This window comes from Asterias rubens, chromosome 9 (assembly GCF_902459465.1).
Source record: "Asterias rubens chromosome 9, eAstRub1.3, whole genome shotgun sequence".
NCBI classification, from domain to species: domain Eukaryota; kingdom Metazoa; phylum Echinodermata; class Asteroidea; order Forcipulatida; family Asteriidae; genus Asterias; species Asterias rubens.
The window spans coordinates 7,718,452-7,841,084 of record NC_047070.1 but is presented as its reverse complement, the minus strand read 5'-3'; the positions used below and the strand labels follow the sequence as shown (position 1 = coordinate 7,841,084).

At 38.6% G+C, this 122,633-nt stretch overlaps 5 protein-coding genes across 5 annotated transcripts in view; 2 read left to right on the top strand and 3 right to left on the bottom strand.

Moving 5' to 3' along the window:
- Positions 1–1,014: 1,014 nt before the first annotated feature.
- Positions 1,015–8,500, bottom strand: LOC117294907. Its single transcript, XM_033777455.1, has 6 exons — positions 8,361–8,500; positions 6,591–6,717; positions 5,833–6,065; positions 3,411–3,522; positions 2,084–2,260; positions 1,015–1,381 (listed from the first exon to the last, which is right to left on the bottom strand). The coding sequence occupies exons 2-6, from the start codon at positions 6,691–6,693 to the stop codon at positions 1,236–1,238; spliced, it is 771 nt and encodes a 256-aa protein (XP_033633346.1). The 5' UTR covers positions 6,694–6,717; positions 8,361–8,500; the 3' UTR covers positions 1,015–1,235.
- An 8,927-nt stretch (positions 8,501–17,427) lies between these two features.
- On the bottom strand, positions 17,428–87,722 carry LOC117294723 (shootin-1-like). The gene is made up of 14 exons (XM_033777236.1): positions 87,513–87,722; positions 45,202–45,370; positions 43,545–43,663; positions 42,591–42,714; positions 41,836–41,930; positions 40,369–40,527; positions 37,882–38,159; positions 37,274–37,350; positions 36,371–36,471; positions 35,749–35,829; positions 34,973–35,162; positions 33,615–33,641; positions 32,761–32,824; positions 17,428–18,396 (listed from the first exon to the last, which is right to left on the bottom strand). Exons 1-14 carry the CDS (start codon positions 87,720–87,722, stop codon positions 17,952–17,954), a joined length of 2,139 nt encoding a protein of 712 aa, XP_033633127.1. The 3' UTR covers positions 17,428–17,951.
- A 2,670-nt stretch (positions 87,723–90,392) lies between these two features.
- LOC117294722 lies at positions 90,393–94,188 on the bottom strand. Its single transcript, XM_033777235.1, has 3 exons — positions 93,853–94,188; positions 91,191–91,325; positions 90,393–90,511 (listed from the first exon to the last, which is right to left on the bottom strand). The coding sequence occupies exons 1-3, from the start codon at positions 93,989–93,991 to the stop codon at positions 90,393–90,395; spliced, it is 393 nt and encodes a 130-aa protein (XP_033633126.1). The 5' UTR covers positions 93,992–94,188.
- Positions 94,189–99,099: 4,911 nt separating this feature from the next.
- On the top strand, positions 99,100–103,506 carry LOC117294334 (nanos homolog 1-like). Its single transcript, XM_033776700.1, has 2 exons — positions 99,100–99,402; positions 100,891–103,506. Exons 1-2 carry the CDS (start codon positions 99,188–99,190, stop codon positions 101,207–101,209), a joined length of 534 nt encoding a protein of 177 aa, XP_033632591.1. The 5' UTR covers positions 99,100–99,187; the 3' UTR covers positions 101,210–103,506.
- Positions 103,507–118,705: 15,199 nt separating this feature from the next.
- The window catches only part of LOC117294721, a 20,028-nt gene continuing 16,100 nt past the window's right edge, over positions 118,706–122,633 (top strand). Inside the window, exon 1 of the mRNA XM_033777234.1 lies at positions 118,706–118,798. The gene's annotated coding sequence lies outside the window, so the exon portion shown is untranslated. The remainder of the gene's footprint in view (positions 118,799–122,633) is intronic.

Genomic DNA, 122,633 nt, shown 5'->3' with positions numbered 1-122,633 from the left:
GCCCTAAAATGCTCAATCCTATATCCTTGCGTATTTATCAAATTTTGCCCTACAATTTATAAATTTTGCCCTAAAATGCACAAGACTGTGTAGCCTTGTATGTTTATGAATTTTGCCACCAAAATTTATCACTTTTGCCCTTAAATGCACAAGCCTTGATAATTTATCAAATTTTGCCCTAAAATGCACAAAATTTGAGAAAGTAATTTTAACATTCTGACAAGAAATTAGTCCCACTTGAAGCAATATATATCGAGATACTCATGTGTATTATTCCGCCAAAGTGTTGAGTCCGTTAAGTTTAACACCAGACAACAGTCATTGAGCAGCAACAAATGCTAGATTCAATTCTACAAAAAAAAACAAGTTTATTCTACAAACGTGCAAACAAAAATCCAACCTAAAAACACTTCTACCCTCACATATACAATTATGTTACCGAAATACATTTAAATTTACACAAGTATTAGAAAATTATTGACTATAAGAATGGAGGAAAACACAATCTATCCTAAAGAGTATGTCTCTACAAGCAATGAGAGCAGCTTTGAAGATCAGTCTACACACTTGTACACACATTTTTTAAGGATAACTGTGAATGCAAATCTGGAGGAAAGATGTTGGCGACTACATTTTTAATTTTAAATGCTTGGTGGCATGGAAAAAATATATAAATACAAAGGCCCTTTTCGAAAAATAAAACCCTTTGCTATTATCCAGACCAACTTGGTTAAAGTTGCATTTCTCCCTAAACAGTGGTCCGTTGGCAAAATGTTAGCTTTAACTTCAGGGAACAAGTCCAAGTTAAGTTCAAGTGTTCCTACCAGTTTAGTTCATTGCTTCCAAATGCTACAGTAAACCCCTGACTGCACTGATTATTTGTATGGTTTATACTGGGTCCCGTGCAAATGAGTTAAACAGTTAGATAAAGTTCCAGCAGGCCTCATACTCCACGAAGGCGATTGCCTCCATGCCCCCCCCCCCCCCCCCCCCCCGAAGAAATATCCTTATAGGGTGTACAATTTCCTCATACGGTGCCCTTTATCAAGGAGAAAATTCCTTGGTGCCCTTCCTTCGTTTTTTTTATAAGGAAGCATACAGACCTGTCCCAGAGAGAAGCTAGGAGACCAGTGAAAAGCCATCTTGTCGTGCTGGCTCGTTACTGAAAAAGTTCAGGGCATACCCTACAACTGCTTCAACGCATGATTGAGATTGTTTCTTACTTGTATCCTGAGCTACTGAGTGGTAAAGTCAGTGCTCTGCTCATCCCACAGTTTGAAGCTGTTGATATCCATGAAGGACACTGTGTCTAACGGAGGCAAGTCAAGGCAGGAGTTCAGGTCTATCGGAAGGTTCACATCAAAGCTGTTCGATGAGAAATCTAGGCAAACAATAAAATCAAAGTTCATTATCGCTATGCAGAGCCAAATTTCATAAAGCCTGGTAGCATTAAAACTTGCTGAGCACAGAATAATCTTGCCTAAAGGGAAGGTACATGTTTGGTAAGTACTCAAAACAAATATTAACTTAAAAACTGACTTGGTAACGAGCATTGGAGAGCTGCTGATAGTATAAAACATTGTGGGAAACGACTCCCTCTGAAGTAACGTAGTTTTTGAGAAAGAGGTAATTTTCTCACTAAAATATTAAAAGACTTCTAGCTAGAAGTCTTTTATTCCTATCTGAAAGCACACAAATTCGTCCAACAAGGGTGTTTTTTTCTTTCATCATTTTCTTGCAACTTCGACCACCAATTGAGCAAGTGAGAATACTGGTCTTTGACAATTGCCAAAGGTGTTCAGTGCCTTTAACGGAAACTGGGGACCAGCCAAAATTCCATAACGTTTGAATAGTTGCAACTGGTGCCCCCCTATTTTTTTGCTTAGAAAACAAATTATTTTCTGCTTCAAAGCTTTATGAAATTGGGCCCTGATCACATATTTTTTTTTTTACATCGCACCGGTGCAAATTCCTGTCTTGAGATGAGTTTACATTGGAAGATTATTTGAAAAAGCGTTGCAACCTTCGCTGGGGTGTTTTAAAAACAAACGCCTTGGTCTTAAAATCTAGAATATTTTCTTACCTAGCATGGTGTTGTGGCTCAATCTGTCATTGGACTCCAGCTGTAGGGATGAGAAGTCTGTGTGTTTGCCGTGTGGTAGAGTTGTCCGTGTGTGTGGCATGGAGGGAACCCTCAGGGATGCAAGTCTATCCAAGCAGGAACTCAGACAGTCCTCTTGGGGTACCGGCTCAAACTCTTCTGTAACGTGACAATAAGACAGTCAATATGTCAGGGCCATGTCACACAAGGTAACCAGTTCCAGGCAATCTCCAAGAAGAAAATGCCTTTTACATTTCAATGTTCATATAAAACTTTTCACACGTTTCAGGCAGGTGCTCCAGAGTCGCGTCAAACCAAATTCTGAATGAAGTACATGAAAAATTTGACGTCTTGAACAGTTAGGAGCGACTTGGCGCGCTAGAAGACGGAAGATCGACTGTTGCAGTCATTCTGAATGACTCGGGAGCACCTTGGTTTCAGATGTAGATCTTTTCAAGAGCCGAAACCTAATGTAAATGTTATGTACGGTTCACCTTTCTGTAACCAAAAACTATTTGGGTCGACCTGTGGTCTTGTGGATTTGACCACAAATTCAAGCCCTAACTACTGCGCCATGAGTCGGCAGAAGACTATGAGAAATCCAACCACAAACCTCTCTCAGAGGAGCTCTTGAAACAAAGTTTTCTGAGAGTCCTTGGCTTCACAACCAGAATTAATCAGCAGTCGGATTAGTATGGGACCGGGTTCAAATCCAACTGGGGGCCAGGGTTGTAGCTAGACCAAATTTAGTGGTGGGCAATAAATCAAATGTTGCTGGAAGTCTACCGAGGGGCAAGGAGATCAACCAAATTATTCATGTTTAATTATGGGCCATTATTGCTAAAAGTGGGGCCAGGTTTCAAAACTGTTTGTGTCATGGGGCCATGCAATAAGTTGAATGGCCTTTGGATAGTGTTCTTTCTCACTCCTTATCATTAGCTGTGTCTCAGACCAATGCAAAGTGGACAATATTTAAAATCGGTGCTGGGCAGCATAATGTATTTTTCTCAAGAGTGCTGGGCAAAAATTGAGAGTCCGCCCATTACCGCCCACCGTGGCTACAACACTGCTGGGGGCACACTATGGATTGGGTTTTCAGTCCATACCTTTAATACTGCGTGGGGATTCCCTGGAATTATTCTCTGTGGTTTCCTCCCCCACATCTAAAACTTCTTCCATTGTCTTCTCTCCATTGGGTTCTTGGGAAGTACAGCGTTTAAGTTTGCTTTTATGAGAGTCCTTGGTTTAACAACCAGTGTTAATAAATGAAATGAGATAATGAAAACGCCTCCATTGTCCTTCCACCTACCTTTGTCTTGGTATACATGCATGGTCTCTACATCTGGGTAGACTTCTGTTGGTCTCAGAAGGCTGCTGGACGCTGTTAATATCGGATGTTTCAGCTTGGGTTTGGGTGCGGTCTGCGGGAAACAATTCAAACCACAATCATTGTTGGATTTAATATTCAATTTTGTTGTAGCATGGTGTCTGAGAGTTGGCATCTACAAGAAGTTCAATTCAAATCCTATTTGAGTATTGTTGGTTCTAAAAACAACCGAACCATTGGTCGACAACTCAACGTTTCAATCAGAATGCTCTGATATTCAGGAGAAGACCTTAATAAACTTCCACCATGCAAAGTTTTAATTCTTACCTGAACTTATTCTAATTAATTACACCAGTACACTGACCAGGCTACAGGACTATTCAACTGCCTTCATTTAAACATGTTTGTATGATAGAACAACTGTCCGCAAAATTCTCAATAAATCTCAATCGCATGGCAGATTTTTTAAATTTTGGACCAAAAATCCAAACTCACACAACTCTCAAGAAATCTCAAAATGTTGTTTATATACCTATTCCGCACTGACAAAATTACTTCAGTAGTCCATTCTGTATCAATATGAACCATAAGGTCACCAGAAAAATTTTGACCCAAATCTGAAAATTTGACCATTCCGATGACGTGGCAGATTTTTTTATATTTTGGGCCAGAAATCCAAACTCATCAAATTGTCAATAAATCTCAAAATGTTGGTTGTATATTCTGCACTGACAAAATGTCTTTGCCAGTAGTCCGTTCTGTCTCATTTGGAAAAGTTTTGACCCCAAATCTGAAAATTTGACCATGTCGGCATGGCAGATTTTTTAAATCTTTTAATACCAAAAATCCAAACGCACAAAATTTTCAATAAATCTGAAAATTATGGTTGTTCCGCACTGATAAAATGTCTGCCGATCTGTATCATTTCAAACCATAAAATCACCAGAAAATTGTTGACCCCAAATCAAAAAATTTGACCATATGCCTGCATGGAAGAATTTTTTTAATTTTCGACCAAAAATCCAAACTCAGTCCACACTGATAAAATGTAAATAGTAGTCTGTTCTATATCATTTGGAACCATAAAAACACCAGAATTATTTTGGACACCAAATCTGAAAAGTTGACCATACTGGCATGGCAGATTTTATAAATTTTCGACCAAAATCCAAACTCTCAAAATTCTCAATAAATCTCAAAATAATGGTTGTATACCTATTTCTCACTAATAAATGTCTTCAGCAGACTGTTCTGTATCATTTGGAACCATAAAATCACCAAATTTTTTTTGACCCCAAATCTGAAAAATTTGACCATGCCAAGCATGACAGATTTTTAAAATTTTGACAAAAATCCAAACTCACAAAATTTTGACAAAAATCCAAACTCACAAATTCCCAATTAATCTCAAAATAATGGTTGTATACCTTTTCCGCACTGAAAAAATGTCTTCAATAGTCTGTTGTGTATCATTTGGAACCATTAAATCACCAGAATTATTTTTGACACCAAATCTGAAAATTTTCCAATGCCGGCATGACGTTCTTTTAAATTTGCGACAAAAAATCCAAACGCACAAAATTCTCAATTAATCTCAAAATAACGGTTGTATACCTTTTCCGCACTGACAAAATGTCTTCTGTAATCCAATCCGTGTCATTTTGAACCAAAAAATCACCAGCAAAGTTTTGACCCCAAATCTGAAAATTTATATCGTGTGATGAACAAGTGGAGGGCTACAACAGTATACTGCAGTATTGTGCAAAAGCAACCACATAATCGAGTATTTGATTAGCGTGAATTACAAAGAAGGTTCTTCTGAAAGCCAGAGGAGGGTTGTGCTTTGCCAGGTGAAAAAGCACTCGTACGTTAACAAACAAAGGTTTCAGAGATTTATTTGCGGCGGCAGCAGAGCACAGGAGACTCACGCCCGCAACGACACCATGTTGAAATGCCCGGCTACGTCATCCGAAAAGCTTGGCTCGCCGGACATCTGGGACTGTGACTGCAGCTTGCCGAAATGCCCGGTGACATCACCCTGAACTTTGAGCACACCAGACATCTGAGACTGTGACACCGGTATGACAGATTTTTTTTGTTTTCGACTAAACTCACAAAAGTCTCTGTAAATCTCAAAATTTTTGTTGTAGGCTATACCCAGTCTGCACTGATAAAATGTCATCAGTAGTCTGTTCTGTATCATTTTGAATCATAAAATCACCCCAAAAAATTTACCAGAAATCTGAAAAATTTGACCAAGCTGGCATTGCAGATTTTTAAAATTTTGTAACAACAATCCTCACTCACAAAATTCTCAATAAACTTGAAAATCAAAGTCCGACGATGAATCCTATTAGTTAAGATGATCTTCTTAAGTTTACGATGATTATCTTCTTTAACATACCTGAGCAGAAGGAGCAGCTATGTTGGGTTTCCTGAGTGATAACCCGGGTGTCTTAGCCTGGGAGCCGAGTGGTTTCTTGAAGACTCTATTACCACCGCCACCACTGGCAGACTTGAGTGGTTTCTTCTGGCTCGTGTTCATGCCGGATAGACGAGCTGCGTCGTTGCTGAGGTTTCCTAGGGCTCTCCTTGGGGTGACCATCGGGGACTCACCGACACTGAATGTCTTCACAGCTGATAACAAAACACATCAAAAATGTCAGTTGACATGAATGTATTTGATAACAATTGTAACAGTCAGACAGCAACTGGTCCCCTCACATTCTTTTTTCATCTGGTGATAAGTCTTACTGTAAGCAGTTCAGGGTGAACATGTAAAAACATGACTGATTTGAGGTTAAAATTTTGACATGCGCATATTAAGTGCCCGACAAGCGACCTAAAGCGCTAGTAAGTTTTTAACAAGCGTGGCGCAGAGCAAAAACTTTTGGTTAGCAAATCAGCATTGATTTTCAGTCCATGGTACCGAGGCTGAACTGGAGGCAATAGTTGCAAAAATAACTCATTCCTCCTATTAATGGTCGTTGAGAAGAACCTTTTACCCTCGACAGTCATTGGGTATTTCAAGGGTGATGATTATCTGAACTATGGAGGAAATTGCCTCCATAACCCCTAGTGACACTTGCCTTGGTGAACCTTGAATGTTCTAGTAAATTTTGTCATTAGAGATGACAAAAGTAAAAGTCCTTTATCAAATACCTTGCCTTCCAGCTAAAGAGCTGATGCGATTTTTGTTACTGTTTCCAGCAAGGCTGGTAGTATTTTCCTTATCCACGTAGGCTTGTACAAGGTGAGAAGTCATGCTGACGATTGAAGGTTCACTAAACTGTAAGAAAAAAAAGGAGATTGTGAGGTTGGTTAGCTGTAAGAAAAAAAAGGAGATTGTTTAAAGGTCATTTCATACTTTGATAATGACCCCCAAAAAGACTCCCCTGTGAACCTTAAAGGAGTCCAACATTTTTGGCCTCCATTTAGTTCAGTGCTAGTTGCGATAACGTAACTCTCCTGCCAAAGGCAGGAGGGTCCTCCGGCTCCGCCGTCGGCAGGAGGGTTACGTTATCGCAACCGATGTCGGTCACTTCGAACCAAAGTCACTTCGTACCCAAGTCACTTCATACCCAAATTGTCGTACCCAAGTCACTTCGTACCCAAGTCATTTCGTACCCGAGTCACTTCGTACCCCAATTGTCTGACCGTGGCAGAAGTGGCCGGCCTTCAATATTTTCTTTCATGTGGACAACGACACTGGTTATATTTCATGGTAACTAAAAACAACTTGCAGGAAGATCAGAATAAATGTTCCTGTAAAAATAAAGTGTCCAGTTATTATAATATTATTGGTGAATTAATGTTCTTCACTTTGATGCGATTTTCTCATGGAGCCATGGGCTCCGTTTTTCTACTTGTCCGACGGAGAATGGCATGCATTGAGGGCATATTTTACGCGAGCTTTTCCTCCGTAAATTACTACGTTTTTTTTAACTCTCCTAAAAAGTGAATGTTTTATTTACTGATAAACAGTGCTGATAACAAAAACGATCCCAAACTTTTATTTGAAAAAACAAAACGAAGGTTCTTTTCAATCGTTTCAACTCCGTGGTCTCAACAACCGTACCCAATTCATTCACGTATGACGTGACTTGGGTACGAAGTGACTTGGGTACGAAGTGCCTTGGGTACGAAGTGGCTTGGGTACGAAGTGACTTGGGTACGAAGTGACTTGGGTACGAAGTGACTTGGGTACGAAGTGGCTTGGGTACGAAGTGACTTGGGTACGAAGTGGCTTGGGTACGAAGTGGCTTGGGTACGAAGTGGCTCGGGTACGAAGTGGCTTGGGTACGAAGTGGCTTGGGTACGAAGTGACTTGGATACGAAGTGACTTGGGTATAAAGTGACCGACATTCATCGCAACGAACTAGCAAGTTACTTCTAGAAACTAGAGCCTTATTATAAATATAGTTATAGTTTCTAGAAGTACTAGCAAGTGACATGTTTATTAAAGCATGGAGGTAGACTCCATGTTTAAAGTAATCCGCCGACCCGTTCGTTGGGAGTGCATCTTCAACTTTTCCATCGCCCTACCTCAGATCTGATTCCGAGAGTTGGCCACAAAAATGCCTTTTTTTACACAGTACACCTCAAACTTTCCCAACAACTGACACTGTACAAACTCCAATGAATCAGAATGGACAACAAAGTATCCAGACGTATGTTGAGTGTTGCCATAATGTGTGAAAACCGCAAGAAAGGATTCAAGCAAAGGAAAGAATGTTTTAATAAGGTCAATCACACGACCGAATCAAACTGGGGTTTTAATTTTTCGGTAAGTGTCGGAAATACGTGACTCTGCCCTACCCCACAGTGTGGGACTGTGGTCAAAATAATTCATGACGTGAATTTCTATGAAAACACCGACAGTTTTGATGATGAAAACACGTAAGTAGTAAAGTCATAACGCAAAATACATACCTCAAAGAAATTTGAACTGTCTTATTTCTTAAAATTATGTTTACTCCTCAAAAGAATCTGCCAAACAGATGAAGGAAGAGACTCCAAAGTTGTCCTTGCAAAACACTCAATATCGAAAAACATCAAAACATCTTTTGAGAATCCCGCACGCGATTATGCGGAACGATTTCAACCAATCAAATTACAGAAAAAGTATCTTCTACACGTCGACGTTGATGGCGCTAGACAGAAAGCAAAATACTTTTAATATTCTTTTTAGTTTGATCATGGAGGTAGTGCATGCAAACTGCTATCAACCAATGGTATAATTTTTTTAATAAAAAAAAGGAATAATAAAGGCATGACATTTCGACCCTAGTAGAGTCTAGAATTATTTGTAAATAATGTTGTTGCAATAAAGTAAAGTTGTGTTTTATGGCCTATTTTGACCCCCAACATTTGTATTTTTTCTTTGGGAAAAAAGTCTTTGACAAAAATTAGGCCAACTTAAAACTACCAGTAAGCCTAGCCCTTACAAAGAGAAGTGACGAAAGATCTATAAGAAATCCATAGCTATAGGCATTTCTCCCATAAATATATATTTTTTTGTAAGGAAAGGGGTGTACACATCTCTTCTTCTTCTTCCTATACAAGTACTTTCCTCACATGTGGAAGTATACTGTGAAGTGCAAAAGTGAGCAGGCAATTTGTTCTTTACTTGTACCTTGCAACTTTACAAAAACCAAAGTTGGTAATTTCTTGGGAAGTTTGATACCCTCGAGAAATTCTATTCAAGAGAAATGTTCTCAATAATCTTTGAAGAAAGCAAACAGAAACACATTTTTATGTTATCGTGTTATGGTTTTTATTAGCTGTTATTTACAATCTTTTCATTCATTTGTACATCATCATTGGAATTTGTTGTCACTTTTTTTTTAAATAATCAGTTATTATGTCAACATGATCAGTTATGACTTGGTTTAAAAACTTTGTAGATAAATTAATATTTGTTGTTGATGAAATTGCATTCAAATAGACGCCTTTACAAAGCTAAATAAGAGTACATTGTCAATCTCATTTGTTTTAAAATAAAAGAATTGGTCCTATTTTACACACAAACGAACTATTAAAAAAACCTTAGAACCTGACAGGAAAAGGATTTAAAGGCAGTGGACACTATTGGTAATTACTCAAAATAATTATCAGCATAAAACCTCACTTGGTAACGAGTAATGGGGAGAGGTTGATAGTATAAAACATTGTGAGAAACAGCTCCCTCTGAAGTGACGTAGTTTTTGAGAAAGAAGTAATTTTTCACGAATTTGATTTCGAGACCTCAGATTTAGAATTTCAGGTCTCGAAATCAAGCATCTGAAAGCACACAACTTCGTGTGACCAGGGTGTTTTTTTCTTTCATTATTATCTCACACATTTGACGACCGATTGAGCTCAAATTTTCACAGGTTTGTTATTTTATGCAAACGTTGAGATACACCAACTGTAGTCTTTGACAATAACCGATAGTGTCCACTGCCTTTAAAGGGAGGGTTACAGTGAGGGCACTTTAGTGGAAAATACTGGTTCAGGATGCTTAAAGGTAGTGGACACTATTGGTAATTGTCAAAGACTAGCCTTCACATTTGGTGTATCTCAACAGATGCATAAAATAACAAACCTGTGAAAATTTGAGCCCAATCGGTCATCGTAGTTGCGAGATAATAATGAAAGAAAAAATACCCTAGTCACACGAAGTTGTGTGCGTTTAGATAGTTGATTTCGAGACCTCAGGTTCTAAACTTGAGGTCTCAAAATCAAATTCGTGGAAAATGACTTCTCTCTCGAAAACTATGGCACTTCAGAGGGAGCCATTTCTCACAATGTTTTATACCATCAACCTCTCCCCATTACTGGTCACCGAGAAAGGTTTTATGCCAATAATTATTTTGAGTAATTACCAATAGTGTCCACTGCCTTTAATGGAAAATAATGGTTCAGGATGCTTAATACTAGTATTAGGTACCATCTTTATAACAAGTAGACTTTCTGATAAAATTTACATTATTTCGTTTTGTTGACCAAATTATGACCCTACCTTTTACTTTGTCTAAAGCCAGGTTCATACTTCCTGTGAATGCGAATGCGATACGAATTTTAAAGTCTCAAATTCACAATGAATAATTTGCATAAGTTTACTTGTGCTCAACTCCAGCGAAACATTCGCTTTTGAAGGAAGTATGAACCGGGCTTGACACAACTCTGCACATACTTTGCGCATTTTAAACCACAATAAAGAACCCTTGGCAAACTACATGTGACACGATACACTCCCTAAAACAACATCTTCTTGAAGACACTTAACACAATCATGCAATAGTTAAACAAATTTAGAATTATGCTCAGTATCAAAACAAAGTTGCAAAATAAATCCTACAAATTCAACCAAGGTTATGAAGTGTATGTATATATTTATATACAAGTACTATACCATCATCTTTAAAAAACACAATAAAAAAAGTATGAAATGGAATGCCGAAGGGTAAAGTTGTTGCGTCATTAAAATTTATGACGAAACTAGGTTGGTAAATAAAAGACCTTGATCATGTGGCGGCCATTTTCTCTGTCTCTAATTTAGACCAGGGGCAAGTTTCATTGAGCTGCTAAGCATTAACTAAGCACAACAGCATGCTTAACAGAATAAGAACAATCATTTGAACAATCATTTGACTGGTATCATGTGACTGGTACCCTGTTTTGGGTTGTGTTTTTTGCTAAACAGAAAGTTGTAAAGGAACATTTTCTGTTTAAGCAGCTCTATGAAATTCAAACAAATTCAGCTTCAAGGGAAAACAAAGTCCGATACCCTTTTCAAAGAGTAGGAATCAGTACTCTTGGTTGTATATGAACACAGGGAACATGACAAAATGGCGGCTATACAATACAATTGTTTGCCTCGATCCTTTCAGGGTTTTTTATACACTTTGACCAACACTTCTAAACTACTCAATTCTCAGTCGTTCTTTAATGTTTCAAGTGCAAAGAGTCCATACAAAACTAGCTAAGAGCATCAATTTGGAAGACCTTTTTTCTTGAATACTTGCCATAATAAGACATATTTTGGCCAGTCCAAAAACCATTCTATAAAAATGCTCAAAGAAGCCCTTCCAAAACTGTAATTCAAATTTGAATCTTCAACTAGTCCAACAGCTATTTTTAAGTTCTAGATTAACACTAAAACACAGTACCTTTTCTTGTGCATTTTCAATCCACTTGGGAAAAAAAGGACAGTTGGATCAAAGCTAAAACTATTTGGAAAATGTTGGTTGCTAAACATATTTGGAATAATAGTTTAAAATAGTGATGTCCAGTTGGTCAGTTTAAGCATTTGAAATTATGACAACCATGTTTTAGATCAGCTTAATTTTGATGTCATTTTATGCTTTAGCAGCTCTATAAAAGTTCCCTAATCTTCATCAGCTAGGCCCCATTTTAGCCAAAGTTTATAGCCGCAATATTAAATACAGTCAAAAACCCACATTTTGTAATGAGGTGCGACTTTAAAAGCCAATGCTAATATCCTTTATCATGCTGCCTCCATCTTGGTCATGTGCCTCGTATCGAATAACAAAAGTGAATGCTAATAATCATTTTGCAATTAGTAACCAGACTATTTTGTTCTTTCTGCCTCGGTTTGGTATCAATGGGAGAAATTCAAGATTGCCGCACCGTGATAAAGGTCAATAGTACATAATTGTTACCAATCACAACCAAGAAAACTCATTATTCTCATTTGATGAATTTAAACAAATCTAGATAAACCGTTTTCTTCTCATTTATCACAAGAAAACCATCATCTATATCTCCCAACTCTACCCATGGCTAAAATAAAAACGTAATCGAGCTGTTATTTTTGTAAAGCGCAGATGAGACTAGTACGTCAGGCATTATAAGGACACATTTTATGTGTATTAGCAGAAGAAGAGTTAATTAACGTGTATCTTCTTCAATAAATACACTAACATTAATAACAGATTTGTTTTACTGACTTCAAAAAGGCGCTTTAACCATGGTACAAAAAATTTCCTTCTCTTTGAACTTTCATCTGAATAATAATTAAGGATAAGATATAAATCATTCAGTTATATAAATTGAGAAAGCTTAAAGGAGAAAGTAGGAAAGGAATATAATTGAGAAAATGTTTTTACAAAAAACTAATGAAAAATCATCTAGAACTGTTTTTGTTATTAATTATCAAAAGATTTCAATGCATAAGTACTTCCCTTTTATTACAGCAACATAGTTCATGCAGTTTATAGTGAATAACGTGTCACACTTCAAATTGCTACCAGTTCGTCAATCAAATATTTCATAAATTAAAACACTTATAGTACTACTCATAAGCCACTAGCAAGTTAAATTTGAAATTTGAATTCCTCAGACTAAAGAGAGAGTTGCTGTAATAATGTCAAATGGCTCGGGCAAGCCTTTGCATAGCAACTTCCAGATGAGCAGACCCTGGGGTGGATTTCACAAAGGTAGTCCTAACTTAGGACTAGTTCCAGGCAATGCTAAGAGATAGCCCCAGTCATAAGTTAGGACCAGTAACTCACCCTAACTTAGGACTGGTCCTATCTCTTAGCATTGCCTCGGACTAGTCCTAAGTTAGGACTACCTTTGTGAAATCCACCCCTGGTACCATTGTCCCATACACATCCATTCAGAATCGTGTATGGGTGTTCACCGTCTCTTACGTAACTACCCAAAAGCTTGCCCTATAATAAGTGACATGACAACTGTCTCTACGGTCAGACAATATTCAAATATAACATGCAAATGGCTTATTGACATCTGTTTGTCCACCTTCCGACATCAAGTTATTGATATTAGCTACTTAGTTTTGTCTACAGCTTGTAAAGTTGACAAGGGATAATTTGGAGTATAAATGTTTAGGCAACTTCAGAATGTACTAATATTTCAATCAAGGTACAACTACCCCAAAATTAGGGAATCTAGAAATAGGAACTATCTCAAAATCCAAACAAAATTTTCTTGAAATAGGAAATATAGGCCTAGGCCCAATCTATCTCCAAATCAGAATAAATATATTTAAAGATGAGGGAAACATATCTCAAAATCGGGATATAAGGCCGAGAAAAAAAACAAAAACATGTTTCACATCCGGGTTTTTCAAAAAAAGGAGGAAGAGGGGCTTTTTATTTTTCATTTTTTATTTCAAGATGGCCGCCATTCTTTGTTAAAATGTCAAATATCCATTGTTTTTTCTAATGCTGAAATACACAAAACTTAAATGAAACAATTTAGTCGAGGCATTCAGACAAGACATTCAGATTGTTTTTGCTGAGATCATTTAAAATGACCCTATTTAAAAATGTGCATAAAAAAATAATTTTAAAAATGTGCAAAAAAAAAGGGAGGCGGCCTGTAAAAAGGCAGCGGGCGGGGCACTAAACATGTTTCTCTTTTTTCTTGGCCTAAAGATGTTTCAAAATAGGAGATGTTTGATCCCTAATCAGGAAAATGTTATCTAACTATAAGTCTCACAGTGAGAAAAAAAACCTATCCCAAATAGGAAAATATGTCTCCAAATAAACATATCTCCCAATCGGGATACAACATGTCCCAGAATAGAAGATATATCTGCTATCTGCAATATAAGTAATACTTCTAAATAAGGTGTTAGTCTAGCAATGTATATTTCCCAATCTAGATTCCAATGAGGGATATGTACAGTGTATATTATTATTATAAGATACAAATACCCCCATATTAGAAAATTGCCTCTGGAGTAGATTTACAAATACTTCCAAAACCAGAACAGAATACAGGCCACTGGGACCGTAGCCTTCGTTGCCCCTGGTTTTGGGATGCCCCTTCAAATGTTTCTAATTGACTTTTCAACAAACTCAAAGATGAAATTCCGGGCTTGAGAATAATTATTTCCAAATCATGAATCATTTTTCTATGTTTCCATCACAAACATCAACACTTGAATACACTTGACTATATTTGTGATTTTGTGCTGCTATACAAGATCTTCGGTGAAAACATGTTTTTCCTGGATGACCAAAATCCTTTTTAAGCCATTATACACTTTCGGCACAGAAAAAAAAAAAAAAAAAGTTCACAGATTTACAAATAACTTAAAGGGTTTACAGAAGGTAATGGTGAAAGACTTCTCTTGAAATATTATTCCATGAAATGCTTTACTTTTCGAGAAAACATTAAAACAATTATCAATTCTCGATATCGAGAATTACGGATTTATTTTAAACACATGTCATGACATGGCGAAACGCGCGGAAACAAGAGTGGGTTTTCCCGGTTTTTTTCTCCCGACTCCGATGACCAATTGAGCCTAAATTTTCACAGGTTTGTTATTTTTTATATCAGTTGTGATACACGCAGTGTGGGCCTTTGGACAATACTGTTTACCGAAAGTGTCCAATGGCTTTAACAGAGAATGTACATTTATACTTATTAATTTAAAATAATGATAATCTCAACAGGGGGGGGGGGGTCAATTTCTCATCCTAAAAAAGTAAGTAAAAAAGAAAAGAAAAAGTAAAACAAAAAAATAGTCACGCAAAAAACGTAGTTTCCTTTTAGATTTGTTAGTGTTTAATACTGACTTTAAAGGCATCCGATTTGGAAAGTACATCCTAAGCGAAACATTGTAATTGATTGATTGATTGATTTATTTATTAAAGAACACAGTTTCCTTTAAGCTTTTGTAAAAGCTGACCTTAAAGGCATCAGATTTGGAATGTAAATCCTTCATGAAACAGTTTCATTTTTTTATTTTATAAATTTTTGCATTTTAATGGCCAAGTTTGATGAACACATGGCTCTCAAATTCCTAACATAAACCAAACCAACTATTTATCAATAAATCAATACATTCAAAATTACAAGATTTAAAAAGATGGTTAGCACCTTTTTGGAGCTTGATTCTCACAAAGGTTTTCGGAACCAGAGATCGAGTCAAGAGGTGGCGCTATTCCCTTAGATTATATCGGATTTTATTTGCTATTTATAAATTGCGGATATTCTGGTGCGCTACAAAAATAAATCCTACATCCTTTCGATAGGGAACTTGTTTTGTTTTTTTACAGTAAATCACAGGATTTCCACAATCACCACAACGACCAGACATACACTTTATTTACAATTAATTAAGCCACCCTCAGATTGAGCTCCATTTTGCTTGCAGTGCGACGCCACACACATCAGGATCAAGCAGACAGTTAGCGGGGCTTAACTTCAATTTCTCAGCGAGGCATCATCCTGAAAAAAAAGTCGACCTGAGGGCGACTTAAGATAGAAAAATTACATAACAAGGCAAATGTAACATGCATACACCGAGCAAATTTCATGAAAAAGTTGGCCAAAGATGCTTTATATAAAAAAAACACCATAATGGTAGTTAAAGCAAAGTATTCTCAAAATCAACTACGACTGTAATCCGTCCAGACCCTCCATACTGTCGCCACATGTCTATACCAACACAGGAGTGCAACTATGCTGGAGTGCCCTGCGCGTGTAACAGCAAGTTCGAGTGTGCACAATGGTTAACTGAAGGCTAAATATTTGCACTTGAACCCAGGATGGTCGACCATTGGTTGACTGCTGTGGTCGACCATTTTGAACCAGCCTCGAGCCCATGGTTTCTTCACTGGTACCAACAGCATGTTCCTTTCTAACATGTGTAAAGCGCAGAGGGGAACCAGTGACACTTAAGCGAAAAAGGCGGAAGGTTGACTAGACTTCCAAATGAGTCGTTCTAGTGAGTGCGTCACTGCGCATGTACGTTGCTGGTCAGTTGTCAACCACGGGTCAACTAAATGTGCCCACTCGAACTTGCTCTAAGATACGTACACGATGGCCTGAAGATACAGGTGCGGCCCTTCAAAAAAATTCCAAGAATACTACTTTTTGGGGGTGATGAAACATGGTCGAACACTGGCCATTAGCAAGCGCTTTGTTCATCAAAATTGTGAGTAGGAATGTTTAAGATTGATTTTGTACAAGAACAATTTAGATGATGACTTTACAAAATGACTTAAAATCCTTGTGTTCTATCATTGTGTTCTTCAGCATCATTTTTAAAATAATTTACTTTTTTCACTCTGTACTTTTTCTGAGATACAGAAATAAGGCCTCCAAAATGGAAATTTTTAAAAGCGTGTCCCATACATTCTTACAAATTACTATCGATTTCATTGAACATCTGTTATCAGTAGCAGTGGTTCCATTAACAAAAGTTGTAACTTAATCTTAAACCTAGGCTGTTTTTCCTAATAACAATTGGTTTTTTTTTAAAAGGTTTTTTAAGGCATTTCGTTTTATATTTGCTAATAGACAAAAATTCAAAGGCCATATTCAATCATCTTTGAGTTAAGGGTTTTTCCTAGTTGGAAACAAAATGCTTAACAATTCGGATAAACCTTATTTAATAGTACAAATCATGACAAAAGAACTGTACAAATTATTAAGGGGCCATTCAAAATAGTCAGTGTTCAAACATTTAGTTTTTATAACTAAATTGTTTTCACCCCAATAAAATTGAGATTATTTCAAATATTGAATCTCTCCTTAGAAGGAGGTTCATTTGGGGTCATACTTTTTTCTTCAGAGTATAATAGAACTATAATAGAACTATATGACCCCAAATGAACCAGATATTGTAGATCAAATATCTCCAACATCAGTAGTTTTTGATGACTTTTTCTGAAGTAGTTTTTTTATGTCTGAAACAAACAACTTGTACTTTTTGAATTGACGTCGACAATTTAGCAGGCCATGTTTTTGTTTACATTTAGGGCCCTATATATTTTTTGTATTTTTTTTTTTCTATTTAGAAGAATTGATTTTGCTTTTCAGTTACTTTGACCCACCCACAATTTGGCAAAAAGAATCAAAATTGTTACAATGGACCTTTCCCATGAAATATGCTAATTACATTCATGCATGCGTACAGACCCTATTGGTTGGCAAACGCCATAGAGTTGTGCACTAAGCAGACACACAATCCCGTCTGCCTCACGCAGCCATTAGCCGTGTACAAAACAGCGCGATGTTCCCTCATATTGCCAACCAAAATGTTGGTGCGCACGCGCAATGTGCAATTTACATATTTCATGGAAAGGGCCTCTTCTGAATGGCCCCCAACATACCCACTAATTTAACAATAATTAATTTTATTGCTATAAAGTACTGTTGTTTTTTCTTACTAACAGAATTACAGCATTTAGCAACATATAGAGTACTGAATATTCACAAGATGTGAGGTAACATCAAAATTTCAAAATCACACCATCCAGGGGTTGATTTCACAAAGCACTAAGATTCATCTTAAAGGAACACGCTGCCTTGGATCGTCATGCATGAATTATGATTGAACCACACATCTTAGATCTTCCGGAAATCGGCCCCAAGACTAATAATAGTTAGCAAGAAATCAGGAATGACAATAAAAACCAGTTATGACAATATTTACAAGTTTTACCCAAATTCAAGTATTTCTTTTGTTTTACCCCCAAAAAAGGAGGGGAACGAATCGTCTTCTTCAACTTACAAACAGGTACATCATGGTATTTAATTTACAGGACTGGGCAGAGTCTCTGCATTCCGTGACTGCAAGACGCCAACTCGTAATGTTTCATAATCCCCGGCGTCTATCTCTTCATTCTGCGTCCCCTCTTCAGAAAATGGAATGCTCTCCACGCTCTCGTAAGCAGGGTTGGCGTGAAGGAGAATGTCCTCCAGTTCTCCCGACTCTTTATTGGACGAGATATCAGAGTCTTTCTCCGAGTATTCCGACGAGATCTCCGAGGCAGAGCCTTTGAACGACGGATCCGATTCAGAGTACGACATTTCAGACTTCTTGTCCAAGTCTGGGGCTATTTCCGAGTAGGCTTCTTCCTCTTCGGCGATGCTCATCTCGGGGCATGTCTTGACACTGGCAGTGTCCGAACGGTCTTTCTTGAATGGTGTTTCCTCAGTGGTCATTCCACTGTCTAAACTGGTGCTTTTCGTCAGCCTACGATACAACATAAAACCATCATAAAGTTAGCACAAGATGAAACCACTGCAGATTCAATTATCCAGATTTATTAACAACGGGGGACCTTTTGGTCACTAGGTGGCAGCAGACGTTAATCCATTGTTCTCAGTAGTGTCTACGAGCCCAGAACTTTGTGAACAATGGATATTTATCAGAAATGTCTGCTGCATCCTAGCGTCACAAAGTATCCCTTTTGTTTGTTAGTCTGTTAAAGGCTGTTTTCTTCATAATATATATATTTTGTATTACAATTTTCCTGCTTTTTCTGGATACCTAATTCCTTAATCCTTTGCTCCTCTTTTTGATATAAATGGACATGTATTTGGGCAATTCCAAGCAAACAAGGACATGACACCAAAAAATCAAGTTTTTGTCACAACTTTATTTCCACTTAGAAGTTATAGCTGACATATGAAACCAATTTATTTTTAGTTGTTGACAAGGAATGAACCCAATTTTGCCAAACTCAGCTTGGGCTCCATGTAGGCGTGGCTAAATTGACTGGAACACTGTAATGCGACTGACCATGGTTTTGCCATGTATACCTAAAAGATCAAGTTGCTGACCATTTATAAGTATCCTGTTGGATACTCATGTATAAAAGTTGTGTGTTACATTTAGTAACACATTCGCAAGCTTTTTGGTTAAAGAAAATTTTGCATTGTGACAAGTTGGTTTATTACAATGTCCTTTTTGTGTAATGCGACTGACCGCTTTTTACAACGTTATAACATCCAGAGTACAAAGCCCACAACATTTCTAATGTCATCACTTCAAAGCCTTTGGGTGTCAAGTACAAATCAGTCTATAAACTTGGTGGGAAGAATATCTCACATAGAACTTCTAGCATCAAGATCAAGAAATGACACAGAAAAGTGTAATGCTACTGACCATGGAATTGCCCATTTGTTTGTACTTGTTAATGCCTTTCACGAAGGTCTGGTTTGGATCAAAAGCTAAGGCCATCTCCCTTACTAATTATATAAAAATACATATTAAACTGTTATGGGTGATGGCCTTAGCATTTGATCCAAACTGGGGTTTTTGTTCAGATATAAATTTGTTAGTTACAGATAGTGGTAAATCTATTATTCAACTAAAAGCAAACTATATTCAACTTGTTTAATGATATATTTCACATAAATTAGCCAGTTAATGCTAGAAGACGTCTATACAAGCAATATGCCTTATAAATATGTTAATAAAAACAATTAACAAAATCCAGTTTCTCAACTGCAAATAAGAGCCATACAGCACTCATCTGTCAATCTTGGCCCAATTTTATGGCTCTGCTTACCTCCGATTTTCTGCACTTACAATCACTATTCCCCACTTACACTGTGCAAGTGCCGAATTTCTGCCCTAACTGCATAAGCAAAGAATGCCTAGTATGTGGAGTATGCACAAGCAAAAATTCCCTGCTAACCCGTGAAATATTATGCTTGCGGTAAGTACTGAATTCCCTGCTTCCACAAGCGTTGATTCTTTGCTTACGGTAAGCAGAGCCATAAAATTGGGCCTGTTCTTCTCAGGCTCCTTGTTTTTTAAAATCTTTTCCTATAAAGGGACACGTTGTCTTGGGTTTCGAGCTGGTCTACGAAAAGGGCTTGAAACCGTTTGTTATAACATGCATATGGTTGGATAGATGTTTTAAAAGTAGAAAAAAATGATCCACACAAAAAATGCCTTGAAATTGCACGGTTTTCTGAATACGTTGTGAACTAAACACAGCACGCTATTTTGTGGAGTCAAATTTTTGACTCCACCAAATGGCCGAACGTGTTAGTTCGCAAAATAAAACGCAATTTCGAGGCATATTTGTGTGGATCATTGTATTCTACTTTAACAAAATCTTTCTAACCATATTGATTTTACAACAAATGATTTTAAACCCTTTTCATAGCCTAACTCGCCTGATCCAAGGTAACGTGTCCCTTTAAGCCACTACCCATTTCAAATATTATCTATGTGATGTTAGCTTTTGTAATTCTTAGGTACTGCACATAAGATAAATCATCCTGAGCCTTTACTACTTCCAGTTGGTCAAGATTTTCTGTAATGTATCAAAAGCATTTTTCACACTACTCTATTCCTCAGTGAATAGCCGGGACAATTTCTTTGCTAAGCAAAAATTGAGTGGGGCACCAGTCACAACAATGTAAACTTAATGTGGTTTTGGCTGGTAACCTCTTTCTGTTAAGCAATATTCTGTCTGTGTTTAGCGAATTTGTGTGCCTACAGGCTTTATGAAATTGGGCCCTAAAATGTTTCATTAGTGTTAATGTCTTTATGTCAGTGAACAAAATTGAGCAAATTATTGGAGTAGATTTATGGGTGACAACCATGCGATTAAAACTCCTTTTGGGAGAATTGTGTTGAGATGAACCTGGGTTGCGATTACTACCTCCAGGCCTGATACTTGGAGATTGCCTCCAAATCCCCCGGGTCATTGCATTGGTGCCCTTGAAATGCTCCAGTAGAAATTCATAATTTCCTCATACGGTGCCCTTTACCAAGGAGAAAATGCCTTGGTGCCCTTGCCCTTTCAAAAACGAAGCCTGGGAGCTGGGAGTGGCTAGAATATTGTGAAAGGGGTTTACTACATCGGAACCCCAGGCATTGGAAGTAGTTTTAATCACATGATTTATCAACTGGCGACCAATCACTTTTCCTACTTCCTAAACCATGCAAAGTATCAAATCTAACTTAAGTATTGGTTAAAGGCACTGTACATGTTTGGTATTAAAAAAAACTGTCAAAGACCAGTGTTCTCACTTGGTGTATCCCATCATAAGCATAAAATAACAAGCCTGTGACAATTTGGGCTCAATTGGTCATCGAAGTTGCGAGAAAATTATGAAAGAAAAAACACCCTTGTTGGACGAATTTGTATGCTTTCAGATAGGAATAAAAGACTTCTAGCTAGAAGTCTTTTAATATTTTAGTGAGAAATTACCTCTCTCTCAAAAACTACGTCACTTCAGAGGGAGCTGTTTCTCACAATGTTTTATCTTACCAACAGCTCTCCAATGCCCATACCAAGTAAGTTTTTAAATTAATATATGTTTTCAGTAATTACCAAACGTGTGCCTTCCCTTTAAGCAAACATAAGTCCTGCTTAGCAGTAAACAGGTAACAAGCCTTTAAGCTAGGCAACATAAATCTTTACTGCTTGTTATGTTGTTACCAACTTGTTCTCTTTAATAGTTTGACTTTACCCTGTAAATTCCTGAACTGCTCTATAATTAGATCCAGAGATATCACCACAACCTGCTAATAATGCAAATTGTCAAGTTTGTATATATTCAGCACAAACACCAATACAAATTAAGTAATATTTGATGTCTAACACTCTATGAAAATCATGTGAACTAGGGTTTAAAATGAGCTTACCTTTTGAAAGAATGATTTGAAGTTGAACAGAGAAAAATTTACTACAACAGGATTCGAACCAATGACCTCTGGATTAATGACAGACGTCAAACCAACTGAGCTAATCTACCCCAAAGATGGCGATCTCCCTTTTTTGTTTGTTAAAATCTTTGCTTGGGGTGCCAGTCAGCAGTCATCCAACCAGTAGCTGCCTTATAGCCAGGGATCACACCCAAGTTTAAGATACAACCTGGGAAGCAGCAGCAAGAGGATCACCTTAAGGGGATGCGACTTGTTATTGCAAAGATCAAATAATAAACCCCGAGGGAAACTGACTGAACTGTAAATTTTTAAATGTTTAGGATTGAAAATAGACAAATTGTCTAATGCGGGATTTGAACAAAATGACCTCTGGATTAACGTGCCAGTGCTCTATCAACTGAGCTTAAAGACAGTGGACACTATTGGTAATTGTCAAAGACTAGTCTTCTCACTTGGTGTATCTCCACATATGCATAAAATAACAAACCTGTGAAAATTTTAGCTCTATTGGTCGTTGAAGTTGCGAGATAGTAATAATAGAAAAAACACCCTTGTCACACGAAGTTGTGTGCATTTAGATGGTTGATTTCGAGACCTCAAATTCTAAAATTGAGGTCTCGAAATCAAATTCGTGGAAAATTACTTCTTTCTCGAAAACTATGTCACTTCAGAGGGAGCCGTTTCTCACAATGTTTTATACCATCAACCTCTCCCATTACTCGTCACCAAGAAAGGTTTTATGCTAATAATTATTTTGAGAAATTACCAATAGTGTCCAGTGCCTTGCTCTATGCTTTAATCTAGCCCAATGTTGGCGGTTTTCCCAATTAAAAGAAAAAACCTTGATTTTCAGTTAAAACGAAGAAATCCTATCCCTGATGAAATCAGGGAAAAAAACCTAATAAAAGGGTAGGTCGTTTACTAGTCTGGTGCATTTCCCCCACAAGACCACAAAGATGTCAAGACTTCTTGCAAACGTCTACTGAAGTCGCATGAAGTTCTTTGCAAAATGTTTATAGACATGAACACACAATGAACATCATACTAAAGCAAGGCAAAAAGCACGATGATTGAAGAAAACACTACTTGTGATCTTTAAAATCTAAGGCTTACTTTGCATGAACTTGGGTGGTGATTTAAATGATGTTACTCTTAGGCCTGCAATAAACATCACACTTTTGCTACGTCAAACTCAAATGATTCTCGCTTGACAATTAAAAACGAATCGACGACAAACGTTGAGCTTATATAGGAACAATAGCACTGAAGTAATTCAAAATAGTGAGACGGGAAAATGGTGACACGGGAAAACATTGCTGAAGAATATGTGTCATATATGTGTTTCGAAGCATTGTGTGGTGAGGTATCAATATATATTTGAATATGTGTCATGATGGCAATTTGAGCTGTGGCACTCAAAAATATTAATGAGAAAATCATGGCGATATGGATCCTCACCTCAATGCTTTTTCTTATTTACAATCGTTGGTGAGTGGCGTTCATCATCTTCTTTGAGTGTCAAACAAAATAGATTAGTTTTATTCTGATATCTACAGATTATGTTTGCTCCATTCAGAAAATGATTCCCACTCTAGCCCGGAATACTCCCAGCTATGGTACTTAACAACGTTAAGGTTCCCATTATCAGAAAATGCATCAAAACGATTGTTCAAAAGTATTCTCAAATAGCATCGCCCAACTGAGAATTCACTTTCATTCGACACGGCAAGAGGGCGACGTTTGTCACCAAGTTCTGCTTGGCAAGTTTCTTGGCTAAGCAAGAAATGACCACAGAAGGTGCCAGTCACCGGGAATAGTAACTGTATGGTGTTCTGGCTGGTAACCCATTTTAGCTGAGAAAATTTTGTTTTGTGCTAAGCAAATTTTGGGGGCTTACTGGCTTTATGAAATTGGGCTGAGGACTTTTTTACATTTTAGGCCACAGCCACTGCTGAACTAGTAGAGTGTCATGGCCGAGTGGTTAAGAGCATTGAATTCCAAGTTCTGGTGCTAAGTCACCGGAGTGTGGGTTTGAATCCCGGTCATGACACTTGTGTCCTTGAGCAAGATACTTTACTATAATTGCTTCTCTTTACCCAGGGGTATAAATGGGTACCTGCGAGGGTAGAGGTTGATATTGTGTATGAAAAAGCCACAAGCGCCTTACAGGCAGTTGGGGGCTGTATACTCCCTAGGGAGCTGAGAAATATTACAGGGATGTTATCGGCCCTATGACCAGGGCACTAATGTAAAGAGCATTGATACGGTTATTGTGAAATGCGCTATATAAGATTATTATTATTATTACTATTTGCACCGCTGTGGGCGTTGAGGGCGACTGACTCTTTGTCAGTCGCGATTCTGGTGTCCACCGGATGGACGTTTTGGGCGGAAGGTCCCAAAGTTTTAAAAAGATTTATTCCTCGTGCCCGAATTACCATTGGGAAATCTGGAGTGGACGGCAATGGTGAAACCACTGGGTGGGTGTCGATGGCTTAGGACCAAGGTAGTATCTATAGTATATGCTTTCGGGAAGGAAAGGTAAATTTTCTTATTTTCGACTATTTAGACCCATGTGAGGGAACATGTGTTTCACTTGCCGGGCACAATGGCGGCCAGTCCTTTTGCGCTTGGGTGCATTTGTATGGGACATAATGGCACCCTTTGTAAAATCGTTGAGAGGTTAACAATGGCACGTTTCTTGGTGGTATCAAGGGTCCATGGTGGTCGGTGGATTGCTTGCGGGCCCATGGGTGTCGCATGAGTGGGTACATGAGTGTAAGTGCAAGTGCCAGCGCGCACACAGACATACAAGATTGATTTTATCGGGGTAGAGAGGACCATCGAGGATGGTGGTGTGTTGAGATAACTTGATGCACCATTGAGGGTCGTGCTAGTTAGTTAAAAAATTCCGTGCTTGGCGCCAGGTTTTGTTCTTTGCCGTAGCTTGTTGGGGTTAAACTGCAGAGCTTTTGAGATCCGAAATATTCGGCGCTTCGGATCGGTACCCTAGATAATGGTCCGGAGTTCAGTGCCCCAATGGGGAGAGCCCCCCTTTTATTTGGTTAGCTTTGCATCCATGTTTTAGATAAACCCGGAAAAATAGAGTGCCTATCCTTGGTGAGCCTTGCATAAGGCATGGGTAGTGCCCCATAGTAATGAACATGGTAAGTGGGTGTTTTAAATTGGTAGTGCCCATTTTGTTTAGCTTTACATCGGGGAGTGCCCCAAGTAATGAACCCGAAACAATGGCCGTTTTAAAAGGGGGAGTGCCCATCTTTGGTTAGCTTTTCTTCGGGGAGTGCACCAAGTATAATTAACCCGGAAAAATCGGGTGTAAATATGGGGAGTGCCCATTTTTGTTTGCTTTATGCAGGTATCGGGAAGTGCCCCAAGTATAAACCCAGAAAATGGGTGTTTTAAACGGGGAGTGCCCATCGTTGGTTAGCTTTACATCAGGGAGTGCCCCAAAGTAACGAACCCGAAAGAAAAGAAAAAATGGGTAGGGCCCATCTCTGGTTAGCTTTAGATCCGGAAATACCCCGAGTATGAACCCAAAATGTGTGTGTTTTAAAGGGGGAGTGCCCATCTTTGGTTTAGCTTTCCTTCGGGGAACGCCCCAAGTAATGAACCCGAAAAATCGGGTGTTTTAAATGGGGAGTGTAGTGTTCACGTGATCACACTCGGTTATGCAAATGAGTTGACCTCGTGTAAAGTCACACGGAGGCAGAATGGAAAACTGAGGAACAGAGAATAAAGCACATGTTGATGCAGAGAATGAATTCGTATATTATTGCTTTTAATAGTGTTGATTTAATTCGTTAGTCTATTAAGACATTACAGGAGTGCCTATGTTTGTTTAGTTTTATGTTCGGAAATGCCCCAAGTATGAACCCGGAAAATGAGTGTTTGAAATGGGGAGTGCCCATCTTCTTCGGGGAGTGCCCCAAGTATTGAACCCTGAAGATTGTGTGTTTTAAATGGGGAGTGCCCATCTTTGGTTAGCTTTCCTTTTGGGAGTGCCCCAAGGATTGAACCCGGAAAATTGGGTGTTTAAGATGGGAAGTGCCCATCCTTGGTTTTCCTTCGGGGAGTGCCCCAAGTATGAACACGGAAAATGGGTGTTTGAAATGGGGAGTGCCCATCTTCTTCGGGGAGTGCCCCAAGTTTTGAACCCGGAAAATTGTGTGTTTTAAATGGGGAGTGTCCATCTTTGATATGCTTTCCTTCTGGGAGTGCCCCAAGGATTGAACCCGACAAAATCGGTTATGTAATGGGGAGTGCCCATCTTTGGTTAGTTTTATATCCGGAAGTGCCCCAAGTATACACCCGAAAAATGGGTGTTTTAAATGGGGAGTTCCCATCTTTGGTTAGCTCCTTCGGGGAGTGCCCCAAGTATTGAACCCGAAAAATCGGGTGTTTTTAATTGGGAGTGCCCCAGTAATGAACCCAGAAAAATTTGTGTTTTAATTGGGGACGGAATAGCCTATCTTCTTGTTTTGCTTTTCATCGGGGAGAGCCCCCAAGTAATAAACCCGGAAAAAAAGGGTGTTTGAAATGGGGAGTGACCATCTTTGGTTTTTTATCGGGGAGTGATCCCATTAATAATAAAGAAAAAAAAAAAAAAGAAAAAAAAAAAAAAACGCTTTGGATGGCGAGTGCCCCACTTGGGTAGGCCTTGCGTAATGAGGGAGCGCCCTGAGTAATGAGCCCTGAAAATGGGTGTTTCTAAACGGGGAGTGCCCCTCTCTTTTGGTCTTGGCCGGCACTGGGGCGTCCCCCTTGCTTGGGCCTTGGAAGTTAGGGAAAAACGGGGAGTGCCCCCTTAGGTTTAGGCGTATTTTGGTTTAATCGGCCAATGGACGCTGGAAAATCTCTACAGGCAAAATGAGGTCTAGTATTTGGAGAGTGCCTACATCCAGAGATCATGATTTGAAGCTTTTAGACGTACAAAATAAGTTTATATACTTGTGTAGAGCCAGTAGGGGAGATGACCTTAGCTTGTATCCACACCGGGTCTTCGTCAGATGTATAAGCAAACACAAGCAACATAGCAGAAGGAGGGCAAAGAACTATGGGAAGGCTCCGAAAAAGCGGAAATTATACCCATTCAAAGTTGTTATCTTACAGACATGGGGTGGCTACGATCCCTTAAGAGTAACGCAGTGAGGACAGAATGATGGTCAATGGAAGGGTGGATTACCGGCCAAAAAGGCTAGCTAGTAGGGGAGCAGGACTTTCGTATCTTATAAAGTTAGAAATAAAAGGAAAGGCAACGGGGAATGCCACACTTCCGGTTTTGGCGGGCAGCAGGGGAAGGCCCTAGGAAATGGACTTGGAGGTGTGCACTCTGAAAGTTTGGTGCCTCTGTTGGTTTGGCCTTTGGCCTTAGTTAGCCTTGGTAGGAGGGTGGTATTTATAGGTACGGCCCACGGGGAGTACCCCCTCAGTTACCCCTTAGTCTGAATGGCGTTGCGTTTATGCATTGAGTATGGTCTGAGAGAGTTCTAAATGGGGAGTGCCTTTATAGCGGTTTTGGCACCATAATATACGAAACTGGCCCGGTTAATGGGGTTCCTATAAGACTAGAGCTCAATAAAAGAAGCTTCTTAAAGGAGGTTTGGCAGATTGTTTGCACTTGTATCACGTTTGTTCAATACAGGCAAAGTCGGCTTTGAAAGTCCATAAGCCTGGCAGGCTTCAGTTGCTCAAGGCTTCCCGAGACCAGTTACGATCGTAACGTAGCTTATGTCATGGCTCTACGATCGTAACGTTGCTTATGTCATGGCTCTACGATCGTAACGTTGCTTATGTTATGGCTCTACGATCGTAACGTTGCTTATGTTATGGCTCTCCTTCGTAAGTACGTCTCCGAGTTCGCTCCTCTATCACCCGAGGACATCAAAGAGAAGCAGTTGTATGTGCCGAGAGACACGGATGTCTGTTTCCGTTGCCGAAAAAGGGGTAAATTTTTATCGAGACTGCAAGGAAATACTCTAAGTTTTCTTGAGCCGGTTTGGCATGGTGGACTTTTAGTCAACGTACATCGGGGGAAGGGAGCCTCGGGATGATATTTGGGTTTTCTATGTGCATGTTCTAAAGTGGGGAATTATTAGATATTCAGGTTTGTTCGAGGAATGCCTCGCCCCCTACTTACTAAAAAAAAAAAAAAAAAGAAAGTAAAATTGCACGTAGAACACAGTCGTTTGTAGTGTTGTGGTTTAGTTTGTCAAATAAAACAATTTGAGCGGTTGGCAGTTGGCGCTAAGAAATGGCATTTTTATGTGAAATGTATTCATTATTTATTGTCCGAGTTTTGTTTCCTTTTTATATATTTTATAGATCGGTCGTTGGCCGTTGGAAATGTTTTACAAGCTGTGCTTTGAACGGTTTCTCTCTTGATTAAACCTAGGAGTATAGGCGGTTCTTGAAGATATTGGGAACCCATGTGTGGGAGCGCTCATCTTGCTACCCCTTTGATCCATGTTGCAGCTCAGGCTGCAAGGCGGCGCAGAGGTTCGTGTTTCTGGGTAGATATATCATGAGTTGTTGCAGGGGGCCCCCCGATGGATCAGAGCCAAGTCCTGCTAAAGTTCTTTCAGGTGTTTGCCGGCCTAATTTTCAAGCCCTGCGGTTTCGAGACCCAGATTTATTTTGTAGCTGGAAGGTCTGCACGATCATCCCCAGGCGTGGAATGACATTATTGACTGAGCGCCCTCACGCCGGCCAGCAGATAGGGCGATGGTTGCGTCAGGGCGTAGACCTGTTTGAGTTTTTCCCAACCCTTTAGAGGGAAATACCGGGGTAGAACCTTTGACTCGGCTATCCTTCCACCCAGGTACTTTTCTAACGCCCCTATTTGCAAGGAATTCACCCCTTTCATTAATGAGACAATTTCGAAGCGCCTTGTAGAAGGGTCAGTGGAGCTTTTGGGGCGGTAAAAAGCACGAAACCGCCGAGGTGTGTCAATGCGCTCACCATCGAACCCCCCCCCCCCAAAAAAAAAAACAGACTAGTTTTGTCGATGAAGGGGCCGAACATCTGGTGTAAGGATACACCTTTCAAATAAGTTCCATTGGGGGATACTGTGGAATCGACTAGTCGAGGTGGAAAGTTCTCGGGAATCGACGACGCTCAGGGATACAAACAAATCCTTCTAAATGAGAGGTCTAGGACCTTCTGTGGCTTCGAGTGGGCGGGATTCTATTTTGTGGACACTACTCTCCCGTTCGGTTTCAAAAACAGTGCCTACATATATTCCTCACTTGGGTTTTGTCTCTCAACCTGGTTAAAAAACAGGGGCATTCACACAGAAGTTTGGATCGTCGAACGGTTCATTGGAGAGTGTGCTGGAGAGAGGAAGTCTTGTTCCTAAAGGCAGAATGTTTGTTTTTGTTTGTTTGCAGGGCTCGATAAGCGACTCGAGTCAAAAGGCTGCTAGAGCGTTGTATGTAGTCTGTTACATGCAGTCACTTGGATACTTCATCAACCTGAAGAAGAGCCAGTTGCAGCCGGTTTCATGGATGATGCATTTGGGTCTAGGTTTTTTTTTTTCAGACTCCCTATCTTTCTGGATCACGGATAAGAAGAAGTGCTCATTCGCCCATGTTAGGGAGGACATGTTGAAAGCAGGTTCGGTGCTTTTGAAAAGATGCAGCACTTTGTCGGAAAATGCCAAGCTTCATTTTAGTGTTCATTGCTACTTCCCTTTTGTCCGGGAGTGTTGCTCCTTTATGGTCGAGTTGGATGAGGTCACACCTGTTCATTTAACTCAACCGGTGCGCGATGAAGTGCTCTTTTGGCGTTTTGTCGACTCATTTTTAGAGCCTATCCCATGGAGGAAAGAGCGGCACCAGTGACAGTAAGGTTGGCGTCGGATGCCTCTGATCATAAATGGGGTGGGTATTTGTTGCTTCCAGGTCAAAACGCCATCACCTTCGGCGTTTATTGGTCATCTAATGTGCAATTTATAACAGACATCTGTTACAAAGAGGCACTGGCTTTGTATTTTGTTTTGCTGTCAGAAATATATACACTCTTGGACAGAAGAGTCGATGTGCAGGTAGATTCACAAAGTCTCTCCTAGAAGCTAATTTCGGCCTAAAGTTGGAGTGGGTCCCAAGTGGGGAGAACCAGGCAGATTTTCCATACAGGGAGCTTTCTAGAGCGGGCGATCGTCTTACAGCGTCGATGTGGCACTTCCTGCAAAGGGAGCTCGGTGGAAATTCGGGGTTTTCTTGGGGTCTCACGACACTGCTCTCCAATGTTCCGAAAGGAAGATTCCAAGTTCCAGGCTCGTCAGGGGTAAACGTGTTTGCACAGTCATGCCCTCAGGGTGAGCAGCTGTATCTTTTCCCTCCCTTTGTGCTCATTCCAGCTCTGATCAAGCTTTTCATCGAATGGGGAGTGTGTCGGTGACAATAGTAGTGCCGAAGCACCACCATCCAAGGTCCTGTTGGCCGCGTTTAGTGTATTGTGCGACAAGGTCTTTGCGCCTAGAGCGGAACTCGGTCAGACGGGCGTCCTGGTATTTCCGTCAAGGCGAGGATATGGAAAAAACTCAGAGGGCCTTCGATTCGAGCTTTGGGCATGCGAGTGTCGTTTTCCTGCGGATGGTTGGATTTCGAGGGAGGTTCGTTTGCCGCTCAACACCCAGTGCTTCTAGTATCTGATTTGATGTTCAAGGGTATGAGGGGATTTGGTTGGCCAGCGGTTGCCAGGTTGAGGGTAAATGGCGGAGCAAGATTGGGAGTCTTGTGCAGCGTTTTGGCAGAGCCCTGTCGAGCAAAGAAGCCGGAGTTGGCGGTTCTAGACAGAGGTGTAAACGACATCAGCAAGGCTGGCGGTGCAGGAGTAGAGGAGTTGCTGAGAGTTCTTGCCTCAGCGGGTAAACGTTTGTAAACCAAGTGTCAGGGGATAAAGTTTGTATTTTCTCTCCAATGATTGTATATCTCAGTCAGACCTAGTAGGTCAGGTTCATTTAACGGTTTGGGGGAGTATGAAATCACAGAGACGACTGCAAATATGACTCAGGTCAGTTTTGGTCTTGCGTGCCGGAGTGCACGTGGATTTAGATATTTCGCTCAGGTTCCTTTTACCCCAAACAGGTTTTGGTAACCGTACTGTTTTCTTTCCTTTCCTTGTCTCTCAAGCTCGCCCGGGTCAAGGAGAGTCTTAAAGAGTTGGACGATCGTTTTGACAAGTTTGACATTCAATACGCAGAAAAGGAGTTTGATAAGCAGTTTGTCGACCTTTCTTTGGAGCAATCATAGATCAGGCTATTTCACTGACGGCGAGGGCTCGATTCAGCGACCCTAGAGGGTGTGGCTAAGTTTTGAGCGGATCGAGACTCAAAGGGTCGAACACAGGTTCATGCCTTGGGTTGCGGAAATTTTGGAAAAAGTGGACCTTTTGGCTGTGGGTGTGAGCGACATCTTTCAGCCCGAACAGTCGATTCATACATTGGTCAGCTCAGGGCCTATTTCAACACAGGTGGAAAGACACTTCCTTTGCGGCAGAACTCACAATGGGGCAACCCTTGTATTTCCTTTCGAGTGCGGAAATATTTAAAGGCAACGAGGCTTGAGCAAGCCCGGGTGACGCCCAGACAAGCAGTCCCCATTTTCTCGGACAGGATCAGGTGGCTCGCAAACGAAATCAGGAAGTGAATAACAAAGCTTCAGGAGACCGACCATGTACACTTCGTAGGGCAGTTCATGTTGTACAGGGTCTTGGCTTTCTTCTTGTGCCTATGGTGGGCAGGAGGTAGGTCGGAAGACCTAGGGTGAACGAAGACCAGTGAAATCACTAAGATTTATGGCGGAGATCTTCTTCTCAGCCACACTATTGGCCAAACTGTGCGTCAAGGTGGCTCATCTCTCGTTGTAATCCCCAATTAGATAGTGAAATGGACCCGGCAGGGGCTTTGGAAGGCGTGGTCAGGTTTGCACGGGATACGGACATCTACACCGGATCACAGGTCGTTGACTAACAAGCCGTTCACTGGAAACGGCCCCACGAATCGCCTCAAACTATACTTCTCAGCTTCGTCAGATCCGGGTGACCGCGTCTTAAGACCCTACGGTGGAAGGGCGGGAGTAGCAGCCACTCTGCGGTTGCAGGGAGCCACGGACCAGGAAGTGATGGATCACTGCGGATGGGTGACACAGTGAGCGTACAGACACCACACTTTGATAGATGGACAGAGTAACCAGGCGCCGCACCACGGTTCTTTTAATAAGGAAGGCCATTGAGGATGAAGGAAAGGAGCGGCCATCGCCAGCAGACCAGGCTGGGGGGGGGGGGGGGTTCTATCGGCCCTAAACTCCGGCTTCAAGGCTGAGAAGGCTTTTAAATCTCCAGCAGGGCAGGCAGCGACGGTGTGAGAGTTGGATGAGAGATGGGGGGAAAGTGGGGGACAGTGGCGTGCGGATCCTGGGTGCGGGTGAGGAACCTTTTCTACCCAGTCCTCAATCCATGTAGAGACCGGAGCCCAGGACGAACACAGCGGTGCAAATAATTTACTATTTGCACCGCTGTGGGCGTTGAGGGCGACTGACTCTTTGTCAGTCGCGATTCTGGCTGGGCTAAGGTGAGGGCGTCAATAGCGGTGGGACTGTCCGGCGGACCCCCTTTTTGTATTTGGGTTTTGGGTTTTGGGGAATTCTTTTTACCCCACCCACCCTACCCCTTTTCGCTCCCGGTTCTGGTTTCTACGTTTAGAACCTTTTCTACCCAGTCCTCAATCCATGTAGAGACCGGAGCCCAGGACGAACACAGCGGTGCAAATAATTTACTATTATAATTATTATTATTATTATTATTATTACTATTATTACTATTATTATTATTATTATTAATATTATTAATATTATTAACTAGGACACGAACTTAGTCAAAAGAATAATATGAGAGAAAATGACTTACTTTGTAGGGGACGCTCTAGGCACTGGAACAGGGGCCTTCTTTTTGGACTTGGTTGCCAATCCATCTATTGTGAAATAATAATTTTAAAAACTTGTTACTTGAGTACCCTACACAGAAATATGCAAAGGCCTTGTCAGATGAGGTAACTTTTACTGGCAACTTGGAGATAGTTTTAATCCTATATAAATGTAGACATATACATGTACAATAAAACTAACATGTGAAACTTTAATTCCAAAAGATGCGAATAGATGGATGCGCACTAGGCGTTATCGACCGCCATATTTGATGAAATGGCACGCGTGTAAGGCTATCATTGGCTGAAAGTTGTGCGCAGCGCGTTATACATGCGTGCACTTTTCCATTGCTTTCATCAAACAAAGTTTTTGACACCAATTTTAATAGTGATTACCAAATGTATACCTTCTCTTTAACGTGTCACCTTACCATGAACTTTAATCCTCAGTGAATTCAACCGAGGTAAACAATAAGAAAACTAATAGTTTTGGTTTTTACCCATACACCGATGTGTGTGAGCCCTGTATACTCAGCACTTTCCTGAGTCCTGTGAAAAAATATCACAGGCATGTTACTCGGGTGGGATTCGAACCAACGACCCTTGCAATTCAAGAGCAGTGTCTCACCAACTAGACTACCGAGGTTGCCCGATAGCTAGAGGCAGTTTGAATCCTATGTTTCGGCAGCGGGTACCGCAACGATACAATAGATGTTAAATTTGCATCGGGGATAAAGAATATTAATAAGAAAACTAGGAAATTTAAAGGGAAATTCACAACATTTCTTTGACTGGTAACCCCTTTATATGTAGAAAAAATATCTACAAATGTACTCACTTTGTTTTTCTGGAAGATTTGTTACATCTAGTTGGGGGGGGGGAAGAATAGAAAAGAAAAAAATTGTTGTTTAAAGAAGGATACACACTGAATAAATCGTCTCCCCGTGGTCTCTGGCTCTAGTCTAACACCCTTTTGCCAAACTGAGAAACACAAATACAAGAACTAAAGTCTACTAAGACTCATTGAGTTTAGCTCGGTCTGCCATACCCTTCCTAAACTGAGAAACTCTTGAGCTTGAGTCAGCTTTGAATGAGTGAGTTTAGCCAGGTCTGCCATCCCCTTCCCAAACTGAGAAACTCTTAACGTAAGAGCTTGAGTCAGCTTTAATTGAGTGAGTTTAGCCAGGTCTGCCATCCCCTTCCCAAACTGAGAAACTCTTAACGTAAGAAGTTGAGTCAGCTTTGACTGAGTGAGTTTAGCTAGGTCTGCCATCCCCTTCCCAAACTGAGAAACTCTTAACGTAAGAGCTTGAGTCAGCTTTGACTGAGTGAGTTTAGCCAGGTCTGCCATCCCCTTCCCAAACTGGGAAACTCTTAACGTAAGAGCTTGAGTCAGCTTTGACCGAGTGAGTTTAGCCAGGTCTGCTATCCCCTTCCTAAACTGTGACACTCTAACTCAGGAGCTCAAGCTTGCTGTGACTCAGCGAGTTTAGCAGTTAAATCAGGTCTGCCATCCCCTTAATTACCAAACTGAGAAACCCTAACTCAAGAGCTTGAGTCCACTGTTCGACGGCTCAGTGAGCTCAGCCAGGGCACAATTTCATAGAGCTGCTTAAAGCCATTATACACTTTCGGAACAGAAAAAAAAAAAAGTTCACAGATTTACAAATAACTTACAGGGTTTACAGAAGGTAATGGTAAAAGACTTCTGTTGAAATATTATTCCATGAAATGCTTTACTTTTTGAGAAAACATTAAAACAATTATCAATTCTCGACAAAGAGAAATACGGATTTATAGTAAACACATGTCATGACACGGCGAAACGTGCGGAAACAAGGGTGGGTTTTCCCATTATTTTCTTCCAACTCTGATGACCGATTGAGCCTAAATTTTCACAGGTTTGTTATTTTATATATAAATTGTGATACACAAAGTGTGGGCCTTGGACTGTTTACCGAAAGTGTCGACTGGCTTTAAGCACAAAATAAGGTTACCAGCCAAACTACAATGTCACATGAACCATTTGTGATTGGTATCCTGCTCATTTCTGCTTCGCAGAGAGTTGTTAAAGCAACATATTCTGCTTAAAAGCATCTCTATGAAATTGGGCCCAGGTATACCATCTCCCTCCCCAAACTGAGGAACCCTATTTCAGGAATTGGAATCTCCTAGAGTCAGAACCACCACCCCTACCGGATTGATCGACCCCGTGGTTCTCGGGCTGAGACTCGACGGTGGGTTCGGCTTTTGCTACAGCTACTTCTTCGGATCTCATTCTCCTCCTCTGCATGATGGCGAGGAGCTCAGAGCTAGGAGCTCCTTTGCTTGAACCGTCAGACCCTCCAGCAGCACCTCCCTGTGCTCCCGTCTTCTTCAGTACAGTCTGTTTATAGAAGGAACACAAGTTTTGAGTTACGCGACGGCCAACAATTGTATGGCTTAAAACTGGCACCCCAGAATAAAAAAATGTTTTTAAAAAAGGGAGACCGCCAACATAGGGTTATTAGATGGGTCAGTTGGTAGAGCACCGTCACGTTGATCTGGAGGTCGATGGCTCAAATCCCACTCTAGTAAGTTTTTCTTTGTTCAAGCCCCCCCCCCCCCCTCCAGAAAAAAACCCCAAAAAACAGGGGGAAAAAAAAGGAAAAAAAAAAACATTCGATTTCACCAATGTGTACAGCAAATCATGAACTATAGGCGATCTTGTATTCGGTTAGGATTATGTTTAAGCTTCTGGTAAATGGATCTAAACACATTTTTTTTGGTAAATATTGATTTATCTTTTAAAGTTTAGAGACAATGTTCATTACAAATATGAAATTTAAATAGTTGGTTCTCATTACTTTGTCTTATAAAGCTATTTTTTTTTTTTTTGGGGGGGGGGGGGGGATTTGGGAAGGGTGGGGGGATTTGGGAAGGGTGGGTGAAAACAATGTTGAAATAAATTTGTTGATGAATAATAACCCTACCAGCATTCCGTTGAGCTGACTCATGGCCGGGCTCATCTTCTTGATGGATCCAGGACCTTTCCTAGTGAGCAGCGTCTTCACCTAGGGATAACAGGAGGGAAAACAAAAACAGCAATCAATGTCTACTGCGATCAACACAAACAGTTCATATCTATGACAAACCTTAATGTAAATAGGTGATCCTAAACCTGGGCATGATTGTGAAATTTAAAGGGTATGTACAAATGCATTTGTTTGGGTAATTGTCAAAGACCAGTATCCTCACTAGGTGTACCCTATTAACATACGTGTAAAATAACAAACCTATGAAAATTTGGCTTCAAATGGTCATCAATGTTGCAAGAAAATAATGAAAGAATATTACCCTTGTTGCATAGAATTGTGCGCTTTCAGGATGCCTGAGCAAGGCTTTATGCCTAAAGCCTTTCTCAGATTCACATTTGTGGGTGAAACATTACCTGTTTCTCTAGAACTTAATTATTTAATTCCTTCGTTTCTAACAATGTTTTAAGCAATAGACAGCTTTCCAGTGCCCTTTACCAAGTAAAGTTTTATGCTAACAATAAGTGTCCACTACCTTTAAGGGGCAGGAGTCATTTACGAAAACCTAAATCGTTTTTACCTCTGTCTGTACAGGTTTGAGTTTGACTCGTCCACTCTTGATTCTATTCATCATCTCGTCAATGGTAGCTTCATATTGCTGCTGATGAGGATCTCCAGGTTCTTCACAAAAAAAACCAGAAAAACACAAAACTTCATGATATGGAAAGGTTTGCGGTAACACCATGTGTGTATCTACTTGCCAGGTAAAGTTTGTTCTTAGAGAACCGTCTTTCTTCATTCTGCTACCGCGGAGTAGATTTATCCGATCTGAAAAGAACTGTCCTGCTTTTTAACTACTACCCGGGTAAAAAGAGCGCTTGGAGGGAGATGTAAAAGATGAATTTGAGAACTATGCCCCCAAGAAACTCAACCTGATTTTCTGTCTTCTTCATAGATTTTTTTATTTTTTTATACTTGTCTTCTTTCGACAAAATTGGTTGATTTCTTTATAAATAGGATATGATTAATCAATTTCTTATTCATAAAAACACTGTTTCATTGGGTTAACCACCCACAGGGAAACCTCTGGCCAATTTTTAAATTTATTTGTTTTATAAGGTTCGTGACCCGTACGATAACTTGCAGGCCTTCGCGCCTTCTTTATGTTGAAACTTTTGGCCTTGGTGCCCTTTCTACTGGCCTTGGTTCCCTCCAAAATTTGGCTTGCTCCAAGGCCAAAGTGGCCTTGCCCTAAAAAAAATTGTAATTCCAGGCCTGCTTGGATATTAGATAAAACAAATAATGAATGTTGTTCATTCAGGCAATAGTGTGAATATTTTCATCCGTAAAAGATGGAATGTTCCATTCAACTTGGCTCATTGAAAAGAACATTCCATCTTTCCACCGTTGCACCAATAAACATTCATTATTTTTATATTTATCTTCTTTTTTTTCTTCTTTTTTTCTCAGCGTCTATACTCACTCTTGCCTTCATCCAACTCTGTGATTGTTGATGGTGTTCCTTTAGCTCGCCGTCCACCAATGATTTTGCGCAGCACTCTGCAAGGAGAATCAAAACCTCAATTATACACAACAATCCCGACAATGTTCTTTTCAAAAACTTAAACGTAAACATTTTCAAATGCATTCACACTATTGTTTGATCGCACATCACATAAATCATACTCCAAATGTGCTCAGTGAGGGCGCTGTCAAAATAAGTGAAATTTGAGTTTAGCTTTAAAGCTATGCAAAGATCATAGCATTGATTGGATAGTATTCTACATTTTGGGATGAGCAGGTTACGGAGCTGTAATTCATTCCTGTCACTCAAAAGTTCCGGTCAGATTGGCGTAGCGGTGTCTTGCCGTGCCTTCCTTTGAACCCCCGTTTGAATCCTACCAGGGGCACTATGGTGATTGGGTTTAATTCTCGGGGGTTTTCCTCTCACATCTTAAACTGAAACTTCTCAATTGTCTTCTCTCGCTTTTCTGAGAGAATCCTTGGCTTCACAACCAAAATCCATTGATGAAATTAATTGAAATGAAAGTTGTTTTACTGTAACAGTAAAGAAATGAACATCAAGCTTACTCCAGCGGCGAATGGGGCACTGGTGGAGGGGGAGGTGGGGGCGGTGGTGGGGGCGCTACGGGCTTCCACATCGCCTTGTCCAGCTCAGCCATCAGCTTCTTGATTGTCATGTCTTGCTCGTTGATCTTCTCCTTTAATTTCCTGAAGTTGGGCTCCTGCTCGATGATCTTCCTCTCCAGGGCCTCGTTCTCCTCCCTGGCGATGCTGAGCTTGGTCTCCAGGGATTCCATGTGCTCTACGTCTTGGGCCTCGGCGAGCTTGCCTTCCAGCTGCACAATCTGAACAAGAATAACAATCGATTTTGACAGTTTTACCAGAGCGGGATTTGAACAAACCAGGCATGTGAGTAACTATCCATGAAAAAAAAAAGAGGAAAAGAGAAAACCGGACAAGAAAAAAAGAGGAAAAGATACTATTCCTATACTTTTGTACACAGAAAGTGAAGGAAAAAAAGGGGAAAGTCAAAGCCAAAAAAGAGGAAACCAGCTGAAAAGAGGAAGTCTCACATGCCTGACAAACTATCTTCAGATTGACTCCCACGTGCTCTACCACCTGGGCTATAATCTAGCCCTATGTTGGCAGTATCCCTATTTTGCGACCTGAACAAGAATAACAATTATTTCATTTCATTTCATTTATCAATCTTCACAGACAAAAATGCAAAGTACAAAATTAAGAACGATAAAATAAAACATTTACACAAAACAAAACACAAAGTAGCACCCTGATGATGGAGTTAAAAAAAAAAGTAAACTAAATTACTATCAAGTTAATCTCCTGACGCCACACTTTCAGAAACAGACAACATTCAAGGACATTATGGACATTAATAAAACACGGCTGTGATTTTGGGGTTGAACAATGAAAAATTACTAGAGTGGGATATGAGTGAACCAACTACCTCCGGATTAACTTGTGGGCGCTCTACCAACTGAGCTATCCAGCCCTCTGTTAGCAGTCTCCTTATTTTGTCAATATCTTTGTTTAAGGGTGCCAGTCAGAAGCTATAGGGCCGTTAACTGCCGTTTAGCCAGGGATCACACCCAAGTTTAGCGCCCAAATTTACGATAAAACCTGGATGTTCAACTCCTTGTATTTCTGTTTCTCATCAACAAACCTCCTTGTCAGCTGCTCCACCCTGTTCATTACTTGACTAATCTCCCTACCCATTACAGTTAAAGCCATTGGACACTTTCGGTAAACAGAATTGTCCAAAGGCCCACACTTCGTGTATCACAACTTATATATAAAATAGCAAACCTGTGAAAATTTAGGCTCATTCGGTCATCGGAGTCGGGAGAAAATAACAGGAAAACCCACTCTTGTTCTTGCGTGTTTTGCCGTGTCATGACATGTGTTTATTGTAAATCGGTAATTCTCGATGTCGAGAATTTATAATTATTTCAATGTTTTCTCAAAAAGTAAAGCATTTCATGGAAGAATATTTCAAGAGAAGTCTTTTACCATTACCTTCTATAAACCCTGTAAGTTATTTGCAAATCTGTGAACTTTATTTCGAAAGTGTTTAATGGCTTTAACTGTCTAAACCCATGGTTTACCTCTTTCTCATATCTCTGTTTTTCATCAGCGAGCTTCTTTGTCAGTGGCTCCACCCATTAGAATATAATACCTAGTTCGGCTGCGCGTACAATACGCTGGCTAAGCCTGTGCACTGACATTAGTGACGTGCTTGAAGCAATGTGCAGATTTGTATGCGCGGCGCACAGGTTTGGCCAATGAACAGCTGCTTTTTTACATCTAGGTGAGGGCGCCCTACTGATTTGACAGGTGCATATAAGGTTTATAAAGCAAAATTGCCTCAAGCGCGAGAAATTTTAATGCGTCCATGACAAACCAAATTGCTTTCGACACAGGCAGTGGAGCGTGCGCACACGCGCTCAATCTAGGTTTTTAAATTCTATATCCATGGTTCCACCTTATTCATTATAATAATTTATAATATAATAATAATAATACGGTGGGCTAATCATCCTTACTCCCAGCTAAGAGCTGAATTGCGAAGGACGCGGCTCCGACTAATTTTGTTGTGTCTGTTTTTCTTTGTGTTGTGTTTTGTTTTTGTTTTGTTTTTGGTTTTACTGCGCCTTGAACACCCAGCAGGGTGGATATGTGCGCATTACAAGTCTAATTATTATTATTATTATTAACGTGTTCAAGAAACTTGCATGCAAGGGCGCCTTTGGCTGCCGGCCACATCAACTCATTATGACCACGGAGCACAGCCAAAGTGTTTGATTTTTTTTCCCCGGGGGAGGAAAACCGGATGGTATGGAAAACTATCGTGGCACAGCAGAGAACCAACGCACAACTCAACTCACATAATGGCCCCGGCCGGGAATCGAACCGGGGTCACCTTGGTGAGAGGCGAGCGCTTTACGCACAAGCCAACCATGCCACCATTACTTCTTCCAATCTCCCCATCCGTTAATGTTTGTCCTTACAATAAGATCTAAACCTACAGCTCACCTCTTTCTCGTGTTTCTGTTTCTCGTCAGCGAGCTTCTTGGTCAGTTGGTCCACCTCGTTCATGACTTCCTCCATCTTCTCATCGGGTCCGATGGTTTCGTTCAGCATCAACATGCTCTGCCTCTTGTGAGCATCGGCCGTCTGCCTCTCTTTGTACATCTACAGATGCAGACAATAATATCCATATTTAGTTGGTCAGACACTGCTCTAGAATTGCAAAGGTCGTGGGTTTGAAACCAACCCGAGTAATATGCCTGTGATTTTTTTCACAGAACTCGGGTAAGTACTGAGTATACAGTGCTAACACACAAAGGTGTAAAGGTAAAAAACCAAAATGAATTCATATAAATGTTATTCGTGTTTGGATTTGGTGCTGTGCCAACCAAAACATGCCCTATGAGGACATGAGCAATTGCCTGCTGGACAAGAAAATTCTGAAAGCCGTCACAAAAGTCCAGTGGAAGCTGTTGTAAATAAGTGTGTTGTGCAAATGCAACACTAATACAACAACCTATTTCTGTTGATAAAACCAAATGATCGTCGTCATCCAAGGCACCCTTGCACTATAGCCCTGAGCCCCGAATGCTCTCTTACTTTTTTAATAATAAATAAATAATAATAACTCTTAAATAGCGCATTTCACAATAACCGTACCAATGCGCTTTACATTAGTGCCCTGGTCATAAAAGGCCAATAACATCCCTCTTTAATGTTTCTCAGCTCCCTGATGGGGAGTATACAACCTGGGGCAACAGTTTATATCGCTCCAAAGGCTCTTTCTTTCACAATATCAACCTCTAACCCTCGCAGGTATCCATTTATACCCCTGGGTGAAGAGAAGCAATTATAGTGAAGTATCTTGCTCAAGGACACAAGTGTCACGACGGGGATTCGAACCCACACTCTGGTGACTTAGCACCAGAACTTGAATTTGATGCTCTTTTACCACTCGGCCATGACACTCTTCAAGATGTGGTAACAACCAAAAACAAACCATAATGAGGTGAAATCCTAACCCTAGCTTTCATCTCTGTGGACCCTGGTTCAAATCTTCATCGCACCGCAGCATGTGGATTGGTTCCTCAGTTCGTACCCATGTGCATACCTTTTCAGCCGTATGAGATTTCCTCCCACATCTAACACTTAAAGTTGCATCACTGTTCATAGGTATCATCTTCGTCAGATCTGGGCCCAATTTCATGACTCTCCTTAACCGCTGAAATCTGTGCTTACTGCCACCATTCTCGGATTACTCCCAAATTTCTGTGCTAGCTGTGTAAGCCCTGCTAACCCGTGAAATACGCTTGACGTAAGTCGTGGAATTCCCTGCTTCCATAAGCACCAACTCCTCGCTTACGGTAAGCAGAGCCATGATATTGGGCCCAGGCCGTAAAGATATAGTGAAGGGTATAATAATAGTTATTGTTAATATGCCCCCCTCCTGATATTCGGTTTCCTTTTGCTCACCTGGGCAGCGAAGTTTTCAGCTTTCTCTCTCAACATGGCCTCCTCTTCGTATTTACCTTTGACCTCAAACAGCTCTTGAAACACCACCGTAGAAACTATCAAGAGGAAAATAAACAAATTTAAAGTTGAGTAAAAGCTACAGCGTCATGTGACGACTGGTAAAGAAGTTTGAAAGTTTGACCTCCAAGCTGAAGGATAGCATATATACAGGGCTTACATCTTACAAAATAAGAAATGAATATTATCGATATAAGAAATTAAAAATGATGATTAAATCAATCATGATCACAATTTTGGTTGAACTGCCAGCTAAACGCTAATAATGATGGTTCACAGTTACGTGAAGAGTTTTTGTTGTGTGGTGGGCAGTTTTGTCAGATGTGCCCTAAGTTTTGGCTTTCGGCACTAGGTATTGGCATTGGCAGACATAAGGTGATACGGCTGTGCATGTGTTTTTCTTGGGGCGTGCTGTTGTTTTTCTTGGGGCGTGCTGTGCACGTTTTGTGTTTTTTTTTTTTTCTTTTCTTTTTTTCCGAAAAAATTACAGGTTTCGTTGGGGATCTATTAGATAACCTTAAAGGTTATGTTGTAAAATACAGCATGTTTTATAGCTTCATTTTGTCAGCAGGTCAGCTTTAATACACCGGACCACAGGCCAGTGGTTTTTATTTGAAAAAGCATTAAGATAAGATTAAATTCAATAGTCTTAACGGGTATGAATGAAACTCAATGAGTAAATAACTCTCTCAACTTACCTCTTCTGAACTGAGCGATTGTCTGCGACTTCTCCTCCAGCGACATCTTGAGGGACTCGTGGGCCATTTTCTCAGAGTCAAAGGCTGTTTTCGTGGCCTCATGGCTGTGCTTCTCAAGGATTAACTAAACACACGTGACAAAAAATATAAATTCATTGCATGAGACGCCGAGGCCCAACTTGATTACTGGGCCCAAATAATAAAGTCTTTAAGCACAAAAACTTGTTAAGCAAAGAAATCTCTTGCTTAGCAAAAATAGTTTACCAGCCAAATTACCAATACACTCTTCATTGTTTCGACTGGTATCCCAACCATTTCTTGCTCAAAAAGGAAATTTTTTTTTCTGCTTGACAGCTTTATGAAATTGGACCCTGATATAATTTTATGTCAGAATTAGAAGCTCTTACTGTGGCTATGGCTGAAATGCTGAAAGTCACGCTCTTCAATGCTGTCATTCAGGTCAACAGCCATAGCCGTTTAAATCAAACCCTGATTTTATTCACCAATGTATCTGTTTAAAAACTCTCTTTCTTGTGTGTAAAGTTTATCATAATTTGGCCAAGTATATCTCCAAGATCTCTTAGCTCTTTGTTTTTTCGTCACTCACCGCTAATTTCCAGCTTTCCCTGGGACCCCCCACCATGACACGCTGTGGCGATCGTGCTTTCTCGGTCATAGCTCCATCACTTTAGAACAAGCTACCCACCCTTATTCAAGCAGCACCTTCAACGGATACTTTTAAATCATTACTTAAAACCCATAGAAAAAAAAGATCTGTCTTTTCAATCTGAATAGTCTGGTTATAGTGCTTAGAAAACATACATGCTTCCATGTCGCATGTACAATTTGTGACTATACTGCTTATTACTGCTTAGCAGACAATCATTAAGCAATATTTTCTGCTTAAGCAGCTCTATGAAATTTGGCCCAGATCCTGTTATTACTTGATTTTACCTGATCAGCAAACTGTTTGCCCTGCTGTGAGATCCCAATCACTTCCTCCCTCGCCTCATCCCGTTCTAAAGCCACTTGCTCCAAGTCTCGCTTCGTGGCGATTAACTGCTCCTTCAGATCTGTCAGAAGGAAACCCAAGGTTATCGAGTATTAAACTATTTCTTTGACAATTAATTTTTGGTTTTTACTTCCCCAAGTCCTGTGAAATACTATCACAGGCATGTTACTCGGGTGGGATTTGAACCAACGACCCTTGCAATTCTAGAGCAGTGTTTAACCAACTAGACTACCGAGATTGCCCGGGTGTGGGCTTGAATCCCACTCGAATAATTTGCCTGTGGATTTTTCTTTTTGACAGAACTCTGGAAAGTACTCTGGAGTATACAGTGCTAACACACATCGGTGTTAGGGTAAAGGCAATGTATACTCTATATCCCCGATGCAAAACTATAACCTAATAGATATACAATCAATGTATAGGGCATAAATGCTGCATGTGCAGTAAAACGATTATCATTATGTCAAATCCAACCACCTGTGAAAATTATGGTTACCATGGTAACAACAGCACGAAAGGGGAATTTCTTCAAAGAATTTGTCGAGGTGGATGAGGACAAACTCCACTGAGGCGGGTGGGGGGGGGCAGAAGGTTACATGATGAGAAGAGGGGAACATGACGGTATCCATGGAAACTGGGAGACGGGTCACATAACCCTCAGGCTGTGACAAGGAGGTGCCATGGATAGACCTGATCATGGTCAGATCATCATGTCATGAATAACTGATTAGACTGAGAATGGATCTAGTGCTTACAGGAATAGAATTAATCTCAACATGCCTCAAGGTGCCGGTCTTAAAGGCGCTGGACACTATTGCTTATTACTCAAAATAACTGTGGAGAGTTGTTGATAGTATAAAACATTGTTAGAAACGAAGTAACATTGTTTTTGAAAAAGAGGTAATTTTTCACTAAAATGAAAACAGACTTCAGCTGCGAAGCCTTTTATTATGCATCTCAAAGCACACAAGATAAGTATGCAACAAGGGTGTTTTTTTTTTCTTTCATTATTCTCTTGCAACTTTGATGACCAATTGAATCAAAATTTTCACAAATTTGTTATTTGATGCATATGACGGAATACACCAAGTGAAAGTACTGGTCTTTGACAATTATTAACTGTGTCCAGTGCCATAAACTGTTTGAAGCTGCGTAATTTTAATCTGCTTACTTGTAAAAAATGCTTAGCATGAAATTTATTCCTTAATAAAAACAAGATTAACAACCAAATTTCCATATTTTTGCATATTGCTTGTTACTGGTATTCAGCTGTTGTTTGCTTAGTATCCTGAAAATCACGTAGAAATTTGGTTGGTAAACCTGTTTTTATCAAGGCAAAAAAATTCATGCTCATCAGCAAATTTGTGTGCTTAGCAGCTCTATGAACAAGAGCCCATGGATAATTTTCATAAAGCTTTACAAACTTGCTAAGCACAGAAATATATTGCTTAGCAGAAATAGGTTACCAGCCGAAATACAATACAGTTAACAGTGCTGTGACTGGTACCCCACCCAATTCTTGCTTTAGCAAAGATGCTAAGCAGAACTATCTGCTAAATAGGTTTAGGAAATTGGGCCCTGTGTCTTGAGATGTTTTACCTTCCATCCTTGCGTTGAGTTCCTTCACCTGTTGTAGATCCACTCCATTCTCGGTCTCCTCCTCCTCTTCATCCTCCAGGGACAGCTCAAACTGACGCACGAGGTCCTCACCGGCACGGGACAGGAACGCAGCGCTCTTTCTCTTGATGTCCTTGTTCTCTTTCACCATCTACGAAAAAAAGAAGAAAAAAGAGTTAGCCAGCTTGATTTCTAGCATTCACTTCAACAAAGCCAAAACTGATCTGTTGATGTCCTTCAACATCTACATGTTCACAACAACAACAAAAAGAGAAAAAAAAATCACATGTGGCTTTTTTTATTTATTTTTGAAAATCCACAAGACTGCGACCGTACCCAAAATGAGAAGAGACTAGAATCAAAATGAGAGCACAGTTTTGCCATCGAAACTGTTTCATTTGAACAAAACACTAAGAGATGGTATATTTCTTCTGTTTACTCTGTGAAACTCAACATTTGAACATCATTTTTTCTAGAAAAAGGTGCTGAACTTAAAAGAAAAAACCAAGACCACAAGACTTGTCTGTCTTGAGTTTACTGGCCCGACATTGAATTCACTGGCCTCAGGCTAGTGGTCCAGTGTACTATTGGAGCCCTGTCAAAGAGTTAGCCATCTTTAGTTCTAGCGTTCCAATGCCAAGACCTATGCTGATAAATTAAAAAATAGTCTGACGTCTTTTACAAAAAATAAATTCCTACACTCTGTTCAACTCTTGAGAGACAATTCATTTCTGTATAATCATCATAAAATACCTGGACATGGCTTATTGTTCATTATTTCTTTAATCAAAATTTTGTCAGTGAAATCTGTGGTCAGTATTGTGACAATAAAGCACATAAATTTGTGTGACAAGAGCGTCTTTTCTTTCATTATTCTTACAACTTTGGTGACTAATACAGTCAAAATTTTCACAGATTTTGTTATTTTATGCATAGTTGGGATACACCAAGGGAGAATAACTGTTCTTTGACAATTACCAAAGGTGTCCAAAGCCTTTAAAACTTGACACCAATGGCAGTTTTAAATTCAGGCCTACAGACCGATCCATATGGTCAAGTGCTACATAACACACCGCCATTGCTGGGATGCAGGCAGCACAAGGTTTTGTACACAGAGACATGGAAAAACCATCGTCTTTTTTTTTATAGAAAACATTGGATTTAACATAAAGATTAAATTGGGACAGTTGGAGTACTTTTGTTCAACGATTCATAAACAAATAGCACTGAGTTTAACAATAACAATAACAGGGCTGTATGTTTTGTTTTTGAAAGGGCAAGGACACCAAGGCATTTTCTCCTTGGTAAAGGGCACCCTGAGAAAATTGGAATTTCAATTGGAGTATTTCAAGGGCACCAAGGCAATGACCAGGGGGCATGGAGGCAATCGTGTTCATAAATGAAGCCATTCTCCAAACTGACACAGACCAATTACATCCACACACACACCATCGACAAACGCACAACAAAACTCCACAACCAACTGACACAAGACAGCCATAAAACTCTGAGGCTCTTAATCCGCCCCGAGGCGTGAATAATTATCAAGGAAATGGGCTATACAACACCACGGTCCTATACTGTAATTCACACCCCATAGCACTGCATACACACGTGCACCCCGGCGCACTACGTACACACGCACATTGGCACGTACACCCCCTCTCAAATTATGCATCCCTGTGGAGACATCTTTTGTTCTTTCCATTGTCCCTGTACTTAAGATTTTCCCATAGACTTTGTACACAAAATTTCTTGTGGAGCACTCAGGTCTGTAGAATTTCCCTATGGAGTCCTTTTATTTTCCCTTTTTTTCTTCTTTTTTTCCTTGGTCTCCAGAAGGTACTAGTATGAGAGCACCATCTCAACATGAAATCCAGAAGCAAAAATTCTGACCAGCATATTGCACCCGAAAACGAGCTCTACTTTGAATTAACAGGAAAGACGGTCGCATGACAGTTGGACATTCCTGCTCGTTAACGGCCAAGCTCTCGGCAGTTAAACCGGTTTTCTAGTATTGTCTTAGCTCGTAGGGGAGCCAGTCAAATTCTAGAGGGCGTGTGTGTGCGTGTGTGTGTGGAGACAATAATAACTGAAGCATGATGAAAAATGAACGTTTTATATTAGCGTGACTCATACTCGGTGATAAGGCCTACAATGGAATTCAGTAATTGCCAAGGAAACAGAGGGAACAATATCCAGTCTCTCTTTCATGCTGCAGTATGAAATTTCTCATCACAAGAAATTAATCCCAGCTTGATTATGCAGGGGGGAAAAAACATTTTGCGGGAGCGTTACGGGGGATTCCGTTAGCATAATTAGACCTATAGGGTTGATAACAACGTCTACTTGTTTAGTAGCGTTCTCAATACATGTACAAAACAGCCCCTAGACAAAAACCACAAAATTAATGTAGCTTATCTCCAAAACAAATGAATTCAAAAGCAGTTCTTGAAATGAACATGTAGTGTTCACGTCTTGAGGCCCTTATATATGAACATTCTCTGTGGCTGTCGTATTTCAGTGGCAATATGCTCTACATGAACATAAACAAGATAATGTAGGCAGTCATAATTTGCCTCCGTTAAAGGAACGAGTTGCCTTGGATCGGTTGAGTTGGTCCATGAAAAGCATTTGAAACCGTTTGTTATGAAATCAATATGGTAAGAAAGATGTTCTATAAGTAGAGAATAATGACTCACACAAATACGCTTCGGAATTGCGTGGTTTGCCTTTCACTTAGCAAACTACCGGGGTTAGCCATTTTTGGGGGGTCAAAAACTTGAATCCACAAAATGGTGTGCCGTGTTTTTAAAAAAAAATACATTTATTTAAATGAAGTCCAAATAATCATCTGAATCTCAACTCCACGGACCCTCTCAGGTAAACAACAATCATGTATGCGCCATGAAATATTTTGATATTAAAATTAAACAGCTGTGAAATTGAGACGCGCTCTGGAGAGGCAGCCAATGTTTACAGTGGCTTCTAGGGGGGGACAGCCAAGGGCGGATGTTGTTGATCCCAATTGTGAGATATTTCACACGGTTTCAAGATCGACATCATAGGTCAGCGGTACGTGAGATCAATACGTGAGCTACACAATTTTATTGGAGGTCGAAAATGGGAATTTACTTGATTTTGAACGAGACACGAATCAAGAGGAAAAAATCTACATGGGGAAGTGTTGGTTGTTCGAGGTCAAAATATACAAGGAAACCAGACTGAAATAATGTGGATTGATTATTTAATGACAAAGGCTTGATTTCACAAAGAGCTAAGATTGATCTTTTAAGTGCAAATCAATTTTAATTGCTAAGCAAAAGTGTGATGTCACAATGCAAATCAATTTAAAACTCATCTCCAGATTAATCATCGTGCTTTGTGAGATCGAGCCCACAAGTCCAAATTTAATAATTCTGCTTTTAAATGCCTAAAAAAATCAGCTATGCTCACTCAACAGCATCAAGCCATCCAGTCTACCAGGGCCCAATTTCATAAAGCATGTAAGCACAAAAGCTTGCTAGGCACATACCAATATTGCTTAGCAGAAACAGGTTACGCGTTAAAAGTTCATAAAGTTATATTTTAATGCTTTAACAAACACTGAAAACTTGCTGGAGGAAACGGTGTAGTAAAAAAACAAAAACCTTTTGAGACTTTTTGAGATTAAGGTTGCGTTTCCTTTTCCAATAGAAGTCATTTGCATACGTTGGACATGTACACACCTGGCTTGGAAATTACACGCAGGCCACGAAAAAGCCATGGCCTCCTTTGCCCCTAGTCTTGGCCTTGGTGCCCTTCAAAGTTTCCCATTGACCTAAAACGTTTACCAATGAAAATGCCCCTTTGCAAAATGAAAATGGCCTTACCCTATTTCATTATTTCAAATGAAAATCCAGGCCTGACACACTGTTCAGTGAAATGCAAACATGGTACTATGTAGTATTAAAGCCATTGGACACTTTCAGCAAACAGTATTTTCCAAAGGCTCACACTTCGTGTATCACAACTTTTATATAAAAATAACAAACCTGTGCAAATTTAGGCTCAATCGGTCATCGGAGTCGGGAGAAAATAACGGGAAAACCCACCTTTGATTACGCACGTTTCGCCGTGTCATGACATGTGTTTAAAATATCGAGAATTGCTAATTGTGTTAATGTTTTCTCAAAAAGTAAAGCATTTCATTGAATAATATTTCAAGAGAAGTCTTCAACCATTACCTTCTGTAGATCCTGTAGGTTATCTGTGCACTTTTTTTTTTTTTTTTTCTGTTCCGAAAGTGTCCAGTGGCTTTAAGTCAACTCTATCACCTTATATTGATAGATTATTAAATTTTGGGCAAACCGCACGGCCATATAGGCCAATTATCCACCAAGCTAATATTGTAATTATGATCCTGGCGCTGACCAACTATTTACATTTTAGCAGTGGTGCCAGAGAAACAGCTTTCATCTCAGCGTAATTCCCACGTGTCGGCAGAACGTACAGACCAATTGGAAGCAATTTAGTTCAGGTTTATCCAATAGCCTTGGTTTAAGTGAGAACGTCAAATTAAACGGGATTATCAATGTATTTTTTATGCATTCTGTGTTTTGACCGTGGTTTTAACGTTGGGCATGTAACCGTGGCTAAGGGGATATAGTCACTACTCAGGTGTTATGAATGTACAATTGCAGGATGGTTTCTTCTTTAAAGCAATTTACTTTTGAAATTAAAGGTATGACTATGAATACGTGATAGTGTGATCGACCGCCGAGGCTCCAAAGTTACACTGGACTACATGCCATAAGGCCAGTGATTTTAGCCTTGGGCCAGCAAACTCAGGACCAGACAAGTCTGGTAGTCTGGAGATTTTTGCAATTGAATAATTGTGATAAGTAACTATTGGTTCTCTGTTGGCGGGACAGACGCATCCCCATGCTTTTGTTTGGGCACTGGCCTGGTGACCAGTCTTTTTTTTATTTTTCAATTTCTTCCACTCTGTGCTTTTTAACATGTGTTCTGCGCCTCTGATCATTTTGTATGTATGGGGCGCAATATAAATTTTAAATATTACTATTTATTACTATTATTATAAAACATTTACTCTCAAAATATATTGGTGTTCAAATGGTGACTTTGAGTCTACGCTGTATTTCTGTACGCAGGTTTTTTACAGGTTTGGGTCAAGGTTTTAACCAAGATTCGGTAAAGGTTGTCAACAAATGTTGGAAAATTGTTAAACTAGGAGTCCAAATTGTTCACTCTTACAAAACATTTAAATGACAGATAAAAAAAAAGGGGGGTCTAAATTCAAAACAGGGTGTCAAAAAGACAACCAGCACCTCTCTGGCTAACACATAATCAAAACACAAGGAAATATAACATTCAGATGGTGTCTGTACTTTTAGGGGGCATTGATCAATGTCGGCAAATTCATAATTCTTTACAAAGCGTCATGTTTCTGAAAAATCATTTCAAAACAAACATCCAAAAACATTCCATATTTTTCAAAACCAAGAATGCCTTCTTTCTAACCCGATTACAATACTCCATGAAATGTCTTTGTTAGACCTAATAAAAACAAATATTTTACTGAAAAATTCCAGGTCCTAACTCTGCAGTATTTCTATTTCCTCGTTTTTACGTAATTTTTTTTTTTCCCCGCTAGCCTATAACCTTTCCTTTCAGCCTTCTGACATTTACTCTCAAAATAGTCATTCCCCTGGAAGCCTTGTAAACTGCATAGCCTTGTTTATAGGGTTTCAATGTGGGCTGGTAAATTTATTATGGGGCAAGTCCAGGAAACTTCATGCTGCATTTTTGAACACTGTTTTTTTAACGGGTTTAGATAAAAGTTGTAGCCAGGATTTGGTAAACGAGTGTCAAAATTTGCTGGTAAATTTAAAACTGGGTGCCCAAATTGTTCACTTACAATACAATTAAATGACAAGATGTCCAAAAGACACACAGACACCCCTCTGGCTGACACATGATCAAAACACAAGGAAATGTGACATTCAGTTTGGTGTATGTACTTTTAGGGAACATTGATCTGTTTCAGTAAATTAAAGATACTTCACAAAGTGTTGGGGTTCTGAAAAATAATTTCCAAACAGAATCAAAAACATTCCATAGTGTTCAAAACCACTGCAGTGCACTGGAATGTGTTCTTTTAAATCCGGTTTAACTCCACGAAATGTCCTTTGTTAGACCTTTAAAAATTTTTTTTAAACATTTCCTGAAATTTCCAGGGCCTAACTCTGCAGTATTTCTATTTCCTCATGTTCACATAAATTGGTGGTCTTTTTTCCTTCAGCCTAAGCTTTCCTTTCAGCCTTCTGACATTTTACTCTCAAAATAGTCATTCCCCTGGAAGCTTTGCAAACTACATAGCCTTGTTTATAGGGTTTACAATGTGGGCTTGCAAATTTATTCCAGGGCAGAACCAGACAGATAAAACTTTATGCCACATTTCTGTACACTGTTTTTTTTTTAAGGGTTCAGATCTAGGTATTAGCCAGGAATCTGTAATGGGGTGTCAAAATTTGCCAGAAAAAAAACTGGGTGCCCAAATTCATCACTTTCAATTCATTTAAATGTCCAAACTTAAAAACAGGGTGTCCAAAAGACACCCAGACACTCCTCTCACTTACACATGATCAAAACACAAGAAAACGTGACATTTAGTTTGGTGTATGCACTTTTAGGGAGCATTAATCCATTTCAGCAAATTAAGGATTCTTTACAAAGTGTCAGGTTTCAGAAAAAAATCATTGCCGTTACCGAACGTATACAGACCCTTTTATACCGACAGTGGAAACCTTTGGTAATTGTCAAAGACCAGTTTCCTCACTTGGTGTATCCCAACATGCACAAAATAACAAACCTGTAAGAATTAGGACTCAATTGGTCGTCGAGGTTGCGAGAGTAATTGAAGAAAGTCACCCTTGTCACACTACTTAAGTTGTGGGCTTTCAGATGCTTGATTTCAGGACCTCAAAATCTAATTCTGAAGTCTCCAAATTTTGTGAAAATTACTTCTTTCTCAAAAACTATTTACTTCAGAGGGAGCTGTTTCTCAAAATGTTTTTATACTTTTCAACAGCTCTTGTTACCAAGTAAGTTTTTATGCAATCAATTATTTTGGGTATATTACCAATAGTGTCCAGTGCCTTTAATGCATAAAGTTCCTGAAAATGTCTCGTACTCAAGAAGTTAAACATTAAGAAGCAGTAGCCATCCCCTACTAGAGATTGGTTAATGCCTGTCTGTGCGATGATTACACAAAAAGGTTCTCATCTTTGGATGCTCTGGATGATGGAAATTCTACTGTCTTGCAGGAGAATTTTCCACATCGCTACAAAATTAAAGTAAAAAGACAGCAGGGATGGATTGAGACGGGTGAATTATTGATCCAAGAATGGCCAATTTCCATGCACTTCATATTGATGTTTATTGTGAAAACAGAGACTGGGAGCTCTACTACCTCGACAGAGGTTTTTGCTGAAACAATTTGCTCACTTGTTGGATTTGTATCAAAAGGATACAAGCAAAGTTTGGATGGTAGCTTTTTCTGGTGAGCAATACTATTCTGTGCCCAGCAAGTTTATGTGTGTACAATCTGTAATGAGATTAAGGCCCGATTAGAAATGCACAAATCGTCACCAATTTCTTGAAGGGACACTTTAGCCACTACAGCCAAACTTTGATGTTTGGAGAAAATGACATTTGAAGTTAAACTATTTTTGAAATCATTGTTTCAGACACTGTTTGTCATTTAAACTTTGACACTTTACCAAGCATGAAAGTGGAGATCCTAAATGATGCGAATCTGTTGTAGTTTTAAAGGAAGTGGAGACTGTTGGTAATTACTCAAAATAATTATTAGCACAAAACCTTACTTTGTATCAAGTAATGGGGAGAGGCTGGTAGTATAAAACATTGTGAAAAATGGCACCCTCTGAAGTGGAGTAGTTTTTGAGAAAGAAGTAATTTTCCACGAATTTGATTTCAAGACCTCAGATTTAGAATTTGAGGTCTTGAAATCAAGCATCTGAAAACACACAAGTCCAGGTGACAAGGGTGTTTTTTTCTTTCATTATTATCTCGCAACTTCGACAACCAATTGAGCTCAAATTTTCACAGGTTTGATATTTTATGCATATGTTGAGATACAGCAAGTGGGAAGACTGGTCTTTGACAATTACCAATAGTGTCCAGTGTCTTTAACCATACTAGGTTGCAAATTATTAATCTGCAATTACAATACACAATCTGAGAACCGTAATGCAATAATGTTTCTCAGATTCAAAATTTGGGGAACAAAAAGTGATATTTTTTTCCATAGCCGCAGTACTTTGAAGGGAAACACTGCTCAAAATGCACTATCCTATCCAAAGCTGCTGTACTTCTTAACAATAGGAGACTTTCCAACACTAGGTGGCAGCAGACATACCGGGTAAATTTCCATTGTTTAAGTAGTTCTGAGCATGCGCATAATTCTGAGAACAATGGATTTACCCGGTAAGTCTGCTGCCCTCTATCGTCTCAGAAAGTCTCCCATTCAGTTTTTATTACCATTAACTGTCAAGAGTCATTACCAAACATGTATACAGATCCTCTTTAAAGGTCCCACCTTTTGTTAAAGACTCTGGACACTATTGGTAACTGTCAAAGACTAGTCTACACAGTTGGTGTATCTCAGCATATGCATAAAATAACTAACCTGTGAAAATTTGAGCTCAAACGGTCATCAAAGTTGCGAGATAATAATGAAAGAAGAAAACACCCTTGTCACACGAAGTTGTGTGCGTTTAGATGGTTGATTTCGAGACCTCAAGTTCTAAACCTGAGGTCTCGAAATCAAATTCGTGGAAAATTACTTCTTTCTCGAAAACTATGTCACTTTAGAGGGAGCCGATTCTCACAATGTTTTATACCACCAACCTCTTCCCATTACTCGTTACCAAGTAAGGTTTTGTGCTAATAATTATTTTGATTAAATACCAATAGTGTCCATTGCCTTTAACAAAATAGCTTTACTTCGTTGGACCAAACTCACTTTAGCATTCTTGCAATATACTTGTCTCTTTAAGGTCACATAAAAAATAAATGTAGCACCATACCATATTTTGCATCTATTAAAGCCATTGGACACTTTCGGTAAACAGTATTGTCCAAGGCCCACACTTTGTGTAACACAACTTACATATAAAATAACAAACCTGTGAAAATTTAGGCTCAATCGGTCATCGGAATCGGGAGAAAATAACAGAAACCCCCCCCCCCCCCTTGTTTCTGTACGTTTCGCCGTGTCATGACATATGTTTAAAATAAATCCGTTATTCTCGATATCGAGAATTGATAATTGTTTTAATGTTTTCTAAAAAAGTAAAGCATTTCATGGAATAATATTTCAAGTGATTAGTCTTTCACCATTACCTTCTGTAAACCCTGTAAGTTATTTGTAAATCTGTGAACGTTTAATTTTTGTTCTGTTCAGAAAGTGCCCAATGGCTTTAAAGGTCCCAGCAAAATAGCTTTACTTCGTTGGACCAGTTAAGCATTCTTGCACTATACTTGTCTCTTTAAGGTCACATAAAAAATAAATGTAGCACCATACCATCTTTTGCATGTATTAACCCAATTCACTTGATGTCATCATTACACACACACGATCAAATTAGTTGCGCCATTTTGTGAGTCAGGATATCCCCTGTGTGTAACTGTGTTGTTTGTACATTCTGAGCGACTTGAACATGGTTAAGTTACACATCCACATCTTGACATGCAATTGGACCCGCAAAATGACAGGACCATCGGCACAAAGTCAAGGCTCAAATTTTCCAAACCACTGAGCCAGTCTTGAACATCTTTTGTCGTTCTTTGTTGATGTTGTTGCAACTATTTTTATTTTTACTAATTAGACAATATACTAAATTGATTAATAATGAACACCTAACCAGATAAATGTCACCACTAAAATAACCTGTACACTAACTTGTGCATGTAGAGAAGCCTGTCCAGGGAATGATTTCGGCCACGAATTTTGCATAGCAAAATATTTAGACTGATCTTGTTTTGTGCACACTAAATATGCTAATATTGAGTTGGCAACTCATGAGTAAGCTTGGGCGATATCACGATATTATCGAATATCGCGATACTAATTTGGAAACGATTCCGATATCGGATCGATTCGGTTTTAATCGAAATAGCAATATATCGCGATATCGGTTAAGTATCGCAATGTCGCGATGTATTTTTGCTAGCTGAGACATCTTGCACCCCATAGGTTTGGAGTAAAACCAGAAGAATAGGTCATTAGAACACCTCTCTTATGCTGTGACTGTCTCTTCAACAACTTTCACTGGGAGTTTGAAGACTGATGATGTCGAATTTAATTCATCGCGATTATATCGAATATCACGATATATTGTCGGCAATATATGGTGAATAAAATAAATCAATATCGGCCAAGCTTACTCATGAGTAGCAACTATATTATAGATGTTAAATTTGCATCGGGGGGGGGGGGGGGGGTAAAGAATATTATTTGGTTTTACTCTTATACTGATGTATCTAAGCACTGTATTACTCTCTGTATACTCTGTATATACTTTCCCAAGTTCTGTGAAAATAATCATGGGCATTTTACTCAGGTGGGATTCGAACCAACAGCCATTGCCAATCTCAAGCAAATATCTTAACATCTAGACCTGTTCAAATCCTATATTTTAGCAGCGGGTACTGCCAAGGATTTAGTACATGTTAAACTTGCATGAGTGTGGGGAACAACTGGTACACTTTGTGTTGTATTTTTGCTCTGCTATGCAAGAGAAATCGTTCACCGCTGTCTGTCATTTGTCAGGGTGCAGATTACATTAGCATTGTAACCACTCTAAGTTCAAAACACACCTGCGCTTTGCCGTCTCTCCATCCTCCCTTAAGGATACGAGTGTCATCCCAAATCATGCACGGATGATTGATGAGACGTTATAACCAAGCATGAAAATTGCAATAAGTTTTATATTTAATTCCAATCCATTCTGGGTTTTTTGTTTTCTTCTTCTTCTTCTGAGTTTCAGCTTCCACATGTTACACTCTGGATCTGAAGTTAATTAAGGAAACGGGTTCAACGCTGGTCAAGCTGAGGAAATTGTTTCCGAGACAACGCAAACTCTCTTTGCGAAATCAATGAATTTACAAATTCTTTAGTAATATGAACTTGTAATAAGTGACGCGGTTGAAGCTTTGTATGGTGTTCAGATACTGAGGCAACTAGTCCTAGTAAAACTTAAAGGTACAACCCTGTGTATTGGCTCTGATAAAGTTGAGTCGGTTCGGTATAATTATTCCAAACAATGTGTGTGTATTTTCCTTAAAAAATTAATAAGTGCTAAATTTAAGACCAAAAATAAGTGAATTACAGGGGGGGGGGGGGGAAACAGCAATACGTGGGTCGATTCCACAAAGAGTTAGGAGGAGATATTAAAAACTTATGGCTAGTCCTAAGAGATAAGACTAGTCTTAACTCTTTGTGAAATTCCAGCCCCAGTACCTTCCTGTAAATCGTCAAAGTTTAAATCCACCTCCTTTACTGCGAGTGCGAGCTCGCACAAAAAAAACAAAAAATGGCCGATGTCTTGCAAAATTTCAAAGCAGGATTCTTGTTATAGATTTTTTCTAACGTCAATTCGATTGCTTTCACCAGAGACATCTGATTCAATTCCTATAACCCGAAGCAAGTCACTCAGTTTTCCATTAGCCTTCTTATTCTCACCATTCCCTGTGCGACGACAGTCCAATGACCTAATCAACCAACGTTTCTCTGGATCGAGCAACATGTAGTTTTCTGTCTTCTACCCCTTGTGCATTGGCAATGCTTTTTTCCTATTCCTTATCTGAGTGTGACCACAATAACCTGCAGCTACTGATGAAGTGACATACATGTATAAAAATATAATAAAAAAAAAAAAAAAAAAGGTACTGTATTTCGTCATTTCATATTTTGCAGTAATTTTTCCTGTCGCATCTATATATATACACGAACTTACTTCAATGATACAACGCCTGCAACGCAAGTGCATGCTTGATGGGATTTTTTTTACAGCTCGGGAAAGTACTGAATACACAGTGCTTACACTGATCGTTTCATATTACTATCAACACAGTCTCACATTTGAGCTGTTTTAAGAACATACAAGCACTAAAATCTAACTCGTCTTTATGGAGTCAATACTCACTGGAATTGAAAGATAATTGTACCTTGCAGGTTAAATTAAAAATGCAGTGCGATGTTATAAAATAAAAAACACAACTTGTTCGATGCGACCCATAAGTTTACTGGCCCGATGCTAAAATCACTGGCCTTGAAGTGTTAATTTTGAAACCCGCTATAAAGTCACATAATAGGCCCAATAATGGACAGACAAAAATAGACAGTGAAGATGGATTATAAGCTATGTACACTGACGGACCTTTTTATCCCCAGTCTGTAGACAGTGCTGCCGCATCACCCAGAACACTTGAATTCATTTAATCATATAAATTGGGTTCTGCTTGATTGAAGCTGACAAAACCGTTCAAGTTGGACATCTTAAAGGTATACATTTGGGAATGACTCTGAAAATGAATGCCAATAACAACTATTGGTTACGGCAGCTTTTGATAGTATAATAGTATAATGAGAAACATTGTGGTTTTGTAAAAAGAAAATTTAACATTTTTTATGCCCAAACATTTAAAATGAGAATCGTAACGCTTCAGATTGTGTACTGGATTACAACAATCAAACGAATAATCAAATTAATATTCTTTATTCCAATGCAAATTTAACATCTCTTATAACAATCAAACGGTTCCAAAAATCGAAGGTATACTTTGACAGCCAATCTTAATCTGGATAATAGCATACAGATATTCAAAGGCTTGTAAATAGAAAGTCGTGCCAAAGAATAATTTTTTTTAAAGTTGCAAGAAACAGTGACTTGAGTTAAAAGAAATTGTCTAGTGCCAAGACTAGCGCTGGCCAAGACTTTTCCTAAGATGAAGTCATCATAATGGTCTTTATAATCAACTACAGATGCAGCAAGACTCCCCTCTGAAGTGACCTATGATTTTTTAACTCATCTAGGAACAGAGTGTGGTCTTCATAAACCAACCAGGGTGTTGTTTCTTCTACCACAGTCCACTGCCTACGACATAGTGAATCCACCCCTAATTGGAATGAGCAATGATGCTTCATGCGCTAAATTTACATGAGCGGACGACACAGGCAGTGAGCCATTGGTCGGCTGGCTCGTTCAACGCAAGAGCGGTATCCAGCGGATAAAGCTTTTGATGTTGTTAATTAAACCGGTATAATACTTTGCTTGAATATCATCCTGTTAACATGACATCATGTCTCTATCTACATTGTAGTTTTAGAAAATGTCAACTCCAAAGCATCGTTTCACACGACACCAATTTAGCAAGGGTCCCTTGCTTTATTTTTAGCATGGTTGAGAAATTGCACCTGGTGTGAACAGACAACAATCCAGCGGATAAAGCTTTTAATGTTGATAATTAAACCAGTAACCGGTTAATACCTTGCTTGACTTCATCCTGTTATACATGACATCATGTCTCTACCTACATTGTAGTTTTAGAACACAACAACTCAAGAGCACCGTGTGCTCAATTAAAGGAACACGTTGCCTTGGATCGGACGAGTTGGTCTATAAAAAGCGTTTGTAACCGTTTTTTTATAAAATGCATATGGTTGGAAAGATGTTTTAAAAGTAGAATACTGTACAATGATCCACACAAGTTTGCCTCGAAATTGCATGGTTTTCCTTTTAATGTGCGAACTAACACGGTCGGCCATTTATGGGAGTCAAATTTTTTACTCCCATAAATGGCCGACCGTCTTAGTCGACGAGGTAAAAGGAAAAGCATGCAATTTCCAGGCATGTTTGTGTGGATCATTGTATTCAACATCTTTCTGCCCATATGCATTTTATAAAAAACGGTTACAAACACTTTTCAAAGACCAACTCGACCGTTCCAAAGCAACGTGTTCCTTTAATATAAATAGCCATTTTTACTTTATTGAGCAGGGGTCCCTTGCTTTATTTTTAAGGGCAACAAAAGTTTATACTGTCTGAATGCAGGGTGGTGTTATGTAAACTGTCAGAGATTTTAATCACACAGTGCTTATTATGATGTGTGATGTGACAAACAGAAACAAGAACTGAGCACCGGAGGATAATGTTCTCACCCAAGGAACTCTTTCAGATTGTAACGTTCCTCTTGTCAATTGTGCTTCCTTTGCCATATAAGCGAGGGAAAAACCATGCTCTTACGGGGAGTTTGCTTTTTCCCATCAGCAAATGCCAAACGTTAACAATGCAAATGCAAGCTGGCTGCCAAAGTTTGTTTCGAAGTACACTCGCGCTTGAGAAACAATTTCGGCTAAACTAGGCCGAAAACTATGCTTATAGTTAAGCGACCCTATAAAAAATGTCTCCAGATTGAAAACTATTTGTCTTTTTATTTATCAATAATCACCAATCATTTCTGAAGCCTTTAAAGTTCAAGCAATCTCCCAAGGAGGTGGTTGGATGCAATATGTCGTCCTACCTCCGAACCAAGATTCTCAACGATCCGAAAACAAAAAAAGTGGGAGGTTGGGGGAGGGGGGGGGGGTCATTCAAGACTCCAGCCGAGACGTTGAGTGGTTTGGTTCAGAAGGGCCTTATGGCACATCTGTCTCGTACCGTTCCTTCACTATGGATAAGTGGGTCAAAACATGCCTCGCAACTTGTACACCGAACAAGTACACAGCGTATAAATAATCATGATTGCATGAACCGAGCCATGTGGACTCGAGAAAGGGATATTAAGTGCAAATTGTTTCTGCTTGAATTTGTGGTTTTATTTTGTTTTGTTTTATAAGCAAACTGGCTAAAGGCCTGGTTTAGTTACATACATAATACAGTAGCCATTCAGTGGGCATCAAATTGTGGAGTGTCTTTGTGCCTTTTACTCAAGAATGTTTCATACGACTTTACGTTAGAGAATTCTTAGTTTCATTGATTGTGGATGTAAAGGTAGCTTTCCTCCATTTCAACTGCAGTATGGATGGGATAATGGCATTAACATCTTACAACAGTTTTTATCTGAGACTCAACATAAAAACTGAAAATCTTGACATAACCACACTTCTTAAAAATGAAAGCAGTAGGCCTATTTGCAGTGCTAACACACATCGGTGTATGGGTAAAAAAACAAAAGTAATATTCTTTATCCCGATGCAAATTTAACATCCCTTATATCGTTGCGGTACCCACTGCCAAAACATAGGATTCGAACTGCCTCTAGCTACCAGGCTATCTCGGTAGACTAGTTGGTAAGACACTGCTCTAGAGTTGCAAGGGTCGCGGGTTCGAATCCCACCAAAGGAATATGCCTGTGATATTTTTTCACAGGACTTTGGAAGGTACCGAGTATACAGTGCTAACAACACACATTGGTGTATGGGTAAAAACCAAAATTAATACTCTTTATCCCCAATGCAAATTTAACATCTCTTATAGGCCTATTTGATTTGGGGTTGAATAAAGATAAAATCTACTCGAGCGGGATATGAACCAACGACACAGTCTTGTGATTATATTTGCTATGCAAAATTACAGAGTCCTACTGAGCATCATCGAACGGTTCCAAAAAACCAAAGGTATACTTTGCCTTTAAGGGAAAAAAATTCTGTGCTATAGACGATGTGACCTATGTTTACATTCAAACCGCCCTCTGTTGACAAAACACTATATACGTCATGTTTCGCCGGGCACTGAGTTGCGTAGTCATAGTAAGATTACGTACACTTTCTAGCTGGCTGCCAAAACACAAAGGTTTTGCCCGGCGGTATGCGCGCGAATAATTTTATGGTTTTCGTGTGACGTCAGAGGTCACATCGTCTATAAGAAAAATTTTTACTACAACAAGCATTAACAGCAACAAAAAGGGGCCATGATAAATAAATAAAAATGCTTTATCGACTGAGAGAATTTTACTTCGCTACATGAAATTCTTCCTCCATAATGAAACTGAAACTTAGATAATTTAAACAATAACATTACATCAATCTAGGCAAGTGTTATTTCTACAAGCCATTGTGTACTCATTTCCCTTGGTTATACTATTTACTCGCGGTGGCCGCCCACGGTAAGCTTCTCAAAATCCGAAAACCAAACACAAGTACATGTCGCCAAAACGAATCACTACAAAGTCAGCGACAAAAGTCAGAGACAAATTAATCAGGAAAATCCAATTAGGTTAAGTATTGTTCCTAGGAAATGTTTCATCACCTAAGTAGCTGGCGGACTATCAGTGGGCGGGAATCTCTACAGTGCTATTAAAACAAGGTGGAACTTTAAAGGCACAATTGGTCATTACTCAAAATAAATCATTAGATGTTAAAGGATTTGGGTACTTTTTCAAAATGTCCATGATTTACATTAAACTTACAGGGTTTGCAGATAATGATAGTGGAAAGCTCCCCTTCAAATCTTACTTACTGAGGTGCTGTAGTTTTTGAGAAATGAGTAAAACAATGTCATGAAAATACGTTTGTAAATGATTAAATTAATTTTCATGACATTGTTTTACTCATTTCTCCAAAACTACAGCACCTCAGCACGTAGTATTTTCAGGGAAGCTTTCTACTATCATTATCTTCAAACTGTGTAAGTTTAGTGTAAATCTGTGGACATTGTGTTTTTTGTCCTACAAAAGTTATATAGACCCTTTAAATTTGCATCGGGGATAAAGAATATGTATTTTTGGTTTTACCCATACACATTGATCAATGTGTGTTAGCACTGTATACTCAGTACTTTCCCTGAGTTCTGTGAACAAAACAATTACATTAATCAGTGCAGTACTCGCTGCTAAAACATAGGATTCCAACTCTAGCTACTGGGCAGTCTCGGTGGTCTACTTAGTATGACACTGGTCTAGAATTGCAAAGGTCATGGGTTTGAATCCCACCGGAGTAACATGCCTGTGATATTTTTTTCACAGAACTCTGGAAAGTACTGAGTATATATAGAGCTTACACAAAATCTATTTAAAACCAAAATGAATACTCAAAATAATTGTTAGCATAAAAACTTACTTGATAACGAGTAATGGAGAGCTTTTGATAGTATACAACATTGTGAGAAACGGCTCCCTCTGATGTAACATAATTGGTTTGAGAAAGAGGTAATTTCTCACTCGAATATTAAAAGATTTCAGGCCTGAAGCCTTTTTAAGGCATCTAAAAGCGCACAAATTTGTGCATTTTGGGGTGGGTTTTTTTTTTTCTTCATATTATTCTCTTGCAACTTTCATTACCAATTTAGTCAAAATTTTCACAAACATGTTTACTTTATAATGCATTATGTTGAGATACACCAAGTGAGAATACTGGTCTTTGACAATTACCAAAGGTGTCCAGTGCCTTTAACTGGGTGGCAGACTATCCATGGATGGGAATCTCTACAGTGCTACTAGAACAAGGCAGCAATTAAAGGAGGTTGAGTGCTGTAGGATTTTTTAACACTTGAGATAATGAGAGGGATTCAGTGAGAAGTTAAAGACATTGGACACCTTTGGTAATTGTCAAAGACCAGTATTCTCACTTGGTGTATCCAAACATGCATAAAATAACAAACCTGTAAACATTTGGACGCAAGTGAGAATAATGAAAGAAAACATCAACCTTTTTACAATTGTGTGTGCTTTCAGATACCCTAAAGGGTTTTTTCTATTTGAGGAAGAAATTACCTCTTTCTCAAAAACTACATTACTTCAGATGGAGCCGTTTCTCACAATGTTTTTATCAACAGCTCTCCATTGCTCGTTACCAACTCAGTATTTATGCTAACAATTATTTTGAGTATAATTACCAACAGTTTCCTGTGCCCTTTAAAGGAGGTTGAGTGCTGTAGGATTTATTGATATCACCACTTAAGATAATGAGAAGGATTCAGTGAGAAGTTATCTCAATGGAATGAAGTTCTTGAAGATGATTGAACCTGGAGAGTGTGTAACTTGAATTGAATATGACGTCACCGTTCACATATTTGCCCTACAACATGGCGTCTGTGCGCGTGTGCGTGGTTGTGTGCATGCGTGTGCCGTAGAAATCAAACTGGGAATGCTGCGGGCTGCGTGCTTCATCGATGTACGCGCTTGGACGCGCATATGGTTTGCCCTACAAGAGGGCGGCTTTCATAGCAAAAAAGGGGTTATTCAATACGGTCTATTGAAAGCAAAGAAAATATCCCCGGAAAACATACAGTAAAATAAGCTCAGTGTCTTCAACACAAATATTTCTCCTAAAGACAGGGAGATCAAGTTGGCTCAATGGGCCCTGCCTTTCACATCTATGGGCCCCAATTCAAATCCCACCTCGACCAGGAGCCTTGCATGTGGATTTTGTTTCCAGTCCCTACCTGATGACTGCGTGGGGTTTTCAATTCTGTAATTGGCGCTGATTGTGCTGATTGTGCTCTAAAAATTAGAGCATTCTGATTTAGTTCTTTCCAGAACCACCACAAGTCATAGTTTTTTGTATAGGCCTACGTAGTGTTACTGCTATTGTCTTATTCAGATTGAAATTACCATCTTATGTTTCAAATCCTACACTCAGTCCAATAAGAAACGCAATAAGAAACAACTCCTGGATTTTCAACGCAACCTTTGGCTTTTACAAATGACAGCAATCCTGTATTTTAAAAAATCCATCTTATTGCGAACTCTTACACAAAACGGCTGTTTTTTCACGATTGAACTGCCAATCAAAACTATACACCAAGAGGTGCATTCACTTTGAATGAATAATGAAAGAAAAACCAAATTAACTGATCAAATTTACCTCTATACAAAAAAACCCAAAAAATCGCACCAAAATATGACATTATTTTATGATTATAAAATATATCTTTCTTGACACAATCCACTCAAACAAAAACAAAACAATTTTTTCCCGCATCCCGACCAGACAATGGTTACCACGACTACACAAGTGTCATCTTGGTTATCCATACTCGATGAGTCATCATGGACCATTTGTGATATGGACAATGATTTATTGTTACAGCGCTGTCACTATTCTGCATGGTAGTTTTGATATTTATGCTGAAGCTATGAACACAACACACTACTGTTAAAGGAACACGTTGCCTTGGATCGGTCGAGTTGATCTTTGAAAAGCGTTTGTAACCGTTTGTTATGAAATGCATATGGTTGGAAAGATGTTTTAAAAGTAGAATACATTGATCCACACAAATTTGCCTTGAAATTGCATGGTTTTCCTTTTACTTTGCGAACTAACACTCTCGGTCATTTGTGGGAGTCAAAAATTCCATAAATGAATGACCATGTTAGTCGACGAGCTAAAAGGAAAACCACGAAATTTTGAGGCATCTTTGTGTGGATCATTGTATTCTACTTTAAAAAAATCTTTCTACCCATATGCATTTTATAACAAACGGTTACAAACGCTTTTCAAAGACCAACTCGACCGATCCAAGGCAACGTGTTCCTTTAAAGTAAACTCACAGTGAAGCATCTTGCTCTGATTGCCTTTTTTCATCACAGAGGTATTTTTTATGATTGGACATGTGTTTTATGTCAAAAACTGTATCAACTCTTTTCCCTCATGCTGCTGTATTACTAAGCCCCTTTCACACAGAGCAATTTAGCAAGGATCCCTTGCTAGATTGTAGCATGGTTGTTAATGTTACAAAATGTACATTGTGTGAAAAGACAATTGTTTTTACTGTATAAGTTCTCTTGCAAAACATTGCAACATTTTACAACGATGCTAAAATTAAGCCAGGGACCTAAGTTTAAATAAGGCGTCGTTAAGCGAAGGGTCAAAATTGCATTGACGCTCATTGGTTGTGCGTAGGCCCGCCTGCCAATAGTTTTTACATTGAGTGCCAGTACGTTTTACTTGCATTGCACATAAATGACTGCCACCCATAAGCTTGCACGCCTTGCCTTTGTTTAAAACCATCTCACTGAGTTTATATCGCAGGATTGAAACATGGCCTTGAGATGCCCTCTCAACCAATAAGAATGGATAAACTATCCCAGTATTTATGGATCAAGACTAAGGTGGAGGCTTTTATTGACTTTTTAGGCTAATTTGTAAAAAACTTGCTCATTTTTGAGAGGGCTGAAAAATCAAAAGTCAGATATCCTCACTGTTCACAGTACATTATTTCCACTCCATTGAATCTAATTGATATAGTAATAAGAAGTGTTATACTAATCAATCAATGTTGGTGTGCTAATAAATACTTGTATGGCGCAACAGAATAACGAATGGCATCATGTGTTGTGTGGTGTCTGGTTGCATTACTCATCAACGGCTTAATTATTAAAGTTAATTAGAAAGATCAGGGCCTCGGTCATAATAGCTTAGCATAACAACAAATATGCTCACCAGAACTGGGCCAAATTTCATAGAGCTGCTAAGCACAAAATTTTGATTAGCATAAAATTGCTTCCTTGATAAAACAGGATTACCAACCAAATTTCTACGTGATTTTCAGGATAAGCAAACATCAGCTGAATACCAGTAACAAGCAATATGCAACAAATGGAAATTTGGTTGGTAATCCTTTTTTTTTACTAAGGAAGAAATTTCATGCTAAGCAAATTTTGTTGCTTACCAACTCTATGAAACTGGGCCCTGGTGTCCTTATTTTTGTTAGAGAAAAAAAAGAAGCTATAAGTGACACTGTCTGATTAAAATAAAGAGAATGTATACATTTGGTAATCACTCTTTCAAGCCATTGGACACTTTCGGTAAACAGTATTGTCCAAAGGCCCACACTTCGTGTATCACAACTTATAATATCAAATAACAAACCTGTGAAAATTTAGGCTCAATCGGTCATCAGAGTCGGGAGAAAATAACGGGAAAACCCACCTTTGTTGCCGCACGTGTCGCCGTGTCATGACATGTGTTTACTACAATCCGTAATTCTCGTTGTCGAGAATTGATAATTGTTTTAATGGTCTTTCACCACTACCTTCTGTGAACCCTGTAAGTTATTTGTAAATCTGTGAACTTTATTCTTTTTTCTGTACTGAAAGGGTCCAATGGCTTTAAAATTAATGGAAAAAAACGCCTCTTGGTTAGAAGCCTACAGCAGCTTTCGACAGTACAAAGAATTCTGAGAAACATTTCTTATCAACCACCAACAAAAATACATCCTGTATTATCCACTGATTTCCGGGCTACTGAGATACCTTATCATTGCATTCCTGGTTACTGAGATACTTAATATTTGAAATCCCTGTTACTTAGAAAAATATCTTTGAGATCCGTAAAATATCGAGCTGTTTTCCCACGGTAAATTATCTTAATTAATAATGCGGTAACAGGTTGGTCATTTAAGCTTCCGTAGTTTGGAAAGGGAGAGCGAAATCATACATGTAGCTTGCAGAGAAATTTTGTGAATAGGGAAGACAGTATAGCCACAAAGATGGAATTTTTTTTTTCACCGGGAAATGTGTGCATCAAACAATTTTTAAATAAGGGAATAAAGGGTAGCGACGAGTTCTTCAACGGCCGTTTTAAGCCGGCAGGGTTGGCGGCCGTGTGATAAAGGCCCGATCAAGGTTTTAAACGGACATTTTAAAAACGAGTCACTACTCTTTTATTCCCATTCATAAATGCCCTTTTGTTAAAAAACGTTAAAAAAATACATTTAGAGACACTTTAACAATTGAAAATTTGAGGTTTGAAATATATTTTTCAAAAACTTTGTTCGATGCGCATTGGTTGTGCGTACGCGCGCGCGCTTAGATTACGCGCTGTTACTGTAGCTATGAATTGCGTTCCGCGTGATAATCTGGCGCGCTCGACACGCGGAAGCCAGCTGAATATAAACACTGGGAATTTTCAAAGGTTTATACACCCCCACGTGAGGTGCTCTCCACCAATAGGAATTGCGAAACCTTCTGAGGTATTTATGAATGTATATGTAGAGGCCTTGAGACAAACAAAAAACATGGCAACAAAATTTTGGTTAGATTATTGCAAGGGCCATCATTGCAAGGGCCGATGTGGCCATATCATAACTTTTCAAAAGCCAAACGCTTTGGTTTGGAGGATTATCAGTACAAGAAAGGACGTCAATTTTCGAACCTCATATATGTAAAAATTATATTAAGGCTGAGAAAGATACAAAAAAGTGGACGGTTGTGGGCAACTCTTGTGAATGGATTTTCTCTTTTACAAAAGAAGGCAAGATAAGATGGCGCCAGACTAACCAAGACTGACAGAACATGGGATTAAAGGTTCTCAATACCATCATCTGTGTGAACCTAGATACTAATTATAACAAGGATTCCAGACCTCAGACACACAATGAGGCAAATCTCAAGCCACGCAGACACTTTTTTTCAGATTAATCCCTTCTTGAGAGATAGGGCAGACGATGTGACGCGGAGAACCTCATTCACAATTGCATTTTACACACATCCCTCATTCTTGTGTTCTCAGGCCCAATACTTCAATTCAATTCAAGTACACATTTATTTCCATACTTCCATAAAAAAATATTGACAATTACATGTATTACGGAAAAGCTCCTAAGCCAGTTCTCTTGAAAAGATGGATTTAAAAAAAAAAAAAAAAAAAAAATAGTAAATAGTAATTTTAAAAAAGGATGCGGCCCCCCAAAAAAGATGCGGGCAGGGAGGACCAACTGGTAGTTTTTTTTATTTGGCCGTAATCCAAATAATCCTTCACAAACCGTTTTTTACTGGGTCAATTTGGAATCATTTTCAATGAGTAATACAATGTTGCAGATTTGGGTCACAACAGACAGCCAGACAGCTGATCAAGGAAAAAATATGACAGACAATCTTTTTTTTTTTTTTTTTTTTTACTTTGAAAAACATAAATTAATGATCTGTTTTTCTTTTTCATTTTGATTTTGAGAAAAATACTTAATTGTTATTGTCCCTCACCGTCTTCAATTTATTTATTTATTAATTTATTTATTTATTTATTTATTTTAAATTTAGTTTGTAGGTGTGTTTTTTTGTGGGGGGAGCACTTTTGACAAGTTTATTCAACACTCTCTTTAAAAAAAAAAAATGTTCATTAGAACAATTTTTTAAATATATATTTCAAAGCTCTTTATGCAAAATCTGAAAGCTCAGTAAAATATCCCTCTCAAGAATAGTCACAGATAAACAAATATTTATCTTATTGCTTATTTTGATTGCCGCACTAAACCAAAATAAAGAGTGGCACACTCAAACATCTGTGACCTAAAAAATGAAGAAAAAATAATAAACAAGTTTTCACACAAACAAACCAAGTTATTTCAGAAGAAAGCCAAGTTCCGAGGCTGGGATGCAGGTGCAATTACAATGTATTTCTTAAAACCCCAATAGAATATGGTTTCTGATTGGCACCCCTGAAGAAAAATATTGACTAATTAAAGGAACACGTTGCCTTGGATCGGACAAGTTGGTCACTAAAAAAAGCGTTTTGAAACCGTTTGTTATGAAATATATATGGTTAGAAAGATGTTTTAAAAGTAGAATATAATGATCCACACAAGTATCACTAAAAATTGCATGATTTTCTTTTTACGTCGCGAACTATCACGGTCGGCCATTTATGGGAGTCAAAATTTTGACTCCCATAAATGGCCGACCGTGTTATTGGACGAGGTAAAAAGAAAACCACACAATTTTGAGGCATATTTGTGTAGATCATTGTATTCTACTTTTACATCATCTTTCTAACCATATGCATTTTATAACAAGCGGTCACAAAACGCTTTTCAAAGACCAGTTCGACTGATCCGAGGCAACGTGTTCCTTTAAGGAGACTATACCAACATAGGACTGGATAGCTCAATTGGTAGAGCGCATGTTCATTAATCTGTAGGTCCTGGGTTCAAGTCCTGCTCCAGTAAATTTGTCTTTGCTCAAACCCAAAACTAAAACCCAATGATTGTAACACACCTTTAAGCTCCCTAGTGCAAGACATATACATATAGCTGCAAGCTGCAGTCGTACGTGTTTATCACAGAGTGTAGATTGGGTCTGAGGTACTTTACAACTAGATAAATAACACTGTGATATTTTATTGTAAGCTCTAGGGGGGACCAAAGCAATGTCAGTTACCTCCCTGAAAATTCACTGAAGGGTTTTGTTTTTAAGCTGAGGTGTGATTTCAGAAACAGAGTCCCTCAAGCACGAGGCAAATTTGTTCTACAGATTCACCATAAACAGATTCAAAATACCAAGTAGTTCACGTCGGTCCCAATGGGAGACTTTCTGGGACGATAGAGGGCAGCAGACTTACCGGGTAAATCCATTGTTCTCAGAATTATGCGCATGTTCAGAACTACGTAAACAATGGAAATTTACCCGGTATGTCTGCTGCCACCTAGCGTTGGAAAGTCTCCTATTGGCTGACGAACTGAACAAAGTGATACAAAATTTGAGAATGAATGACGCAAAATTTAACTGGAAAACTAATTTGAAAAGCTCTTCATAAAAACCTGAAAAATGCAACTATTTAGATAAAGGATTCCTGTTGCCATGTATTACGATGCATTTTGTTGGGGTTCTGTGGCTCTTGGTGACAATAAAACAATGAAATAAAGGTCCCTTCCAGTAATAATCAATCATTTTTCTTTGAAAAGATATGTGGCTCATTGTAGAAAATGGTGACGATGTGGTCACTGCAAGGGACACCTCACAATTGCATGGGAAAAGAAAAAGTGGTTTAAATTTATTATTGACTGTTAACATACAACATTTTGTTTAGTGAATTAACATGCTCAGCAAATTGTTCTCCCTAAAATAGCCTCATAAATTTTTCCCCTGACTTTCCCGCCGCCACAACGAGACAACAGAAAACAAAACAAATAAAATGAATGTGTGGTATAGCTTGTCCACTTTACATGTTAGACTTCGTAATGTTCAACGCGACGTTTCGTTTTACAATTTTCCCTTTCAGTCAGAAGAAAAATTCATTAACATATTTTTCAAATAGCTCTTTCTCTCTCGGTTGAGCACAATGTTATATTCACTACATTCATGTGCCGTCTTAATGTAAGCACCCCTTAAGGTTTGCTCAGAACCGGAGGCGTAGTTATTAACGTGTAAAATAAAACTCCTCAAATATTTACTCCTGCAATATTTTACACCGCCATCTGTGAATCAGCAACATGAGGGGGTTGAGAGGGTGGTTGGACGAGGGGCTGTCAGACTCCGCCATCAGGCAGGACCAAAAGTTTCTTAAACGCGACGTTTCGTTTTACAATTTTCCATTTCAGTCAGAAGAAAAAATCATTGACATATATTTTTCAGATAGGTCTTTCTCACTACATTCATGTGCCGTCTTAAAGTAAGCACCCCATAATGTTTGCTCAGGAGCGGAGGCGTAGTTTTCAGCGTGTAAAATAAAACTCCGCAAATATTTACTCCTGCATTATTTCACACTGCCATCTGTGAATCAGCAACATGACAGGGTTGAGAGGGTGGTGGGTTAAGGGGCTGTCAGAGTACTCCGTCAGGCGGTATCAAATGTTTCTTAAAGGCACTGGACACCTTGGTAATTGTCAAAAGGGTCATTCCACCAAGATGAGACACAGTACGAGACATTTGTGTGCACTTTTTTTCCATATTTATGAAAAGAAATAATTTATTTTACCCGATTATTTCATGTGACATTCTCCTTTGATTGTAAAAAATGTTTGATGAAATAAAAATTGTTTTAATGCATTTTAATGGAAATTACTATGAAAAATGTGACTTGGATGTATCACTGACACCCTGTCCATGTTACATCCAGAAGTTTGTTTTTCAAATTTGTCAACACTCATTTATTGTACAAATTCATTTAGTGCACTAAACACAAGGAACAACCTGTACCAGGCAAAATCAGTTTGTGGTAGTCAGTTATTAAATACAGCAGAAATGGGGCAGGACTAAACCAGGTGCAAAATCAAAGGCCTACAAATTTGTGATAGGCTCATCAAAGATAATACGTGTCAAAGACACCTGTTCTCTTCGCAATATCTTAAAACTATTGGTAATTTGGGGGGCAATCCCTCAGCGTCAACGAACAAGGAGTTTCAACACAACACATTAAAATGGACTCTCTGCAAGGCCAAATAAAACAAAAACATGTTTAGCGTCCTGCCTTTTTGAAAAAAGGGAATGAAGAGAGCCCTTTTTCTTTTTTTGTCAAAATGGCTACCCCACAATATTTTTGAAGAAAACCGGCTGGGCTATTGTTATTTTCAAAGGTTGTCTAAGATCGTTGAAACATATAAATTAATTAACGAGGGGGCCTTCTTAAGAGGAAACGGGCATGGAACCCTAAACTATTTTTGTGCCTAATGAAAAAAAAACAAATCCTTCAGCTGCCACCGATGGCTGATGGATCTGGTTGAAATGGAAGAAGGGTATAGGAGGAGGGGTGCTCCACCTAGGGAGCTCTTCATCAGGGATTATCATTAAGCAAGATGATTATATTATTGATGGAGGGAGCTGCAATGGGATAGGGTTGTGGTCCTCTAGGATTCCTGGCTCTGAGAACTGATCCGACGACAGTGGTGACAAACCAATATATGACAACTGATCCGTCGACAGTAGTATGGACAGTAGTATGGGTTACAATGTATGTCAGGCGAGGTACTACATCACAAACAAAACATGGACAATCTCTCGGACTGATAATGATGGTTGATAACTGTCTGAGGAAGTAATGATCTGAGGGCTTGTGCCCCTATTTACATCGACAGGCTAATTATACGGGTCTATATATTTTATTTATTTCAGTTTGAAAACACAAAACATGGCAGGACTCGAATTGGTTTTTTTTTTTTTTTTGGGGGGGGGGGAATCACACAGGACTGGCCTCTAGGTGAGGGTACCCTACTTAGTAACCAACATATGAGAAGTAAATGGACCAAGAAATTAAACCACCCCTAGTCCTGGCCTAGTCAATCAAGACAATTGTGTCCTTGACCAAGGCAGTTTATCATAAATGATTCCCTCCACCTCGGAGTACATATGGGTACCGGCGAGAGCAGGGGGAGTAACCTGCGATGGACTGGCGTCGTGTCTCATTCATTATTATGAGAAGATATTGTACCCAGAAATTAACCCAGCCAAAACATATTTACGAAGATGCAGAGAGAAAAAGATGAGACTACATATTTACAAGGAGACCGGGTATAACTACTGGCCTGATGAGCCATATTGGCTCGGAACAGACTTTACTTTACCATTATTTCAAAGGCAGATTCTAATGAGATGGTTTCGAGTTTGTTGACTCATGACATGGTTACTTTGTTAAAATGTTAGGGATTCATCAATCTATAAAACGTGCGCAACCTGCAATCGGATCGCATTCATGGGTAGTCACTCACCTTCAATATATATAGACTGAGGGCCTATCAATGCAATTGTGTAATGCATTTGATGTGCGTGGGTGGAAATGGACAACTTGATACCCGATAGGATAGGGGGGGGGGGGATGCACACAGAAATTGGTTTGAAAAATATATAAAAACTGTCACTTCTTCACAGACAATTCACACAAAATTCAACATTATTGCACTGATTATTAAAAACACATATCAATCCTTAAAATTATATCCATTGATTATAACATTTTGGAAACCTGAAAGTTTATTTTGTTCTATTTATTCTTGGCAATGCTTCCACCAAAACTCTCAGTTTTATTTTTATAATCCTAACTGTATTACAATGCCAGAAAAAATGTCGTACACAAAAGATCATTATTACCTGGAAATTTCTGGACAACCTAATTTTAAGAAGTTTTTCAGGTTGGTGTTTTTATTGAAATAAATGATAAAAAAGAATTACCTTTTGCAAACACTAACCAAAAGTACCTACGGTGTAAACGCAAAAAAATCATCGAACGGTTTGAACCTAGCAGAGTCTTTCTGGAACTTGGAAGGCTAATTTTGTTACACTAAAATTAAAGAAGATTACAATGAATCAACCTCCTTCCCAAGGGTGGGTGATCTGACCATACTGCACCAGCTTGCCCTCGTCAATCACAACCCTCGGAAATGTCTAATTAAAAGGTGTCAAAATATCACACGTTTTTTAATTAGACCTGCACTGAATCCTTTCTTAAAACTGATTGTTTATGGTGACCCTTTCTACTGATGTGCCCCCCCCCCCCACCCAGCATGACCGAAAAGCATTGATGCATTTAAGTTAATCGCTAATTATTTATAAATCAATTAACTAATCCCTTGTAAACACATGTACAATAAACCATGGTTAACTTGCCAAGTAAAACATCAGAATACTTTTTCAATTTCAGGCCTTGAATTTCGTTCTTGAAGGAGCACAGGAATTTTCCTCTAGCACAGGGGCACTTCTATGAGGAAAATGTAAATTTTTATTGAAACTTTGCAAAGGGCACCACAGGAAATGCGCAGGGTACAACAGCAATTGCTGCAGGTGACTAAGTTAATTTGAGGCCTGGAATTCTATTATACTTTTGTTCAGTCATGGTACAGCATGAACAGGTATTCTAAACCTAAAATATCACCATTGGATAAATGGGTACAACTGTACGTTACCTCCTTAGAGTCAACCATATGCTTTGAGAAAGTTTTGTTTTCATAATGATGCCTTGTATCCTACCCGCGGTGTGGTTAGCGGTTATTTATACAAAATCATATCAAGCCGCAAACAGGGTTTTTTTGAAGAGCGTACAAAACAAAAAGGGTTCACAAACCAAACACAATGCAGGCCTGTATGCTTCGTTTTTTAACTAAAAGACAAGGGCACCAAGGCATTTTCTCCTTGATAAAGGGCAACCCTATGAGGATTTTGTAAATTTCTTCTGTAGCATTTCAAGGGCACCAAGGCAATGGCCAGGGGCACGAAGGCAATTGCCTTCATTGCCTCTGTGTAAAATATCAGGCCTGCCATGTTTGCCTTCCTCTACATGATAATATTAAGGATTCTAGTGATTCATCAAGTATACATGTAGGCTGGCCCTCAATCCCCATGGTCCTATGATGAATGAATAACATGGTCAGCTAGCTACATAGTTCATGTTGTAGGAGACAGAAGGGGTTCAGGTTGGGGTTTCATGAGGAAAATGATAATGAAAGAGTTGCCAAGAATGAACTTATAATAGATGTTAAATTTGCATCGGGGATAAAGAAGATTAATTTTTGGTTTTTACCCATACACCGATGTGTGTTAGCACTGTATACTCAGTACTTTCCCGAGTCCTGTGAAAAAATATCACAGGCATGTAATTCGGGTGGGATTCGAACCCACGACCCTTGCAATTCTAGAGCAGTGTCTTACCAACTAGACTACCGAGGTTGCCCGGTAGCTAGAGGCAGTTCGAATCCTATGAGACTAGATTCTCATCTCAACAAATGCATAAAGTAACAAACCTGTGATAATTTGAGCTCAATCGGTCGTCGAAGTTGTGAGATATTAATGAAAGAAAGGAACCCCCTTGACGCACCATGGTCACACAAAGTTGTGTGCTTTCAGATGCTTAATTTCTAAATTTGAGGTCTCGAAAATCAAATACATTGGAAAAAAATTTCTTTCTCGAGAACTACCTCACTTCAGAGGGAGCTGTTTCTCACAATGTTTTACACTATCAACCTCTCCCCATTTCTCGTGATCAAGAAAGGTTTAATGAAAATAATTAATTTTTTAGTAATTGCTAACAGTGTCCACTGCCTTTAAAATCATAGTCTGAACTTGCACAGTGATGAGGGTATTTTAATTTCATTTGAGAACCATCGCAATCATTATACCAGGGAATTAAGGAGCAGCCAAGAATCCAGTAGTATACACATAATGAGTGTTTATGAGTGCAATGGTGCGAATATGTTCATGAGTTGAAAGATGGAATGTTCTATTCAACGAGGCGGAGCCGAGTTGAATGGAACATTCCAGCTTTCAACGAATGAACATATTCGCACCATTGCACGAATGAAAAACATTCATTATTTGTTTTATATAACATCCAAGTAGAACTTTGTCATTTTGATTGAAAGAAACAACTTTCAAAACAAACAATTTCAACTGTAGAAGCCGAATGCTAGTAATTTTACTATGCCTTCTTGCAGTAACACCTGCTGCGTTACCAAAGACACGCGCACGCAGTGATGGTTTTACTCAGCTTTTTCGTTCCATCCGAAAAGTACCATTGCACGCTGGCAGCGTGCAATGGTACTTTTCGGATGGAACGAAAAAGCACGGCGAGTGACTCAGCGTGCAATGGTACTTTTATTTGCTATCACGTGATGGACAATCCTCCAATCAAATGGCAAGGATCTGCTTGGGTGTTATATAATATATTTTATCAGGATACTATAATCTAACATACACGCTCTCCTTACAATTAATCAAGGGTTAGGTAATAACTTTGCATATTATGAGTAGAAGTCTTGTCACAAACTACTATACTTAAACTTGTAGAATAAATTAAACAACAGCAGCTTGTTTAAAGATGCATTAACATTGAACAAATATCTGCATGCATTACGAAAGATCATACAAAATATTACTTTAAAAGACAACATGATTCTCCTGTCAAGGGTTATGTAATAACTATGCATAGCTTCGCAGATAAAAGTCTTGTCTCGAACTACTGTGCTTATAAATAGATTGAACAAAGTATCGCCACTGCAAGGCTGGCCTTAAAACTCTTGAGAAAATCGCGTTCAAATCCTAAGAAAGAAGCAATTGATATGCAATATGAGCTTTCAAAAAGGAGCAATGCATGCAGCTTTTTAAAAAAAAAATTAAATGTGTAAAACATTCAGTCACAATGTCTAAAAGATGAGAGCAACTAAAACAATTATCTGCATGCATTACAAAAGTATTTTATTTAAAAAAAAAATTAAAAGGACGAAAATAGCATTCTCAATGATCCCCTAAAATGTTGAAAATTATTAATTATATTCATTTATTTCACTTTGCTATAATTTTATTTAGACATGATGCAGTCATTATAATAACCTTTGATATTTTAAGTACAAAACGAGTCAAGGATAACCAATTCATTAACAGGTGGTCTTCATGCATAAAGCGTTTTAGTCTTTTTAACTCTATTTAAAAATAGAGTTTGAGTATGGGAAATGTTGAATCCGCAACCAGCAACCACGAAATGTTGCTAACCGTACGATTTATTGTTGGTATACAGGCAACAGAACTAATACTTCACAAAGGCAATGTGGGCAATTGCCTCGATGTCCCTTGGGACAGGAGAAATTTACGATTTCCTCATAGGGTTCCCTTTACCAAGGAGAAAATTCCTTGGTGCCCTTGCCCTTTCAAAAAATGAAGCATACAGGCCCAATAAAAAATATGTGGTCCTTGAAAAAAACAACAGGAAAATCTGATAAATAAGTACAAAGGGTAAGGCCTTACGACGCAAAGTATTTGGAACCATTCGATTGTTAAAATCCCAAACAAATGTAGTGTGTACAAAAGAGAACATGTAAGAAATTAATTCAAAAAAATGGTCGCGTCTTTGATATATCGCCGAAACTCCGGAGCGAATACTTCAAGAGAAATGGTTTTCAAAATGCTTGATGCTATCGAAAGCTGCTGTAGGCTTCTCACCAAAAAATGTTTATTGCCATTAATTTTAAGAGTGATTAGTGATTTCTTAACGTATACCCTAACATACCGTAACAATTTTTCAGATATTCTGAGGGCCAAAAAAAAGGAGGCGGAAAACCGGTTGGATTCTTGCTTTTAGTTAAAATCTTACGCATAAATCTGTTTTACTTTATTCAAGTGTCAAGATGTCGAGTCTTAGCCAAACCAATTACAAAAATTATCAATACATTATTTACAAATTTTTCCCAAATCACAGCTTTTTAAAGTAATTTGTCTAAAATAAAGTATTTTCTCAGATTTTAATGTATTCCGATGTCCGAGAAAATACAAATGCGTTGTAGGAACTAAACCATTCATACATTTCCATCACTGTATATTACCTCGCAATGAAGATTGGAGAAATGGACCCTACATTATTATAGTACATTATTTACAAATTATCCCTGAAATTACTGGGTTTTTTTAAAACTAATTTGTCAAAATCAAAGTATTTTCTCAGATTTTAGTGTACATTCTGATGTCTGAGAAACTACAAATGCATTGCAGGATCTAAACCATTCATAAATTTCCATCGCTGCATTTGACCTCATTATATTGCGAAGAATAGCAAAGAGGTCTCTACAAAGGACCCAGACATTTTCTATGCAAGATGGCGAAATAAAATACTCAAAATGCTATCAGAAACTGCTACCCAGAATAGTACTGGCCTTGAGTTCATTGATTAAAAAGAATTGTACAATGACTTGATTGTTTACGGGTAAACTCAAGAATCAAGAAGAAATTGATTGAAAAAAATTGTATAAAATGAACACAACAATACCTGTGGCAATACTAGTACACGTGGGCGATACATGGATCCTCTACTACTGCTATTCCACACGAACGAAGTGAATAATATGCACAGACTCCCTTCTCTAAACAAGACAAGCCCGTACACCGAGTGAATCAGACGAGTACCGATGGTATTCCAGCCAACAATCAATGTCTAATTCATCAATTCATCCATTAAATCCACACACAGACAGGAACGACTGGCACTCTACAAAGGACCACTGGCGACCTGCCGTCTAAGCCCAGTGTCCGTTCCAACCAAAATTAATGAGTTAAAAAAACCACAGAAATAAGCATTTTTGTACGTTACCCGCTGATGACGAAATAACCTTCTCATGGCTGCCACCTTCCTATGGACGACGTCGCTGTACCAAGACATCAATATATTTCCCCTGATGGGACTAAAGACTCAGCCCCCGAAAAAAAAAAGTAAACACAATACGAGTTTCCCCCACGGGGCCTCATCTGAGACATTCATAAAAAATGTGGGGCCCCGAAGCCGGCTCGGACGTACTCGAATCCATAATTTCTTAGGATGTTGTCATCAGCATCAAGATTCAGAGTCTGTCTCTCCAGCCCAGTCATGTGTCTGTTTAATAATCAATTGGGTGAGTGGTGGTTGGGAATCAGTATTCAAGTCTCGTAGCGTTGTGTGTGTGTGTTGTGTGTGGCTGTGACGACACAACGACAATGAGATGCAAACTCAGTGACTGGGGGAGCTGAGAGAGCGGAGGAGGAGGTCCATTGACGATGCGGGATGAATCATCCCGGCTCATACATTGGCAACAAGGATGGAGACGCGGGAAAGACAAGGATGCATTAGTCATCAATGAGATTGCACACAGATGGAGAGAGTGAGAGAGAGAGAGAGAGAGAGAGAGAGGGAGGCGGGGCTTCAGATAAATGAAGCCCCTGTCACCTTAATGGGGTTTTGCTGCATTTTCTATAAAAGCCCCGATGGCAATTTTTGTTTTCTGTACATCAAAACTGCTACCGTCATAGTGCTTTTATAAATGGTGATTTTTTTGGTTTTTTTAATCAATTAAAAAAGGGGAATCCTTAAAAAGAAAAACATCAGGACAATTGTTCAGGATGCCAATTCTAAGGTGCAGAAAACAAAAATTGCTTACGATGGCATGAGCGTAGACCAAGTGCAAATTATATGCATTTACATTAATTCCCCACCTGTTTTGTCCAAACACGCCAGGAGCAAACCGCCTATAATTAACTGATAATTGGATTGGGATGTCAATATTTAGATGGGGAAATATTACAAGGGAATTGACAGTTGACATTTTGGGGTTTTTTCTCCTCTTGGTAACAGTATTACTCCTCATCTTCAATGTATCTCTATGCACTTGGAGTGTACTCCAATCTAATGTATATGCAATATGATCCAGCCTACGCTGGCTCATAACTAATGTATGAGGAATTAAAGGCAGTGGACACTATTGGTAATTGTCAAAGACTAGCCTTCACAGTTGGTGTATCTCAACATATGCATATAATAACAAACCTGTGAAAATTTGAGCTCAATTGGTCATCGAAGTTGCGAGATAATAATGAAAGAAAAAACACCCTCGTCACACGAAGTTGTGTGCGTTTAGATGGCTGATTTCGAGACCTCAAGTTCTAAATCTGAGGTCACGAAATCAAATTCGTGGAAAATTACTTCTTTCTCGAAAACTACCTTAATTCAGAGGGAGCAGTTTCTCACAATGTTTTATACCATCAACCTCTCCCCATTACTCGTCACCAAGAAAGATTTTTAAGCTAATAACTATTTTGAGTATTTACCAATAGTGTCCGCTGCCTTTAAGTAGTGTTATTTATTCTGAATGAACAATTTCCAAGAACAACTCTGACACAACCCAATCTGAAACACATTTTTTAAAAATGTTCCACTGTGTCAACAACAAATTTAAAATATGTTACACTATTTCAACACTAATATTGTTCTTTTGCGGATTTGAGAATTCTGTTAATTGAAAAAAAAACATCTGGGCCCAAATTGATAGAGCTGCTTTTAAAAGTTTCTTAGCACACCAAAATTCTGCTTACCAGAACAAGGTTATGAGCTAAAATACCATGTAAATGGTATCCTGCTTCGTTTTGCTAAACAGAAAATCGTTAAGCAATATTCTCAACTTAAGCAGCTCTATAAAATTGGGCCATGGTTTAAGCTTTGGAGAAGCTTATATTTAGGCTATTTAATCACATTGTGTCTGAAGGGCAAAAACAAAATGGAAATCAGACTTATAGTCGGGAGAATATTATACCTTGATTATTTTGCTTAGTTCTAAACTTCATAAGAAAACTCAACCCCCCCCCCCCCCCAAGTTCAATTAAAAATAATTAAATGCGTTTAATTTCAGCATATAATTGTTATGCCAATCAAAGTTCAAGTTGTTATTGTTTTCCATTCCACCAACAGCAAAAGTGTGGAGCAGGGCCCGATTTCATGGCACTGTTCACAGCGAAATTCTGCGCTTTATACAACCCATACATGTAATCATGCGCTTCACAGAATACAGTGATAAGCAGTTGCCATAAAATTGGGCCCGGTGCCGGATTTGCACTCTTTAGTACAACATCCCATCTCGTCCCAGTCCCGAGACCTGCTAACAAGATTTCATTAATTTGCATAAAATCAATGTTCATCAGCAAACAGCAACAAAGAACCTCTCCCTGACACAATCAGTCCTCACATCCAAAACCTTGTCCCCCTGTTTCCGAAACACTTTCTGAAACACTTCAAAAATCAATCAATTACATTACACCTCTATTCAATTTGCAATTCAGTGTGACCTCTATAGTTAAATCATGGAGGAAGAGAAGGAGTTCAAACGAAGGGACTTCAAAAGTCGAACCCTTGGTACCGCGGTCGTTTAACGACACCTCGTAATCACCCACATACCTTACACAAACACTGGGCGACCTGGCTTCTGTGAGTTTGCGCGTGCGCACTTGGTTCTTCACCAAACTATGGCGTCGTATGTCGTATGGATATAATAAAGGAAAAACTTCTTTTTTGAGACGCGATAACATTTTTGGACGCTACCGAACACCTGAACGATGAACACAATAGAATACCAACCACCCTCGTGTGCTTATACCCAAATTTGGATCCACCGCTAGTGACCGGAAAGTTGCCAAAAATGTAAAAATATGCTATGATATTTCCATGTAAACACCACAAACAGTCAATGAAAATGTGTGTATTCACAATTCTTGTCTCCAATGATTAAACTTTACACTTTACACGGCCGTCCAGCTGGAGGTCACCTATCTTTTTCCACTGGTCAGACAGGGGCATTGTCAGGGTATACTTTTGTTACTCTGCGGTTTTGCGGGTCGTTCGAGCTCCTTCTCTTCCTTCCTCCATGCTTAAATACAGAAAGGACTTTATTCTCTAAAAGCAGTGGACTTCAAAACAGTTTTGAACCATGTTTACTAGCCTCAAACAAGTTTAAAATCTTGTGCCATAAAAACCGTCTGCCTTGCTGCTTTGCAGACCATGAAGTTCATTCAAAAGAGCCCTGGCCCAATTTCATAGAGCTGTTTTAAAGCAAACAAAAAAGAGCCAAGCACAACAACATTATGGTTACCAGCCCAAATGCCATTTCTCAAGTGCAATCAGAGACTGGTATCCTGCAAATGTTTGCTTAGTAGCAACTTGTTAAACAAATGTTATGCTTAAGCAGCTTTATGAAATTGAGCCCACTCTTTGAGCAAGCTTTCTGTAAATTGCCCGCCTGTGAAGCCAGTACATGAAGTTCTCCACATAAGCCAAAACAAACATATGGACACAAACTCTATATTATATTATCTCAAATACTGATGCAAATCATTAACTGACACTTTGCAGGCTGTACTTTTTGTTGATGTCATATAAAACACAACCACCATGTGGACCCAAGCTGTGGACCACACTCTAAGACGTCACACTTCAAAACAACTTTCTTAATTTGAAAGCCATGTCTTTTAGAAATCCTGGAGAGATTCCCGGAATAAACGCAGAGGAAAGTCTAAACAATATGAGGTGTGAGTCCATCAAAATAAATTGGAGAAAATGTCAAAATGAGGAAAAGTCCAGGGTTCAAAAATTACCCTGGATCACAGGAGCCCTACATGCTTCATTTTAAAAAGGGCAAGGGCACCACGGCGATAACTTCTCCTAGTAAATGGGCACCCTTTGAAGAAAATTGTAAATTTCTGTTTCTTCTACATTTTAAGGGCATAGAGGCAATGACCAGGGGCACAGAGGCACACGCCTCAATTGCCTCCGTAAAGAATCAGGCCTGTCACAGGTCTGTGAGGCCAGTAATATTACCATCGGACCAATAAACTAACGACCGGGCAAGTCCAAGGGCAGATTTCACAAAGATAGTCTTAACTAAGAACTAGTTGTACCATGGTCCTACATATGTAGGAGTTTAAAAAAATATTAAGGCTATAGTCATAGGTTAGGAGGAGTAACTCAAGATAGCACTAGGTCCGGACCTCCGACAAAATGTACAATGTAGCAATGTTGGACATCGGAGTTGCGAGATAATAATGAAAGAAAAAAACACCCTTGTCACACGAAGTTGTGTGCTTTCAGATGCTTGATTTCGAGACCTCAAATTCTAAACTTGAGGTCTCGAAATCAAATTCGTGGAAATCACTTTTTTTTTCGAAAACTACATTACTTCAAAGGGAGCCGTTTCTCACAATGTTTTATACTATCAACCTCTCCCCATTACTCGTTACCAAGTAACGTTTTATGCCAATAATTATTTTGATAATTACCAATAGTGTCCACTGCCTTTAACAGAAGTGGAAATCACAAGTTCCGTTGAATAAACAAAGTATGCACACGTTAGTCAATTGAATCATAGTGCAATGGTTGGATCCGTATTACTGTGTTATTATCTTCAATAGACAATACATGTACAAAGCCGTTCAGCTGTTGACTTTCGAGTCTGATAAATATCTTTTGATTCTGTTGAGTATTGAAGTATACATGTACTTCCGCATTTATAAGCCAACAAATCTTACTTACAGTTTGTCCAAATAAAAGCAGTTTAAAAATGTATTATTCATAGATTTTTCACATTTGATTCTTATCCAAGTCTTGTAAAAAAGAAATATTACAAAAAATACTGCTCCAGTAATCTGTTCCCTAAATTTGAACCCTGGGGTGGATTTCACAAATAGTTGAGATTATTCTTATCTTGAGTTCATACCAGGACTAGCCTTAAGTTTTTAATATCACCCAAGTCCTAACTCTTTGTGAAATCAACCCCTGGTCAATGACATGTTGAAACGGTTGTTATACTGGTTTCAATAAAGCAACCTCCATTTCTACTGTGAACTGACAAAATGTTTCAGAAGTTAAGTTTAAACCGAGTTTGTTTCTCCACAGAATCACAAACGAATATGCCCGGGGCAGAACGGGGAACAGCAATCATAGTGTGAAAGGGCTTGGCCCTTATTCCCAATGTAGTGTGAAAAGGTCTACAAAATGTGGAAACGGCTTTAGAGATGCCTTTTACTTGGGAAAACTGCCTTGCCCATGCAAGACCAAAGTGTCAGACTTTATGCAGCGTGATTAAAGGCAGTGGACACTATTGGTAATTACTCAAAATATTAATTAGCATAAAACCTTCCTTGGTGACGAGTAATGGGGAGAGGTTGATGGTACAAAACATTGTGAGAAACGGCTCCCTCGGAAGTGCCATAGTTTTCGAGAAAGAAGTAATTTTCCACGAATTTGATTTCGAGACCTCAGGTTTAGAACTTGAGGTCTCGAAATCAACCATCTAAACCCACACAACTTCGTTTGACAAGGGTGTTTTTTCTTTCATTATTATCTCGCAAGTTCGATGACCGATTGAGCTCAAATTTTCACAGGTTAGTTATTTTATGCATATGTTGAGATACACCAACTGTGAAGGCTAGTCTTTGACAATTACCGATAGTGTCCACTGGCTTTAATAATAAAAAGCACAAACATGTGGAATTTTCCCCACCTCCACATAGATAGAGCTCCATTCACCACTACCTACAGAATGTCTCCCCTTTTCTTCACAATAGATCCACTTCTATAACAAAATCTCTCCAATGAAATGCTCCATTCTTCACCCACAAACAAATAGCCAGGGAGCAGGGGCATTTAGAAGGCCTATATAAAGCTAGGCTACCATACTGCCTGAGAGGCGGCTACTCATCTTTTCAATGGATGTGCCAACTTCATTTCCCCCCCTAACTTAAATGAAATGGATATTCGATGCAATCGTCGCATGGGTTTCTATTCTTTATCAAATTGTCATGGATCGGTGGTATGTCTTTTGACATTCATATTTTTGTTGTCAATATAATGCATTGCCAATAATGCTGTTATGTACCAGGTCCAGCTATTAGCCAACTGCTCTCTATAATCAAATCATTGTATCAGGGACGCTAGTGCACTTACCAGTTGAAGTTTTCCTTAGTTTAAAGGGAAGGTATGTTTGGTAATCACTGTTAAAGGGTGTATGTACTTTTTCTAGGACAAAAAACACAATGTCCACAGATTTACACTAAACTTACACAGTTTGAAGATAATGATAGTACAAAGCTTCCCTGAAAATATTACGTGCTGAGGTGCTGTAGTTTTTGGGAAATGAGTAAAACAATGTCATAAAAATAATTTTCGTCTCATGAGACGAAAATTATTTATCGTCTCATGAGACGAAAATTATTTTAATCATTTACAAACATATTTATCTTTATCTTCAAACCCTGTAAGTTTAATGTAAATCTATGGACATTTTGAAAAGGTACCCAAATCCTTTAAAATTAATGGCGATAAAACTTTTGAATAGAAGCCTACAGCAGCTTTCGATAGTATGAAGCATTTGGAGAAACATTTTAAATGTGTTTATGTAAAAAAGATAGTATACAAATATTAAATGGCTCAGAGTGGAATGGGAGGAATATTATCGCAAGGTAAAATTTGGACTGTTCCATTTCATGAGGCGAATCCTTGGATCGGTCGAGTTGGTCTTTGAAAAGGCGTTTGTAACCGTTTGTTATCAAATGCATATGGTTAGAAAGATGTTGTAAAAGTAGAATACAATGATCCACACAAACATGCCTCAAAATTACACGGTTTTCCTTTTACATCGTCGGATAACACGGTCCGCCATTTATGGGAGTCAAATTTTTGACTCCCATAATTGGCCGACCGTGTTAGTTCGCAAAGTAAAAGGAAAACCACGCTATTTCGAGGCAAATTTGTGTGCATCATTGTATTCTACTTTTAAAACATCTTTCGACCATGAGCATTTTGTAACAAACGGATACAAATGCTTTTTTATAGACCAACTCATCCGATCCAAGGCAACGTGTTCCTTTAAAGCCACTCAATATTTGTTTTATCTAACTGACATATTATAGATCCTTGTCATTTGATGTATTTTAAAAGTATAACATTATGAAAAAGCACAGAAATTACTGACAACCAAAAATCATCATGGAAGAAGAAAGCGTCGCGTAGCGGCGACAATGCACAAATCGGATCACAACCTTTTGCACAGGTTCTCCTTTGTTTCAGCAGCGGCGCGGCGGCGCTGTACTGCTCAAAAACATTGGGAACAAGGATGATCCTAACTGTTGAATGGGAAATGCTATTCCCCATGGGCGAATAGGTCTTTTTGATCGCCGGTGTGGATGGGAGTAATAGTGAATGTCACGTGAAGTAAGTTCCACCAATCATATGACAAGGATCTGTATGTCAGTTATATAACAGTTTTTATGCCCCAGATTTGAATATGAGAAGCATTAATGCAGTAGCCTAAAGCTTCTCGGATTGTGTGCTTCTATTATTCTTCCTGGACATATTAGGTCTGGATTTCCAGCGATATCTCAAACACAACCATGAAACTGTTTTATTGTATACACTACATTTATGTAGGATTTAGCCAACCAAAGGGTTTCAAAAACCTGTAGTCTGAAAATATGTTAGTCACTGAAATCAATCTCCATCAGTAAAAATAGTAAAACCATACAGGTTTGTATTCCTGTGAGTCTAAAAACTGCTATAAATCATCACATAAAAATGTATTATCGGCAGGTACAAGCTTTTTTTAAGTGCATGATGCAGAGCTCATCCTGCATTTTTGCAAGGGCATGGCAATTTGGCATCAGTAAAAGGGCACCTCTTTCAGACAATAAAAATAGGTATTGTACATTTTAAAGGGCACCAAGACAATGACCATGGGGCATGAAGGCAATTCCTTTAGTTGCCTTATTATAGTGGGAACTCGGGTACAATTACCAATAAGCATTTTAAAAATGTTCAAACAAACCATCTTATTGCAGGGGTAGATTTGATTATTGTAGAAAGAGGGCAATTTCACAGTCACTAACTCATGCCTGTATGCTTTGTTTTTGAAAGAGCGAGGGCACCAAGGTAATTTTTCCTTGGTAAAGGGCACCCTATGAGGAAATGACCAGGGGGCATGGAGGCAATCACCTTTGTTGCCTCCGTGAAGTATCAGGCATGCTAACTTTAAAATGGTTTCCTGAAACATTTTCTTAACTTGGGTTCTCAAGTTCACTAACAAACTCACAGCTTTTAACAAACTTTATTTGTAGAAGAGTCAACTTTGGAGTTTGGACTTGAGTCTTCCCTCTGTAGATTGTTCAGTCATGTCAGTGTTTACAAGTAAATGTCAAACCCTGATTCAGAACAGGAAATGTATGTATATTTTTCTGTATGCTGCTATGACAAATGTACAAATTGTTTATTTCAATTCCTTTGGGTATTGTGGATTAATACAATAAACCTGACCCTGAACTGCATTGATCACAACCCAACCCCCAACGGTAGGCTTAAAATGCAACCCTACATGTACATTCTTGTGTACTATACCCTTAAAAAGATCGCCCGAGTGGTTTTAATGTGATCAAAGTTTGTGTTCAATCTAACTGTCAATGCTTACAACTGCATTAACCGGAGTCCCTAACACTATTAAGGAAGTTTTCTGATTAATTCATGACTATATATTACACAAATGTCGACTGTAGGATGCACATCAAATCTTTATGAATCGAGTAATGCATTTGGCTCCAAGTTTGTTCTTGTGTACATAAACTGTGCAATCATTCAATGGTGCTTCCAGATCATGCATACATTTGTAGGTTTGAATCCGCAAAACATAGGAAACCAAGTCTTTTTTACCTACCCTGCCCCCTGGCCCCCCCCCCCCCCCCCATTAGACTGTACAAGTCTCACAGAAATAATGAACATTTGGGGACACTTTAAACCAGTGCTTTTGTTTCCTTCATCACATCACACTAGGAATTTGGACCAAGTGTCAATTTCCTTTCCTTTCCTTGTTGATGTTGCATTGTCTAATCTATAGAATCTTTTCATCAGACATTCATCTTGTATTACTCCCATTCAAATCAGTGTAACTTTAGTGAGACTGAAAGGCCAAATAGTAGTCTGGTCTTTTGTTGTACTTTTTTTTAGGTCATAGATAAATCACAAAACTTCCTTATAGTGTTGGGGACTCCACTCCAGATAATGCAGTTAAAGAGGCACCAATGTCAAGACCAGGGCCCAATGTCATAGAGCTGCTTAAGCAGAATGTATTGCTTAACAAGCTAAGCAGAACAGAGCAGGATTCCAGTCACAAATTGTACATTTGACATGGTGGTAACCTTATTCTGGAAAGCATAATATTGTTTAGCTACTTTTTGTGCTTTTGAAGCTCTATGAAATTGGGCCCAGGGTTGACAGCTAGGTCATTGCTTCCATGTACATGTACCTCATTATTAATATTGACGTACACAGAAGATTTGACGTAGCAAAGATGGTGTGATAAAGGTAGAGGCCATGGACAAGGAAATGGCCTGTGGTGGTTGCACTTGACGGAAATGTCGTCTGATGGACACGGATGCAACTGCCAATGGCCTTTGTTGTACTTGGAGGTGATGGATTCTGATGAACTCACAGTGGCAATAGCTTCTGATGCCATATATAGAGGCTTCTGATGGATATGTATGCAATGGCCACTGATGTGGTTTGAGGAATGAGCTTTTGATGCACATGGAGGTAATAGCTTCTGATGGACACGGATGCAATGGATTCCGTTGGATACATGGAGACAATTATGGCCTATGTGAGTACAGTAGGCAATGACCTCTAAGTACCAGAGAGGTAATGACATCTGAGGTACATGGAGGCAATGACCTCTGATGTACATGGAGGTAATGACCTCTGAGGTACATGGAGGCGATGACCTCTGAGGTACATGGAGGTAATGACCTCTACGGTACATGGGGCATTGACCTCTAAGGTTCATAAAGGTTATGATCTCTGATGTATATGGAGGCAATGACCTCTGAGGTACATGGAGGTAATGACCTCTACAGTACATGGGGTTAATGACCTCTGAGGTACATTGAGGCAATGACCTCTGAGGTACATGGAAGCAATATCCTCTGAAATAAATGTAGCCAATGTCCTCTGAGGTACATGGCAGCAATGACCTCTGAGGCTCATTGAGTCAATGACCTCAATCATATCTGGGCTTGACCTTCATACCTCTTTACAATATCCCCATTGACTTTATAAGACTTTCCAATGGATAATGCCCTTTGCAAAACAAAAAGGGCCCTGCCTCTTCAAAAGATTAAAACACCATGTCTGCAAACCCACTCTATGGACTCAGGGGAGCCACCTGTTCTTAGATACACAGCCAGACACAACCATGAATGCTGCAACCACCTTAGATATCACATCATGTCTCTCAGGAATAGATCTCCATCAACACAAAACCACTGTCACTATAACCTCTTTACATCATCAATAACACACAAAAAAACAACTAAAAGCACTCTGGTACAAATGCATCCAGCAAAAACTCACTCTGGTAAAAAACAGATAGTAAACAATGATCCATTTGATACATTAAACAAGCCCCCCCCCCCCCACTATATACGTTCAAGCAAGAGAGTTCGCACAATTATTAACTTTTTAAGCAGATATTTGATCTAATAATGCACATTTCATGAGTCACCGACATAAACACAACACAATGTACATATTTCAAACAAACAAAAACCTTCCCCAACATGGACAATTTATTGAACCAACAAAAAGTCGACATCAGGCTTGTGTGTTCAGTCTGTGTTGTGAGTAGTGGGCTCTCCACTGTCAGAATATTTGCAAAGGTCGCAGTAGTTGGAGGAAGGAAACTTAATAACGTAAAGGGGTAAGGCCAAATAACAAAAAATACCAGTTGATCGTCCGGATTTTTCAAAAAAGAGGAGGATGAGGGCCTTACTATTTACTATTTACTATTTTTTTTCAAGATGGCCGCTAAGTACTTCAAATCAAACAGGCCACCAATTCTTCAGTTTGAATCAACCGCAAACTTATTTATACCTATTAGTTGCATGAGGACCTGTGTTAACACTAACAGGGTCAGATAACACTAAAATGATTTGCTGGTAGGCATTGACTAATATTGTTTTATGAAACAGACGGTTACAAGTGTTCGAGAGCATCAAGTTAGATCCGGGAAAAGCTCCTAGGCCACTCCTTTTTTTTTTAACACAAAAATCGAAAAATAGTAAATAGTAAAAAAAAAAGGATGCGGCCCCATAAAAGGATGCCGACAGGGACGATCAACTCAACTGGTATTTTTTTTTATTTGGCCTAAGACTTGTTTGCTTTGCTAGAGATTGGGGTAGTTTGATGGACTGAACGCTCCGGCAAATTATCACCGACCATGAAGAGAATTTCTGTTTTAAAGGCATATTATACCTTTGGTTTTGAATTATTAGATGAAAACAATAAAACTAACATTGAAAAAAATCATTTTTTAAAAAGTGGACAAGTTTTTGAGATATCACCAGAAATCCGGAGCGATTATGTCCACGCAGGAAGAATAATCCCCAATAGGAATACACAATCTGAGAACTGTTACTGTGGTAACGCTTCTCAGATTCAATTACGGGGTATAAAAACTGACATCTTTTTACCTAACCACCTAACGTCAAAGTGAAAAATATTTCTCAAGATGCTTTATACCTCTTACTAAAAGTTTCTTACAAAAGGTTTTTATTTTGACATTAATTTAAAAATTTTAACCTGGAAATAAATGCAGTCATTCTGCAGTGATAGCAGACAAATTCCAAAGTGAAAGGAGAGTCTCAAAAATGGAAATGGGAAAATGAAGTCGATAGAACTATCTCTGTACGTATTATTGTTGACTCAACCATTACACAGGAAGCTGCAAACGGTAATATTTGTTTGGGCAAGCTACTGGTACTCTGATGTTTTCTCATCTTTAAGACTTGCAAACTTGCAAGCCCTTCCAGCAGGGTGCATCACTGAAACAAGGAAGTCATTGTCTTCACTTACTTCCATTACTTCACCAGGGAAATAATCCCCATCGTGTACCACAAGAAACCAACTCCCCATGTTTAGAATCGCTTAGCTGACCCGCTTTAAGTTCAGCAAACATGAAACAAAAATATTGTGTCAGTCTCGTTAAAGGTATTCCTGATCAAGTGACAGTTTTTGGACTTCAAAACTTTTACAATTCAAGTCTTAACATGTCACCACCACAAGAGATGTTGGTTTGGTTCAGCACTATAGCATTGACGTCCAGATAAATTCGAGAGGGTTTGGAGCAGTTTCAGATTTGAAATCTTTCGCTTACCTTTGTCGCGTAGGTCTCTGCAGTAAGCCGGCATTGTTGTTCAACATCATATCTGACGTTCAGATCGCAATATTCATTGAAGGCTGCCTCCGAAACTGCGCATTGACAATGAATTCAAAATAACAAAAAATTTATATTTTCAAAGCTCATTATTGGGATCCTCTAACCGATTTGCAGAGGCCTCGAGGCAGTCCTTCCATGGCAAAACAGCGTGACTCGGAAAAATTACATTTTGTAAATAGCCTATCACAAATCGCCCATACATTGCTAATATTGTAAAATTTCTGATATCAAATTTTGTCACTAAAATTGTCAACAGAAAAAAAAACGAAAATTGTGTTTTGTGTTCAAAAATTTAGATGCTACTAGTAATTGTATTTCAAGAATTTCACATTCAGAAATGAACTTCACTTTGACCTCTTTATGTGAATGGAAGTAGGTCAAACCTGCTGCAGGCATAACAAGCCCCTTGTGGCCACTGTGGTCTCTAAAGGACTAAATCAATCAAGATCTTGTGACAGGAAAAAAATTGAATTACCATTAATTTCAAAAGTTTAATGTTAACCCAAATAAAGGCCCGGTCACACAGGCCTCGAAAACGAGAAAGAAAATGTTAAAAATGCACGCCCTCTATTGTCGAGTAAGCATGAGCGTATTCTGCGTGGAGCAATTTAACCAATAGAATGCGTTCTCTTTGCGTCAATATCATTATCGTTTTCGTTATCTCTGCAGTGTGACTCAGCCTTAAGCCACAACATCTTCATTCCTACGTACCTACACTGAGATGTTTGTACACATGATCAGATTCATCTAATTTCTTCTCAGTGGCCTTGCGTTGTTTCTCGCTCTCCTGAAACTTGTGCCTGAGTTTCTCGTACTTCTTTTTAAGATCTCCATGTTCTTGAAGCGCTGATGGAGGAAAATTTTAAAACAGATAAATTTCAAGATCTCTGCAGTGTGACTGTTTGGACATAAAACCCACTATTCCAAAGGTTCTGGTTAGATCCTTATAACGCTTCTTATATTAATTTTTTTGTGATAAAAGTGATATTTTCCATAATGGCAGTACCTCAAAGTGAATGTTTCTCAAAATGCATTATACTATCCAAAGCCGCTGTATTTCTTACCAGGTATGTTTTTTGTTGACATTCATATTCAGGGTTATTACCAATTGTATACAGACCCTAAAATGTGCATAATATTAATAATGTCAATGGGAGAAATAGTCTGAAGAGCAAAATCTTGAGAAAACATCACGGTTCTTCTTCCATATTTTTTTACCAACATGTCAGGCCTGGAATTACGCCTTGAGAGGGCAAGGCCATTTTTACTTTGCAATGGGCACTTCCATTGGAAAATCTTCAAGTCCATGGAAAACATTGCAAACTTTTTGATATGGTATGTTTTTCTTAAACGTCTGATAGTATTAGTAGGCTTTAATTTCATAGGCGCGGAAACTCGAACCATATGCAAAGCAAGGGATTTAACTAGGCCCAATTTTCAGAGAGCTGCTTCATAACATTTTGCTTTTAAAAGCAAAAAAAAATCCTTGCTTAGTAAAATCAGATTACAGGCCAAGACTCCACTCAATTGTTAAATGCTAAGTAAACAGCAGCTAAATACCAGTCACAAGCAATGTATACTATGGCATGACATTTTGGCCGGAATGTAAAAAGTTAGCGAGCAATTTTCGTGGCTTAGCAATTTTTTTGCTTTAAAATACTCAGCTCTATCAAATTGGCCCCTGGAGTCCAACAGGGCCAGAAAGAAACCACTAACCCAATGCCTGAAGGAAATTTTTACGCATTATGCAATGCAACAGATCTTAACTTATAACATCGTTATAACTTATTTACTCCCACCTGGAATTTTTTTCACAGAACTTAGGGAAATTACTAAGTATACAGTGGTAACACACAATGATGTACATGTATATGGGTATAAAACCGAGGTTATTCATCTTTATCCCCAATGCAAATTTATTATATCATCTTGTCTGAATATTTAATGGGCTAGTAAATCTCCCAATAAAGATTGCTTCATAAGACTTTCGTTTTTTTTCCTGTTGTTATTCGCCACTTACAGCCAGGGGGATTTCCCTCCGCACTGTCTGGGACACAAACACAAAAGGGATTGTGTTTGCATTGCATGGTTTCTCTCACACACAATTGATTATTTAAATACAAAGCAAACTCAAAGGTCACAACTCAACAATGCAGACACAGTATGGGCTGGATTGCTGTACATGATCCTTACTATTTTTCAATCTGATTTTTTAACCATTCAACAAATATTTTTATTTTTTAAACTGTTGACAATATTGGTTGCAAGCTGCTTTATAAATTTGTTTTAGTATTAAAGACACTGAAAGCACACAACTTTGTGTGACAAGGGTGTTTTTCTTCCATTATTTAACATCTCGCATTTTCAACGACCACGTGAGCTCAAATTTTCACAGGTTTGTTGTTTTGTGCATTGTTGAGATACACCAAGTGGGACGACTGGTCTTTGACAATTACCACAGGGTCCAGTGTCTTTCAAATTGTGAATAGTGATATAAATGATCACGTTCCAGTGATTACTGAACAGGGTTCATGATTCTGTTTTACACCACCCACCTGCAGTGGTAAACATAATCTTGATCTAGGTTGTTCTTTGGGGGTCATATCTAGCCTATAGAGTAAAAAGCAAATAAATTCAACACTTTTCCTAAATCATCTATGGTCACCGTCAGCCTCAACATATTCACATGTAGAGTCACAAAAAATTCAGGACCCTCTTTAAAAAAAAATCATATAATTAAAGGTAAGAATTTATAATTTTTTTTTGCAGATTTTGATTTTTGCGGTTCGTGGATTTTCTTGACCAGCGTTTGGGTACAAAGAACATCATACGAATGAACATCACACATAGGCATAGTCACAGTTCTAGTTTAGCTTCCTACGTGAGCTGTTTAGGGATTAAACTACTCAAGACTCAAGACTCAAGAACTGTAGATAGGAGTACACTTGGAAAAAATTCCATATATCATCATCACGCCCCCACTAGATAACTTTCTGTATGGCGCCACCACTTTTTCATTCGATATGAAATAATTTAGTATCTAATTTGCCTCAATGAGATATCCCTTTTTGTAAAAAAGAGTGAAAAAGTGGTGGAAGGATACGGAAAGTTATCCGTACACTTGGCCAAGGCATCAAGAAGCAGCATGGATGTGTAAAATCATGACATACTAATAATACTTAATAGCAATACAATTGAGTATTAACATTGTGTACTGTTGTGTTGTGGACAATTAAAACCACATTTTTTTCTTTCCGTAACCACACTGCAACTGCAACCACATACAATGTAAATGTTTTATCCATTAGCTTTTATATGTGACATGGCCATTTCCTCATTCATCCAAAATTTAATGTGCAGTTATTATATTTACCTTGGGCAGCAACTTTTTTGAAAGTTGCAAGTTCACTGTCAGCTGTTGTGCTTTGGTTAGTTGATGTTGTACTCGTTGACACAGTTGATGTTTCCTCCCCCACCTCAGTTGAAACACGTTCTTCTTCCACACCGGCCATATTCACCAACGTTAAAAGCAGGAAGTTGCAGCTTTTTAGAAATAAAATGCAATGGTTGTCACTCAGTAAGCAACCCTACTCAAGTACAACGACGAGTGTTTTTATGGATTGGACTTTTAGTAGGTGTGTGCATGGAGGTACAAATAATACAAACGAAATCAAAGACTACAGTGTACTTGTTGAATGTGTGCAGTATATGTAGGCATACCGCTATTTCTTCAACAACTTCCGCCTACCTGCACCACAGGACTTCGGCAAACAAAAAATAGGTAGCAATCGACAAGTTAAAATTTTCCCCGTTCTTTTTTAACATGACACTATGAATTTAAAGTTCCACTGATGCAGTGTTGTACACTTCCTGAATAACATAGACGCTCGATTGAAAACGTGAACTTGAAATTTTGTGTAAAAAGACAAGTTTTTAACGTACGGCGTTATCAAGAGTTTTTTAACACCCCTTTTGCTGAATGGTATAGACCGTAGGTAGAACTCCAACAATCGTGCCATGCTTTTGCGAGGTGACTTTAGACGGGGACTTCCCCGAATCACAATGGCCCAATTTCATAAAATCTTGTAAGCACCGAAACTTGCTTATGCCACATGCTAATGCTAAGCACGTAAAATTATTGCTTACAGGCAGTGGACACTATTGGTAACTGTCCAAGACTAGCCTTCACAGTTGGTGTATCTCAACATATGCATACAAACCTGTGGAAATTTGAGCTCAATCGGTCATCGAACTTGCGAGATAATAATGAAAGAAAAAAACACCCTTCTCACACGAAGTTTTGTGTGCGTTTATATGGTTGGTTTCGAGACCTCAAGTTTTAAACCTGAGGTCTCGAAATCAAATACGTGGAAAATTACTTCTTTCTCGAAAACTATGGCACTTCAGAGAGAGCCGTTTCTCACAATGTTTTATACCATCAACCTCTCCCCATTACTCATCACCAAGAAAGGTTTTATGCTGATAATTATTTTGAGTAATTACCAACAGTGTCCACTGCCTTTAAGAGAAACGGGATAATAACTACATTGTTGTAACCCACTTAATTTTTCAAGCTACACTGGCCTCAGTTCAAAATTACAAACCATAAGCATTAAGGACGTTCGGGTTAACCCGCGTTAATCTTATTTAGACTTTGTTTGAGAGGTTTTTTTTGCAACAAACGGCCAGAAAATGTATTCCAAAAGCAACAATGTGTTTATTCAATTGTGTCTATAGTTCAAACCCCTGGCAGTCGATACCACTTGACACAATTATTGCTGCTACAATATTAATTTATATTTTTTAGATAACTCAACATCTCTACATTTCCGTACAGAAATTCCTTTGAAAAAAAAACCTGTTTATGTCATAAAAATCGGTGGTCGCCTTTTTAATAGGTCGGTGTGTCCCCAGGGACATGTGACGGCTGATGAAGGAGGATGATTCAAAAGAGGGCGCTATCAGAAGAAGTTTGTACACAATAGACCTTATCGCAAATACCAATGCGCAAGCGCAGACTGTTGAATGAGGTGCATTGTGGGATAGATATGGATCAAATTTGGATACCAGCAAGACCACAATGCACCTAATTCCAAGCTTTACGCGCGCGCCCCGGTATTTGCGAAAAGGTCTATGTGGAGGGGTGCACCCCACCAAATAATCTCCCACAGCACACAGTGCAAAATGCTAAATATTCAAAAATACACGACAACTACTTAAACGTCTCGCAGCTTTTAACTTGAAAGGGAAAATTATTGATTGGCACTTGAACTTTTATTCTCTGCTCAATTTGATATGGGGAGTCCCTGGGCCCGTCGAGTTATTCTCCCTCCAAGTAAAAACACCCCTTCACAGGTCTAATTTTCAAAACGTAGGAGCATCAATCTTGAAAAATTTCCCTACACCTCTCAGCAAATAGGACCATTTATTTCAGGGCCTATGTCATCCAAAATAACTCAAGCTGGAAGTCAACAACCCCCAGGTCACAATTTGGGCAACATTTTTTTTACACTGAAACACTTTCTGGGGGCTCTCAAATCTGTCTAAAATAGAATATTTTCGGGGCCAACAAAATATTAATGAGCTCGACGCTCTGTTTTCTCCTATTATTGGTGGGGTGCACCCTATAGAGCGAGTCATTTTCACAGTTTGACTGGAGACCACACTCAGGACATCAGGAATACTGTCAGGATCATATTTCTTCAGGAAAGTTTTTTTTTTTTTTAATCCGTTGAGAAATGGCGGGCCTAAACAAACAAACCACTCCTATGGTGTTTTGTGTACATTTTCCAAGTGAATGAGCATGTGCCTGATGATACAAACACACAAGTTATTTCCCTCCGAGTCCTTTGAGCTCGACGCTCTGTTTTCTCCTATTTGGTGGGGTGCACCCGAAAGGACAGTAATTTCCTGCCACACCGGTGTCATTTGGGGGAATATTAAAATCTATATTTTAGAAAGTATCCCAATCCAAAGAGCAAGGAACAACCCAGTGGCTGTTAGACCATCAAATAAAATTGTCAGTGGCGCTCCACGCGATTCAAACTAGCATCTTGATAAGCGCCCTCTATCTATTGAGGTGATGAATTCGGTCAGAGATAATGCATGTAGTGATGCGAATAGAAATTAAAATTAGGGTTTTGCGTCGCCAATTATAGCGCCATGTTCTCCCTCCCAACCAATGTATGCCCCGTCCCAACCAACTAGTCCCCCCCCCCTTTCACTTTGGAAGGCACTAAAAACTAACCTCTACAGCGGTTCGGAACTTTTCGTGTGCTCTCGGAACATTCCGGCACGGTTCGCGACGATCCCCCACGCAGCAGGTTTGGGGAGTTGTTACATAAGAGTGGACTAACCACTATACCTGGTTGTTAATGATTTCATGTCTAAAAGATGCAAGTACTGCTTCAAACCTCTTTATTCAAGTACATTTGTAGCAGCAGGTTTGGGGAGTTGTTACATAAGAGTGGACTAACCACTATACCTGGTTGTTAATGATTTCATGTCTAAAAGATGCAAGTACTGCTTCAAACCTCTTTATTCAAGTACATTTGTAGCAGCAGGTTTGGGGAGTTGTTACATAAGAGTGGACTAACCACTAGGACTTGGTTGTTAATATTTTCATGTCTAAAAGATCAGTACTGCTTCAGACCTCTATATTAAAGTACATTTGTAGCAGCAGGTTTGGAGAGTTGTTACATAAGAGTGGACTAACCACTAGGACCTGGTTGTTAATATTTTCATGTCTAAAAGATACAAGCATATGCAAAATGACGTCATAAGGTCATTCTCGCTCGGGTATACTCCGATGGGCCGAACCGCTGTGGAGTTAGTATTTAGTGCCTTCCTTTAACTTTATCATTCGATACACAACCAACTTCGGCCCGAACAAAAGGAAACAAACCGACACACGAGGGCGCTAGTAACAATGATGATGCGTTCAACGCAGGCCCTTTTCGAAACCACGGCTTTGGCTTTGAATTCGGCTCCAGGCTCCGTTCTCTCGTCTGAAGCCCCTAGCACGTACGCGAAGCACGCGCAATAATTGTCAAAACAACCCGCGGGGCCAAGTAGTCTATATAGGGATCAACCTGTTCGTAAATGTGACGTTCTAATTCTACTATAGACCACTCCACCTTCAAGACTGTCTCCAACGCACACTAGTGGCATAAACCAGGTTGTAATTAATTGTATGCAATTAAATTGAACGTGGACTTGGTTTTCCTGTTCTTCAAAGAGGGGTGACAACAAACAAGTTCGTATTTCGTAACAATAGCGTATTTTCACAATAACGTACACCAATCTACTTGTCATTCGGCTAATAACTCATGTGATATTTTCTAACCTCCCTCCCTGGGACCTTTTTGCCAGAAACTGTAAACAATACTTGTGTCCGATCATCGCGCCTTTGCAAAAAAAGGGTCCCAACCCCGCCCCTTTCCAATCCCTCAGGATAGTACACTCATGGGAGGGATTTAAAACGTTATCAAAAAGGTTGTTATTATAGGGACCAATCCATTTTAAATATAAAAATAAATCCTAAAGCATTTTTAAAATTTGAATCTAAAAGATTTAATTCTTAAATCTTAAAAATGGATTGGCCCCTAATCACAATCCCCAGGGATTAACTATAAAATGCTTCGAATTTAGAGTGCACAGTCTTGGTTAACAATTCACACCAACATGGAACCCGTGTTGCTCCATGGTTGCACAAACACTAACATGTGTTGGAAAACAGTAACCCGAAAAGTCAACCCAAACCAAGGCCTCCTGGAAACTTCTTGGTACGATCCTCACGGCTCCTTGGAACTTCCTGTCAAATCTCGCCATCCTCGCCCATTCTCTGTGGTTTCATCACTGGACGAGATACCAATTGCTATCGAAATCCTAATAAATCTTTGCTTTCGATTTTGCTGGGCCCGGCAAACTTCATAGAGCTGCTTTATAATAAGCACAAGAAATTGGTTAACTACTTTGTTTTATGTGCTTAGCAGAAACGAGAAGCAAGGATACCAGTCAGAAATTATACACACAACATGGTAGTTTGGCTGGTAACCTTATTTCTTGTTAGCATGATTTTGTTGTGCTACTGTTTGTGCTCTATGAAATTGGGCATAAACTTGAGATTGTGTGATCAGAAGGGGACACAAACAAAGTTTATTACAAAGTTTAGCAAGACAGCTCTCTAAAGAACACATACCACCGTAAACCATGCATGCGCAAACCAACTATACCTCACCATGCAAAAATGCATCAAACCCTATAAAGTTTATCACATTTATCACATCAGCTGATTTGCAGACAAAACTTTCATTCTAAACTAATTAACGCACTATTTTGTCTATTTCTCCTACCGAATCCACTTACAGGCGGCAAGTAGCCTGTATATATTTTGTTTATAATTATCTGAGTTCTGTGATCCTGCACAGAACCGAAGACGAGCAGTCTCCAGTATATCAACACGTGCTTCTAGCTACACTATACGATCATGAGTCCCCCTGAGTGTACACAGTTTGGCACTAACGAAATCTTTGAGTTGATTGGCTGCATTTGTGTCACTGTTAATGACTTAAGACCCGCCCACCTCTGTGCCTTTATTTACAAAAAGGCGAGTCCACGTGGACGTAGTAGTATAGAACAATTTTCGGGAACTGTCGAGAGCAACTGGAAAAAAAGTAAGACAAACTTGACTATTAAACAGCAGAAAAATGGCCGCTGAATTGTCTACTTTGCATTGGTTTTCACCCATGAAAGACTACTTGGGTCTGGCCAAACTGGTGGGCAGAGTGGAGCACCCTCAGGACGACTATGAAGACTTGTACTCGTCTTCGATATGGCCGACTCGTGGGGGAGGAGATGTCATGACCGAGTTCCGGAGGAATGGGACAGAGTCGATGGTAGAGAGGCTGGACTCGCTCTACAGGTATGTTCAAATTACACCGGGGTTTAGGTGATGTTTTGACAAGTAAAATTTGATTAAAATGGAAATTGAGAAGGCATGTTGAACATGTCGAAAGTGGTAAACATGGTTTTTACAAAAGCTGTGTATCCTGTCGCCACTTTTTCATTTGTTATAAATTAAAATGGTATTAAATATACTCGAACGAGATATTCCTTGTTGTCAAATGAGTGGACATGGTGACATGACTGGGATTAAATGAAAACACTTAAAATGTTGCTTTCCAACCAAAGGAGATTTCACGGGGTTTTTCGTCAACCAAGCAAGATGGGAAAAAAACAAATTTGATTGCTACCTTTCTCAAGTTATACATTGGAAAAAATTACATTTAGGAATTTTAAGTTGTAAACTGTTGCTATTAAATTGGTTTATTAAAACCAAAGATGAATTCAGTTAAAAATACAGAGCTTAATAAAAACAGACTTGTTGTAAATTTACAGAAAAACTGAAGCTGAACAGATTTTTGATTGTTATCTTTTTGTAAAACAAAAGTGTCAATTCCGTGTGCTTCAAACATGCCAAACCAATTTGACTTGCCAAGTCTATTAGTTTTTATTTTGTTAAACAACCTTTTGGTTTCGGTTTTCTCGCTCAATAAAGTTATTGTTAACCAGTTTATGCAATAATTGTAAAATCATTGAATTGAAAGACGACAAGTTCACTTTCAAACTTCACTTTTCTCAACCCTGTCCCTGTTTTAGCCCGTCTTGCCCAAAACTATGAGAGGTCCGTTCCACTTTCGTCTCCATGTAGTTCTAGGAGTTTTTACCCTGTGCCTTAAAAAAAAAAATAACGATGTGCAATTTCAACCCTTTTAGTAAGACCAGATTTGCTAAATTTGTTGCTATTTTCACAAATGCACTTTTGTTGACTGATATAATGTTGAGTGTAACTCCGAGTCAGGCTGATGTGTTCAGACTTTTGTTGCCTTATTTGAAATTAAAAATGCCCATCAATTGAGGTTTAAACCTTGAATAGGACATTGTTTGGTGTATCCGACGAACAATGCCAGAATCTGACCCAATGTAAAAAGTGCGTTGGGACTTGGATCCAGAAAATCGCACTAAACATCTTGCGTGGACTGGCCGTTCCTAAAGCACGGGCTATGTTTTGGCAAAAAAATAGCAATGCAGACTGCCACTTTCAGTAACTGCTGGTGCTCCAGCTAAGATTTGCGGTGAAACACATAAACTTGCACGGCAAATTTCAAAATCAAATTTCTTTAAAAATTTTCCCAACATACGGCTTAGAATTAAATAGCACAGTTTACAGAGCACCGGCACGTTAATCTGGAGGTTGTTAAATGGAGTCCCACTAAATTAGTCCCACTCGAGTAGATTTCAATTTTGTTCAACCCCCAAATCCTTTCAAACAAATAACCCAGTCAGTTTTCCTAGTGGTTTATAATATTGATTTTCACAAAAAAAAATCTTTATTTCCTTCCCTTTGCAGGGATGATGTATTCCGTCCCTTGAATTCGGAGGAAGACGCCAGTCGGAGGATTTTGAGGAAGCAGAGAGCCACAGTATGGTGTGTCTTCTGCAAGAACAATGGAGAGCGGGAGTCTGTCTATTCCAGTCACATACTGAAGGATCAAGACGGTAAAACCCTCTGCCCCATCCTCAGAGCGTACACCTGTCCTCTGTGCGGCGTTAACGGAGACCACGCCCACACGCTAAAGTACTGTCCCACCAAACGAAACGAGCTTCCACCAGCACCTCTTAAGACCCCAAGAACATCAACTGGACGAAAACGACAGTATTGTTTGTAAATTGTATACCGGAAAAAGAAAAAAAAATGTACAGAAGACCAAAAAGTCTGTTTATGTAGATATACTAAATTTTTATTTAAAGTTACTTTTTGATATGGTGTTTCTGTTATATTCAACTACCTCATTTTGATGTTGACGTGCTAATGCCACACTTATGCCTTAAACAAAACCATTTATTAATACCGAAAGGATTCATTATCGGTATTAGATTATTATTTTTTACTGTGCCATTACTTTTTTTTCTGCCTCGTTACTTGGCAGTCTTGAATGTGTGCCTATTTCTATTTTACCCAAACCTTGAATTCTTATCAAGAAAGTTTAGTAAAATGCTTCATTCTTATCTAATATTTGACTGAAAAAAATCAAACTTGTTAAATTGAACAGGAATTATCATTGCTTCATAATATAGCACTGGTTTAAAATATAGCAGGCCTTATGATATACAATGTAATTTTAATAAATTAATAGTTTCAATATTAATATGCAGGCATGCAACAACTTTCAGCTGGTCTCCAATTGTTTTTTAGATTTTTTCTTCCTTAGCTACTGAAACACAACACGACAGTTCTATGTGCTTGGCTACATTTATGTTTTATGAGCAAATGTGCATGTCAGATTATGTGATGCAAAATAGCCTATAAATAGAAGGCTAGAAACACCAACTGATTTATTTATAATGCATTCTCCTCGAAAGTAGAGTAAAATAATATAATTATATAGGACAAGATTTTATAAATGTTATACAGTGTATCCATCCGTTTCCGGTTAGAACACTGCACATACAGCACTTGACTTTTAATAGCGTTGTGAAAGAGTGCATTTTGTACTGAGAAATGAAACTTTCTTAATTTCGCACCCTCATTCAACCTGATATATGGATGATCGATTTGAAGATGATTATTTTACATTGAGCATTTCTAAAGTGAAAGAAAAATGGAATTTCCTCGGAACAGAAAGAAACAGTTTATTGGAGCATAATGTTTATGGGCTTGGACAAAAAGTGAATGTGTACTTGAATGATCTTTAATCCTATAGTACTGAACTAATTAAACAGAACATAATTTATCAGCATATTTGTAACTAAATAAAAAAAGTTGGTGCCCAAACAGTTTCACACACTCCAACCTGCCCTCAAACTCCCTTCCCCTAACCATAATACCACCAAATCCAACCCTAACCGGGTGATTTTGTAGTTGCCAAACAATCCTGTTGTTGATCAACAATAAACACAATTTTGGAGGTTGTTAAACTAGGCCAGTATAAAAAGTTATAGCTGTTTTTCGTTGATTAAGCAGGATTCAAAAAGAAAACTCCACTATTCTGAAGTACTATTTACTTTGTTTTAGTTATGGTATTTTAATTATTAAGTATTGACAGATTTTTGTACATGATTGTGAATCAAGATTTTTTTAATCGACTACAATTATTATTCTTATGCATGCACTGAAGATTTTAGTTAATTTTTCTAATCGTTGCGTCTCTGTAAAAAAAAGTTTACTTTTCCTGTTTAAATATTAGAATAAGACGGACTTGTCAATTGATGTTATTTGAATTTAAATGTTTTTTTATATTATTTTGTATTGTATCTGTTAACTTGCCACCAAATAACTGTAATTAATTTAAATTTCGTTGGCCAGGAGCAGGAGTTCTAAAAACAGACATGAAGTCCAATAAGTGTTCATGTACGATACCAATTGTTTTGATCTGAAACACTGAATTTTCTCTGGGTTTATATTCTCACTGATATTTTGCTCATTCTAGTTATCGGTAACAGATTTTTCATTCAAACAAGAATGGGAAACTAGGAAGCTATCAAAAAGAGAATTTCCTTTGTTCTTTTTTCCCCGGAAGCTAACTTTTTTTCCTTCTTTGGAATTTGTTGTCGTCAATGTCCAATTGGCATATTAATGTGAAAAGAAGAAAATGTTGCTTAGCAAATTTCTTAGCTATGACAAAAGAATGAGTGGGCACCAGTTGCAACAATGTGAACTTAATGAAACTGAGCCATTACCAGTTTGTGTCTGCTTGGCAAGTTCATTTCTGCTTTACATGCTTAACTAGGTTGGGCCCTTGCTTAGCTGTCTAAGCACTAAAAGTAGCTGAACACTAACCAAATAGGTTACCAGCCAAACTACCATGCCTCAAGTACAATTTGTGACTGGTATTCTGCTCAATTCTGCTTAGCAGAAAAATTGTTAAGCAATTATTTTCGGCCTACCCAAGATTTATTGTAATGTTTTATCACCTTTTTTATAAGGGCAGCAGCATTTGGTGCATGAAGGAATAATTGTAAAAAATACATGAACTACATGGCTTTAGAAAACAAAGTTGGAGAGAATACCAACAATCAACTGTACAATAAGCTGATTTTTTTAAGAGTTTATAAAAAAAAACTTTGTTTTATGTAGTTACTAATTTCTATAAGAAGAATGATCGTTTTATACTTTTTTTTCTGTACCAGCATGTATTCTATTAAGCTGTTATTATTCAAGTTAATAATATTGTGATAAAGCCAAAGCAAATCTTTGCAGAAGTTGTAATCAAACTTGAGTAAAATTACTGATGTTTTAAATTTAAATTATTACAAGAAAAGTGGAATTCCTCTTTTATTTAACAATCAATGAGAAATATTCGATCAATAAAGAATTATAAAATTTGTTATGAAAGCTGAAGAACTCTTGTCTACTTGTGAAATCTTTGTTTGTTTGTTATGAAAATAAAATAGTAAACATTCATAGGGGAAACTCACTGGTCAATTTTATACTGAGAAATTGTTGACCCTAAATAAATTAAGATATATCTTGGTCATGATGCCTCCATCTTGGTGATCTTCCTCAAATCGAATAAAGATAATGAATGAAACAAGACTTTTTTGTTCTTCCAGCCTCGGTTTGGTTATATCTATATCTATGGGAGAAATTCAAGATGGCTGCACCATGATAAAGGTCTATATGGCGCATTAATTTCTTATCTTCGGAATATTTTAGTATAAATATAGAAAGAAAATTGCTTTTAGAAAACAATAGGCGCGGGTTAAAAAAAAATTGTGGGATTGGGAAATGAAATACCATCACTGCCGAATTATTTAGCTTTGAAGAGAGGGCGGCAGGGGAATGGTAGTCAGAATATAGGTAAACCGAAAACTTCTTCTGAGCTTAGTTAGCATCTTGACTAGAAAGTCGCAACTCACTATTTAATCTACCCTTCCCCCACCCCTAACCATCACGCCATGAAGGTCTGGAATTAATTAAATAAAGCATTTATGAGCACGGATTACATTGAAAGCCAAAACTACCACCAAAGAGATTTACACATGGTTGTACCACAGAGAAAGGAGTTGTACCGTGGGAGTGGTTATTTTTAGTTTCTTCATTTATCCACACCATGCAAAGCTTTAAACAGTACATTGTAAAGTGATTATCCCGCTTTCAACGTTTTAGAAGTGCATGAGTGTGTTCGCGTGGTTGTGGCTCCCCCTACAACGAGGCACTGAGCCACCGGTTAATGTGGGCCCGCGTCTGGTGTCAATCAACGGTGGTAACTTGACGCTTATGGGGTACTGTTCATTGTCAGTAGGTTGGGTGAAGGGTGCTAAACAAAATTAGACTGTTCTCGCTGGACATGTTTGGTAATCGTCAAAGGCTAGCATTTTCACTTGGTGTGTCCCAACATAAGCATACCAAACAAACCTGTGAAAAATTGGGCTCAATTTGTCATCGAAGTTGCAATAGAATATGATACAAGAAAAAAAAAAAACATGTACAATGTACACCCCTTTTTCACAAATTTGTGTGTTTTTTAGATAAATAAAATAAACAGGTAAAATACTCAAGCTGAGGTCTCTATTATAATTGAGTGAGAAATCATCTGTTTCTCAAAAACTACGTTACTACTAGGGAACTGTTCTCACAAGATGTTTTACTATCATTAGGTCTCAATTGCTCGTTATCAAAGTTGTTATGCTAACAATTATTTGGAGTATCTACCAATAGTTAAAAATGCTTTTAAAGTCCTGGTAAACATTGGTTTAGGCCTACATAAGAATAATTTCATGAGATTTTCTTTCAAAAGATATTTTGGCCCTTGTATTTTTATTTTACTATACACTGAGAGGTGTTATACTGCATCTCGTAAATTTATTTGACTTTTTCAGTCTTTAACAACGACGAAAAATATAGACCTAGAACAAATACAATCTAATAAAGCAGCAACTTCCGCACGAATTGTTTGTCAACAGTAAGAATTCGTTGTTTTTGGATTTTATATTCTGTTTTCAACTGTCCAATTTGTGTAATGTAGTAAGAGGATATTCAATGACGCTGTTATTTTACATAAATTAATAGTAACCAACAAGTATACACTAAAATGAAAGCCTTATTTCGTTGTTTACGCTGTATGTTTGGTTTTTGTTTGACTATGCATGACCCTAATATATACGACCTGGTTTATTCCAGAATCCATGGCCCATTGAATTGAATGTGGTTGATCTGCGGTGGGATAAACCGATCATCTAGAATAACAAGAGCCTCGATGATTGTATCTTTTCTCTGTAGCCAGCCAGGTGTCAGACACCTGTTGAGTTGCACCCAACCAATCACAACCCTCGGAATAAATAACTCGCTGACCACGACCCAATTGGAAAACGCGGTCTTGCGAGCATTTCATTAGCTATTTGAAAACAAGATTAAAAAGGTCTATACATTGTATACACGCAGACGGCGACCGCTCTCCCCATGTATAACTATTTAAATAACAATGTTATGATGGGCTTGGACGATTTGCCAATTACAAAACAGGACGCCAATATGAAAACAAGTCTTAAGTTAACGAGTTCAATGACATTTCCCCATCTAATGTCCGATTAACACAGTTAGACTTTTTTCAGATTAATGGTGGACACCATAGGAGCATGGAGGTAGTGTTTTTGTTTGGGTGAATACGGACAAATTTACCCGAACCTAAAAAACATTGTCTTTGATACCCTTTGTAGATTAAGTTTTTCAACCCATGAATTCTTAACTCACTGTGAATGAAGATGTATGTAATTATAATTTACCGGGAGAAGTTTCAGCTTCATTTAATTGTCAAGTTGAGGAGGGAAAAAACCCAAAGAGCGATGTTTTCAGGAGAGTCGCGTAAAACCTGTACTGGAAATACGTTGAACATGCTAAATTAATTTTCGTCTCCTGAGACGGAAACTATTTTTGTGTTTTACTAATTTTCCAAAAACTAAAGGGCCCAATTTCATGGAGCTGCTAAGCGCAACAATTTGCTTAGAATGAAATTTCTTCCAGTGATAAAAACAGGATTACCATCCACATTTCTACTTGATTTTCAGGATAAGCAAACATCAGCTGAATACCAGTTACAAACAATATGTAACAAATGGAAATTTAGTTGGGAATCCTGTTTTCATCACGGGAGAAAATGTCATGCTAAGCAAATTGTTGTGCTCAGCAGCTCTAAGAAATTGGGCCCTGGTAGACTACAACACCTCAGCAAGTAACAAAGGGATATGTGGACATTGTAATAACGTCACCCTACTCCCGATCAGAGGGCGGCCTCTGGGTTACGTTACGCAACTACCACGATATTTCAAAATGGTCTTCAGACTCAATACGGTATTATTTCCGAGCTAGCTGGGCCCAATACACAAACCTTGTGTGAATCATAACATGGTTACCAACAACTAAACTACCATAACACACACACACACACAATTTGTGACTGGTATCATGCTCATTTCTGCTAAGCAGACAGTTGTTAAGAAGCTATGATATGAAATCGAGCTGCAATTATACGCAAATCCGTGTGATGGCATTTCGGTTTAGTTTGCAGTCCATTCAAACATTGTAATACATTGTGATACTTGTTCCTATTCAGCTGTGTAGTATTACTAACAGACAGAGCTGAATGATTCGTGGGAACTGCTTGATTTATCGGAGTTTTTCGCGAGGGACACACAAAGAACGGATGGGTGCGGTATTTTATGGGCGGCCAAAAGGGCCAAAAGCTAAATAAAATAAAAACTTACTATATTTTTTAAAACTAACATAAAAAACGAAAATTACAGAACAATTACAGTTAATTAAAGATAAACAATAATACCAATAATACCAATAATAAACAAACGAAATTTATGTGTTGATCGTAAATACAGAGCACCAAAAGTTTAAAATGAATAAAATAAAAATAAAATAAAAAACAGCATTATATTGTTAATTTAGATTAAAGGGAAAAGATGAGCAATTAGTCAAAACTTGAAATAAAATGAAAAACTATTAATCCACTAGAAAAAAATATTACACTAAATATAAAAAAAAGTTATAATAAAAACATGTTTGTCCCTTTAAAAATAAATACACGAAATGTTTTTAAATTAACAGTAAAAGAAAACTATCAAAAAAAATAATCCATTAGAAAAAAATGACACTAAATTACAAAAAATCATTAATCATAAAAGAAATGTTTGTCCCTTAAAAATAATTACACGAAATGTTTTTAAATTAACAAGAAAAAAACCTATCCAAAAAAATAATCAATAAGAAAAAAAATTCACTAAATAAAAAAAAAAGTTAATTATAAAAATTGTTTGCCCTGAAAAATAATTACACGAAATGTTTTTAAATAAAAAATACAAAATTAATTATCCTTAAAAAAAACTACTCTTTATATATTTTTTTAATTCTTACCTAAAAACCACCAACGTAAAAAAAACGAAACAAACATTGAGGGCGTCAAACTAAAGACAAATTGTGTAAAAGACAAATTGTGTAAAGGACAAATTTTTTGTAAAGGACAAATTTTGTAAAGGACAAATTTCAGAATCAACGAACAAAAATTTTTATGAACTGACCATTAATGAACATAGAGGGCGCACATTGTGGCAAGTCGCGAATTTCTTTTCCCAATGACTTTGTCCAAGATTTTCCCATTGGCTGCAAGACAGCATCATTCATCGTACTCGCCGGGCCAGTGTTCCCCTATTATTAAAGCTTTTATCATGTTATTAGAATAGCTCTATGGGTTGAAACATGTGATTTCATGGAGCCATAATTAAAATAAAATAAAAACTTTTATTTTACATGGGTAGGTGTACATATTCATGTACAGTCCATGTATGGTGGTGCAATAAAAACCAAAGATCGTACGATCATTGATAAAAACCTGTGCTTTCAAGGCTGATCATGTGTGTGAGAAAAGCTCTTGTAAATTCGGGAATTCCCCAGGAATGTTTTTTTTCTTAAAGTACACACAGCCCAGCCTGCACTGGAGCCCCCAATTTCATGGCTCTGTTTACTGTGCGTATCGACGCTTGTGGAAGCAGGGATTGGACCCCATAGATATAGAATAGAATAACTAGATCGGCCGCGCGTACATACGCGGGTTCTGGCATGGGGGCCGCCATTGCCTATCTCCCGTGTACATTTTCTGTGCGTTGCCGTCAGCACGTGACTTTTTGCCGTCAGCACGTGACATTTAGCGCGTCAAGGCCTATCTCCCGTGTTAATTTTTGCGCGTCGCCTTTCGAACGTGAAATTTTTACCGCGTCCATAGCGAACAAAAACTTTTTCTACACAGGCAATGGCGTGTATGTACGCGCGGCCGATCTAGTTATTTTAATTCTATATCTATGATGGACCCTTCCCATGAAATATGCTAATTACATTCACGCATGCGTACAGACCCTGTTGGTTGGCAAACGCCATAGAGTTGTGCACTATAAGCAGATGCGCAATCGCGTCTCCGTCACGCACCCATTAACCGTGTACAAAACAGCGCGATGTTCCCCTCATTTTGCCAATCAAAACGTTAGTGCGCACGCGCTACGTGCAGTTTACATATTTCATGGGAAGGGTCTCTTCTGCGCTTATGTCATTCAAGCATGTTAACAAGATAGTGGGGAATTTCGGCACGTGCGCATTCGTACTCTACGCGTTAGCAGCTGCTCACCGTAAGCAAAGAATCAACGCTTTGGAAAATACGAAATTATTTGCTTTTGTCAAGCATTTTCACAGGTTAGCGGGGCTTTTGGTTTGTGCCCATGTGCACTTCACGTTGAGCATTTAGGGTCTATGAAGGTGCAATTAAGTAAAACTCGTGCTGAAAGGATTGAAAGAAATTGTGTCACTGATCTCTTGTGTTTTGTAGTCTTGTAATCATGAACGACAGAAGTGGTTATAACCATGAGTTAACCAAGGGGAATTTCATCGCGACACTTTCATAGTACGTAGCTTTAGTCGCACTATAAACCAAGTGGGTTGAAAAGCAGAAGGCGCGACTCGACTAAGCAATCAAAATCCGCAATTTCCCATGAGTTGTTCAAAAAGATATGGTTACGACTACGTTCCTATGGTGTTGTGATAATACTTACGAAGGACTTGTACAAGTCTACACTCATGCTTTTAATATTATGCTTAAGTAAGCCCATTGTATGTCACACAACCAGGACCCAATTTCATGGCTCTGCTTTCTGTAAGCACAGAATCGGCGCTTGCGGAAGCAGGGAATTCTGTGCTTACGGCAAGCCTATTTCACAGGTTAGCGGCGAATTTTTGCTTCTACGCATGCGTACTCCACGATACTAGGCATTCTATGCTTACAAGGCTAGCGCAGAAATTCGGAGCTTGCAAGTAAGCGGGGAATCGAGATCGTAAGTGCAGAATTCGGCGGTAAGCAGAGCCATGAAAGTGGGCCCAGATCTACAGTTGCTCATGTGTTTCAACTTAACAAAAAGTCTCCAACCTTATAACAATGGTTGTTCCAAGCTACGCAGCTACTCAGATACGCTTAGGTTTCAAGATACGCTTACTTTCCTTCAAGTTACGCTATAATATAAAAACGGTGTACATAGCCCGAGTCAAGCTACGCTTACATTCCATATGCAGCTATGTTTACTTTCCAAGACAGCTACGCTTACGTTCCAAGATATGCTTACGTTCCAAAAGATATGGTTACGTTCCAAGCACGCAGCTACGCTTTACATTCCAAGACACATTTAGGTTCCAAGTTACGCTACAATATCAACAGGTACGCTTTCAATCCGAGTCGATAGGCTCACGATTCAAGGTTTGCAGCATCACTTACGTTTCAAAAAACGATCTAAAAAAGGTCTATGGACACTTTTGAATCCCTCAAGATTCCCTTCCCCCAAGATTAAAAAATCTTTTACTGTGAATACTAACAGGGCCCACCTTCATTTGTTAGCAAAATACTGCTAACAAAATTTCTTCACTATCAACAAATTTAGTCGGGCACCAGTCATAAGTCCACAATTTCTCTTCATTTGGTTTTCAGAGCAAATTGTATCACTGACTTTATTTTATTTTCATGTTATCCCTGATCGTAAGCCACCAGTCGCAGTAGGCCAGCTTTCAGCTGCTTATGGCAATGCTCAATAATTATGGTCTTATACACGTACACCAATAGTTTTTAACTTTTTAGTTTTAAGTCGTCTTGCAAATGCATGGCCAGCATCTGAGACCAGATGTATGATGAAAAATTCGCTTTTTGCAGCGAATGGGAAAATCTTGGCCTATAAAAAAACCCACTAAAATAAAAGAGAAAAATTCGCGACTCGCCATCATCCGCGCCCTCTATGTTCATTTATGGTCAGTTCGTCAAAACTTTTGTTCGTTGATTCCGAAATATTTTGTCCTTTACAAAATTTGTCCTTTACAAAATTTGTCCTTTACAAAATTTGTCCTTTACACAATTTGTCTTTAGTTTGACGCCCTCAATGTTTGTTTCGGTTTTTTTAACGTAGCTTGTGCAATTTTAGTTTACCTTGGTGGATTTTAGGTAAGAATTAAAAAAATATATGAGGTGTAATTTTTTTTAAGGATAATTTTTTAATTTTTTATTTAAAAACATTTCGTATAATTATTTTTCAGGGCAAACAATTTTTATAATTAACTTTATTTTTTATTTAGTGAATTTTTTTTCTTAAGGATGATTTTTTTGGATAGTTTTTTTTTTCTTGTTAATTTAAAAACATTTCGTGTAATTAATTTTAAGGGACAAACATTTCTTTTATTATTAGTGATTTTTTTTAATTTAGTGTCTTTTTTTTTCTAATGCATTTTTTTTTGATAGTTTTCTTTTACTGTTAATTTAAAAACATTTCGTGTATTTATTTTTAAAGGGACAAACATGTTTTTATTATAACCTTTTTTTATATTTAGTGTAATATTTTTTTCGAGTGGATTAATATTTTTTCATATTATTTCAAGTTTTGACTAATTGTTCATCTTTTCCCTTTATAATCTAAATTAACAATATGCTGTTTTTTATTTTATTATTATTTTGTTCATTTTAAACTTTTTGTGCTCTGTATTTACGATTTACACATAAATTTCGTTTGTTTATTATTGGTATTATTGTTTATCTTTAATTAATTGTAATTGTTCTTTAATTTTCGTTTTTTATGTTAGTTTTAAAAAATATAGTTAGTTTTTATTTTATTTAGCTTTTGGCCCTTTTGGCCGCCCATAGTATTTTGTGTGATTTGGTTTTCTGACGATGTTTTCTGGTTGCGTTCAATGGTTGTTCTGAATCCTGCCACCGCGGTTGCCTCGTTTGACCATGGAAAATCTATTTTCTTCCTCCATGGTGTTACAATGCATTGATGTACCTTGTAATTAGATACGTTCAGCACCCGTGGATACGCAATATAAATTTACAATGTGTGAGTTTTTAAAATTAGTAATGTTAAAATTAATGGATACAAAAAAGACAATGACCGTTACAATTCACTGTTGAAATTTAATCCTATATGCCCCCCCCCCTATACACATGAAGATGGAAACTTAGAAAGCACTATTATTTGCTCTCATAATTGTTTTATTTTTCAGTGAAATCATGAAGGCGAAATCAATGAAACATGCAAGTGAATATAGTGAGCATGAGGCCATGGATAATATCTTTATTTGACCCGGCGTTACAACTGGACACTTTTGGTAATTGTCAAAGACCAGTCTTCCCACTTGCTGTATCTCAAGATATGCATCAATAACAAACCTGTGAACTTTGAGCTCAATCGGTCATCGAAGTTGCGAGATAATAATGAAAGTAAAAACACCCTTGTCAAACCATAGAGGTCACACGAAGTTTTGTGCTATCAGATGCTTGATTTCGAAACCTCAAACTCTAAATCTGAGGTCTCGAAATCAAATTCGTGGAAAAATACTTCTTTCTCGAAAACAATGTCGCTTCAGAGGGAGTTGTTTCTCACAGTGTGTTATTCTACCTCCATGGTTATACTATCAACCTCTCCCCAACACTCGTTACCAAGTAAGGTTTTATGCTAATAATTATTTTGAGTAATTACAAACAGTGCCCACTGCCTTTTAAAGCATACGCCAACAACCATGGAGGAAGGACAGATAGACCATGGATATAATTATTTGCTCTAAGAATGTTGTAGTGAAATCATGTAAGTGAAATCGATCCACGCAAAGGGCATGTGGCTAGTGCATTGAGAACCAATAACCAGCAGCGTTTGATGACATGGCCGAGGTAGCTCCACGGCTTGACCCTTCAAGCCACGGTTGACCAGCGCGCATTCCTCAACACCCAATTAACAGCCATGACGTAATAATGTGATGGAATGTCCATTTGGTCGTAACTCAATACGCTCCCAGTGATCTGTTATGTGTCTGGATTATGCAACTCAGTTATCGCAGGTTGTTCTGTTTCGTGGGAAAACTTGAGATCGACGGAACAGTGTAAACTCATCGCATGGAAGGATGGCAGTGGACAAAATAATTACTCGCATACAAACTTACTTGGTAACGAGTAATGGGGATAGGTTGATAATATTGTGAGAAATGGCTTTCTCTGGTAATGTAGTTTTCGAGAAATAAATAATTTTCCACAAATTTGATTTTGAGACCTTAGAATTAGATTTTGCGGTCTCAAAATCAGCGGTCTCAAAATCAACCATCTAAAAGCACAAAACTGCGTGTGTAAAGGGTGTTTTTTCTTTCATCATTATCTCGCAACCTTGAGTCTCGACGACCACTTGAACTCAAAATTTCACCATCACACTCTGCCCCCCCCCCCCCCCCCCTGCGTTCGAATAGAAATCAGCCCCAAGTGGCCTGCTTGGGGCATGGAGGAATAAATGGGGCTTGTTGTACCCAAGGTGCATGACGTCACCACGAGAGGGTGAGTGATCGTTCGATTAGCTCACCCAAATGTGCACCGCGGGGTCGAATCGACGTAGGGAAGCTAATCGAACGCACCCACAAAGAGAAAAAAACATTGATGTCAATTGAGGAACGTTTAATACCACCCCTTCCGACACCCCACCCCCCACTCCCTCCCCAAGAAAATCAAAACCGGAAGCAATCCCTTGAGAGGTGTTCACACTTAACGATGTTTGATTATGTCATTACCGGCTCCTTTTCCGCCAACTGTTTATGTAAACAGACAGTTGTTTACTTTTATGTAATAGAGGTCTCTTCTCGTCGGTCATTCCCCAATTGATTTGATGGTTTGATTCTCTATGCTGGTTGGTTACGCTACTGAAGGAAGGCAGCTGTGACGTGACACCACCACACAAACCACGTAAAGGAAACTGAAACCATGGAGTTATATAAAATGGAGGAAGAAAAAACTACACGTCACAAAACTTATGGTGAACAACTTTCATTCGTAACTTTGTTTCATTCGTAACTTTGTTTCTCTCTTTATAATGACTGTATAAAAGAGTACAGCCCCAGTTACTTGTTCGTCCTCCATGTTCTAAGCATCTCAGCATTCCTAAATTAATTCGTGTCAACTTTTGGCGAATCATTTCAAAACTCAAAACGCATAAATTTTGGTTTGAGTCATGACTGTGTTCAGCTGCTAACTAATTATAGTTTTTTTTTAATTCGTGGGTTGTGTAGTGACTGAGCTATGGAGTTAGGTAAATACTAAAATGTATAGTAAAGCCTATCTTGGTGCCGAATTACCTTTCTTTATTTCCAAACACAACTAACGAAAAATTATAGCAGAGATATATAAAGACAATGGAGCTAAATCTTCGTGGGCGTTTTACGCCATAAGAAAGAGTTACAGTGTTGACAGATTTACATTTCCATTGTTACGGGGAAGGGGAAGCCGTGTCAAATAAAAGCAGACAATAAACAACACTGCAGCCCTATCGTCGCCTCAACCCAATTGCCCCAGTCGTGCTAGACTTGACTCTAGTCATAATCCAGTGAGAGACCTTTTATTTTCAGCCAATCGACACTCTCCAAACCAAAAGCTACATTTTGACGGCGGATTTGTTTGTGGAACTCTCGCACGAGAACGGGACTTGAATCAAGTCTACAGTCGCGCAGAAAGCGCTGTTCTATATCTGTGGTCCTGTCTCAAAACTAAATGGTGATAAATTTACAGGTGCCATTGATGGCTATTAAAAGCCAATTACTCCCATCCAAGACTGTGTCAACGATGTTTTGTTTCCCAAGGACTGTCTAAATACTCGGAGTCAAATTCTCAGACTCCAATTCTTTTAACTTCTACCACAGGTTGACCTAGCCCACCTTGTTGTTGGACTGTCACGGTGTGCCCCACGGTGTGCCCCGGCCGATTCTGTCCCCCCCCCCCCCCTCCCAACCGGCGAACTGTGTATTGGGGGACATTATATCTGGTCGTATAAACTTACTATTTCATTGTTTTATTATCGATTAGCTACCCATGTACTGGTACTCGTCAACGACTTTCAGCAACTTCACGCTTCAGGGTTTGTATGTTGTGTCTCAGTTGGTGGACGTCATCGTCATGTGTCTGGCGGTCTCAAAAAAAAAAAAAAAGCTCAATGGCGAACCAAATTTGAGAAAACAAATTTAATTCGGAATGACTTTGATGAATCAGTGCACTCATTTATGAAAGGGCGACCTATTTAGACCGCCGTACTTGAAAAACAATGGACCTCTTAGTCTGGTGTCGGGTTGTGATCCCGTAGAGAATGGGTTCCACGGTTACACAGTTACACCATGGAGGGGAAAAACCATCTCTTCCATAGTTACGCCATGGTTACAAAATCAGACTGGTCAGTGTTTCTGAACCGCGCGTCCACTGACAATTTTGTTTTCTGTACATATTAAATCTGCCGTTCTCAAAGAGCTTTTCTCTACCTTTGTACCACAAAATTCAAATTACTTCCCCAACTTATCTTATGCCACATGTTTTCAATAGCCCCTTTCACACGAGAGCAATTTTGCAAGGGTCCCCGGTTGCTAAATTGTAGCATGGTTGTAAGATTTTACAAAATGCACCTCGTGTGAAAGGATAATAATTTTTGGAGTGTCCAGGGTCCAAAGACTATTTTTCCCCCTTTTCTTCTGTATTGTTTTGGGGTTTTCAAGTGCGCCTTGAACACCCAGCCAGCAGCGTAGATGTGCGTATTTGTTTACAAGTCTTTATTATTATTATTTTCAAAGGGCATTGTTTCCCTTATAAATCGATAAAAAAAAAGCATCCCATCTGAATATTTTTTGAGGATGTCAATTCTAATGTACAGAAAATAATGCCATCGGCTTGCTATCAGAACAATCGTCCTCACCCCCGGTCTTGACGGACTCAAAACGTCTGGATAATGTCACATCATCAAGTGTGAAGTAATAAAGACCATTCGCACTGCCTGAAACACTTTAAAAGAGTTTGACGAAGTGGCCGATATCGCAAAGGAAGTAGATACTGATTAGTCATGTATTTCACAACCTTTTATTTATCATTATTAAGTAAAAATTCTAAAAGAGACTGTGATTTTAGCAGAGCAAGACCAAGGACCAATCATTACAGGCCGGGACATTAGTTTACATAATAGGCCTATAGGCCTCTCTGAATAATAAGTATATAAGGGTTATACTCGACAACAATGCTCTAAAACTTGTAAGCAAGACAAACTATGGAGGTAGAAATAGAACCAACGTGAAACTTATAAAATGGTTGTGATGAAATTGTATTTATATTTTATGATCCATCCATTCCTTCTCTCTGTGGCATTGTATACTGATGATTTAAAGATGCTTTGTCAGATTTTTGGCCGATTTGACCCAAAAATTTTGATTTAAAATTCAATAGGTATTTTGATGGGGGTCGAGAAAGTTACAAGCTTTCATTCGAGCCATTGCTCGAAAAAGTCCGCCAATTATTAGTAGCAGTGAAATAAAGTGCTCAAAATTAGTTTTTGTCGGGATCCCGACAATATATCACGTGACACATTCTTATGTGTTTTATAAGAAACGTGTTAAGTTTTTGTCATGGTTCCTGAACATTAAAAGTAAAAGTTAAACTTTTTTTCGTTAGAGCGGGTGATACTCTTTGAAATATCATTCACTCAAAAACATCTATTTCTTAATGTTTTGGGCCAAAAATCTGACAAAGCATCTTTAATTACTTTTTGGATACGTATGCAAATTAAAATAGTCTGCCGAACTCTTCCTAACTTAAGATTAATCTTAGGACCTAGAACGAGTCCCAACCCTGCACTGTAGCATGCAGACCTTAAGATTAATCCTAAGCCTAACTCGAGATAGGATCCTAGCATTTCGTGAAATCGGCTGCTGGCTACTTTTCGAAATTCACATCGTCGTCATAATCTCGTAGTACGGTACCAGCTTTAATAGCATGTTAGTACATTGTTGGTTGCCGGTGTCGCATGCAATTATGTCCTCTGTGCAATACTATCCGGAGGACATTATTGCATATGCAATAATGTCCGCCGGACGGTTTTGCATATGCAATCGTGTCCACCCGGACGCTGCTGCATAATGCAATTGTTTCCGCCCGGACACATTTGCAAATGCAGTTGTGTCCGCCCCGTGCAAAACCGTCCTTGCAGTAAATTAAACGCCTTTGGTAGACGGAACACGTTCGCTACAGCTCGGACCTGTGCACAACATGACACACAGAGGGCGCTATATCACTCTAACGTGATGGTGGTAGCACCAACAATCTCTACTAGTAGAGATCAATGGGTAGCATCAACAAACTCATTGATCTATATTGTTGTGACGTCAATGAGCGCACAAAAAGACTGCAGTTGACGAACGCTCAGGGCGTGGTTTGGCTCTGTCCCCCTATTATGGGAAATTAACATGAGCAGGCTGAAGGGGGATGATTCAAAAGAGGGCGCTCTATCAGAAGATAAGTAGGATTTGAAACTTTGCATGGTGGAAGTAAGATATAGAAAAGTTTGCGGTAACACCATGTAATAACAATCATTTAGAGATTGTTATTACATGGTGTAGGATTGTTATTACATGGTGTTACCGCAAACTTTTCTATATCTATTAGAAAATGTTTGTACACAGTTAGTTCGCTGGGAGTCGGGGGCGGGCGGCGAGAGGGGGGATGAGCGCGTACCGAGTATTTGCGATAGAGCATAAATAGGCACCACAAAGTTTGAGTAACGTTTAATATACAATTGAAGACAGAAAACCGTTTATTAGCCTCTAGTTTGTTGAAAACCCATGGTGCATCACATTGCATAACAAATTATACTAATGAATACATCACAAAGTTAATTAGTGTAAAACTATTACAATCACAACATGTCAAATTTGCTCCTCATTAATTGTTTTATTTCGATAATTCATTTGATGATACTTTTACTTTTGTTTTTTGGGTGCCGACACAGCGTAACTTCTTTAGCAACAAAAATCGCCCATAATTTGCGTCATTTGGCAGAGGCTGTTTACACCGCCAAATACTTTGCTTTGTATCAGAAAAACAAGCAAAAGTGTATTTCCAACGATCGTATGCGTACAGTATACACAATATTGATTGGCATTATTGCTTCGTTCTTGGTTACAGAAACCTTCACAGAAACCACCGGCAACTATGTGTGCCTGTTGCTTTGCTACTTAGCTTATAAAAATTATGTCTATGAAACAGAACATCATTTGCAATTTCCGACCCACCGCAGAAGAAACCGTCGTATTATACAAGATGAATTTGGGGTCCCCTGTGTGCGCATTTTTAGGCAAAACGTTTGACTCCCCCAAAAAACCGTTCTTTTCCCTCCATGGTATAATGTTGTACAGCTGCGTGACGTCAGTGCAAGGGGATCTTAAAGGCGCGTCCTCTCTCACAGCGAACCAGATAACTATACAGACTAAAGGAGGTTCAAGTGAAAGCATAACGCACTACTTTATTGATCATGTAAAGATATTTATGTTGCAAAAATTGTCCGACTTTCTCATGACTCTCAGACCGAAAGGCAAAACCCGGCCTTGCAGTGTGTAGTTCATCCGGGAGTTTTATTTAAAAGCCCACTGAGCCTTTTGTGTGCTCAAAGGTTGTACCATGGTTGTACATGTACATAAATGAATGCTTACGTAGGCCTATACAATGTACCCTGTCGTTCTCGTGCAGTGTGGTATCAGATAGGAACAATACAGCAAACTAGCCTGGCAACGTGCGTTTATACGTACTGTACTGCATGTACATGTACGTCACACACATGCTTGAGCTCGTTATGGCCGCCTACGTGTATACCTTTTCTGACCGAGTAGCCCCACGGAGCAAGACCATTTTGAAACCCTCAAAAAACACATTTATACCGTTTAGTGGACGTACACTTTGCAATAGGTAGGTACATAGTACTATAATTATCAAAAAGATGTATTTATCTGCAACAATAGGAATTTTTTGAGAGATTTATTGTGAATTTTCTTGTCGGGTAGAACTCGTTATGGTTGGAACGCGATAGGTGAGATTTCACGCCATGAATGGCGTCGCAGGGTCTTTGTTTGGTAACGTTTGCAATTGCAAAGTGCAGTTCTTGTGGCATCTTAACACAGGATTCTACGTACGCACTCTTTGTTTCTTAAGGTCATATTGATGAAGTCGACTATAGCACCGTGAAGTAATGGTCACTTTTTACGTAAATTGTGAATAAGCTGTGTTTAAAAAGTGTGTGTTTCGTTCCTTTGCAACGCGTGTGTGCTAAGACTGCTGACGTTTCAACCATAGCATGACGCCATTTGCATTCCAGAAGGACATGTTGATGTACATGTGTATATTTTATGCACACCACATGACGCGTACATGCAAATAATGTTTGCATAAAGTATGTGTTTATGTCATTGGAGTATGTTAGTTTAGGAGTATGTTCTATGGAATCATTTTTTGCTGCTTTGTTTTTAATTTAATGCACATGATCGGGGCTCTGCATGATTTGCCTAAAAACAACTTTGTGCATGTGGATTGATAGTAAAAACATCTCCACATATTGCAGGGGGGGGTCTGTTTTTCCTGATTTTTAAAAATTAAAAAATTTAATATGCAAGATTCGCTTGCCAAATGACGTGCAATGGCCGCTGCTATCTCATAATAAAATATTGCAAGGCATTGTTCTATATATTAGTTTTTGTACAAATATATTTTATCTCGTTAAATTTGCAATGTACACTGGGTTGGTTTTTTTTTTGGGGGGGGGGGCAAAAGTTATACCAGCACAAGGAAGTTGATCATAAGTTGCAAACCTTGCCATTGTTGAGTGGTAGTGCAAACATACAATTTTAGAATGTGAAACACTTATTGATGTTCAAGTTCATGTCATTAAAAGCTGTTCATATAAAATAGCTATGAAGCACATCAGGAACGAAAGCTGTTCATAAAAAAAATGCTATGAGTACAGGAACAAAAGCATTCTAAGCGAAAATGGGCCACCAGCCAAAATATCATTATGTTGTACGTTGCCTATGATTGCCACCCCCCCCCATATATATAATAATAATAATAATAATAATAATAATAATAATAATAATAATAATAATAATAATAATAATAATAATAATAATAATAATAATAATAATAATAATAATAATAATAATAATAATAATAATAATAATAATAATAATAATAATAATAATAATAATAATAATAATAATAATAATAATAATAATAATAATAATAATAATAATAATAAGCATTTATATAGCGCCATCTATCTTGAAAACTAATCCGAGAAATAAAAGAAAAAGATTATAATAATAAATAAAAAACAAATCAATTTCACTTTTTAAATTTTTATTGAAAGATTTAATACCAGTTCTGGCATTTTTTGTGTCTAAAATAAAACAAAACAGATCCTACAAAAATATGAGTATTGCATGAACACATGCAAAGCTATCTTAACTAATGTTTTTGTAAATGTACTTTTCAATAGAGGGCGCTATTTAAGTTTTGAAGAAATCTTGATTTTAAACTTGGCTTCTTCCCACATTTAATTTTTTTTTACGGGGTCCACAAACGGTGACTTGACAAATATCGTGGATTGTAAAATAAAATTTCTATAATCCTAATCATTCAGATTTGTTCAGTATGGTTTTCTAAAATTGTCCACTATGTCGAGGGGGGGGGGGAGGTTCCCTTGAAACCATTTCCTTGAGTGCTTTCTGGACTAGTGAACCTTTATATTATAGATTGTTCTTTAGTTAACGTTTGTATGAGTTTCCAAGAATTTTAAAATTAAAATCAGTTTCCCTCTACTAAGGGAATCAATGTGTGGTGAAGAGGTTTTCAACTAGTGGTTTAAACCCGCGCCAAGGCCTGGACTTGATAATTTTACCGAGACAAAGTCGAGGTAAACTATCAAGAACCAGGCCTTGGCGGGTTTAAACCACTAGTTGAAAACCGATTCAACACACTTTGATTCCCATTCATAAATACCTTTTCGGTCAAAAATATCAACACTTTTTGGTCAAAAAGTAAAATAAATGCAAAAATTGTAAATGTTCAATGGTTTCTTTCAACACAACACCCCTCCAGCTATGAAATTGTAAAGCCCTTGCACCCTCGGGTAAACAACTCCTTATTAGATAATGCTGTGCGCGTATCGCGTGATGTGGCACAACTGTTTCAGCCATGACCAATAGGAATGAAGAAACTGTCTTATAAGAACAGGTGCAAGCTAGCGTGTCACGCCCATGTTTCAACACTTTTTACTGGTCATAAACTACGGTTTATACACACCCACATGACGCGCTATCCACCAATAGGAATAGCGAAACTGCCTGAGGTATTTATGAATAGAATATAATTTGTACTACAGTGAAATGACATGGTAATCAAAACCTCAACAAGCTGGAAAATCTTTAGTTTTTATCAACTTTAGGCAAGGGCTTGAGTGTTTTGTTAAAATACCTCTTTGTGCTATATCTTTAAAAGGAAAATCTTTCAATTCTCTTTCAAGAGTATCGAGGTATATTTCTTTTCCAGAAACACAAAGTACTTGTATGATTCTGGTGTTTGTGAAATAATTTCTGGTAGCAGTAAAAATTTGGAGCTACAATCCCTGCAGTCTTATGGATATGAGCTATGTAGGTTTGAATTATTTGCCATGTTTAGGAGTTGGCACATCGTTTGGAACTGGTGGTTTCTTTTGGTGAACAGTTTGCCACAATTATTTAACACATTTTACTACAACAACATGTTTTGCATTGTTGGTCTAAAAATGGTTTTGGACTCGCTTGCCACCGTTTCACCAAGTCCCCTATGATTTAACTATGATTTGGATGTTGTTTTTTGGAGGGGGGGAGGGGGGTCACCAGGTTGAAATTCTAAATGGTTTGCTTTGTAGATGACTGTTTTTAGGCTTTCGTTAGCGGAAGCATTTGAGAGGTTTCCTAGCTTTTCATTTTATGATTTATTCTTAAGTAGCCATCTTGGATCAACATGTTAACTGACAATGAATGATCAATAGAGGGCGCTATAACAACTCTACAGTGGTAGCCAGTTCTAGGCTGCCTATACACTACATTTTATTTGAGTGGTGTTCGAAACAAACAAAAAACACTCAAACGAATGCCTTTTCAGTACTGTGCTTCTTAGAGGTGTTACAAGAACAAGATTTGAGGGGGGGGGGGGAGGACCAAGATATCAAGAGATTGTGGTTTCTTAAATGCAGGATTCTAAATATATAAATCATTTAATTAAAGAAATCCTTTTAGACATGATTGTGTTGACTATATTTGAACCACAAAATATATAAAAAGACAGGCCTGTATGCTTCTTCTTTGAAAGGGCAAGGGTGGTAACGAGGGCACCCTATGGGGACATTGTACATTCCTACTGGAGCATTTCAAGGTCACCAAGGCAATGTCCAGGGGGAATGGAGGCAATCACATGTGTTGCCTCTGTGAATCAAGCCTTGAACTTTTCCTTGAGGCATCAGGATCGGTTTTGTTCTGGCTTTATAGCTAGCTGTACCATGTAGTGTGATATACCATGATATTCTTCCTAAATATCTCAGTAAACATGTAGCCTTGAAAATTCACAAGTGCTAGCCGCTTTAATGTAGGTCTACCATTGTATATAATAAAATACCGGTACAAAAATTCCTATTTAATTCAAGGGTCGAATAGCATGCTTGATGCCTTATACCACTCACAAAGACCATTATAGTGGGTTAGTTTTATAT

Excerpts from the sequence above, each read along its gene's own strand:
- LOC117294907 (XM_033777455.1), bottom strand. The coding sequence starts at position 6,693 with ATGACTTCTCACCTTGTACAAGCCTACGTGGATAAGGAAAATACTACC. Across the intron at positions 3,523-5,832 it reads TAGCTGCTCCTTCTGCTCAG|ACCGCACCCAAACCCAAGCT; the intron begins GTATGTTAAAGA and ends TGTTTCCCGCAG. Across the intron at positions 1,382-2,083 it reads GAGCCACAACACCATGCTAG|ATTTCTCATCGAACAGCTTT; the intron begins GTAAGAAAATAT and ends TTGTTTGCCTAG.
- LOC117294723 (XM_033777236.1), bottom strand. The coding sequence starts at position 87,722 with ATGGCATCAGAAGCTATTGCCACTGTGAGTTCATCAGAATCCATCACC. Across the intron at positions 42,715-43,544 it reads GCAAACAGTTTGCTGATCAG|TTAATCCTTGAGAAGCACAG; the intron begins GTAAAATCAAGT and ends ACGTGTGTTTAG. Across the intron at positions 35,163-35,748 it reads GTCAGCTCAACGGAATGCTG|ACTGTACTGAAGAAGACGGG; the intron begins GTAGGGTTATTA and ends TTCTATAAACAG.
- LOC117294722 (XM_033777235.1), bottom strand. The coding sequence starts at position 93,991 with ATGGCCGGTGTGGAAGAAGAACGTGTTTCAACTGAGGTGGGGGAGGAA. Across the intron at positions 91,326-93,852 it reads CAAAAAAGTTGCTGCCCAAG|CGCTTCAAGAACATGGAGAT; the intron begins GTAAATATAATA and ends TTCCTCCATCAG. Across the intron at positions 90,512-91,190 it reads GTACAAACATCTCAGTGTAG|TTTCGGAGGCAGCCTTCAAT; the intron begins GTACGTAGGAAT and ends GTCAATGCGCAG.
- LOC117294334 (XM_033776700.1), top strand. The coding sequence starts at position 99,188 with ATGGCCGCTGAATTGTCTACTTTGCATTGGTTTTCACCCATGAAAGAC. Across the intron at positions 99,403-100,890 it reads AGGCTGGACTCGCTCTACAG|GGATGATGTATTCCGTCCCT; the intron begins GTATGTTCAAAT and ends TTCCCTTTGCAG.